Source organism: Cupressus sempervirens, chromosome 1 (assembly GCF_028749045.1).
Source record: "Cupressus sempervirens isolate cs-2001-9-10 chromosome 1, ASM2874904v1, whole genome shotgun sequence".
NCBI lineage: Eukaryota > Viridiplantae > Streptophyta > Pinopsida > Cupressales > Cupressaceae > Cupressus > Cupressus sempervirens.
This window is the reverse complement of record NC_143118.1, coordinates 636,312,354-636,456,532: the sequence shown is the minus strand read 5'-3', so window position 1 is coordinate 636,456,532 and position 144,179 is coordinate 636,312,354. Positions and strand designations below refer to the sequence as shown.

Sequence of the window (144,179 nt, the reverse complement as noted above, 5' to 3'; positions counted from 1 at the left end):
ATGATGCCTCTCCCCTTTGGAAGAAACAAATGCAAGGGTACAAAGGAGATGTGTCCCCTATATGAAGAAGGAATCTCTAAGGTGAATGGTGTCTCTAAAATGTATTCAAGTGTCCCTGTGTCAATGTTGATGATGGCTTCCTCCAAAACTATTGAAAAGAAGTGCAAATCGAACAATGAGTAGTGTAGAACCCATTTCAAAAAACCAACAATCTTCTCAAATGAAAAAGAGACCTCCTGTAGATGTTCTACATAAGTATCCACAATCAGATTAACTCGAAAAGACTGATCATGTAGAGAATGGACATGAGGGTTAGAGTGGTCCCTCACAACAACTATAAAAGGATCATCCTCAGCAAAGAGAAGTGGTATATCATCAAAGAAGTCCTCCAAATCAGCTATGTGTGACTCAATGAACAAACCTGAAATGTCAGTCAAGAAGTCATCACCTGAGGCTGGAACTGGAAGACATAGTGTACCCTATTGTGCTGAAGTACATGAATCTGTCACTACGGCAACAAATGAAGAATTCACCTCAAAGAGAAGATGAATATCATCAATAGTGTCTCCCACATCTTCAATGTGAGACTCCATGAATAGGCCTGCAAGGGCGAGAAGGAAGTCATCGCATGAAGGTAAAGTAGGAAGACATAAAGGGTACTGTTGCACTAAATCTGAAGCATCTGTGGTTGGAACTAAATCAATAGGAGCAACAAGAGCTAGAGGTATGATCTCATTTGAAGAGGATGCAGCAACAACTGGAGGTAAGATATCATCTGGGAATGGAGGAATGTTTGGATTTCCATACTTCTCCCAAAGATACATCTAATAATCATGTGGAGGCCATATCTTGGCAACCAGCTTACGACGATCAAAAGAAGAGAGACTAGTAAGAAGGATAAAAATTAGTCTACCAACAGGTTCATGTGATTCATTAGTGATCAAGTCAATGGAACATAAATAAATAAAATACTTCCTTCTGCTCTCTTCTAAGATGATCAAGAAGCGTATCCCTCCATGCGTAATAGTTGCAGTTTGTCAACTTGGGTCTAATGCCATGCCGACATGTGAAACAAAACTCCTCCATGAGATCAATCAATGAACACCCAAAGAATCAAAGAATAATGAATCAAAGAACCCCCCCTAATGTATGATTTAGGCACTTAATAGCCACTTGCCAATTTAGGGCATATTTCTAAAAGTAGTATTTCTATCCATAAAACCTATAATCTAATTTTAGACCTAGAACATAGACAAAAACAATGCACTTTCAAAAAAAATGAAACCTGATTTGGAGTCCAGATGAGCCTGTACTAAGCATTTTAAGTGGCAAAATTTGAGATTTGCGAGATGCAAAAAAATTCAAGAACAGAGATCTCAAACCACATGCACCAATGTGTAGGTCACAAAATTCTACCCCAAAACAAAAAAATTGCTTGCAAAAAGGAGTCTGTATGAAGGAGATATCACTGTTTGAAAATTGTTGTTGTTGTTATTATTTCTGAATCGTTGCCGCAACTCCAAAAATCAAATGGCTCTAGATTTTGCCTCAGATGTCTGATTTGGATTTTAAAAAATCTAATTTGGGGGTTTTTTGACCTTTTAAATGTGATGCAAATATCTATTTTGCACCAGCTAGCACCGACAAGCTTCAATTTTCACTTGCAAAAATCTCTCCTATGGCCCTATGGCCAAAAAAATTTCAAAAAATAATGCAGATCCAAAAAAAAATCAGAGATGTAGATGAAAAAAAATGTAGATCTAAAAATTAAACGTATAGATCTGAAATGATCATACCAATTCTGCAAATTGGTCCTTCGAGTGCCGGTTTGCAAAAAAAATTTCCTCACAATTGACTTTGGCCTAGGGTAGGCAAATTTATAGCCAATTTTCACTGAATCAACATTTCAGATGTAATGGTGAGGTCAGATCTGGCTCTAGACACTCCCAATTTATGTAATACTCCAGAATTAGGCTGCAGTGCTAAAGCAACAATGGTCTCGAATGGCTATGTGATGAGAAAATCTCCAAGCTCTGATACCATGTAAGAATTTGGTATAGCTTTGATACCATGTAAGAATTTTCCTAAGGGAAAAATTCACCCAGGAACTAAGAACTCAAACACAAGCACAACTATAGACCAAAAATGGATATGATCAATTAATCAGAGTATGTCCTAATGCATTGCTCTGTTCAGTATATGATGTTCAAACACAATAGGAGTGGCTATATATAAAGGCCTCTCAAGAAGCACCTAGAATGTCTCTAGAAAGAACCAAGAGATAAGATAAGCATCATTACAACTAAGCACATGCCTTATCCATCATTCTATATGAGTGGATAAGAATGACAAGGTTGTAGACAACAATTGCTTAATTAGTGTGCTAACTCATGTGTTGTAAACACCATGTGCATAAAAGAGGTGTTGACTCCTATGTTGTCAACATGAAAACTCACAAGAGTACGCATGCTCCTAGGTGGATAATAATTAAATAATAAAAATATGTACCAACATATAATAATAATTATTTACACCAACATAGAAGATAAGAATGAATCTACATTCAAGATCCCTATGCAGTACATGAAACCAATCATATAAAGAGATGAATTAAGTGAAAAAATGGGTGAATCATAGTCATTGATTCCTACCTAACCTTATGTCATTTAAGTCTTCTTAAGGAGGGAAACCCTAAAGAGTGTGTATGTGTGCAGATGAGAATAGAAGGGTGAATACTAAGTGAAAGCAGAGCATTCATGGTGACTAAGGAGAATTTCATAGAGATATGAATTTCAAAATCAGTTAGTGAGAACATAACATAATAGTTAAAGGGTAGAAGAGATACATCTTATCAGAAATATAAAGTACACATTAGGAAAGAGGTGATTTGATATCTAGTAGAGAGGTATTAATCAAAGGATCAATTTTGAGACATTTTAATAGGTGAATCAGTCCAAATCTCCTAACAGTATAGTCCTAATAGGACTTTGTAAATCATTTAATAGGGTGAGACTTAATAGTCTTTGTATGCCTTTAATAGGGTAGACCTTTCACTGAGTATATCATAGTTTATGGTCAAACTTTTATAACCTTCATAAGCTACACTTTACAGTTGTAACACTAAAGATTTGTGGGTGTCATCCCCACCCCAGTTTTACCTTCTCATTGGAAGATTTTTGGGTAACCAAATATCTTGTGTCATATGTGTTATTTGTTTCATGCTATGGATGAATATGTTTAGTTTTCTATTTCAGTTTACATGCAAATTATGAAATTGATGTGTGAAGAATGTTTTATGGTTAAAGTTTTGAAGTGTTGATTCACCCCCCTCTCAGCATTTACTTTCCTATTGTTAATTCCAACAAATGGTATCAAATATTTGTTCTTTGGAAATGAAAGCTCTATAGCTTTGCAGAAAGATCTTGAAGATGGTAGTCTACAAATTGGGAAAGGTTATTGATAACTAGATAATTGAAATACATTTTTTCTTACATCAATTGAATGAAGCAAGAGATGAGTTGAAGCGCTCATTGACGAGAAGGAAAGAAATGGCTATTGAATAGGATGACACACAATACATAGAAGTCGACAACACTAGATTGTTTGAGAATGATAAATCAAGTGAATTTGGTGTAGTTATTGCAGATCTAATGGAAAAGAATGGAACCCTAATTAAAGAGGTCATAAATCTTAAGATAGAACAAGAAATCCAATTAGTATTGTTATGTGAGGTGATCGAATAGAAAAAGAAAGTTGGCAAAGATAGTCATGATTGAAGAGGACAAAAGAACCCTGACCAATAGACTAGAAGAAAAGACATCAGAGGTACAAAGGATTGATCACTTGTAATTGGATACAATGAATCAATTGACGATGGCCAATCATAAATTGAATGGAAAGGATATTCAGATCACAACCATAAAGTTACAAAATGAACAACTGAGGAATGAATTGACAAGAGGAAAGGAATTTTTTGAAAGTTTCAACAAACTTAGTGAAGCTATAAAATACTTTCAAAAAACTGATGAGATATCCCATATCTAACAATGATACTAGTGGATTAGGTTACACTAGTACCAAGGAAGGAGAATCATCTAAAAGTGGTGAACAAAGAAATAAAAAAGGTAAGAACTACAAACCTACTTGTCATAATTGTGGACAGTTAGGTCATACGAATAAATCTTTGTAGGAGCAACAATGCAAATCAAAACTTTAAGAAAAAATTCTAGGAAAAGCAAGGACATCAAGCACATGAATGCATGACCAAGACTTCAAGCACACAAATATTTGAAGGATATTGCTACAATTGTCAGAAGTATGGACATAGAGCATATGGATGTGGATCTAATGCTAAATGGACATCAAACAAATAGACGAAGGGACAACAAAATGGAAAATCCTACAATTGGGGTTACATTACAAGGTATAGTTGTCACTATTGTCAAAAGTATGGACATGATCTTGAGAATTGCATTAGAAGACATTTCAAAAGTGACTATATTAGATGGTTGAATCAAAAGTTACATGCTTTAGTTTTTTAAAGACTAGTCACATTAGCAGAAATGGTCCAAAAAGGTCAAAGGCACCAAGCAGTGAATTCAATAAAGGCAAGAGAAGGTTGATTTTCAGATAGTCAAAGTGCAGATAAACAAGAGATGGAAGAAGAAGGAAGATAGCAGCACATCAAGTTCACATGAGGTCACTTCATCTAATGGATCAGGTGATCACATCACCCCCAACTAGGTAATCAAAAGGTATGTGTGGGATTTGATATTTCAATGATATTTTTATATCAGTTCCAAGAATCTATGTTTTGAAAAGATTATATATGCATGAACTAAGATGCAATATATTGGTTAGAACCTAGAAGTAATCAATAAGCTTTTTAAGTTTTCATGTTGTTTTTTAGCATTAAAAGTTCCATAGTTGCTACTGAGTGTGAATGAAATTTTAGTTGATGTCGAGCTATTAAGAATAATATTATTGGTCAAGCTCATCATGGTATTTGAGCATAGTAAAACCATGTGTAAGCCAAGTGATCTAAAATTGCTATGATGGTCGAGCTTACAGTTGTGTAAGCATTAAGCATTTATTGTTGAATATCAAGGTTTATATAGTCAATTTTTTACTCATTTGTATTCATAAAAGATCAAAGATTACACGAAGAGAATTAGGTGAATTGAGGAGAAATATTCAAGTGTTTGCAAACTAAATTTATTTGTTACTCATCATCAAACATCACATTCATAAGGTATTTACCAAGTGTCGAGTTTCATTGTTTGAGTTTTTACAAACCCTGGATACATAAAATAGCGTCTAGCTTTTCTTCAAATGTTAGGAAGGAAGCAAAAGAGGTTTTTAATGTGTAGTTAATCAATAATGAAATTAGACAACCACCTTTCTAAGCTATTCCTAAGATAGCATATAAGGGAGACTTATCTGGTGCACTATTGATGATACCACCACAAGTTTTTATGATACAAGATGTTAGATGTTGCTACACTGGAAAGATAGGAGAGCTTGGAGATATGGAAATAGGAGATACATATAGTAAATTATGTGATAATGGAGTCTTGAGGGAAAAGGAAAAGATTGTTGAATGGAAAGGGTTAAATCATGCCCTAGATTTTTCCCAAGTCTTTAAGAATGATTGGATACACATTGTACTAAGCAATATTCAAAAAAAAATCATTTGGTTGGAAAATTGACCCATTAAGATCACCAAAAGGATCATCTACCAAGTGATAGGGTATCCAACCCTAGATAGATATAAAACCATGTAAAGTGATGCAAAGGAGGTAATTTAGATAAATACAAGGGTGGTATGGAACAAGAAAGGGATTTCCATATATACAATTTTTTATCCCCTAATTGACTTTGTAGTGAGAGTAATTGCTCACAATTTCTTTCAATCAAGAAAATTAAATAGTGTACCTTACATGGCTATGGATTTAGGCTACAAGATAGTGAAGAAGGACCACACTTATGATCTTGCTGAGTTAAAACTTCAGCAGCTATCAGAAAACTTGGAAGCTATAAGGAAGACAAAGAGTGCACAATGCAAATTTGGTTCACTTCTTGTTTGCATATTTTTTTATGTATAGAACACATTTCTCACATTTGGTTAAATTGCATGGAAGACCAACAAGCTAGTGATAGTACAGATTTCAGAGATGATAGAACAACTTGGAGTGAACTTTGAAATAGTAATGACGACTTACTTTGAATATTTCAAGAAGTCTATGAAGCAAATACTAAGGATTCTGGTGCCACTAGTGAAGAAACATTATAATGATGTTTTCTTCTTAGTAGATATTGATTATACATATATAGAGGCTGCAATACCTAGGGTTAGATGGCTCAAGCCATTGCCTTATGAAATTAATGTGGATGAGGCATCTATAGCCATCACAACATTATTAGCAGAAGACTTAGATAAGGATGCCACTCCATTTGGAAACTATGAGGAAGCCAAATCAAGAATCGCCATTGATTTGAAAACTACTTCTGTGATTAGAAAGAAAAATAGGATAGTTAAGAAGCTAAGGAGAGATTTGGTGAAGGGGTAGAAGAAGAAGATGACGATGATGAAAATGATGAAGAAGAACAAGTTGAAGTCCCATTGGCACTCACTCAAGGCCAAGGAGAAGATCAAGAAGAGAATGATCAAGGTGTCGAGGGAGAAGAATTCGAGGAAGAACCTAAGCTAGCTAAAAATAAGAAGAGGAAAGCTAAAGAGACTGAAGTGAAGAAATCCAAGAAAAAGCTTGTGAAACTTTCACAATAGAAGCTAGTTGTACCTGTTACCAAGTCAAGCATAAGGGCAGTCACCAAGCAAGTAAAGGAGGCAGTGAAACCAAAAAGAAAAAGATCTATTGCCTCAGTAGAGCCAAGTTAGCATGCAAAGAAGACTTATGCATAACGAAAATACACTCTTACAGCTGAATCAGATGAGAAGAGAATAGAATGAAATGACATCAGTCAATTTAAGGTGGTAAGACACAATCCCTCATCAAATATAGATAGTTTGTGTGAAATTTTTAAGAATAATGTAGACTTGTTTAGCTTTGCACATATGTATTTGATAAGTTAGGAAAGATTGATCAGAATAAGGTGGAGGAAGCTATATATAAGATGATAGCTACATTTTAGTCCACACCTATAGAGATTTCCAATTCACTTCAAAAAATTCTTTATGACCGAGTTTAGTAGAAGTGGTAGTATAGTCTAACAACAAAAGGACAGATTAGGGAGACTACACTTGCCAGGGTAATGCCAAATTTGGATAATTCGATGATGAAAAAGGCTATATATAAATACAAGGTGAGATTTTCTCCTAAATATAGAGCCTTTAATATTTTGTAAAATAACATTGAAGAGGTTGTCAAAAAAAGCACCCATATATGGAAAGTTATCTATGGGTTGACAACAACAAAGCCAAGTGACCAAGTTCCTAAGGAAGTTGGAGATAAGAAAGGTGAACAAGGAAAAGATGTCCAAGTCAAGGATGGACATGAGGGAGGTACTGATTAGAATGTACCTATGGTACAAATGTTGAGTTCTAGTCCCCATCATGTGGACCAAGCAAGTTAGTAGGATATAACATAGATAAAGGATGTTTCTGATAACATAGTTTAGAACATCAATGTTAGCATTAAACCACAGACAAAAATAACAATTACATAAAAATATTTCTCTTGGATTAGAGAAGTATTTTTTGGGATGGTTAATAGTTTCAATATGAGAGTCTAGGGAGAATTCACCTGATATGGACTTGAGAGGAGATTGTTCTTAGATGAGTCTTGGTTAGAGACTTGGATATCTTGATGGGCATTCTCATTCCCCACTCTTGGTCTACTCGGCGATTTTTCTACTTGAGAGGTATAGCCCATTGTTTCTCTCAAGTGCATTATGTTTATGCTTGTCTTTCATGGAGATGAATCTAGAGCTATGGTGCATGAGTTAGTTCTAGAGGGTTCATTTGAGAGATGGTTTAGCATTGGTTATCTCTATTTGCATATGTTGTTATGCTAGTTGAGTTTGGGAGATGGTTTTATATTGGGCATATTCTTTGGATTAGGAATGGTTTATGAGTTTGATCTTCTTGTGAGAGGCTTACATCCATGATTAGTTATATGGTATGGTTTGGGTGTTGTTGGTTCTTCTTGTTGGGGTTTTATGTAGGAGATCATACATGCATAGTTTACATCTAGAGGTGTGTGTGTGTGTAGAAGGACATGTTATAGGTTATGATTTGCATGGTTTCTCTTTAGTCTTGGTTATCTTCCTTTGATGTTTAGTTTTGCTTACATTGGATATGAGATTGATTAGAGATTGTGATCACTGGTTTGTGCTCATGTGTGTCATGTGAGAGATGATATGGTTATTCCTTTATCTCTTTCCTTTTCTGGTTGTGGAGAGCTTGGGAGACTATTGGAGATTTTTTATGAGATTTATTATTGCAGGTTATTGGTTTATGTGTTCTGGATGTCCTTGAGACTACATAGATTCACTTCTTTGAGATGTGGTGAGTGGATTGGTTATAGATTTGACATTATCTTTTGTAGTGGGAACTTCTTGGTATAGATGTAGCAGGTATTTCTCTTAAGGCTTGTGACTGTAGGTTATAGATAAGATATGTTGATGATGTGAGATTCACTTGGTATACATTTGGAGGTATGGATAGTTGGATGGGTTTGGCACTTGTTGTGGGTGTTATTTTAGCTATGGATATTCTAACAACTACGGATACATTTGATTACTTTTGGATCAGGCTTTTGTGCTTGGCATTTCAATTAGTACATGATTTTATGATCTTCTAATGTGACAAGTTGGGTGGTTTTCTCTTTGGATGGCTTCTATGTATCTCTAACGGTAGTGGCATAATAGGAGGTGGCTTCATTCATGTTTGAGATGCTGGATACTTTGATTTTGTTCTAGATACCAAGATGGAGCACTTCATGTACTTTCATCCATGATGGTGGATGTGTTGGGAGGGATTATTCCCTTGTTCATTAATGTGGGTACGAATTGACCCCATGCAATGTATACAAGCAGCAAGAGATTGTTGAGATAATGGATGTTGCACACATTGCATAATATTTTTATGTTGTATTATTTTATTTTATTATATAATGTTGCACCTAGATGGGCATGCAAAATGTAAAGATTCTCATGGGATATATTTGATGGGTTGTATTGTAACATTGTGATAATATTTCATGTAATTATTTAATATTGTGGAGAAGAATTAAATTTTCAATATTAAATGTGGGGTCAATGGGTTAGGTAGCACATGGTTTATATAATACCACTTGGTGGTTTTGTGGGACTTGCTACTATATAAGAAGCAATAAGAGTAGTTGTAGATAGAAGAGGAAAAGGGCAAAAGGGAAAGAGTCAAACGAGACAAGGCTTGACAGGTTAGCCAAGGGAGCATTTGTGAAGGTTGGAAGCATGGCATGGGATGTGTGGATTCATCTTGTTCACATAGATTACTTGGTAGTGGCTATGGCTTTGAAGGCTTCCATGGTTGTATTGTAATGGTGTTTTTGCTTAATAATACATGGTGATGGATGCTTTTGGAGGCTGGGTTTTTTCCTCAATGAGGGTTTCCCAAAGAATATCTTGTGTCACATTTTTTTGTGGGTATGTTGTCTATTCTCTTGCATGTGGATTTCAATTGCATGTTTATTTCAGATCTATTATGGGATATGTGGAAATGGTTATATTATTTGTTGCAAGTTTTCTTATAGGACTCAGCAAGGGAATGATTATATTTTTGTGGTGGTTGATACATTTTCAAAGATGGCACATTTCATTCCCTACAAAAAAACTAGTGATGATGTTCATGTGGTAGACTTATTTTTTAGAGAAGTGGTGAGACTACATGGTCTACCAAAGAGTATAGTCTTAGATCGAGATACCAAATTTTTTGGGTATTTCTGGCATACATTATGGAAAAAATTGAAAACAGATTTAAAGTTCAGTTCATCAATCATCCACAAACTAATGGAAAGATGGAAGTTGTGAACTGGAGTTTAGGAAATTTGCTGAGATGTTTGGCTAGAGACAAGCCAAAAGGATGGGATCTGATTTTACCACAGGCAAAATTTGTATATAATAATTCTGTCAATAAGAGTACTGGTAAATCACCATTCTAGATTGTATATGGGAGCAGTGGTTGAATTGCTTCTAAATTGCAACAGTTGGATAAAGAAGAGATAAGTAGTTTTGAAGTAGAAGAATTTGTTGAACATTTGAAGAACATCCATGAGGAGGTGAGGAAGCAAATTATAAAGATGAATACATAGCATAAAGCTAAGGTAGATGTGAAAAGGAGGTGTAAGGAATTTCATATTAGGGATGAAGTCATGGTTCATTTGAGAAAAGAGTATTTTCTAGTGGGTATATATAAATAAGCTTAAAATGAAGAAGTTTGGACCATGCAATATAGTGAAAAGACATGATTCTGAAAATGCTTATGAAGTAGAGTTTCCTATTGAATTGAATATTTCACCAGTATTTAACATTTCAAAGCTAACAGAGTATTATGAAGGAGGTGATGGAGATGAAGTTGTAGAAACGTAGTGGAGTATTCTAGCAGTTAGTTCAACTACAAGGGAGATTGAGGAGATGTTGGATAGTCGTGTTGGAAAAAGTACAAGGAACAAAACTTATGAAGAATATCTAGTCAAATGGAAAGGGAGGCTAGTAGAAGATTCAACATGGCTAGCAAGGGAGGAGATTAATTGTCTTGGTTTTCCTCTAAATACCTTAGATGTGACGGGGTCACTTCTCAAATTACCCTAGGTGTCTGATGCAGAGAATCCTAGGTGTAAGAGAAATTTTGCATCAACCAAAAATATTTCATTTCAGTTGTTTAAATAAGGGTCATCTTAATGCAAAGTTGCTATCTATGGAAGCTTGCCACTTAGTAAGTCAGTCATACAAGCTCAAAATGTCCTAATTTCAAAGGTGGATGTTCATCTTGGATATATCAACTTGTTAGTTGAGGCTCAATGTTGAATCATCTGTATTCATGGATTTATTGTGGATTTTTGGTTTGCGATTTTGGTATATAAACATCAAGCTCACCGTTAGAGGCCTAAACATGCCTAGATGAGGCCCAAAAACTTGATGGATGGGTGCTTGTGTCAATCTGAGCCTATGGATCAGGAGCTGAGGTTTTTGAAAAGTGGTTATAATAGCCAATCAGAGCATTATAGCCTTCCAAAGTTGGACCGACTAAAACATCCAAAATAAATGTCAAAGGTGTATTTGACCAACTTTATATGTATTGTTAGGGTCTATCGACCCTAGGTATTAAGTTTGAATGTCTAGAACCTTCTTCGGCGACATAAAATTACTTATTTAAGAAATGCTTGAACATTGTCTAAGACAACTCTATGTGATACTTCGTAGCTTGTCTTGCAGATTACTGAAATGAAGGCAGCCATGTGGGTTAGCATATTGTAATTTTGAATTTTGTAATTCCACATTTACGGTGATAATAAGAAGCCCATATTTTGCTCTCGCAAATTGATGTTGTTTCTTTGTTACTGTTATGTGTTTATGGTATTAAGGGGAGCATCCTTCATCACTTGTTAGGCTATGAACTATGGGAAGCATTGGAGAATCCTTGAAGTGCCAAGAATTTTCTTAAAGAAATTAATTATATTGTTTTTTCCCTCATACCCAAAAACCAAACATCATAAGTACTAGGATATTTCAGGCCTATAGCTCTATGTAATAAATATTTATTTGAGGCAATTGCAAATCGATTAAAACCCCTCCTAAGTAAGATAATCTCTTAAGAACAAACAAGTTTAGTGTCTAGCAAGTCTATTTTAGACATTATCTAGGAAATGATTCACTCTACTAATTCTAGGAGAGAAACTAGTATGATAATCAAATTTGATATCCAAAAGGCATATGATAGGGTGGGTTGGAAATTTCTATGTAAATGCTTGGAAACCTCTATTTTCTCTAAGAGATTGATTAATCTAATTTTTAATTGTATTTCCACACCAAAAATGTCTATATAAATGAATGAGACCCCAAAATGGCACTTTTGTATTTCAATGGGATTGAGGCAAGGTGACCCTGTCTCACCCTTTTTCTTTGTCATCATGACTATGGAATTTGGAAGAAGCGATGCAAAGGCACATTCAGAAGGAAGAGTCTCAAGAAGTAAGGTTGTAGATGGAGTACATAATATAACTCATCAAATAATTCACGGATAAAACTATACTCCCAACCAAGAGCAAAATTTTAGAAGCCAAGGAATACAAAAGCATTCTCAATTGGTACTAAGGAGCATCAAGGCAAAAAGTTAGTGGAGAAAACTCTCAATTTTTTAAGCACCCCAATAAGATTAGAACTAGAATTTTCCATGTATTAGGATTTTATCAAGGCACTTTCCCTTGTAAGTATCTAGGTATGACTATAGAGAAAAGGGGCGGGGGGGGGGTCATTCTTCTAAATCTTGGGATACAATATTATCTATATTAGAGTGAAAGATAAATAGTTGGGAAGTGAAGTGGCTCTCTAGCATAGGTTGAACAACAATGATTAAGAAAGTTTTGTCAGTTTCCCCAATCTACCAAATTTCATGTCTTCCTTTATCTCAGACTACCAAAACTAAATTAACTAAAAAAGCTAAGATCCTTCTTTTGAAAAATTTCCTCTTAGCAACGTAAATTTTCTCTTATAAATGGAATAGAATATACCAACTGCATAATCAAAGAGGGGTGGGGATTAAGGATATAGGTTTGCAAAAGTTGGCATTAGAAGCCAAATTAGTATAGAGATTGTCTAAGAGACATAATAGGAAATGGGAAAGAGTTATCTATAGAAAATATATGTATCCTAATGATCCAACAAGTATATTTAGAACAAACAATCCTTCTAAGGGCTCCAAGGTGTGGAATTTCATATTAGAATGTTGAAATATCATATCAGAGAATATAAGTTGGGATGTAGGAAGAAGCGATTCAACATTATTTTGGGAAGACTCGTGGGTTGGATATATACCATTAGAACAAAAAATAAATATCAAAGAGATGAAACTATCTTCATAGACCCTTGGGGGGACACTCTTAATCGTTACAAAGAAATACCTACAAGCAACCCAATTATGGGATGGAATTGAAAATTGCTAGAGGTAGACCTTTAAGCCCAGAAGAAAGAGAAGACCTTCAAGAGATCCTTAAACTAAGAGATATTTTGATTAAGGATAGAGCAGACAATGTCAAATGGGTTAAATTTAAAAAACTAGAGAATATGTGGTACAAGAAATCTATAATTTGATTAATCAAAATCATGCTGCTTATAATCCATAACCCCCTTTACATCTCTGTTGGGATAAATGTTGATTTCCAAAGGTAGGCTTCCTCCTATGGGCAACAATGCAAAATGATATTTTAACTACAGATTGGTTTAAGAAGGTTGGTTTTGACATGCCCTAAAGATTTTTATTATGTAAGAACAATAAAGAAGATGTGGACTATCTTCTTTGGTAGCATTCCTTCTCACAAAAATGTTGGTAGTGGCTTCAACAAAAATTAGGGTGAAAATTAGAAAATCCACAGCAACTCGATAACTTTCTCAAAACATGGCCTAATCCACATAGTTATTCTTTGTATAAAATCATTTGGAAAATAGGTCATTGAATAGTGGCTTGGAAATTATGGAAAGAAAGAAAAAAGAGATTATTTAAAGGAAATGGAATGGAAATTTGTGTTCATATCAATAAAATGGAAGCAAACACGATAGAACTAATGAACAATAGAGTAATAAATAGACAAAATTTTGAAGGATGTTTTTTGTCAGTGGGATGAACAAATCAAGAAAGATTCATTTAGGCTTAAAGTCTTAGAGTTGGTAGGCCAAGGGGGTAAAGCAAGCAAAATTGTTAGAGAAAATTGCAAATGAACTCCCCATCAAGAAGGTAGGATTAAATTAAACTTTCATGGGGTATCTAGAGGAAATCTATGTATAGCTATTTGTGGAGGCACTATACATGACAGTCAAGGAAATATGCTAGTGAAATTCACCAGATCTCTAAGAGTAGCATCTAACAACATAGCTGAAAATCAAGCTCTTATAAAAGATCTAAAAATTTGTAGTAACAAAGGGTTTCCTAATCTAGAAATAGAAGGTGATTCACTCATTATTATTAATGCAATAAGAGCAAGAGTAACTCCAAATTGAATACTAAAATCAAAATTAAAAATCGCTCTTGAACTTTTAAAATTCTTTAAAATGTTAAAATAGGTCATATTTATAGAGAAGGCTATGGATTAGTTGATAAGCTAGCCAACCTACGGTTTGGCTGACATCTTATTATGGAGAATTCAAAATAAAAAGTCACTCTTGAACTTTTAAAATTCTTTTAAAATGTTTAAATGGTCATATTTATAGAGAAGGGGATGGATCGACTGATAAGCTAGCCAACCTAGGGGCTAACAGACATCTTACTATGGAAGAATTTCCATAAGATTTTTTTATTATAAACTGAAACTTAGGCACTATAGGCCCAAATACCTTTCCATTATAGACTTTTGCATGCAAGACTTCATCTAATAGAAGTATAGCCTTATATTATCTCGGTTCTTGATTTGGGGAACCCATCCTTTGTTGGTATCATTTGTTTGATTTGTAGGATATAGTTGTATGTGAAGTTGTCATGCTCCAAAAAACATATTATGAAATATTTCTTTGTTGGTGTAGTTTGTTTTTCTTTGCTTGTTGCTTTCTTTGTCTTAGTTTAGCTTTCTTCTTTTGATCTTGATGTTTGTGTCTTGGGTTTTGGTCTTCAAATTCTCAGTTTTATTTGTTGGAGGGGTCAAGTTAGATGTTTGGTATCCTTTACTCAGGGTATCTATGATTTCCTTGTGCTTTGTCTTTGTCATGTATCTTTCGTTCTTGCATTTATTTGGGTCCTCTCGAACCCCATGCTTTGCACGTAGCTTTAAAGCCCTTAGTTCTAGTTGGGTGGTTTGGTCTCTCAAATTGCTCTATTGTCTACTTCATGTTGGTTTGAGGGTGACTTGTCCAACTATCGACCTTCTAGTACTAGGTGTCTATATTGGTCTTTCTTTCCATTCTTTTTTTTCTTCGCCTTGTTTTTTTGTCTTCTTTGTGTATGGTGTCGTTGTCAAGGGCATTGGCTTCTTAAGTCTTTTTCAAGGTTTTAGCTACCTAGTACATATATGTGTAGGTTGAGTATAATGGATTAAAAAAATATGATCATATGTATATTCTCAACCGACTTATGAGCTTGCAAGTATCCCAGAACTCTCTTCAAGGAATATAACAACTTGATTTCAACTAATGCGATCAAATTTCCACAATCCATCATAGTTATGTAAATCAGTTTCTAGATTTTGTGTTGAGATTTTTACCATCAACATTTCGAATCACACTATGTGATCCATAAGTAAGTCAACTACTGTTAACAATGTATATTATGAATTTTTGTAAGGATAAGATTGTTATAGTATAGGCCATATAAAAAGAGGATATTGTATATCAAAAATACCCATGATGGTATACTTCTGAAATACGTTGTAAGGAATGCCTTCCCAAAGACCCTTAAAAGTGGGCAATTGTATGACAGTAAAGCATCCAAATGAACCATATAAAGAACACAACATAATGGGAGGTATGCATCCCATAGTCCTTATTTTATGGACATTGTATGCGTATGTACGACGTAAAGTCTTAGGCGAGACCAAGGTTCTTCTTCCCTGCTCTTTTTCCCTAATGCCAACACTTTGAATGAGGCAAAATGTAACATATTTTAAAATTAATAAAAATGTTTAGCTAAGTATTAAAAAAAAATATTAATATGTATAATATTCTCTATAAAATATTAATTTGTTACACAGAATCTTTTTTCTATTTCATTTGACTATAACATAGTTATTATACGATTCGACTCACTATTAGATTATATTCATAAAGATGATTTTTTTCTTGTTTATCAAAGTATATCTAAAGAATTTCAAAATTAAAATTATCATAATTATTTTTCTATAATAAAATGTCTTTAAATAAAATAAAACAAATAACATTCTCATTCTATGTCTACCAAAAAATATTTTTATTTTATAAATCGACATCGTTTGGTTGAAAAGAGAGAAGGTTTGTGTTTTTTAATAAAATCTCTCTTAAAAGTTATATCTAATTAATAGTCATTAATTTTTTAAGAATTTGTAAAACATTGGTACGTATTTGATTTTAATCTTATATATAGGTATGTGTGTATATACATACATATAAATATGTATCTATATACATAGATAGGTGGGTGGGTGGGTGTGTGTGAAATGTTATGATTGAACAACTAAAATGAGAGATCTTGCAGTCATGACTGTTAAGAAAACTAGCCAGTAGCATAAAAGATATATATCTATATTGAAATGCTAGTAGCATAAAAGATTTTATATATATATATATATTGAAATGTTATGATTGAACAACTAAAATGAAAGATCTTGCACTCATGACTGTTAAGAAAACTAGCCAATAGCATAAAAGATATTTTATATATATATAGAATTTGAATTATGAATTTTTTTTAATATTTGAATATTATAAAGACACATTAATTTTAAAAAATCCAAGATAATGAGTGGCTCATGAAAAATAAAAAAATTATCCCATTGACTACTATATCGAGACTACTGTAAAAACTAATAAAATAACGTCTTTCACTCTTTTCAAGTGATGGATCTAACTCAAGTAATGACAATGAATAAAGTAAGGTTTTTTTAATATTAAGATTTTATGAAGGAACATTTAATTCAAGTTGTTACGTTATTAGCTTTGGATTCATGCATCATGCCATGAAGATCTTTTTGAAGAAACATTTCACTTATATATGGCTTTCACTCAACACTCAAGCGACTCTATGTATTTATTAGTTGCTGGGGGTCGGGGGGGGGGGGGGGGGGGGGAGAAGACTGCATATTTTTAACTTTTTACTTTTCACCCACTAGCCTCCTTCCCAACAGTAAAGCCTTCGAACTATGTAATGGCTTTAAAATCGTCACTCTTGCAATTCTAAACAGTAAAAAAATCCCACCAAGAACTCAATGCCCTAATTACAATGAATGTCCATTGAACAAATCAATATGAAACATCATATGAAGTGGTACAATGGCAATTTTTATCATTTAAACATTATTGATGTTTCTTTGGGTGAGTTAAATATCACCTCGCCTTACTGAATTACTAAATCAACAATAATTAAGATCAATTGTTACTTCTTGGTTATGTTCAATCGATTGTCATGCTCCCCAATATAATCTAGGTGATACCTAACAATTAAGAGCTACTTCAATGTATGCAAAAAATTGATATCAAATTCTGAGAGTCTGATAGGAGTGGAGGTATGCAAGAGATTATGAAATTGAGATTCAAAAAAAGAAGTTGATTCTTTAAAAAGTAAGATCATAGGTGACATTAACCGCCTATGGCAGTGAAACATCTAGACTAGAGGTCGATGACCAAATTTATACATGTCCATAAGTTGACCTAGTATCTAATGCAATTAAGCACATAGTGAGCATCTGAATTTAGATGACTTAGAAAACATAAAACTCGATATTCTTGTTATGACCTACCCATGATAGCTTCTGCAAGTTTCTTGCACAAAAATATGAAAAAACATCTAACCACCTCATTGAAATGATGATCAGAAAGATACAACTGATCAGATGCAAGTCTTAGCAACATGAATAATACCCCAAGGAAAAAGTCAAGAATCATTCTTCTTTAAGTTTCAGCCAAGGAAGAATCAAACTCACTAAAGCTCACATTAAGGAGATGACTGATGCAGTTTGACAAAGTTTGATGTCTGCATTTTTCACCTATAGAGAAGAGGTGTGTATGCAAATAGAGGTTGCAATAGTTTACTCTTTCTTTAGCATCGATCGATTTATGTATGCAGCACTTTTGAGGATCTTCCTTTTAATTTTTTCCCACTTCAGGGTCACATGGGAAAAGATGTATGTGGCTTAATGTAATGTCCGCCTTGCAAAATAGGCTACACAAACTAGAGGAATTCCATGTATATCAATGCTGTTTCTTATAGCAATAAGCTCACCAATGGGGTAGAACATGATGGTAAGCTTTCTTAGGTGGGCCAATAGCAAAAGAAGTTAATGAGAAAAAGTAATATAACTAACCTTTACTTACATGAGAGTTTGCCATCACCAAACTCAAAAATATAGCATCCAAAAACCACTTAACACAATTGCCCTTTGAATTTTGAATAATGAAGAGTTTGGCAGGAACTAATGTATTTAAGAAAGGTCTTCAACAAGAGTGGCTATAAGGTCAGACTAAAATCTAGAATCTTTTGATAGGCAAGACTGGGCCACAAGCAGAATTTATGAACTAATGAGATGTCCATAGCATAAGCTTTTTTTTCATATATTTAAGGTACCTCAAATAAGATTTCTAAGACTCTAAAGCTATGTCTGGAAGATGTCGAGATCAACTAAGAGTTCGAAGATGAACAACACCATATTGTACATTTGTGTCGGGGTTCCCTGTATTGTGAGGATATAATATCAATTAACTCAAGAGTTCAAATTTTGTAACACAGTCAGACCATACATTATAAGAGGACCAAGCAACGAGCTTTGGCATAAAATCATTGCATGATCAAACATAACATTACAGTTATACGTACAAAAGGGTATTGTATCATATCCCTACCTTACTAGAAAAATTAGATATTGACTAGTAGAAGATCTTTTCCATTATCAAATTATGATATTGCTATCATGATTCAATTGTGTAATTGTTCTAGTCAAACTCATTGACCCATGTATTATAAAATAGGACTTCACAATTTTGTGATCATCAATCTAAAGGAATTAAATCATGGCAGTATAAAATAGAATATCTGAAAAACTCACAAGAATGCAAATTAGGAAAAAAGAGTAGTATAGTAAGAAGCGAAGCCTAAGAATGAACCTTATCAAGCATTGATTACTATTATAAGTGCCACACATGCTTGCAGATAAAAAAAAATGCTAGCAAACTTCATATATTGTAGATCTCTACCAGTACACTTCTGTTGTTGGGATATTCAAACTAATTGAGGGTTCATGTTGCAAAGGAAAGACATTTTGAGAAAATGGAAATAATGGGACAAGCTACCTTTTTTGTCCAAAGGAAGCATACACGAAGTGGAGGATAGTAGAGTAGGTAGTCAACATGTGCATTGATGGTGTTACATCTATCACATAGGAGACATTGCCCTTTGGAAATAGACATGGAAATCTTTTAGCAGAGGACAATGACTCTAAATTATATAAATATCCACTTTTACCAAGGGGTATTGATAAATGAGGAATGATTAATCATAACACTAAAGCGATGATATAGAAGTCATCCATTAAGTAGTGATATTGACATGAGTAGTGATATCAATACAATGAATATTAATAGTCATTTCGAACATTACTGAGGGGAGAACATTATTCATTATATTTGCCATGGGATGATCAATACTGCTAAGTATTGAAAAAATCGATATAATCCAAGTAATAGGTGATGAACAAAGGCTAACATACATCAAAACAACAATGATGAGCTACCAAGATAGGCAACAATTTGTAATTTGTAATATTGGAAAGGCGTGATTGGACAAAATAAACAAATAATCAGTGTACTATGAAGAAATATGATGGTGTAGAAACATAAGGCGTCTCTTTTAAAATGTAAGCCTTCACATCATATTGGTATAAGATGGAGTTCAATTCATTTAAGTATCATTGAATAGTAGAACAAGAAGATCCAATTATAATAAAGAGGTGGTAGCTTTTCAGCAGATCAATTGCTTGGTACTGATGGAACTCTAAAATTTGGCAAATTTTAGATTCCCAAGCACCATGGTAAAGAAAGAATCTGTAGATCTTACCCACTACTTATACTCAAACAATATGTTTCAAAAACACAAGCAAAATAATGTCAAACACATAATACATACACAATCTAGAATCATAAACAAAACATATGAGTTGTTTAGAGAAATCCTCAAAGAAATGTGTTCCCATATAATACAGGGGTAACGAGAAAACATAGGAGCCTACAGAACAGGATCTAAGCAATCAGACGAAGGAATAACACTCTCAACTCTTTACTATGTCCTTCTGACTACATGCAAAGCTATGTCACCATTCACTCCATTTTTACTGAATCCATGTATCAAAATCCGGTTCAAGTTCTTGATTCTGGAACAACAGATTAATGGTGTTTTCATCAACTACTTTGGTTTCAATGGTTTTGCTGGTGATTTCAGAATAGGAATGATATATGGACTAGTTTGAAAAAAAACAGCATTCCTAACTCCAGTCAATGCAAATCTACATTCATATCAATAAAGAGACTTAATAAAGCATAAGAAAGAGACATGTTAACAAATGAAACTGTATGAGACTCACAGCAGGACATAGTATGAAATGTATACTGTCATAGGATACCAATACATTGAATGAATGGATTAATCATTAGAGACAAAACCAAATACAAAAAAATACAGAAACATCATCAACAGATTCCATGGACTGCAATATTTGTATCGTGCCTGAGCAATGATATGGAACATGGTAATTATAACACCACAACGATAGAGCAGTTATATAAGGATTATCATTGAACAGAAATATACAGCATTTATACACAGTTCAAACATCTGGAGATGTCCTCAATTCTGTGGCGATAAAATTGAGGATGCCCAATAGGAATCAATTTAGTAATCAATTATTTCCCAGAATTACAGAAATAGATAAAGACTTATACTGGGCAGATATTCACACAGGAAAAGAACAGAGCACAAGTGGAACTATTGGGCCTAGAGATATTGGAATAACATTGCCAGCAAACACAAAAACCCGATAATACCCAAAGTTCTCGGAGGAAACCTATTGCCGTGAGTATACGCAGATATCGTGGCTGAGTGGCAGCCTTGAATAGCATGGTATTGTGCGAGAAGCAACTTAGAAATGACTCCGCTTATGTATGGGATGTTCAATGTCTAGCCAGGAGATACCGACTTAAAAAGAAGTGGTTTAGAAAATACATAATAGGGAAGTGCTTGCGTGGAGAAGTCGTCGAGAGTTTTCATATCATCCTATGCTTAATACTAAGAACCGAAACCTTTTAAAATTGAAGATTACAAATATTACTAATTTATTTCTTCGGTTAACAATGTTGAGGAAAATGATTTGTTAACAGCGGCACAGCTTGGTATGATCATAGTTAGAAAGGATGTAATTTACATTTGAAGAGATATGACCTTTTATTCGAAAAGGCATGCTTTTTTATGAATAAGATATAAAAGATATATGAATCATTTGTTGAGGAGGACGACATATCCGAACAATCATATTCACAAGAAGTATTTTATATTATTTTGTATGGAGGGATAAGGAGCTCATTATGACTTTGTAATATAAATTATATTATTTTATTTTTATAATAAAATAAAATCTTCTTTGTTTATTTTAAAGGCACCGAGATTTAAACTGCAGATGAATCATCCTTTGTAATTATATTTTGGAATCCTATATACAATTTAAATGTCAAATAAGCAGACATGGTCATTTAGCATTTTAAATTTGATCATTGCAGGTATTATGAAATATTAAATCATTTCCATATATGTGTCCAGTTTGTCTCCCTACCACAAGGATTAAAGCTCAGTCTGGACTAATTTAATATTTGCATATATATTTGATCTGTCGCATCTTGATTATTTAACTGTTGGCAGTAAACTGCGTAAAACATTATAAAGTTGTAAGTGAAAATTCACTGAAGTTGACTCTATTGCTCGGATGAGCAGAGGCACTGGTCTTTCTATTATTTAAGTCAGAAAATCTATAAATTTCTTCCTACAAGCATCAAATTAATTATTAATCAATTATACAAAGCATTCAACCATTATCTAACATCTAGTTTTCATTTTAATTGAGTTCAAGGACCTTGCCAACCGAAGAACTCCAGGAGTTTTAATTCACTATAGAAAAGCCTTGAACCAAATAGTCAACGTTGGAGGTGAAAGTTTACCTGCCTGGGTGTAGCCGAGCCTGAAGTGCTGGGCAATCAAAAAGTATTCCCATTCGTTGGATAGAACTAATTGAGAAGTCCTATCAAAGAAGTGCCAAGCTCTTGGATTTCCAATCTGTGGTTTTGGGAACTAACAGGTACCAAGAAGATAACTATATTCAAACTTGAACCTGGAGTGTCAATATTATTCTTGATAATGCAAAAATGATGATTAATATTTTTAAGAATTTTTATAATGCAATGATGATTTGTTGTTAATAGGCATTAAGGATATGAACTAAACTTGACAGCAATTTGTTTTGAGAAAGGGGATAAGGTCTACAATTAAAGGAGAATGGCTAATAGCACCCTATTACAGTGGTAGTTAAACAAGAACAGCTATAAGCAACCTACTGCACTATAATTGAGGAAGAACTCCTAAGGGTGTCCTATTAAGTTTTGCATTAGTATGAAGATATATCCTCTTTAATCTAATCCTTGGTCAATTTACGAATATGTTACCATTATTGTATATATGTACAGATCCTTTTGTATGTTAATATTGTGTTTGTGCTGTGGATGCAGGATTTCAAGTTACTAATCACATAAGAAGCTCTGAATGTGGTAAACCTATCCCTAATCTTGTGCAACTGTGGTTTTAGGGAAAATTAGTAAGGCGACATTACACGTTGCAATTGAATATCATTATTTAAAAGAAGGTTGAAGAATCCAATACAGGTTAACAGCTGTGATCAAAGCCTTAATAGGTCTTTGCTCAAGTCTTTCCATGTGAGCTTATTATTAAAAAAATAAGAAATACTCTAAAGTATTTTTTGTAAATTGAGCCATTTTGAAGTAATTAATTGTAACAACTAACTGAATTCAATACATTTGTTTGGTGAGTCTCAAGGATCGGGTATCTAACTAGAGTTGCCTACATGGAGCTCTAGTCTATTTCCTATCCTATCTATGCATCCTGATGAGGGGCCTGATCTGAAATGTTGATGACAAAGATATATCCATGGTCTTTACAAGAATTTATTTCCCCATGATTACAGATTGGAGAAATGAACTCTCTCAAAAAAAGATATCTATAAACAAAGTGGTTCTAAGTATTATTTGACAAAAAAATAATTCAAATACAAAAGCTACTCAAGGCTTTGCCACAATCCCAATCAAATAGTGACAAACATATTTTGAGATTTTCTTCACTACATCTCAAATTATTATTTCCACAATCTTACAAACTTATCATGACTTGCTGAAGCAACCATGCCACTTGCAGTTGAGGCTGCTAAAGAAGCTATGAGGCCATCATGTGCCTTAAGAGTCATACTTCTATTCTCAAACATATCCCATATTTCCAGAGACTGCAACCAAATACAATACATCAGAAAAACATTATCTCAGCACAAAGACCTATTACTCCAAAGTAAGAACTCTTTCTAGATGAAAAATGAACATATACTAAAAAGTCAAATAAGAAGACAGAAAACAACAGACCAACCTGATAGCATCCAATAACCAAGACTGATGGGTAGGTTGGATGAAAAACACACGAATGGAACTTATTTCCATTGCAGCTCAGCTCATATATGCATTCGCCTATATTACCACCACCAAGAGACCAAACTCTCACTGAGTCCTCACTAACAGATGCCAAATAATCTCCAGTTGAATCCCAGCAAACAGAGTGCACAGGCGTTGTGTGTCTCTGCAAAAGATGACAGCTTTCATAGTCAACAATGGCCACGTCTATATAAAATCAAGATGGAGATGGCACTCGATGAAGCCATTACAAACTCTGAATAAGTGAATACACAGCTGATATTGAAATTTTCCTACACTAGAGCAGTCCATTTCCATATTATCAAAAGCTAAAAGAACTAATGAATTTCCAAATCACAACTAATTAATTCTTTATTTGTGGATCATAAAATGTCCTCAAAATACAGTGTATGAAACATCAAAACCTCTAACATAACATCAACAATACCTGTAAAGAATGTAAACAATTTTCAGTTTCAACATCAAATATTGACACAACATTCTCGGCAGCAGCAGCAAGCAGTTTACCACTTCGTGTTTGAAATCGCACTTGACTCGTAGCACCCTGTAAAACAAATCAGATTTACACATCAAAATCCATGCAGATAATATAGAGAAGTCACATAGCATAGCACAGTGATCATACAAAAGACAAATGGGAAGCTTGTGTTGATGGCAAACCTTGAATGTTCTGGTACAAACACCCTGTTTAACATTCCAGTAACGTATCTCCCCATCTCCATCACAAGAGCAGAGGACATCTTCATTTTTTGGATGAAAATCAAGAGACATCACAGATGTGGAATGACCAGTAAATGTTCTCAAGGAATAACTTGGCTGCAAACATATTTGATATTGTATAATTACTTGAACCATATAATGCAAGATCAAAAAAATCATCTCTACAGACCACCACGAGCATATTAATGGATTGTAATTAGTCGCACAAATAAACCTTCTGCATGACTGAGTAATCAATGGTTAACAACTGCAAGCTTCTATTTACCAGTTACACCTGCTAACACATAATTTAGCCGAGACACTACTTTTGTACTTACTACTAAATTGTTGTGCAGAAAATGAAAACAATTCAATGTAAGAGGTTGTATGAAGCTCAATGACCCATCATATATCTTTTAAAATAAAAATGTAAAAATTATCCTAGGATATGCACGGGGGCAGATCTCTTAAGTCTTTTCCAGGTGTCCCAATTGCAGATACATTCTGAGGATACAGGGAGGCCTCAAAAGCATTCCTGGGCATTTGGCAGAAACAGCCAGAAGATCAGGTGGCAGGGTATGGCCAAGGATGTCCCTGACAATCCTTAGTATATACACGGGGATACATCTCTCTGTCTTTTCCAGATGTTCCATCTCGAATACATTTGGAGGATGCAGAGAGGCCTCAAAAGCATTCCTCAGCCTTTGCCCAGAACAGCTAGAAGACTTGTTGGCAGGATATGGCTGAGGATGTCTCTGACATTCCTCAACTATCCCAAGGACAGCCAGATGTTGCTAAACAGGTAGACCTCAAATGAAGCCGAAAAAGAAATGGTCATTTTTGTTATCAGAAAATAGGGAAAAAAGAAAAAAAATTGTTCATCTCCTATTATATAATTTACTGTAGTGCTTTGATATATCGTCACTGCCTGAACATCAGATACGACAATCAATTTGATCGTTTGATTCCTAAAACAGGTCAATCTCTCAAACAAGGAACAATGATGGAAATATATGAGTATAACAATAAAAAAGGATCCCACTATTGCAGTTGTGTGATCATAGCATATTCTGCAACTAGGCAAATCTGCACCTGTAGATTGCTGCCTTCCAGTGAAGGTCCAGAAATACAACATCAATAAGAACAAGTCCAGAGGTTTGTCATAAAGAACTTGCACAATAAGAAAACTGGAGGTAATTTGAGTCAAACCTGTAGATTCCTAAAACAGGTCAATCTCTCAAACAAGGAACAATGATGGAAATATATAACAATAAAAAAGTATCCCACTATTGCAGTTGTGTGATCATAGCATATTCCGCAACTAGGCAAATCTGCACCGATAGATTGCTGCCTTCCAGTGAAGGTCCAGAAATAGAACATCAATAAGAACAAGTCCAGAGGTTTGTCATAAAGAATTTGCAGAACAAGAAAACTGGAGGTAATTTGATGTCATTTTTGAAACATAACAGCAGGGACAGAGCAATAACTGCTGGTTTTCTTTCCTTCATTAGAACAAACTGTGTTTTTATCAGACATTTAAGATTGCTGGAAGTTTGATGGATTGGAGTTTGGACTTTCTGTAGATTAAGTTCTATCCCAAGTACAGAAGTAGAACGCCAATTGAAATGAGAAATTTAGAAAGTCATTTCGACACCAAATCTCAGAAGTTCAAAAATCAAAATTACAGTATATTGAAAAGTCCAATATTTGCTGTATTTAAAAAATAGAGCTTTGACTGATGTTGTCAAAAGATAGCTGCTACAGGTGAATGAGAGATAAATGATTTTGAATAAGATTGGGTTGTCCAAGGGATTATGACTAACGCTGAATTGTTAATAAGGAATAAATTAGTATCTTTCCACCTCAATATCACTCTCTCCAAACTTTCAGACGAGCAATACAAATGGAAAAGCGGTCTTGACATTTTAAATAACCTCCACTGTAAATTAGTATAATTGCGCTTGAAACAGGGGTCTAGAGCCAAGTAGATACAAGAGAAACTAAAATATAGCTCATAAAAAGTAAATCAGAAACCAAGATATAATAAATTATTAAACAATCAACATACACACTAGAATCCAAATTGTGATAATGAAAGTTATGCGTAAACAGTCATTAGGTAACCAAATAATAATAATTAGGAAAATCTCTGCTAAGTCTACAAGAGTTATGAATGTCTTCACAATTCAGTCAAACAGCATCTTTAAACAAAATAGAGAGCAGATATTCACAAAGCAACTTGCTTTGAAATAAAGAGTATTAATTGAACTTTCTTAAACTAAATCTAATACCTCCAATAGGCTTTTCAGATTTATAAAAGATAGTCAGCGGAATAATCTTATGACTAACATACTAACATTGATCTTGGCCAAGAATCTGTAGTTATGCAGGGTATCCTGCTCTCCACGCATAAGGAAAAGGATGAACAAGGACTGGAAGCATCTAAATGTGTATTCTGAAATCGGAAAGCTTGCAACTACCAAATAAGTAGAAGAAATCTCACCCAACCATAAGAGAATGAATTAACTAGTTCAATAGTAACGTCTCAGTTTCCCCTTGATCAAAAATCTCTTAAAGGTCAAGTTTAGAGTTTAGCGACTTATTAAGCCCAATTGTCCTCCAATAGCTATCTAATATTTAGAGCTATGAAGTCTGGTTCACAAGTCTAGGACCCTGATTATGACAGGGTTTGAGCCAGAGCAGACCTGGGAAAACCAAGTGCAGTCTAGGTACATTTCCACTAAGAAACACACTATAATTTTGCGTGTGAAACAATTAATGCAGAATTTGAATAAGATCTTCAACATTACAAAACAAAATTTGATGAAGTTTGGATATTTATTACATCAGGTTAAACTAGCCCTCAAGATTTCTTCCAGTGAATTTTTTATATCCAATTGCTTATAGTGACCACTATCCGATTAATTGCAAGCTCTCTAAAGTAATAAACTAGCCCTTGCACCGGATGAGGTGGAAGGGTGTAGCCGATAGTGATGTTGATCATGCCAGATGATGTCTGGACTCTGTATCAATAGACATAATCAGTCTTATCTTATTCTCAATGATTGTCAAATTATTATTCGTGGAATCTTGAGACAACCAAGGATCAATATTCTCATCATTCAATAGTTATGTAATTGAAATACTTAAATTTAAATAAATTATTGTATTGTATGATGTAGAATTTTTTTTAATTATATAGAGTTATCACACTGACCTATAGAGTCCTCATGTATTTTCTATAAAAAAGTTCTAATAGAATATTGATTCAAAAATAGTAATAATAATCATAATATGCCACAATAAGCATAAATGATAATTGTAATTATCCTCATTCCTAAACCCTTGCATCCTTCACTGTACAATTAACCCATGTGTATCTAAAGTGAAGAGATTTGATCTTAATGTCTTCTTTAACTCTGGGTTAGACTTATCAAGTATGTGTAGTTTCTCTAGATATTAGATATTTTGAAATCTCCATGCTCATTCTTTGTATATCTATAAAAGGCAGTCATAGGTGTTCAGGTATGAATGAAGACAATTGAAAGGTTAGGATGTTGGGTAGGGAAGAAATGAGATTTATATTTTTGTCATAATATCTTGCACAACGAAGACTGTTCTTTTGTATAGGTATATTGTATGGCTGGGAAAGATTTTTAGATAACTAATTTTTTTGATATAATAATTCTATATAATAATATAGGGATCTTGAATTTTCCTTTAAAAAAAAAATTCCTATTAATTAAATAAAAAAATTATCAAATATTTAAACCAATCTATATTTCAAATGTTTTTAATTAATGATTATTAATTATAATTTTTTTGATAATTAATTAAATATAGTATCAATTAATATATCTATTGAAATTTAATATTTAATTTTATTGTTATTAAATTGTAATATTTTATTACAAATAATTATTATTTAAACTAATTACTATTTAAATGTTATATATTTGATGTCATGTCTGTATATTATACTTTGAATTAATATTATACTATTCTTATTGTTAAAATATTTGGAAATTTGAACTTACAATAGATTGTCTTGGTTTGAATGTTGTATGAAATTCATGTGGTCCACAAAGCCCAAAAGCATGGATGTGTAAATTAAAAAAACCACCAAACTCATTCAAAATACCAGAAGAAATAAATTCCGCTAGAGTAAAATATTCTAGGTTCTGAAATTACTCGGTACCATATTTTCAAAGAAACCACTACAGGATACCTGAATAATGAAGAAAAAAAAATTGTGACTAAATATTTGAACATAATTGCATTTTATCGAAAAGGTTACATATTTTGATGAACCCCCATTCCATTATTAGGGTCGTCATTATATGAGAATGCAATAGTAAAAATCATTTAATAGAAACCAACAAAGAGTCCTACAAAACTATTGTAAATTTGTGACCTCAATCTACATCAGCAACTTTTAATCTGAAACATGAACATCCTTGAAGACGCTCATGTTTCAAATTAAAAGTTTCCATACAAAAAGAGTAACTCTCCATGCAAATATTTAGGGATATACTTAGAAAAAGGGGTTAGGAGTAAAAAAAAGGATGGGACAATATCTTAGAAAGAGTAGAAAAACAAACAGAATCATGGAAAGAAAAATGGCTAACTAAAGTTGGAAGAGTAACAAAAACTAAATCTGTTCTGTCAGCTATTCCCACTTATCCTGTAACTTGCCTTCCGCTACTGAATAATGTTACAAAAAAATTACAAGGAAAACATAAAAAAAATTTCTAGAGTGGAACAAAGAGAAAAAGAAACAAGCACTAATAAAATGGGATAAGATATGTCATCCTAAGAATAAAGGAGGATTGGGTATAAAAAATCTCAGTTGGCAAAATGAGGCATTAGGAGCAAAGCTAGTATGGCATCTATACAAGGAAAAAGATAAAAAATGGGCAAAAATGCTTTATAATAAATATCTTAATCCATTAGAACCCTTTCTCTCTCTTTAGAATCAGAAATCCACCAAGTGGTTCTAAAAATTGGAATTTTATGATGAAGTGTAGGCCTTTGGTTAGAAAATGTCTAACTTGGGATTTAGGTAGAGGTGATGAGGCATTATTCTGGGATGATTCATGGGATGGTCAACCCCCAATTATTAATTTTGGAATATCCAAAAATAGCATCAATGTCATTACAAATATTTGGGGACCCAAGGTTTCAGATGCCAAAACACTTATCCAGATTGATGAGACTGAGACTTGGGTATGGAAATCTTTGGATAATATTAATATTCCAAGTATAGATAAAACTATCCTTGAAAATATCCTCAAGGGTAGATCTGTGATTCACAATAATCAAGCAGATAAACTCATTTGGGGGGCATCTAATGATGGAATATACAAAGTTAAGCTACAATATGATCTTATAATTAACTCACAAAGATGGGATAATATTGCTATACCCTTGGATCTGTGCTGGGATTCAACATGCCTACCTAAGGCTGGTATCTTTATTTGAGTGGCAATTTAGAATCAGATTCTTACAACTAATAGATTCTCTAAAATGGGATTTGAAGGACCATCCAAATGCAGTCTATGTAAAAATGAATCTAAAAATATGGAGCATATTTTGTTTAAGTACCCCTTTGCGCAAGATTGTTGGTATTGGGTTAAGAATAAATTGAATTGGACATCCCCTATACCTCAAGATATCAAGGGATTTCTTCGAGGTTGACCTATTAAGAATAGGGTTAGCGTACATGAGAACTTATGGAATATTACACCTGCAATCGTTATGTGGGAAATATGGAAGGAAAGAAATAGATGAATATTTCAAAATTTAGAACTAAGATAAATGATAAAAAAATTCAATAAAGTCACAACAGCCATCACAGAAGTTATGAATTGCCATCTCAAGAACACACACAAGGCAGAAGGTATATTCTCAGTATGGGATGAGAATATGAGGAAAACTAGCTGCATTTGATTAATCCGCCCTATTACAAACGTAAATGGCAGAATACTTGACATATTAATCAGAGATCAAATGATCTATATATACAAAGAGCAGAGGCGAATAGAATAGAAACATTCTATTCTAGACTACACCTAAATATTAGAAACATTCTAATATTTATAGAGATACAATAAGATACAATAGAGAGCATTAAAAAGAAACATAAATATAATTCTAATTACCCCCCTTAATGCTCAATCTATTTACTACACCAATAGATCCCCTAAATTTAACAAACTTGTCAGGACCAAGGGATTTTGTGAAAATATCTGTCAGTTGCTCTGAGGTAGGGACATAGAGTACCTGAATATATCCATCGTCTACTAATTGTCGGATGTAATGGCAATGAAGCTCTATATGCTTGGTTCGTTCATGAAACACTAGGTTCTTGGCAAGTTTGAGTACTCCTTGGTTGTCTGAAAACAAAGAAGTTGGACCTACTTGAGAAATATGCAAATCTGCAAGCATCTAACAAAGCCAAATTGCTTCACAAGCTGCCTTGACAGCTCCTCTATATTTTGCTTCTATAGAGGAGAGTGCCCGTGCCTGTTGCTTCTTATTGGTCCAAGTAACTACTGCAGATCCGATATTGAACACATAGCCAAAAGTAGATTTCCTATCATCAACTGAGCCGGCCCAATTGGAATCGGTAAATCCACCGAGTTGAGGAGTAGCACTCCTTGTGTAAAGGAGACCATAATCTGAAGTACCATGTACATAGCGTAACACACGTTTCACTACAATCCAATGATCAATCTTGGGATTCGTCATGAACCGTGAGATGTAGCTAACTGCAAAACTGAGATTAGGTCTAGTAGTAGTAAGGTAGATGAGACTACCTATTAGTTGCTTGAAGAGTGTTTCATCTACAGGAGGAGAATCAGATTGTGTGGACAATTTCAAACCAGTCTCCATAGGAGTGGAGGTAGGTTTGCAATCCTACATTCGAAACCTGTCAAGCAAATTTCTAGCATAGTTGGACTAAGACAAAAAAATACTATTGTCAGTCTGCCAAACCTCAATACCCAAACAATAATGAAGCAATCCGAGATCTGTCATATCAGAATTTCTACACAGATCCTATTTGATTTCTGAAATCAAATGTTTTGAACTCCTAGTAATGATCAAATCATCCACATAGACAAGGACAACAATATCATTACCAGAGTGTTTAATACGTAGATTACTGTCTGACAGGCTACGCTAAAATCCCTGAGCAACCAAGTACTGATCAATCTTTATGTACCAAGCCCGAGGGGCCTATTTAAGACCATAAAGGGCCTTCTAGAGTCTACATACTTTTGGTTCTGAACCGGCAACCTTGAAACCTAGGGGGTTGCATCATGTAGACTTCTTCTTATAATTCACCATTGAGAAAAGCACTCTTCACATCCATCTGATGAATTTTCCAACCATACTGAGTTGCGATGGCAAGAAGGCCAATAGTGCTCATCTTGGTTGTCAAGGCAAAAGTCTCCTCATAGTCAATGCCTTCACGTTGGGTGAATCCTCGAGCATCAAGTCTGGCTTTGTATTTGTCCAAGGTACCATCTACATGGTACTTGACCTTATAGACCCATTTACAACTAATGCGTTTCTTCCCACGAGGGAGATCTGAAAGGACCCAGGTGTGGTTCTTTTGAAGACTCTGAAGCTCAGCATCCATTGCCTGTTCCCATTCTGGAATTCCTTTGGCCTCTGCATATGTCTGGGGCTCAAGGATACTGTGGATGTTGGCCATAAGAGCAACATTTACTGTGTTGTGCTAAATGCTATTATTTTTGGAGGTTTTACCCTCAATGAGTTCATCAGGACGAAGATCACTAATTGTTTGAGCCCACCATTTTGGTCGAAGAGTAGAGGAGCCAAAAATGTTGTCGGAATAACTGGAGCACGAGCTGGAGCTAGAGCTGTATTATTTAGAGGTGGTTGAGGTGGTGTATCGGTAGCATCAAATGACTCATAAAAAATAGGACCCAAGTCAAAGATTGTTGAAGACTGAATCTCAGAATGCGGCGGGGAGACAAAGAGCTGAAATGGTCTGAGTTCCTCATCAAATACACCATCACGATTGAAGATAAAATGATCAATGTTTACATCAATCAGTCTGTAGGCCTTATGTGTGTGACTGTATCTTGTAAGCATGAGTTTCTGGCTTTTGGAATCCAACTTAGTGCATTTTGCATCAGGAATCCATACATATGCTATAGAGCCAAAAACTTTCAAATAGTTGATCCTAGGTTTGCAACTAGACTAGGCTTCCTCAAGAGTCTTATGTTTAAGTGCAAGGGTGGGTGACCAGTTAAGAAGGTAGACAATTGCGGATACTGCTTCTGCCCAATATTTTCTAGGAACATTTCCATGTTCTAGCATAGCCCTAGCCATTTCTGTGATGGTACGGTTTCGACGCTCTAAGACACCGTTTTGCTAAGGGGTGTGAGGTGTGGTGAACTGATGTCTAATGCCATGAGTAGTACTTAAGGCAGAGAAAACAAAAGAACAAAATTCCCCCCCCATTATCGGTCCTAAGAGTACGGATGGGGGAACCAGACTTTTTCTACTAGGGCTTTAAACTGCTGAAATACAGGATAAGCATCTTATTTTTGCTTAAGAAAATATACCCACGTTTTGCGACTGAAATCATCCACAAAGAGTAAGAAGTACCTATTCCCAATAACAAAAGGAGTATTCATAGGACCACATGCATCAGTGTGGACCACCTGGAGTACTTTAGATGCTCGCCATTATTCACCATTCTTAAATGGTGTCCTATGTTGCTTCCCTGCTTAGCAAGCTCCGCAAATGCGAAGGTTTTGGGTCTGGATATGAGGCAAGCCATAGACTAAATCATCTCGAGTAAGTTGTGCTAGATATTGAATGTTCAGATGACCGTATCGTTGATGCCAAAGGCTGCTAAGAGTGGATGATTTGGTGATGAAGACACGCTCAAGGGAATCACTTGAATCTACAAGCCTATAAATACCATGATCCTCAAGACCGACAGCAAGTGTAGTGCGAGAAGCACGATCAAAAATCGAAATCTTACTTCCACTGGAAACGACATCCAACTGAGGGGAGTGCTTCATAATCTAACAGACAGAAGATTATGTTTCATGCCAGGAACATAACAACATTGAGGAACATGAGTCTTCTTCCTCCGGACTAAATCTAAATCTGAACATAGCCCTTGTCGACAATATTGTATTCCTCGCCGCCTCCAAAGATTATTAAGTCAGAATAGGGAGTGAATTCAACAAACCAATCACGCCTGTGAGTGAAATGTTGGGAGGCACCGAAATCTATGTACCAGGCAGAAGATTTCACATGAGCTGCACGTATGCTGGCCATAAAGGCATGGTAGATAGATTCTTTCTGCTCTGAGTGTTGGGCAGCATTGGCTTGCTTTTTAATTGAGTTTGATTTCTGATGCAGCTGATACAGATGCTCATAATATGTGAATATCTCAAATGGCACAAACTTCAAGGTGAGAAAATGAAAGACCCAAAAAAATCAGAGAAGTACCAAGAAGAGAGCTCAAAAAACCCAAAAATAATATGTTGTCAGAATCCAAATCCGCTGGCTCAAAAATTGAGGCACAAAAATCGAGGCACCCAGAAAAATCTGACAAACCATTTGAGATCTTGAAAAACCCACCAAGAGTTTGTAATCAAAAAAAAATTCCAAGCCCAAAAATTATGGTTTTGAAAAAAAATGGCCCTGGCTGAAAAAAGCTTGAAAAAAAACCTCAGATTTCTTGATAATAATGGTGGATTTGTTAAACAAAACGCTGTTGGCTTCCACCAATGAAGTCATTTTTGGATTGTGAAGTAAAAAACGGCTCTATTTGTGCAAGAAAGACACCATAAACTGCACTCAAAAAAGACTATGCCCAGATTTTCAAAAAAAATTGAAATAAAGCAAACCCAAAGAATTTTGAAAATTTCAGTCATGAATTTATAAGAGTTTTTGAAATATTCCTTATAATGGCTCTAATAGCATGTTACAAACATAAATGGCAGAATACTTGACATATTAATCAGAGATCAAATGATCTATATGTACAAAAAGGAGAGTCGAATAGAATAGAAACATTCTATTCTAGACTACATCTAAATATTAGAAACATTCTAATATTTATAGAGATACAATAAGATACAATAGAGAGCATTAAAAAGAAACATAAATATTATTCTAATATTCCCTTAGTTTATCCTAAAAAGGATAATATAGCCAGGAAAGAATGTAAATGGGTTGCACCTCCGATAGGATGGAAGAAATTGAACTTTGATGGAACTTCTAAAGGGAATCCTGGGAAAGCAAGATTGGGCTGTATGGTTAGATCAGAAAACGGAAATTGAATATTAAAACAAGCTAAACCATTAGGTAATGTAACTAATATTATAGCTGAACTGGAAGCATTAAAAGAGGGATTAGAATTAAGCATAAAAAAGTATATTAAGAAGTTAATTATTGAAGGGGATTCACAAATAATCCTAAATGCAATTAGAAAGCAACAAACACTAAACTGGATATTAAATGCTCAACTAGAAAGTGTACTTAATCTTATAGATCAATTTGAGGAGATTAGAATTCAACATATTTATCGTGAAGGGAATTTAGAAGCTAATAAATTGGCAAATAAAGGAGTGGAGGGAGAAGACTTTATATATTTAGCAAGACAGAATTAAGTAGAATACTAAGATTAGAGCAAAGGATAGTTTAGTAGAAGTATGATGCACTTTTATAAGAAGTAGTTATTAGACAGACATTCGTAGTAAGTAAATCTACTTACATTTACAAGGCATGTGAGATACAATCATGAAACATTAAGTATAGTCTCTTTTAGTGTATTTTAATAATTCTACACACATATGAGTAGGCATTAATCAATGCTCAACAACCCGAGAGTCGCCATCTGTTATTTAAGGCTTGGAGTACTAAATATTTTTTTAGCTCTTCTTTCTTTATAAAACCAACAGTTTCTCTATGAGCATAGAGTCTTCAATTGCCCTCTTTCACGCTCTGGAAGTGAGGACAATGGCGTTCAGAGGGGCTATCAAATAGGAGAGGTGAAATAGGATCCTTAACCCGGTTGACGATGTTTCTAGGTTTTTTGATCACTTTAGTTGATGCCTTACCCTAGCTTGGATTGAAGCCTCCTATGTTCCCTTTTGATTTCTTCTATCTAGTGTTTTGGGAATGAGCTAGATCTTTGTTATTAAAGATTATAATCATTATTGAACAAATGCTGGTGGTTTTTAGCTACTAATGTTGATCTATGATCTGTTATTTTATTGATTTCATTTCCTCAGTAATAATTAATGAAGGAGACTTAGAATATTAAGTTGATCTGTATTTGTGAGCTATTTAAAATAAACCTTTGGGCCTGTATGCTTGAATTTGTATTCTGTCTGATTACCACTGCTCTACTTCTTCCCCTTCATCATTATGGATTTAGTTTGCACCTCATTAAGCTTTAAGTAGTGCAAGGTGTTTATCGATTCCATTGCTACTAATTATTTTATAACCTTAGGCAATATGCATGGATTCAAGTTGGCTATTGATTCGGATTTCTCTTAAACTCACAAGTATATGATAAGAATAAGATGAATCGATGAAAATCTTAAATTATTGAAATTAGTTAATATAATCTTGATTGATCTCTTCATTTGAACTAGATAAGGACCCTGAATATCTAATCCACTCTAAGTAAAAACAGTAAACCGAATAGGATAAGGGATGAGATTTTAGATAAAGATTCATTTAAAGCATATTATAAAACTCAATTAATTAACTCCATTGGTAAATTTAGGATTCTTATTGTAGGAAGAGTCTCTTAGTATGTTGATTGGTCTTTTCACTCCTCCCATTTTTTCTAATCAAATTGATTTGGTACTAATCCCATATTGGGAGATAGTTGTATTTTGTCGTGCAAATGGTTGGTGGATCACTTCTTCATGGCAGGATCCTTAATGAATTTAGCTCGGAACCTTGCCTCTCCTTTGATTTATGTCCCCCTTTTCCAAGGAAGTCTATTTGTTATTAATAGTTTCATCAAATTTTGTATAAACCTGTACAAAGTTTCATATAAACTGGGGTTTGCCCCTTTTAAATTGTATAATATTGGACTTCGGTCCCGAGTGAGATTGGAGGTTTTTTTGCTCCGTTCTTTCCTACCAGTGCCTGTTTGAACGGAGAATTCTATAAATTCAATTTTATTTTATTCAATATAATACAAGGCTTCGACCGTTCACCGATCAAAACAAATATTACCACAATTAATTATTATTTAAACTAATTACTATTTAAATGTTATATATTTGATGTCATATCTATATATTATACTTTAAATTAATATTATATTATTCTTATTGTTTAAATATTTAGAAATTTGAACTTATAATAGATTGTCTTAGTTTGAATGTGGTATGAAATTCATGTGGTCCACAAAGCCCAAATGCATGGATGTGGAAATTAAAAAAACCACCAAACTCATTCAAAATACCACAAGAAATAAATTCCGCTAGAGTAAAATATTTTGGGCCCCGAAATTACTTGGTACCATATTTTCAAAGAAACCACTACATGATACCTAAATAATGAAAAAAAAAATTGTGACTAAATGTTTGAACATAATTGCATTTTATCGAAAAGATTACATATTTTGATGAAACCCTGTTCCACTATTAGGGTCGTCATTATACGACAATGCGATAGTAAAAATCATTTACTAGAAACCGACAAAGAGTCCTACAAAACTAATGTAAATTTGTAACCTCAGTCTACATCAACAACTTTTAATCTAAAACATGAACGTCCTTAAAGATCCATTGAAAAGATCTTCTAAACCCTTATTTTAAATTAGCCCAGCTGGACCCCAATTTCAGACCTGTCATTTTTTAACAAATGGTACCCGAAATTTAGATTCTAAGACTACAAAGCATAGATGGAAGACTCGCCGGTTACTCGGCGAGTTTTTAAAACTCGCCGAGTATTTTGGGACGACGAGTAAATCGCCCAAAAACTCGCCTGCCAAAAAACTCGGCGTGAGTCCAAAAACTCGCCGAGTAATCGGCGAGTTATGTAAAAAAACTCGCAGTTCAGGGAACCCGCGGCCAGACGCCTAAATAGGTCAAAATGCATTGTTTTTTGCATTGTTTCTTTCATTTGTGTGGAGCAAAGAAGGTTTTAGCTGATTGCAAGTGATTAAAGGCAGATTGGAGTGGATTTTGGAGGATTCTAACCGAATTTAGAAGAGAAATTTCTTTCCAGGTATGTTCATCTTATCATTGTTTGAAAACTTTTTATAGTTTTAAGCAAAGCTTTTATTGTTTTTGTTGTTGTTTGTAAATGATTTCAAATCATTTGAAAGTTGAAACCCTACTGGCTAGTTGTTCTAAACTTCTAGCTTCTAAGTTCTAACTCTAAGTTCTAACTTTGTTTATTCGTTTTTCAATAAATTTAATTATTTATGTGTAGGGCAGCGGACAAGCATTAAGAAAACATGACAAACCCGCAAGAAGACTGGCCACAAACACCATGCCCATCTGGATATATAGGCACTCGGCCTAAAAATGCAAGAGATAAGGCATGGCGGTATGCCTATGGAGCTCCAAGTCCAAATGATATTGGCAAGGTGATATGCATTCCTTGTGAGAGAATTATTTCTGGAGGCATAAACCGCCTCAAATACCACCTTGCAGGCATAAAGAAACATGACTCAAATCCTTGTCTCAAGGTAACTGATGAAGAAAAAAGATTCATCCATGCCCTACTTGCAGCTGCTGAAGAGAAAAAATTGAATAGGGAGAGGGCAAAATTATCTATGAGGGCAGCCATAGCTGAATCTGAAGGAGCTCCTTTTGATATGCAAGAGGAAGAAGAAGCACTTGAGAACATACCAGGATCTCTTCGTGGCCCACGGATCCGCAAACAAAATTTCTCTTTTACCGGTTCCACTTCTTCATCATCACCATCCGGATCCCCATCAGGGATAGGTGGTTATTTTGTGCCCAGGAATACACCTGGAGCACAGCCATCATTAGAGGGCACTGCATGGTTTAAGAAGGTGCATGAGCAAACTGATATTGCAGCAGCTGATTTTTGGTTTTTCAACAATATCTCAATGAATGCCGCTGATAGTCCCTATTGGGTCAATATGGTGAATGCAATGACAATATCAGGCAAAGGGTACAAGCCGCCTAATCGCAAGGATATGAGTGGAAGGTTAGTATTTTACTATTTAGTAATTGTAAATAATTGAGATTCACTTTAGTTCATTGTTATATTTTAAATCTTAATTGTTATAACTTATTTCCTAATTTTTTACTAACACTTACACTTTATTTAATATTACACTTAAATTTTGTAGGTTGCTTGACAAAGCGGTTGGTAGGGCAAGATTGTTGATAGAAGACCAAAAGAAAGAGTGGAAGAAGTATGGCTGCACCATTTTATCTGATGGGTGGACAAATGGAAGAAGTAGAACCATTATTAACTTCTTGATTGCTTGCAAAGATGATGTGGTGTTTTGGAAATCTGTCGATGCCTCCAACAAAGTGAAAAATGCAGCCACATTGGCTTTACTGTTGGAGAATGTTGTCATGGAGGTGGGAATAGAGAATGTGGTGCAAATAATCACAGATAATGCAGCAGCATATGTGGCAGCAGGTAGATTTAATTTTTTATATTTGAATCAATATGAATCATGAATGTAATGCTATGGTATTATTCAATTTAGATTTGATGTAATTTGTAAATACTAAATATGGAAAGTTTGTTACTGATTATTGATTTTTTGCTAATCTTTTAGGTAGAATCCTCCAAGAGAGGCATCCCACACTTTTTTGGTCACCTTGTGCAGCACATGTCCTTGACCTTCTTTTGGAGGACATAGGAAAACTTGATTGGGTGAGTCCAGTTGTGGAAGATGCTAGGCGAGTCACGAAATATATCTATAATCACCCATGGGTTCTCAGTTTGATGAGAAAAGCCACTAAAGGCAAAGATTTGATGAGACCTGCTATGACAAGGTTTGCAACGGTCTTCTTGACGTTGCAAAGTATTCTTGACCACATATTGGCTTTGAAGCAAATGTTTGTGTGTGCTGATTGGGTTGCTTCACCTTACTCAAAGAAGCCCGAAGGAGAAGCTGTGGCACGAATAGTCTTTGATGATAGCTTTTTTGCAAAGGCTAAGGAGATTGTGGAGGTAACTTCATTATATTTTTAGTTTATTCAAGTTTCATTTTCAATTCATAACTTACTATGTTATTAACTAATTTGTATTTTTCAAATTTCAAATGTAGATGTCTTTGCCCCTGGTTCTAGTCTTGCGCACATTTGATGGGCAGCAATCCCCAATGGGAGGTCTTTATGAGGCCATGGATAGGGCGAAAGAGGCTGTTAGAAGTTACTATCACGGGGACAGTCTCAGATTTGACCCCATTTGGGAAATAATTGATAGGAGGTGGAACAATATGCTCCACCAACCTATTCATGCAGCAGGCTACTTCCTCAATCCCAAATTCAGGTACTATGATAATTGATTGTCCTTGAAGTTGGGATTTTAATAAGTCTTTATTTTACTTTACTTTTTAAGGTTGTGTAGTAAGACTTGATATCATTTTCTATTTGTTTTAGGGCTGATGATTCCTACTCAGATCCTAATGGAGAGGTCATGGAAGGTCTCTCTAAATGCATTGAGAGAATGATATCAAGTGAAGAGGAGAGAGACCTTATTGTGACCGAACAACAAATCTATGTGGAATCAAGGGGTCCTTTGTTCTCTTCTATGCTAGCAAAGAGAGCAAGATCTACTCAAGCACCAGGTAAAGCGTCAAACTTTAAAACTTTTGCTAATTGATAAGTTGTGCTTCTGATTTTGTTTTTTATTGCTTTATAACTTTTTAAATTTTGTTTTGCAGATGCTTGGTGGGCAAGTTGGGGTGCAATACCCCCAATTTAAGGAAATTTGCTCTCAGAGTCCTATCCCAACCTTGTAGCTCATCCCATTGTGAGCGCAATTGGAGCTTATTTGAGTCCATCCATACAAAGAAAAGAAACAGAATGACTCAAAAACAGCTTAATGACCTTGTTTATGTGCACTATAATCTTAAGTTGCGCATAAAAAAGTCACAGCTGTTAGAACTACCTGGTCCGCTTGATCTAGATGAGATAGATCCTTATTCTGATTGGACAGCACAGGAGCCAAGTCCATTTTTTACATCAGATGAGATCGCTGATTTGGAGAGGCAGGCCATGGAGGGGGAGGTTGACACTGATTTTCAGTTCACTATGGATGACATTGAGGATGAGGACGAGGATGATGATGATTCAGGCGAGGATCAGACATTACCATTAGGTGGAGATGCATCCTCTTCTAGGACGCCGAGCCAGTCAGTAGGGACGTCGAGCGAGGGGGCACAGCCACAGAGTTCACAGTCACGCAGCTCACGCCCTATCCCAGTGCGGGGCACTTCTTCTAGGACTAGACCCCCTCGCTTTCCTGCTAGTGCAAGTGGAAAGAGGAAGATGTGATTGGCATTGTCACATTGTATTGATGTATTTAGACTTTTAGTATTTACTTCTAGTTTGACAGATTGAAACTATTTAGTAATTTACTATTTTGCTTCCTACCATGAGCATTCTGCATGAGAATGCAATTTTGTACGCATTATGCATTTATATATATCTAAACTTTGTTTCTTTCTTTTGTATTGTCTTTAATTAACTTATTAGATGCATCTTCTCATTAAATTTTGCAAAATAAATGTATTTTTGATTAAATTTCAGCGGTTTTTTAGGTTCCCGAGTTTTTTTTTTTAAATCGCCGAGTTTTCCCCGATTAAACTTTTGGGGGGCTTGGCGAGTTTTTGCATTTGGCGAGTTTTCCAACTATGCTACAAAGCAACACAATGCATTTTGAGTTTTCCCCATTAAACTGAACATTTAATGCATTCAATTCAACACTAAAACAATTTGCAAGCCTAGATTCTTTCTCAAAATTTGCATTGTTAATCCTGAATACCCCATTTTTTATAATGCGCTAAAATTATAAAGAATTGCTCGTCAAACAGGAGATGTCAAATTACTAAATAACAAAGGTGAAATAATTAAATCAACAAAGCATTTATGCTGATTCCCAAGGTTCAAATACGCAATGGACGTGATAATATGTTGGAACTGGATTAAACAATGATTCAATTGCATGGAAAGTATCCCTGCCCCTAAAAATAATGGAAAAATTAACGTACAAAAAAGTCAAGTTGATTGCAGCAATGGCTTGGGTTGTCAATTTTCCCTTTAGAAGAGAAGAATGTGCATTCAACCAACACATCTAATCATGGATTACGCGATAATTTCTCTTCTCCCCAAAAAGATAGATGTCCAAAGCCGATGCACATTTTACGAAAGCATATAAACACTAGCAAAATGCTTCAAACAACTAGACAATGTCTTTCAGAAGCCCTCGACGATTTGGGAAACCGAACAGCCCACTTTCAAAGCCTAAAAAAGAAATGCCTCATCATAAAACTCCCAAAATGCACATTCTGGAACAGTAGATTTTCCCAAGCCGAAAGACATTACAAAGCCTTACACACCCAAGCTACCTGAATGTCTTTAATCTTCTTCCTTCAACACAACAAGCACTTGTCACCAACCACACAATTTCACATAACATTATTAATTGATGTTAAAGTTGCACGTGTCTATGAGACTGCAACACTTTTGATGACCTACTATGGTTCAAATACAATCAAACGACTTTAAAGCTTCAAAGCTTCCCTGTGTCTGGGAAAATTTTTATCTTCGTCTTCAAGAGGCACCCAAGAAAATATCTATCAACAAAATCAAATGAAGCGCAATGACCACGGGTATGGACACAAGAGCCATCACTGTCATTTCCAACAAAAAACACCAAGAGAGGCATGAGCAACAACACTCAGAGAAACAACAAGATCCAAAGAAGCATGATCAACGGCCACAAAGCGAGGTCTCTACAACCCTGAATAGAGCATCTGCAATTCGACCAAAACCGTAACGAACAATAAATTTTATATCGATGAATCTCAATAGCTATTTGACAACTCCAAGCCAAATTCAAAAACCCTATTGCAAAAGAAAAGAAGTAACGAACTAGTGGTGGTGATCTTTGAGGTAGTGAGCTTTACACTATTACACTATTGTCGCAGCATTATGATATTATTTGAAGGATTCTCTTTGAAAACCCTATTTCCAACCAGTGCAAATCCACATGTTTTTGACCAATACAAATCAACATGTCGGTAAAACAACTTTTACTCCCTAGTGTGAGACAAATCGAGTGAACAATGCCCACACTGAAATTATATTTTAAACATTAAACAATATCTTCAATAGGTGAAGGGAGTTGCAAGCCTACCTTTTTAAAATATTTCAAGTAGGATGTTAATTACAAACAAATGAGCTCTCCATACAGTAAAAAAGTAAAAAGCATTCGAGGACTTGGAAAGCAACAATGTTATTGGTGGACTTGATACCATTGGCATTGGCACTATTTATGAATCAAATAATTACTATTATTTAGTTAATGGTAATCTATTGTAATATCCGGTAAATATTAGAATGTTTCTAATATTTAGTTTCATGTGTCTAGAATAAAATGCTTCTATTCTTTACAATTGTTTCCTAAGGAAACATTGTTCATTCTTTTGTATTTATTGATGTCTTGATCAGTGTTAATATTAAAAAAATATTTACCAATTACTTCGTAATATGGTATCAGAGAAAATTATTCAAAAAACATTCTTTTTTTGAAACTTATCGAATGGAATTTTTCCTAGATTTATGAAAAAGAACTTTTTTCTGTGCATCCTTTTTGGGGTTGTGATTTGAAAAACCCAACGAGGGTTTCTAGTTGGGCGTTAGTTTTACTCTGGTTGTGGGTACTGTATTTTTTTGCAATGTAGTCGTGGGTATTGTAGATGCCATTTTCTGCCTAAATATTATCTGCAAACCACGCATGTTTCTTCTAAAAAAAAATTTTAACGTGACTTTTTAGGGATCATTTTTTGCAGCCAAGATCTGCTCACATGGCCAGTTTTTTTTCCATTTTTCCTATTAAAAAAGGTCGCTTTTCACTTTTTTTCTACTCTATTGAAGGCATCTAGGGTTTCTCAAACCCTCAATAGCAGATCCGCACCTTGCAACTGCATTTTTTCTACAAATCTTCCATTGATTTCAAGCTTTTTTCAGCCCAAGATGTTTATGTTCAAAACCCTAATTTTTTGTGCCCAATCCAAAATAATTTTATAGATTCTTGGTGGGTTATTTGAGAGTTCAACTAGGTTTTGTCCATTTTTATGAGTGCCTCAATTTTCAAGCTAGCAGATTCCAAATCCAACAGCATATTCTTTCTAGGTTTTTTGAGCTCTCTTCTGGGTACCTCTTCATTTTCTCTGAGTCTTCCATTGTTTTTCCTTGAAGTATGTGCCCTCACAAGATTTCATGTTTTTTCACTGGAAAATGTGATGTGGCATCTCTGACTAATATTTTGCTCTAGGGAAATCATAAGTTCAATGGTCACAATTATGGCACGTGGAAGCAGGGGATGCTAACCATCTTCACATATCGCAATAAGGTGGTTTTGGGTACTACAACTCGACCTACTCAAGATGGTTCTAGACAGACTGCATGGGTTCGGAATAATCGAGAGATGGTGATGCTTCTCAAATTATCTGTAGCTAACGATCAGCTCCCTCAAATTCCATCCGTCAAAAGAGTTGTTGAGATATGGGAGCAACTCAAGAAACTTTATGAGACTTCAAGCACAAACAAAACCTTCTTTCTCAAGAACACTATGTTTTCTATTGTCATGGACGAGTAGAAATTACTCCAGAAACACCTAAATAGGATTCAAGAAATCTGTGATCAATTGCTTGACATTGGACGCAAGATGGAGGAAGAGAACATTGTGGTCATAACCCTCAGAAGTTTACCCAAGTCCTATGAGCATTTTATCGAAACTCTCAACATGACTTCTACTAGTGTTGATCTAAAGTTCACCAATTTTTGCACACTTCTGCTTCAGCAAGACCAGTGAAAACAACAGTTCGATAGCGGTTCCATCTCCACCTCCACAGAGCAAGCCTTTGCTGCTAAATCCTTTTAGAAGGATAAAGGCAAGTCTCATTCGAAGCAGTCTTCTCAACAGAAGCCCTCTGCTCCAGCTTCACAAGGCCCTGCGAAAAAGAACATTCAATGCAACTATAGCCACAAGTTTGGTCACATGAAGATTGAATGTTGAAAACGCTTAGCTGCCCAATCTAAGCAATTTGATTTGCAAACTAAAGCAAACAATGCAGAGCACACTAAGCAGACAAAATGTGCTTTGTATGCCTTCATGGCTAAAAAACCTACAAATATGTGAAGTTGTCTGCCTAGTGTATTGATTCAGGCGCCTCTAGTCATTTCACCAACTACAAAGACTGGTTCACTAACTTCCAGCCTTATTCAGATTCTGTTATTTTTGGTGACAGAGAAGAGTACACCGTTTTTGGCAAAGGCAACATTCAGATTCAGTGTGTTGGGAGGAATCTCATTTTCCTCGATGTCTACTATGTTCTAGGTATGGAACTAAATCTACTCTCAATCAGTCAATTGCTCCAACACTCTCCACAGTTGGATGTCACCTTCAATTCATATCAGTGCACCATCACGGATAGGGTGACTGAGTAATTCATATCAGTGCACCATCACTGAGAGGGCGACTAAGTCTATTGTTGCAATGGGTCTTGAGGATCGTGGTCTTTTCAAACTTACTGATTCTAGTGATTCTCGGGAGACTTAGCTATGTTTGCTCGTCAATCTTCTATCAGCACACTTTGGCATCAACGGTATGGGCACTTAAATGTGCACATTCTCTCTCATCTTGCTTGAGAAGAGCTTGTCTTCAAATTGCCAAAGATTCAAACTCAACAGCTCGGAGTTTATGGATGCATGCCATGCTGGGCAGCAACATCGCACACCTTTGACCAGTTGTGATTCATGGCGAACTTCTCAAGTACTTCAGCTTGTTCATGTCGATATTTACGGCACTATGACCACTCCTATTCTTGTGTCCAAGTATTTTCTATTGTTTTTTGATGATTTCAATAGAAAAATGTGGGTATATTTTCTTTAAATGAAATTCGAAGCACTTACTGTATTTCAGAAGTTTAAACCTTTAGTTGAAAAAGAGTCTAGGAAATCTATTACTACTCTTAGGTCAGACAATGGGAGGAATTTTGTTCTAATGAAAATCTAGCTTCTTGGATACTCATAGCATCAAGCGCCAGTTAACCACACCCCACACACCACAACAGAATAGTGTAGTTGAACGTTGGAACAAAACAATCACTGAGATGGCTCAATCTGCACTTGAACACAAACATGTTCTGAAAAAGTTTTGGGCAAAAGCAGTTAACACTGCAATTTATCTCTACAGTCCGTCACCCATAGTAGCAGTCAACGGTAAGACTCCAGAAGAGGCCTAGTCAGGTTGCAAGCCCAAAATCAATCACCTCAAGGTTTTTGGCTTTCTTGCTTTTGTTTGGATCCTTGATGTGTCACGCACCAAGTTGGATGCAAAGAGTTAGAAACTCATGCTTGCTGGATACAACAGTCTTCGCAGAGCCTACCGCTTGGTTGACACTAAGACATCTCATCTCTTGTACAGTCATGATGTAGTCTTTGATGAGCAGTAATAACCATTCATGCATGTTTCTCCTATTCCTAATCCAGTAGACCAACTTATGAAGACTCATATTTCGAAGTTAGACTTTTGTTAGGTCCACCTAATGAGAGGGCTCTAGCATCTCCTGCACCTCCAGCATTCATGTACAGACACCTTCAACTTCTCCTACAGCTCTAGTTATACCAATGATTCCTGTACAGACACCTTCGGCTTCTTCTGCAAGATCACCTAGATATGTAGGTGCTTCACCTAAGTTTAATCTTGATTCTTCTGATAAGGAACCTGATCATAGAGCATCTCCTAATACTAATGTTGGTCGTTCTCCTCTTTGGCCTAAGTGGTGGGCTAAGACACTTGCTAATCTTTGAGATGATGAGCTCATTGATGGGAGAATTGCTTGAAAAAAGAGGAAACCTACAGAGTCAATTAACATTGCTCTCATTGCCAACATTCACAATGTGTTTGAACCTCAAAGATATTCATTGGCTAAAGGAATTCCAAAGTGGGAACAAGCCATGACATCTAAACACCAAAGCTTGTTGAAAAATAACACCTGGGTCCTCTATGAACTTCCACCAGGGAAGAAACCCATTGGTTGCAAATGGGTTTAAAAAATCAATAAAAGTTTGATGGTACTTTGGATAAGTACAAAGCTCATTTAGTTACAAAGAGTTTTTCTCAACATCAAGGCAATTCATTATGAGAAGACCTTTGCTCCTACTGCAAAGATGAGCACAATCAAATTAGTCCTAACCATGGCAGCACAACTTGGTTGGAAGGTACATTAGATGGACATCAAAATTGCTTTCCTGAATGGCGACCTACAACAAAAAGTCTACATGACGCAGCCTCTTGGTTTCAAGGTTGTTGGTAAAGAACACTAGGTTCTTAGACTGGTGAAAGCTCTCTATGGTTTGAAGCAAACCCCTAGGGCATGGTACATAAAAAATGATAAGTACCTCAGTGATCAAGGCTTCAAGAGGAGTTCTTTAGACTCAAATTTATACATCAAGACTACTAACAGTGGCATCAGCCTTCCTATCACTTACATGGCTAATCTAATCATCGTTGGATGTTCGACATCTTCGATTCACGGAATCAAACAAATTTCATACCAGTCTATTGATATGACTGGCCTTGGGCCCATGCATTATTGCCCAGGTATTGAAGTTCGGCAACAATCTACTAGTATTTTCATTTCTCAATCCAAAAATGTTAGGGCTCTGTTAGACAAATTATGTATGTAGGGTTGCAAGCTTGCATCTACAACCATGGAGAAAGGTCTGAAGTTATCAGCCAAGTCTGATTCTCCTCCAAGTGATGATACTATATACAAGCAACTAGTAGGCAGCCTTGTTTACCTCTTTGCTATCAAACTCGATATCAGCTTCGAAATCAAATACATCTCACATTTTATGATAGCTCCTAAGGCTGATCATTGGATAGCAACAAAGTGTGTGCTTCATTATGTGAAGCGTACTACTAATTATGGACTTCTTTACTCTCGGAGTTCTAATCCTAAACTCAGTGGGTTCATATATTCAGATTGAGCAAGTTTTGTTAATGATAAAAGTCAACTTCTAGATGTGTTCAATTTGGATTCTGATATTGTCACATGGACCAATCTAAAGCACTGGGTAGTTTGTCTCTCCTCTACAGAGGTTGAATACAGGGACGGTCAAGGAAGGTTGTGAATTTGTTTGTCTTCGCTGGATGCTTGGGGATATACAAATGTCACAAACAAGCCCAACAACTTTGTTTGTTAATTACCAAGGAGTTATCAAGTTAGCTCGAAATCCAATCTACCATGAACGAACCAAGCATGTGGACGTTCACTATCACTACATATGGCAGCTAGTTGAAGATGGGACAATTGAATTGCACTGGATTCTTACAGCAGATCAGACAGCAAACATTCTCACCAAGCCTCTTGGTCCAAATAAGTTTGTCCAATTTAGAGGAAAGCTTGGTGTTGTGGATAGATTAACCATTAAGGGAGGGTGTTGCGATAATAGATAATTTCTATTATTATTATTATTTATTTAATGGTTATCTATTGTAATCTCTTGTAAATATTAGAATGTTTCTAATATTTAGTTTCCAATGTCTAGAATAGAATGTTTCTATTCTTTACAATTGTTTCCTAAGGAAACATCGTTCATTCTTTTGTATATATTGATCTCTTGATAACTGTTAATTAATATTAAGCAAATATTTACCAAGTACTTCGTAATAATTCGTAATAATTATGCCTTTGATAAAGAAGATGAAGATTTAGCTAATCCATTGGATGATTGAAACTTAATATAAGTTCCAATTGTTGAAAGTCAAAACAACAATACTAGAACTCAATATTATTATTTCAAAATAAGTTGATATGATGCTATGATTACAAGTTTATGGTGTTTTTGTTTTTTTTTTATGATAATATGGGACATTCTACTCTTAGTTAATGCTTCTAGGCTACATGCATATACATACATACATATACATATATATATATATATATATATATATAAAAGAAGAGAGAATTTTTACATGTTTTTGTACCAACAAACTCAGTTTGCTGTGCTAGTGAACCAGTTCTCCGAACCTGAACCTAAACGCGAACCAGCAACTTAGATTAAGAGGGATGTGATTGAAAGTAGTCTTAAGGCAATTGTAAAATCCTGCGAATTTTCTTTCTATGGTTTCTTTTCTTAGTTAAACTGCAATTGGTACAGTGGACATAATAATTGATTCAATTTACCATAGAATGTAATTTCCCCAAATTGAAAATAACAAATCATTAGGAATAATGATTTAAAATTCTTTAATGAGATAGTTACAGAAATATGAAGAATTAATAATACAAAGTCGTGCACCTGTATAGATGTAATGGTTCCAGCCAAAATATCTGAAGGAAAACTCTCTTGCCAATGTATATACTTGTCCAGCCAGATATATGGTTCAGTTAATTTCTGATTAGTTCATGCGATATCTTCAATCACCCATGCTTACTTCTTGTACATATGATTGGAGAATTATCAATACCCATTTGCCTTCAATCCTCAATGTAAATGTTAATGTAATCAGATAAATGTTAATGTAATCAGATAAATACATTTACTGTCAGATTGTTTCTTCTAATAATGTTGTCACAGTATAAGAATCAGAACTTATAACTAATTTAACAATCACGAATTTGCAGGGATCTATATACAGCAGATATAATTGAATCCTGTTATTTGTATCGCTCTTGAAGACCAGAATATTATGTGTCCACTGTGTGTTTTAAAACAGGCGGAGATCCTCATGTGTATATGATATTGATTGGGTGACTATGGGTCTTGAGTCACATCTATCATGCGTGACTCAATAGTCACCACCGATAAACAAATGTTCTCCATCATAAGTCAAACCAATGCAGTTGATAACAATTCGTTTCACCTTTATTAAATCATATATATATTATAATATATATCTGCAGCAATATATATATGAAATGATACAATGAACAAAAGGTAATATTAAAATATAATTTCAATATTAAGTCTAATTAATCTATACTTTAACACTCCCTCTTAGATTAGTAGGACAAACAAAAATTGAAAACATCTATTTTTATTTTCAACACACAAGAAGACTTTGATCAGAAGACTTCTTTAATGAGTATTTGGCCTATCAGAATATCAATCAAATGATATTCACCAAAATACTCGAGTAACAACCTATCAGTACATCTATTGAATGATGTTCATAAAGCACTCTGTGTGGTATTGGCCTATTAGAATATCAGGGCAAGATATTCACCAAGTACCGAAAATATATCTAAATAAGCAACTTGTAGATAACCAATTTAATGATATCTAACACCTAGTTGTTGATTTATAAGATAAAGCCTTTACATGAATGAATCATGCTACGAGTTATTGAAAAATCATCATTTTACAATAACTTCTCCCAATACAAGTGAAATCATTTTAAAGTCGTCACTTCTCAATGATCAACACAAGTTTCATAATTTCATAAAATATATATATTGTACAATAATCAATTTTTTTGAGACATTTCCTCAAATTTTACAATCATACCAAGTTCTTTACGGAAGTGCTCCACCTTTGTTTTAGCAAGTGGTTTGGTAAGAGTGTCTGCAATTTGATGCTCTGTACTAATATATTTCAACTCAATTACATCCCTCTGAACCATATCTCGAACATTGTGGTATGGTATCTCGATGTGTTTTGATCTGTTATGAAACACTAGATTAAGAGATAGTTTAATGCAGCTTTGGTTATCACGATAGATAGTAATAGGTGGAAGAGGCTTTCCGAACAATCCAAATAGAAACTTTCTTAACCATACAGTTTCTCTTGCTCCCATGGATGCAACTATGTACTCGGATTTTGTAGAACTCTGGGCTACTAAAGACTACTTCCGACTAAACCAAGATATCATCATTGACCCCAAAGTAAAACATCCTAAAGTGTTCTTACGACTCTCAGAATTTCCTGCCCAGTCAGAGTCTGTATATCCGCTTAGATTAAGTTCAGTCTTAGTGTATTTTAGACCATATCAAATTGTACCACTAAGGTACCTGAGAATGTGTTTTGCTACTACTAAATGGGTTTTTTTGGGTTCATACATGAACTGACTAAGAGCATTTACAGCATAAAAGATGCCAAGCCTTGTGTTTACCAAATACATTAGAGAACCAATCATTTGTCAATATAGAGTAGGATCAACATTTTCAAAATCGTTTGTTGCTTCTTTTAGTTTTTTGAGATTTGTTTCCATAGGAGTCTTCATTTGATGCAGGAGCATTCTAGGGTGGTTGGCTATCCTGCATTATTAAGGGAATTGGTGGGGTTGAGTAGACCTATTTGGGTCTTGGGTAGTTAATTTTGATGTATTTAATAATTATTGTAAGCCTTTAAAGATATTTGGCATTTAATTTCTGTTGGAGGCCGACTTGTGGCTCTTCAAGCATTTAATGTTAGGTTTATTTAGTTTTTAGCATTCTGAACCAACTTGTGGCTTAGATTGGTATAAGTAGGGGTTGTGGTGAAGTCTTTAGTCATTATTCATCCATCTTGGAGAAGAGGAGGTGGTAGAGGAGCGAATTTGGAAGAGAGCTAGTAGCTGAGGCTTGGGAAACAAGAAGATTGCTTGGTGGTTTGCAAGCACAAGTTGAGATCTTGGAGGCTTTCTACCAAAGTGTAGATCTAGACTAGCCACGTTTGGATTGGATCTTGAGAGATCTTGTAGAACTATTACTTGCTTTGCATTTGGCTGTAATGAAGAAGGCCTTACAACCGGCACATTGCATGTAATCAGTTATAGCTATGACTAAATTATTGTGACCTGACTTCAAATCTTGCATTATTGTTTCTATTTCCACTGTGTGGTTATTTGTTGGGGACCAGGACATCTCCTTTGGGGATTCTCCTACCTTGCACTGCGTCATCATTGCCTTGCTGTCCAACATGCCAAATCTTTTGAGTATGTCCAAAGTATGCTTCCCTTGATTTAAGAAGATTTCATCATAATGTTGTCATACTTCAAGTCCCAAGAAATAGTAAAGTATTCCTAAGTCCTTCATTTCAAATTCAAACATAAGATCTTGTTTACATTTGTCAATAAGATGATCTTCTCCTATAATCAAAAGATCGTCAACATATAAAACCATAATCAACATATCCCCCTGTATTACCTTGTAATATAGATTAGGATCTGCAATGCTTTTAGAGAAACCAAGTTTAGTTAAGTGATGATCTATCCGTTCATACCAAGCTCAAGGAGCTTGTTTCAATCCATATAATGCCTTTTTTAATTTACATATTTAGGACTATTTATCTTTTACTTCAAAACCTTCAGGTTGTTCAAGATAAACTTTCTCTTCTATAACACCATTCAAGAATGCAGTATTTACATCCATTTGATGAATTTTCCATCCCTTGGATGCAACAATGGCTATAACAATTCTAACAGAGGTATATCTGGCTATTGGAGCAAAAGTTTCCTCACTATCTATTCCTTCCTTCTAAGAAAACCCTCTTGCCACAAACCTTGCTTTGCACTTGTCGATACTTCCATCTACGTGTTTAATTTTAAATAACCATTTTGAGGAGACAACCAAATTATTTTTTGGTCTAGGAACAATATCCCAAACATGATCTTTCAATAGTTGGGACGATGATGAGAATGTGGATATTCTTGTGAATCCCTATGATTTAGAGTCAGACTCTGATGCAAGTTGATTGAATCTTCAATCGTTAACTAAGTTTTTATTTTGTTGGAATCTTGAACATGACCTATTTGAACTTATTGTCTAAAACTAAACTCTAATGTTGAACAAGCACATATTGATATATCACATGAATTTTGAAATATCTTGAATTTTGATAAACGGTTAAGTATCATAGTCACACTATCAATTTTCAAATGATTTGTTTTTGTATATTTCTTGCATTTCTTTGCATATATATATATATATATATATATATATATATACATATTATTTTTTATTTTTTTATTTTTTTTAAATTTATTTTTTTTATTTTTTTGAATACACACACACACACACACACACACACACGTTTCCTCCCACATCTGCATCCAAAAAATAAAGAATCCCCGCATACCGTATCTGCTTCGGAATCCACATCCAAATCAGTAACTTGGAAATTCGACATCAAGGTGGCAAATAGGAACACATGAAAAAATCAGGTTGTCCACCAAAAGAACACAATTGGATGAGAATGAATGAGCTTGAAGGTGCAATAAAACAATGCAAAATGGGCAATCATAAATGGAGGTAAAACTGGAAGAATTCTAGAACTGCAAAGGGATTCTGCAGGTAGGGAAGTGGAAATGACGTGAAGCAAAAGGTGAGGATGGGATAAAGTGAAGGGGAGAAGGGGTAAAATCTATACCCACACTGAAAGTCAACAAAAGAGAGCAAAAGGATGATTGTGGGGATAAAGGAATGGAAGAGAAGCTGGAACATAGAAATAGACAAGGGAAGTAAAGATTCCCTCAGGAACCTGCAGAAAGAAGAAATGAAGGTAATGGAAAGGGAGGACCTGAGAAGTCTTGTGGGGATTTTATGTGGGGCTTGTGGTCAGGATAGGAGATGTACAGGCTAAAAATGTTCAGTACTCCACAAAAACTCCAAACTCTGCAAAAACAACAAACGATGACCAAAACATTCCTAGACTCAAAACTTTTGCAACTTCCAACATTTGATAAAGATATGGAAGATGACGATGAACAACAACTGAGCAAATTGAAAAAGAGATATCCCTTAAAAAAATTCTCATATCGGTAAAATGTGTCAGGCCTAAAAATCAAGCAAATTGTGAAACTTTCAAATTGAGTCCTAAATTTGAAATAAATAAATATCTTTGCAACATCAAGGCAATGAAGGAACAAGACAACAAAGGTTCTTCACCTTGCAACGTCAAGACAATGAAGGGTCAAGACAATTATATATTCTTCCAGAAGGAATTGGAATGTACACTACAGATTGATATCTCTTATTCCAAGTACATCAATACTCAGGAGAATTTCTTATTGTCTGCACATTGATAGGTGCTATTATCATTACTTCAATTTAGCCTAGTGTTTGGGCAAATTGTAAATCAGTCTTCTACTCTTTCATTAAATATATAAGTGATAGATTTGTGGCTGGGTTTTTCAACCTCAAGTTGGCAGGTTTTCCCAGTGGGGCAGGATAATTAGTTGTGTATTTTGTTGAGTGTTACGTCTTATTATCTTATTGTTTGTTATTTTTGTTTTCTGTTTATCTTCATTTCCAATATACATATTCGCATTTTCAACAACCATATGATGCTAAAATTTGCAGATACAACTAGACATGTTTCAGATTAGAAAAGAGACATATATCATGATTGAAAGCATATATCATTTATGTTAGATTAGAGCAGATGGAAAATAAACTGTATACTGACATTGGCTGCATCCCAGACTCTGACGGTTTTATCAAAAGAAGAAGTAGCCAAGCGAGCTGAGTTTGGGCTGAAACGAACATCAGTAATCAAGTGGTTATGCTCTTCAAGGCTACTTTCCAGTTTGAGTGTGTCCATATTCCACAACACAGCCTGCACCACAAAATGAACATAGCATTCCCCATTATAAGTCATCACAGTCCAATTTGTTTGGCATGACAACTAGAAGGGACTTGTACCCAGATAAGAATCAGTTAATACCTTCTTTTCATGTCCAGCACTTGCTAGTAATTTACCATCTGAGGAAAAATGGCAGCATATAACTTTGCTTGTGCTAGCTTTTATTGTCCCAAATTCCTCAAAAGAAAACCCTGTCAAGAGAAACAAGTTAAAATCAATGTATCACAAGAAAAACATTAATAAGCTCAGTAAAGATAAAAGTAAGAAGATACAACTTCCACATCCGTTGCTTTCTCCAGCACTCGTAGCAAAGAACTAATCTGCACTTTTTGACAACTGCTGCTTGAAATTCTTTTCATACCTTTACCATCTGTGGATCGTCCAGCTGCATCATCATGAGACAAAAATGACTCCACATTGTCATCCAAAGATCCATCCTCCCCAAAGCGATCTATGTCTGCCTGTGATTCAGATTTTAAATAATTTTAATGCCAAAATTGAGGGCTCGTTGATCTGACTGCACACAAGGAATGAAATGATTTTCTACAAAACCTAAAGAAAAAATTTTAATTAAGCTCTATTATTAAACCCGTAATGAAATATTACACTTGGATTTCTTGAAAATTTAAGTTCAAGTTCTCACCAACTGATTTGAAGGAGAAGCAAGTGTTCCATCCGACCCATACAAAATCATAGGTTTTGATGAAGCACCACTATGTTGCAATGCACCAGCCATCGACATGACATCGCCAGGTGTATGACTTGACGGTGTTGAGGGTGGAGAACTTGTAGAAGGTCCAGTATTATTCACTGTTCCAGAACTAATTGCAGGACCAGAAGAGGAACCAGGCTGCTTTCTTTTCCTACCAGCTTGACTTTTGGAAGAAGCCTTTTAAAATTAATACATAGGCATGTTTGCAAGTCATTAGAGGACGCAGAACAAAAACTATTTGATATTCTAATCAAGTCCCATGATATAACAACAGAAAATGATTAAATTGTCAAATTACAACCATTTATTAAAAGCTATATAGAAGTTATCTCTCATCAAGAGATAGTCAAACACAAGATGGTCCCCAGAATAGGAATATTTCACTCATAAACATAGCATATTACATTGAGTGTGTGTTCTGGTACTCAGACTATCAACTTCAATTACCTTCCCTGTACCAGTACTGTTGGTGCTAGGACTTGGTTCCATCACACCGTATACCTGATCATTTGCACGAAAAGAATTCGACAGGCTACTATCAACTGTAAGAACAGCTCCAGTTTTATCCTGCTGCTGATGAGGATGAACCACTTGAGACTGCTGTGTTGACTGTGCCTGCTGGGTAAGCAGCTGCTGTTGTTGACGCTGCTGAAAAGCCAATTTCATCTGCAATAACCCAGAGTTTTAAGGATTATGAGACAAAATGCAGACACAATTCAATAGCAGTAAGTGGTACTATCTCGTTTTTCCAAGACAAACAGCCATATCTCATGTTAAAAGTAACACTAAAAAGTGTGACCAAAGTTATGAAAAAATGATAGGCAAAGGAGAAGAAGAAATAAGTGATCTTTGAATAGAATACAGGGAAAGTAGTAAGTCTGGAGTCTGGACGGTTATTTGTAAACAAAATGTCCGGCTAAGCCTCACCTTTCTTATATTAGTTAAGTAGGTTATTTTCTTATATTTACACATACAGATATGACCATCTTTGAAGACCTCCAATATGGATAAGGCTGGATACGAAATTCACAAAAAACATACACATATATTTAACACAACTTCCCAAGCTACTAGAGGAGATTCTCATTACTATAAATTTATAAAAGCAATATAGAAACATAGCTGCAACATAAATAATTATAAGTTAAATCAACAATTTACGATAAATATATACAAAGTAGGATCTACAATTATATTAACAATATTTTCAACAAGGTCCAACTAAAATTTGTTTTTTAAAGTAAAATTTAAATATAAATTACAAAAGCATATCTAAATACACTAAAAATTAAAAACTTAAAGATAACACAATAAATGCAATAATAATCTCAATAATCAACGCTCTTCTCTGCTTGCAACCAAACCCTAAATAAAAAATCAGACAGTAAATTAAACCCAAAAGTCAAAACCAAACCGCATTCAGCGAACATCAGAATCCTTTGATTTCAAATTCAGTAAAAGCTTCAGCGAATTGCTGACCTATGAAAGGAAATCAAACTGCTTCGCAAATAGCAAATACACTTCTCAGAAGAAATTTTTAGCTTTTCTTTTCTCCTAATGATAATAGGTGATTTAGGGCAAGAGCCCGTAATGCAACAGTTATTTGTGAGCCTCTGATCAGCAAGGTCTTGGGTTCAAATCCACTCGAATTAGCACATAATAATAATTAATCTCAGCAAATAATAATAAAAATTAATCCAGGCTTTGGCCCATTACCTATCAAAAAATATGATAATAGGTGATTTAGTTAGGATTTAATTTCAAGGTTTTATATTTTTCATTATCATAAATTCCTTCTAACTTGCTGTTTGTAGAAAATCCATGACAATGTCTGTGTGAGTAGATTTTAAAATGATAAGAGGTAACATTCATTACATCAAAGCAAAACGGAGCAATTACAGAGAAAGAATGGCACAATTGGATTTTTCAACTGTGAAGAGCAGAAGAAAGAGGAACACAAAAACCAAGGTATAGTAAAAATGCAATACATCGATGTATCAGAAGAGGTAAAAGAAGACACTGATTATGGAGGAGTTTGCAATAATATGTGGATTTATCTGACCAAGAACGGACGGCTTAAACATCACACACTAAAGCTTCATTCCTAAACCTATTTTTCCAATTTTAATTTTTCCATTAGTGTGTGATGTTTAAGGGGTGGCCAGCCAAGAATGGACCATAAGACTATCAAAAAATGAAATAAAGAAATCGGCAGAAAGAAATGCTAGTGAAATTCTTACTAAAAGAGTTTCTTTATTGTAATTTTTGCAAATAAAGACAAATACGACAAAATCTTATTAGGAAGGTCTTTACAAAATGAAAAAGCTTCCATGTATATTCAGCAGTGGCAACCTAATTTCAATACGGTGAAGCTAAACCCATACGAGAAACTGCTATGTGTCAGATTATATAATCTCCCAATGGAATATTGAGTTGGAGAGGGTTTGGAGAAGATTGGCAGATCCTTAGGTATAATTATGGACTCTGATTTAGATATATTCAATGGGGACTCCTGCTTCTACGCTGTAATGCAGATTGCAGTAATTAGACCAATCCCAGAAAAAATAGTTTTGAGTGGAAAATTCTTAATGAACACGGTAGAGATTGTGGAGGACAAGGTGTTCTACTTGAGATGCAAGAGTAGAAAACATCAGGAATCAGGCTACAAAATCAAAGGGAACCCACAGGCAAAACCAAAAGGGAAAACAAAGCAAAATTGGAAGCTGAAAATTCCTGAACCTTCAAACGCAAAGAAGAATAAAAGATCAGAGAGTCTTGCTCACAAAAGCCACAAACACAAGTAATCCAGAAAAGAAAGCCCACCTATCACAGAAGTATTGAGGGTTACCAGTACAAAATAAAATAGACAACTGGACAGAAAAATGGAAGATGGAAGCAATGCTAACAGAAGAAAGAAATGAAGAAACAGAGGTTATGGAAGAGATGTTGGAAGAGATGGAGGTTGAACAAAACTTCCAAAAGGAAGGACGAAATCAAGACGAATTGAGGATTATAGATCAAAGATGTATTTCTCCATCTACAATGGAGTTGCTTGGCAAAGCAACAATATGAAAAGTAGAAGCACAAAATCAATAGAGAAGAAGAGGGAAGATGAGGCAGAAGAGAAAGGATATGCAAGACTTGAAATATTTTTGATAAATACAAAGGGAGTGGAGGCATCCCTTGGGAAACAATGAAGGTATTAACCTGGAATATTAGGGACTTCAATGTCCCGACACGAGGTGTTTAATGAAGAATCATCTACAAAAATTGACAACTAACCTTGTTCTGATACAAGAAACTAAATTATCAGAAGAAAAATCTTCATGTTTCTTAATCATTGGAAACCATGTATGGGAATATATCATGAAGCAAATGACTTGACAAGACGAATGGGCAAGCTAATTGCTAAGGTGTATAACATCAATCTTTATGAGCAATTCATCTTGGTCAGCATATGTTAACCTATCAAAACATAAGACAAAAAGGTCATGTGGAACTACAAATTGAACTTCTTGGAAAGCAACAAAGGAACATGTGTGATCATAGGAGGCGACTTCAATGCCATAGTGGATTTGACTGAGAAAAGCGGAGGAATACATAATGATAAGATCAACAAGAATGTGCAAGATTTCAGGGGGTTTGTAGCTAATTCAGGATTGATAGATTGCATAAAAAATAGTTCATAAACATGGCCTAATAGAACATACGGCTTTAATAACGTATAAAATGATGATAGATTTCTCATCTCTCCAAAATGGACAAATCGACCAGCAACAATGGAAGTCCAAAAACTACCTTTTGCTATTTTAGACCACTTTCCAATGCAATTGGAGATAAGGTTGAGCTTTTATCCAAATAAGATAACCTTCATGTCCGGAAGTATGTGGTGAACAGAGGTGAAGTTGGGGACAGTCTTGAGCTTTGGTGTAAAGAGTTTCAGGCCATCGGAACAATAAGTTATACCTTCACAAAAAAATTATAATACATCAAAACAATACTCAGAGAATGGAAGAAGTTCTTTAAAATCATATTTGACGAAAACCTGAGAATAGAACTGAACCTGGAAGTTTCTAACAATAAGGTGATAATATATGGGCTGTTTAAGAAAGATTTTGAAAAAGAATGACAATTAAACTGTCTATTGAATGAGATGCTAGCCAGAGAAAAACTATTCTGGAGGAATAAATCCAGAAACACATGGCTCAAATCAAGTGATCAGAATTCTAATTTTTTTTTGCTTCTCTTTCAAGCCTCACAAATCATGTAGCCAGATTGAAAGAATACAGAAGGCTGATGGGAGTTTTGCATGCAGAAGCATGGAGGTGGAAAGGAGACAAGATATTTTCTAGTAGATGCTTAGTACTTACTTAGACACGAGGAAAGATGAATATACCCTCAGTTTTATACCACAGATCATAAAGGATGCTGATAATCAGATTTAATGTGGACCAATTTATGAAAAAGAAGTCTGAGAAGCAATATTCCTGTTAAACCCACACAAATCATTAGGACCTGCTAGATTTATAGGGAAGTTCTACAGGTGTGCTGGTCATTCATCGGAACAGATGTTTGGAAATTCAAATTAGTGAAGAATTTCAGAATCAAAAGAAGATTTGCAAAAGACATCAAGAACACAGCCATTGCACTCATTCCAAAAGAGACTTGTGCACCCTTTGGCAATTACGGACCCATCTTGTTATGTAAACAATTTACAATATCATAAAGGAAATACTGGCAAGCAGATCAAAGAAATTGCAAAAGTAGTAGTATAAGAACAGAACAGCTTCGCCCTGGGCAGGGAAATCATGGACAGCATTATCATTTCAAGTGAGACAATACACACCATGGCTTCAGAGAAAAACCAAATGAATGATGTCAAAGTTGTTTTTAAGTTTCTATTAAAGGTTATGGAAAAGTTTGGCTTCCGTTCTCAATGGATTGACGTGATTCGATATTGCATCACATTGGTCAGATAGTGATCCTCTTTGGGTCCTTATGTGGATTCTTTAGAGCAACTAACTGTATTCAACGAGTTGATCATATTTCACCCTTCCTATTTGTCATTATGGCAGAGGCTATGGGCGGGGCCATAAAGATATGCATAGATAGTGGTGTTTGGAAAAGGATCGGGGTATAAACCACATAGAAACCATCAGTCCACAAAATTTTCTGATGACGCGGTCCTTTTGGTGGAAGCAAATCTAAAGCAAGTAAAAGATATGTTGAATGAGTATATGATAATATCAGCGCAGATGATGAATAAAACTAAATCACAAATCTACTTTTCAACACAAAGACAATTCAACGGAAGATACTAATCTACTTTTTTTCCCTCACCTCACTGCCTGCTAAACACCCTGGAGCACCAATATTCAGAGGGGTTCGCAGATCGAGATACTGGGAGAAAGTTGTGGTGTGGTGCAGAAAGAAAGCAGCATCCTAGAAGAATAAATTGTTAAAATTAGTCGAACAAATAGTAATGATTAGAGTGGTTCTTTCAGTAGTACACATCTATATGATGTCTTGGTATCAAATTACTCACGAGGCAAAAGCAGATTTGGAGTGTATTAAAAATGTTTTAATAGGAAAGGTCCAAAGGGGAAAGAAAGGTTTCTCTAATCAATAGGGAGAAGGCCTGTCTTCCACAATCAGCTGTGGGAGCAGTACTACAAAGAATAAAGACAAGAAGTAGCACTCAGAGAAAAACTCTCACGGAAGATGTATAGAAGCGCTCATAAATTATGGTGCAAAATATTTCAAAGAAAATACTTTGACAATGGTGACCCCAATCACATTCTTACCATTGGTAATTCAAAGTAAGGTTCAGCAGTACGGAGGTCCCTACGGGACAGCCGGCACCTATTTACAAACCATCTCACATGGAAGATAAATAATGGACAGCAAGTGGACTTTTGGACAGATTCTTGGAATGGCCATAAGCCATTAGTGGACATCGAAGGCATAGGTGTACATATAAGAGTGATTTTTTGATGCATTCAGAACCAAGAGAGCAAATTACATTGCTAAAAAAGGGAGGAGTGACAGGATTCATAACAGGTTAGATTAATCCATTTCTCTTCCCCATACTTGCTAACCTTGAGAAAGCATTATACAGTGAACTAAAAGAAAGGAGAGCCATTATAATCAAGAGGATAAAATAATTTGGTGTTGTGCGAAGACTGGAAAATATATGGACAAAGTGGGATAGACAGTTCAAAGTTTAATACAATCAATCACATCAGGACCAATTCACTTAGGTTGGCATCCATCAATAATACCAAAAGTTGGGGCATATTTTTGGATGGTCTTACATTAAAGAGTGATTACTGCAGATCAATTAAGATAATTGGTATGCATGGTCCATGAAGATGCCCTCTATGTTGCAAAGACTCAGAAATTATAGATCATCTCCTTTTATCACGTCCCTTTACTCCATATTGTTGGAATTGGCTGCAACAAACACTTGGATGGGTTGGACCAGGTCAACAAGATATTTACTGAATTTCTCTGTGGTTGGCCACGGATCAAACATAGTGCTTTATGGGCAGATATTTGGATTATAGCTCCTTCAATTATAATTTGGAAAATCTGTAAGGAGATGAACAGAAGAATTTCAAAAATGTCGACAAATGGATTGAGGTGGTGACTGGATTGATCTAGGACAGCATAGTAGAAGCTAAGAAAGCTAAAGTCGGTTTCAAATCAAACACGAAGTTTTCAAAATGGGTTGAGAGAATGCAGAAAGAGTGGACAGGTCTCAGAGGCCAATAACAATAATAAAGAAATAAATAACTGATAAGGAAAGAAGTCAAATAGATTCCCTCCAAAAGGAATCGACTGAAACTGAGTTTTGATGGCCCTACAAAAGGCAATACTAGCTTGGCAGGAGCAAGATGCATAATAAGAAATTAAAAAAAATATTGTGTATGGGCCACTTCAAAGCAGTGTTACTCCAAGTTTCTAGGATGGGAACAACAAGGGATGGGGGGCAAGTTCCCAAGAAGACTTTTTTTTTTTTTGCCAACTATGGGGATGGGAAGGGGATGGCTATTTAAATATGCGGGATTTCTTAAAAACAAGGAAATTTACATTTATACATGACATTCATATGAAAGCATGGATAAAGCGTGTCATTTAAACACCATTAGAACCTTAAGATACAAACTTCAATAGTCAAATTCAATACTCACTATGCATTTATAAGCCAGAATTCATTGTCAATATGCATGTACTATTATCATTATAACGTACAAAATCGAAATACAGCCAAGAATATAATTTGAAATTCATTCTCAAAAGCAACAACAACAATCCCCACCTTCCAAGTTAAAGCACCCTACTATACTTTAAGTCTAATGTAAATTATCCATGTACACATTATAGGCATAGCATTACAATCGCTTTTGAAGACAATCATTTGAATATTAGTGCCTATACATGAAATAACATTTCTACAAAACACTAGCATGAAAAATCTTAGCAACTGTGTTGGAGTTTGATGCAGGTTTGTCATTGACTCTAGAAATCACTCCTACAAATAGTGGATCAATTATATGCCCCACAATGCTCTTTTCACTCTAGTTCATATTCACCAATGATCTAAATGGGGTTACACCATTGTAACCTAAAACTACGCCTCCAATTCATGGTAAGCCGACAGATATTAATGAGAATAGATCTTCTATGCAGTTCTGATCATGATATAGGTATGTTACAGCAATATGGTGCCTTCATGCAACCTCCAATATGTCAAGTTTTAAGACCCAATAAGATAACAGATAACAGATAAACAAAAAACACAAACACCTAAGATACCCTAGGAAAACCCTCCTACAAGAGGGGAAAACCTAGCCACACCAAAACTTGATCTTTATTGAATAATTAAAACACAAGCTAAGTCAAATATACGACTTCTTAATCAAGGTTGTTACCACATAACAAACATTTTTAGAACATGAAAATTTCAATAATAAAATAGAGGATGACTCCAACGATTATCATCTCATTAAATACACTTGTAATACTAATCATATCCAATAATGGATGACAATACACCTAATCCTTGTAATCGCGATACACCCAACACAAAATGATGCTTGCTAAATAAATCGTATCAAAACCATTAACACCAAGAGATCACTGCAAATTAATAAAACTTTGTTCTTCTACAAAACAATATATATCATAAAGACCACCGCCAAATATACAAAACAAACACCATTGAGAGTTGACATTTCCACGGGAATATGAAGTGATCAAGTAAACTGACGACTCTTCCATTCTACTCGATACATCATCAATATGCTATGGTTACACAAATATACTTTGATCAATAATAAATAACGTGCAAATAACAGAGGAACAAAGTGACAGAAATAATCAAGTTCGCACAAGAGTTGGCAGCAGTTACAATGAAGGACTGAAGGAAATAACTATGAGAATCATGAAAGAAAAAATCTCAAGCTATAAACAAGATTTTATGTTTGTTGTAGTAAACCAAATCACAACCTTCTATTAGAAGATTTGAAACAAGAACCTATGAATAATTTCTCTTGCAACGTATAAAACATTAACACTCCCTCTTAGCAAAGGAGAAATGATTTATAGATTTCGTATCATAGTCTCTCTTTGTGACAAACACAAAGGCTACACCTCACATGTGTCAACAATAAAACTTCATCACCGATTCTCTCAACATGATCTTGTCATCTCAACGTGACGTTCACAGTGCGACTCCCAAAACGTGAATAAACATGAGTTATGTCACGATATCTCTCACATGACTTCCGCCATGGCTACTTCAAAAGGGTGGATCCACCGTGGCTACTTCCAGAGGGTGGAAGAAGGGCTTTCACCTTAATATTCTCTCACAGAGAAGAATGCACTAACAAGGGATTGCACCTCTAACTTCCCCTCCAGGGAGAACTCATTAACAAAGGATTGCATCTCGAACTTCTCCTTCAGGGAGAAGAACTCATTAACAAGGGATTGCATCTCGAATTTCTCCCTCACAGAGAAGAACACATTAACAAGGGAATGCACCTCAAACTTCTCCCTTATAGAGAAAAACTCATTAAAGTGCATAATGACCATCTGAAAACTGAGACTCCCTCTCAAAAAGGGTGGCATTCTCATATTTTGATTATTAGAATACCAAGAAATTTGGCTCCAATATTTGACCAAACAATGAGCTTTAGAGCCTGCATTGCTACTCAAGCTTACTGGTCCTCTACAAAGGGCTTGGCACTCTCCCTCTATCACAAGCTCCCTCTAAATCTCATTTCTTCCTCTTTAAAGAAACAAATCATAATGAGAAACTCTATAGGTTTTTCCTCTTAAATGATGCATTACTTAGCATGTATTCTCTCATCATCCCATTCCTTCTCCATCCCTCCTAAAAGCATATTTAGAGAGATTAGTAGAAGTTCATGGAATCAAACTATTGTAGAAGTTCATGGAATCAAACTATTGAAGAGAAATTTACAGATCAATGCTAAAAGCATACAATTACACTATTTCCAATGTTCTAACAAGAAATAATATTAACTACATAAAATTCATGATAAATATTTAAAATCCTTATCTCTTTATTACCTAAATTTCCTCACAATCCATCAATAGATCTTTCACCATTACAAAATTACAGCACAGGCAAAGAGTGAAAATTTCCAACACTAGCATATCTTCTACCCTCATAGACATGAATTCCAACCATATAAGCATAGATGAGCATGACAGAAAACTCCCCATTAATGTCAGAAAATGGAAGCTTCTACATAGATTCTACCCTCCAAGGCTCTTCAACTACACTTCTCATAAGAAATCCTCATTTCTTGTATCTCTTAAATTCCCAAATTTCCTATTTTGACTCAGATCTTTTCTTAGACCTGCTCTAATACCATGTTAAGTTTTAAGAATCAGAATTACATAACAAATAAATAAATAAAAAGTCAATGCCTGAGATATCATGGGAAAAACCTCCTACTCAACAGGAAAATTCGACCACACCAATACTTGATCTTTATTGAATAATTTAAACTTCAATACAATACTTCACAAGCTAAGTCAAATAAATGACTTCTTAATCAAAGTAGTTGTCACATAACAAAAATTTTCAAAATATGAACAATTCCAATGATAAAATAGAAGATGATTACAATGATTCTCATCTCAGGAAATAGACCTGTGAAAACTAATCATATCCAATAATAGATGACAATACACCCAATCCTTGTAATCACGAATACCCGCAACATAAAAATTTGCTTGCTAAATAAATCGTATCAAAATCATGTATACCAAGAGACCACCAGAAATTAATAGAGCTTTTCTCTTCTACAACAGAATGTATATCATAAAGACTGCTGTTGAAGAGACCAAGGAAACTGGTGACTCTTCCATTCTACTCAATACATGATCAATATGCTACTGTTACACAAATATACTTTGATTAATAAAAAATAATGCCCAGATAAAGAGAGAAACACGGTGAAATTGCAAGACATGGAGCCACAAAATAATCACACTGGCACAAGAATTGGCAGCAGTTACAATGAAGAACTGAAGGAAATAACTATGAGAATCGATCGCAACGTCAAAGCAAAAATTTCAAGCCATTAACAAGTTTTTTTGTTTGTCGAAGTAAACCAAATCACAATCTTCTGTTTGTGAATTTGAAACAGGAACCTATGAATAATTTCTCCTGCAGTATATAAACCATTAACACAATATTCACCAAATCTTCCACAAAGGATCCAAACCAACCTAGTTGATGTATTGCCACAAATGACATAGAGATGCATGTTTTTGGTCTGTTGCACACTTTTCATACTTCCCCAAAACCTTGCAAACAGTTTACTATATGATTCTAAGCATGTAGCATCACTGTAACTATATTCTTAATTTCACAATTCTTAATACAATATTACCAAATACTAATCAGAAGACCCCCTACCAAACAGTAATAAGCATAACAAAGAAAACATGGAAGGAGGAGCCCACTTTAATATTAAAAAAGAAAGAATTTATAAAACAAAAATGTGTTTTCTTAAGTGCAGAAGCAGCCAATCCTGTTGAGGATACCTATTTGTCCCATGGACTAACCTTCTAACTATCGCAAACGAGAAGGCATTGGCCTTTGATAGTTGCTCAATTACAATTAAGAGCCAAGATGAATTCAAGATCATGTAACAAGATTATTACCTACATACCCTAATTAGGGTTTCCACACTATCATCCAATTACATGAAAGCAAATGTTTAGTCATTTTGTGATCAACTTATTAGTTTAGATCAGGCAAATATCTTCTAAACAATTTGAAAGAAACACTCATCAAGATTAAAACGGAAATCTAAAGAAGTTATAGAAGCAACAAGAGCAACTATGAGGAAGGTACCCTGTATAATATCATATTTAAGTTAACAAATAAGCTTGAAACAAACAAATAGAAGGAACATATCATTTTCATTCAATTCTTGAGTTGTGTAATACCTTCCAGTGAATAAAAAAAGACTAAGTGGATGCAACATGAGCCAGAGCACACCTGACCAACACCACCTTGACAAACTTATCAAGAAACTAGTGAGAATGTGCAATGTAGTATTAGAAAAATTAATTGTTAAATGACTTGAACAAGAGTTGGTTGTTCTCCAACTGTAATATCATTTCCATTGTAACTATATACAGCTGTTTGGTGTATTATTGTACAGAAGTAAACGCCATCAGTATAGGGTCATGTTTGAAATGATCAAGAGCATCTCCAAATTGCCTTCAAGATCAAACTGAAGTACAACTGTCCAAGTGAAGTAGAAAACTAATGTAATGACATTGCTAATTTCTGCCTGCAGCAAAAAACGTCATTGACCATGTCAATTTCAACTTGACTACAGCCATTCCAAAATCATCTCCTAATGAACAGCCAAATTTGTCACAGCTGAGGCAGAATATGAAGTGTGATGGGTTTTGACATTTTAAATTAGCTTTTTGATGTTCAATATTACATTTTGGATATGAGAAAGTATAGAAGAGATGAGCATCTACTGAATACAATACTGAGGAGGCTGATTCTTATGTTTAGGCATCCATAATGTCCATGTTGACTATTGTAAGCAATGAAGCATATGTTTTGTAGTGAAGAGGGTTGATGCACGTGGCTGTGAGTATTCTGTAGCATTGTTGGGGCTCACACTTGTGCTTGATGCGCTTGGAATCATTTGAGGAGCTCTTCATGCATTTTCCCCCTACTTAGGGTGTAAAACTTGTGTATCAGTTGTGTCCAGTCGTGTACTGCTTCTCTAATTGATTGTACTCTTGTTTCCCATTTTCATTTATTATAGTGCAACAGCAGTAAGCATGCTTGACTGCTAAAGCAGAGAGGTAGAAATGTAGTTCTGTCAAAAGGCCTTAAAGGTTGTTCAAGCAGCATCTGTTGTTGATGAGCAGAGAATTGAACTACCCTGTTTATGGATCAGTTGTTATATTTACTACTTTAATAGAATACTTTCCTTTATGATTTAATAAATTCCCCTTATCATATGACCTTTGGCTTGGATGCCATATTTGAGGGCATTTATTAAACTAGTTTCACACTAAACTTCCACCAAGCATCAGTAATTGGAATATGTCACACCTAATGGGTTGGATTAGGTATTTTTACCTTATTTCAACAATATCAAGTCTCTTATTCATTTGAACATGAGGTCCCACATTGGGAGCTACTATTCTTTTAGTACTTGAGCTCCTATTTAACTATTACAATGCTTCTTTTACTTAGCTACATCCATCATCTGTTAGCATGAAAACTCATCCTTGCAACAACAAAACGTCCGTGAAACCATCTATACTTGCTATAGAGCTTCCACACACTCAACACTTTAGAGGAATCAATATAAAAGTTGTGACGAGTTTATAATGTGCTCTTCCCTGTATGAGATTCTATCATTGTCATCTATAGTCCTCACAAAGTTTATCTTCTTGGTTTATCAACTCCCCTCCTTGGCACTCACTTAAGTGATCTCAGTTTTCACCATCTCCATCTCCATATCATCTGCCTTGCAGAAAAGGCTTCATTCTATTTCTCCCACATGCTCTTTAAATTTCTCCATTTGTATCTCTTTTATCCTAAGGATTCCATAAGCCTCCTGGAATTCTGTTTCTAATAAAAATGGTCGTACAAACAATAAATCTGATTTCTATATTTATCTTTTACTGTCTTCACCCTTTGGGCCTATTGCATATCATGTTTGTAGTCCTATTCCAGATCTTGCTTTTCTTTGTTTGTCATTCCGACAACCACAACCTCCCATTTAATTTGTAGATCAAGGGGGGCAAACTAGTTCATTATGCTCAACTCCAGTAACCACCTAGAAGTATAATGACACTTCCACTCTACAAGATGCACCTATGCACATCCAACCTAAGACTCAACTTTATCACGTACTGTGCAAAGTAATCCTCCTTCTATGTTTACCACCTATTTATACCTTGATCTTGCTTGTCAGAATGCTTGTTAACTGTTTTTGTCAAGTTGTTATAGGCTTTTCCTGAGTTTTCAATAAATTTGGGCTTGCCAAGTTCAAGCTTTACAACTATAGTTGTAACTATGGAACAGGAAAAACTGGTAAATGCAGAATGAGTACATGCTTTTATATTAATGAGGAATGAGATTGTGTCATTAAATAACAATATGTAAGTTATTTAATCAATCATTAATACTTTCATACTACGGTATGTCTCTACATTATGTCTAATAATATCGTTCATCTAAGCAATCTTTATCATCCTTTCCTGCCCCAGGAATAATCATAAGGAATATGATCATTATATTGCCTTTTCCAATATTCAATTGAGACAAAGATATCATAAACAGCAATATTTAGAAAATTCACATGTCAATAGCTATTATGTTAGTGATAAAAATGCTGGAACTGTATTTAGTGTGGCAGTGAAATCACTTAGGAATTAAATTTCTAGATCCAATATGAATTGAAGATCATTATTTGTAGTACTTTTTGTTCTATGGAAGAATTTGTCAAATAGGCTAGAATTTGTCAAATTTCTAGGTCCAATATTCAATCGAGACAAAGATATCATAAACTGCAATAATTAGAAAATTTCTATGTTCCCCCGAGTTTCCGGGATGGGTACGGCAGGGGGCAGCGGGACGGGTTTCCAGGACAGCAATTTTATTTGCTGATTTTGGGGATGGGGAGTGGCGGCAAACGGGGACGGCAAAAGTGACATTTTTGTTTTTTTTTTTTTTTCACTTTTTTGTGTGATAAAAAATTGGGGGCGGATGCAAGTCCCCAATGAAGTCCCCGGGACGGGGACGTCCCCATCCCCAAAACGCTGGTCTTTTTGGGGAGGACGCATCCCTGGGGAACATAGGAAAATTTGCATGTTAATAGCTATTATTATTAGCGATAAAAATTCTGGAACTATATTGAGTGAGGCAGTGAGATCACTTAGGAATCAAATTTATAGGTCCAATATGAATTGAAGATCATTATTAGTAGTACTTTTTGTTTCTATGGAAGAATTTGTTAAATAGGCTAAAATTTGTCAAATTTCTCGGTCCAATATTCAATTGAGACAAAGATACCATAAACAGCAATATTTAACAAATTTGCATGTCAACAGCTATTATTGTTAGCGATAAAAATGCTGGAACTCTATTGAGGGAGGCAGTGAGATCACTTTTAGAATCAAATTTCTAGGTCCAATATGAATTGAAGATCATTATTTGTAGTGCTTTTTGTTTGTATGCAAGAATTTGTCAAATAGGCTAGATTCTATTTCTCAGACTGATCCTATGGATCAATGATGCGTGAAATGCCTTTTTGACCTGAAGCTATGAGCCAGTGAGGCCCCAATTGGTGGACCTCATCCCCTTGTTACAAAGTTGAGGCCCAAACTGACAAGCACATTGGATCAGCAAAGGTACAAAAGCCCTTGATCAGAATGGCCCAGCGGAGGTTTGAAACTGGGTGGGGACAATAATACCACCACCACTTAACCAACACACTAAGTGGTGAACCCCAATCCTATGGAACAAATCTTATACCATAAAGATTCAATCGAATTTTTGTTTAGGGAAGGGAGATTCATCTATATACAATTAAATCAAATCGTGACTTATCGTAAAATAAGAGGAAAACCAAACAGGGCAGTAAATATCCTTGCATCTATTGCTATTGCATTGTTCATTTCAATCCCTCTTACCTTTCTAGTCATAATTTACAATAGTAATGAGTCAAAGCAACTGATTTGTATCCTTAGGAGAAGGCTCATAGGTCGATAAGATCTAGATTGTCAAAAAGAACAGAAGGCAATATAGATCATTCTAATAGTAGGGAATGATTTTCTTAAAAGTGTAACTAAGAAAATGAACAACCTTCTTATCCTTCAAAATAGTTCTTAGATATGTAATATTAAAAAGCCAGATGAATCACGACCACTTATACGCCCCTAAAAAGAGGAAAATTATGTAGAATCTGCACCAGACATAGGTGTGCTTGTGAACAGGGTACTTGAAAACCTATTTTTCCAGATATTAAAATTTGAAAATCTCTTTCTAAGACAGTAAGACTTCATTTTCTAGTTCATTTTATGCTGAATTGGAAACCTTAAAAGATATATCATTGCTACCGATAAGCAATCTGTTTATGCTTATAAATGTTTTATAAGTTAATGTTCTAAGAACAGATACGTATTAAACCTGATCAATTCACAATCATTCAATGAAATCATGAAAACGTAAGTTTTCTTTTGATTAATGCAACACTTAGCAGCATAGGTTCCAGATCTACTTCATATTCCATAAATAGTAAATTAGAATTTTTATTTTTTTTAAACAGCTGAGGATTCATTCCATTATGCATATCCAACAATCATATTTCAATATTACTAGATCATTATAATACATAATGAGAGATCATCTCAAAATCATTTTGACTAAAGCAATTAATAAAATTAGTTACCAATCGCAGAACTACTAATCATAATAATCCCTGAATTCTAAGGCAAACAAAAATGTAAAAGCCACCAGAGCAATGTCAACTATATCCATATGAATTCCTCTACTTTCAGAAAGTGTAATAGCATTTCAATTAATGACAACAATGTAACTAGTCAGAATAGTACAGAGAGTAAATCATTTGCCTCTCCTGTTCTAAAGAGATGAGCCAATGGTAGAGAACTTCAAGTTTTATTTGTTGAAAGTTGAAACCGTTACTCTAAAATGCCCATAGGATTATGCACTCATAATAAAATTAAATCCTATCAGCTATGTTTGTAATACAAAACAAAGTTGCGCAAACTCTCCAAAAATATTATATAGCTTAAATGCAAACTACAGCCTTTATTTTACTTTATTTAACTTGACAAAGATGCCACTTGTATTTGAATTAGGGATGGGGGTTTTCCACTCCCTCAACGCTGCTTCTTGGCTACGTCATCATTCCCAGATCCAATCTCTATGTATATGCGTATACATTCAAATAATCATTTCATACCCTAGACAAGAAAATTACACATGGGTTTACCCAATGAAAACTTAGACAAATAGGCTTACCTTAAACAGAAAATCTGGATCAGATGCAGCGCCCCGTGAAAGTGGAGATGCAACTTGCATTGGAGAACCAGTGTTGTTAGCGATGTCACCCACTGCATTAGACTGACCATCCTTGCTTGTGGGAGCATTTCTGCCACTAAAAATCATCCGAAGATTCCTGCTATCTATTTCATTAAGAACACTAGCACCCGATGGTGATGATAAATTCCCTTGCGCAAGCACAATCTGTTGCTGCTGTGGAGTAAGCATCTGAAATTGTTGGTACCGAGGTGATTGAACAAATGATTTATGGGACTGTAGAAGACCTGATCGAATCTGTTCTATACCCTGGATTCAAAGGTGACAGAATATTAAAATGACACAATCTTGGTACAGTAGCACAATAGAGAAGAGTGCAAGTAAATAATCATAGAGAAGATACAGGTTTCAAGATAAAATTATTGATGATAAGTCTGTATGGAGCTAGTTGGAAACTCTATATTACTTTCTTTGTTTCCTTAAATTGCCCTGTTTGATTTAAGTTAGACTTCAAATACTAAATACTTCAAAATTCTAACTACTAGATCTAATAAAATTAAAAGCATGTTGCATGAAATAATGGGATTATCAAGTTCACTGCTTCTTTATTAGAATTGCAGACTCAGCTCGAAGTTTAAAAGCACATGGTTCAGTCCATATGTTGGGTGTCCTGGTCCGTACGATACACAATGAGTGTCAAAATCATGTGCACATTGTAATTACAGGTCATGCTTTTTGTCTTTTTCATCTTTAAATCAGATTTGATTACTCTGCATTGTACCAACAATTTCTTACATATGCTTATGTGTCCATGAGTGTCTCAACAGAATGACAAGTCTCTGTAAAACTATAATAATGTTGCCCTCGTATCATTGCAAGTGAAAAGTTCCAAGTTCCAATCTTCATTTATATACAGTTGCCCACAAAACATTGATGCCTTACTTTTAATCTATTGTTAGATATAAGACAATTGTTAGATATAAGACAACATTACAGGTGATTTTACACTTTATACACAGGCATTTATTGTTTATATTATTGATGTAATATATGTCTAATTATAATTTAAAGTCACAACTACCATATACTTTTCCCATTCAGAGATAAATACAAGCCACACAATGGAAGAGTGCAGCAGCCAATTGTATCGAACTCTCTGCATTCTATTCTTCCAAAATGTGGTATTAGAGGAACGAAGCTTGAAATGAAGATTTTAACAGAGCAGAAAGGAAGAATCACTGCTACCAAATCAAAAGACATATTTCTGTCAAGAGCCAACTGCCATTTTCAAGTGAGAGCTGATATGTGTAAGTTTTTAAGTTCAGATTTTCTTTTCAAAACCAGACTTGAAACTGTTGCAAGCCTAGCTGTACTTTTCTGTTAAATTGTTGAATAAGTGGCCAACAGTTTTCTAAAAAACCTATGTTCAAAAAAGGTGACCACTATCAACGGTCTGGTGAAAAGGACTGCTTCCGAGGGTCGTTTTCACAAGGAGTTCACTGCTAGGTTCCTAGAAACCCTTTGAATTTGTTTTCAGCAAAAGAGAAATTACTTACCTTTTCCTTTTAAATCTTATAATAGCTTGAAACTTCATAAATCTACGAATTCCCAGTGAACCCCAGGTTATATAGTCATCGCCAATACAAAAGAACTCGTTTTGCCTAAAACTCAGAAATCTTACTGGATTTTGACAACCATCAAATCCTTTTTTCTCAAAATTGATGACCTGATTTCAGAAGTCCAGGATACCACTTCCCCTGGTGATCTTGTGAAGAATCTTAAAAATATCAAGCCCTATATTAAAAATACATATTGTTTTCTAAAAGTTATAAGAGAGCACATCATCGTCAGAGAATGAAAAACCTAAGAGATAAACTCTGTGTTTCCAATTAACAAATAGGTGAAGATAATATAATTGCTCATGTTAGCAATGGTCACCATCATTTGAAACTTTGTGGAGCTTTGCATCTGTTGACAAAGAATTAGACTCTCACCTTTAAAAAAAATCCTATGAAGTTGGATTTAGGTTTGCCACTGCCAAAACACCTACTTAGAATGAAACACCTATAGGGAATTAACTCTTTATCTTGCATAAAACAGTAGACAAACAGGGTATCGTTGCTATTTTTACTTTTTCACACCATAGTCCCATTGCAAATAGGGAGCCCCTCCTTTTCCTTGGCAGTAGGGTAGTTCGTTAGTTTGGTCTAGGCTTGGAAGTGAGTTTGGTCAAGGTTGATGAAATGTGAAGTTTGAACAAATCTAAGAGTTAAAGTCTATGAGTCCTTTGGTCAAGTTAGGATCCAGCACTTTAGTGAAAATCTTGAATTGCCTTCAAATGAAATTTCCATACACTTGCAAAATTTGATATATTTTGATTGCACAATCCCAAACCTTGTCCAAAATATAAGTTGCAAAATGATGTGAGTTTTTAACAAAAGGCTAAGTGTTGCTTCAATTTCAAATTGTTAAACTTGGTGAGGAAAAGATCAAGAGAATTCTAAGTAGGAGATAATTTCCACAGCAAGTCAAATTGTGATATTGCTATTAGGATTTAACTGTGTGATTTTGAGTCAAACTCATTGACCCATGAGTAGTGACTCAACATGAATCCATCTCTCATGAGAATAAATGGAACACTTAGCACTCATTGGGTCTAGGTGATGCTCACAAGAGTGAAGCACCGGGACTTCCCGAGAGGTCACCCATCCCAGTACTACTCCAGCCTGAGTGTGCTTAACTACGGAGCTTGTTCCATGGTTAAACCTAAAGCTTGCAAACCCATTTGCAAAACCTTCACCAAGTGTTGTGCTTTATGAACCAATCATTAGAAAGCCCCTTAAGCTACAAGTTGATCAGCACATCAGGAGATGCATTTTTATACACAATACGATTTATGTTACATCCCAAATTTTTGCTCATTCAAAATAGCCTTATAGCCATTGTATTTTCATGTGAATGACAATTGGTTAATTAAAACAATCAAATGCTATAATCTTGTGAAATGGAAATTATGGTTAACTGTTTTGATTCATGTTATGGCATGTTAGTTGTTCGTTACAATTCAACTGAGAATGAATAATTATATTTCAAGATATTATAAAAATAGATTCGAGTGGTAATGGTGGTTAGTCATTGTGACCATAATGAATTACTTTTGATTATAGCTATCCTGATTTAAAATTAAGGAATATGTTATTATCATGGAAATATTCTTTTTGGATGGAGGAGAAGACTAAAGGGGGAAAAGCATTGCTAAACGTGATTTAAGAAATGGGGCACCAAAAAGGTCCATTGACTGACCATCAAGTACGCACTCTAACCATCTTGGTTAAGGATTTAACAGCTAGGAAACACAAAGTATACCTTGGACAACCATGAGCTACCCAGTTGGTTACTAGCAGAAAAAAATCTTTAAACATATACAAAAACATAAAATTGGTTACCTTTATATATTTTAGATGCTTGAGGTGTCACCAAAATGTATGTTTAAATATACTGACACCATGTTATCTTAACATCTATACTTGCACCTACATACATATATATATACTTGCACCTATAGATATATAGATGTGCATAAATCAATATGTTGATAAAGGGAATTACATGATCCAATTCACGCATATGTGTGTGTGTGTACATATGCACATACAAGTAGAGATGAAATAAATAGTATGATGCCAATATAATAGATATGAAAATCATGATAAAATATGATCCTTATGTCTTTAATATTGGCTCCATATTGATGAGCGACAGCCACTTTCATATCGGCTTATATTCCTTTTAATTTATTTTTGCTCGGGGAGTGACTTAATACCAATGGCTAGCTATGCACCGCCACTATCTTTTTTGTAACTAGGGGAGCGTGCAAGTGAGCCATTTAAATCATTCCCTGCTACGGAGAAATGTTCTTCTCCTTCTCTTTTCACATTTTGGCTCTAAGTTTTTATCTAGCAAAGAATTCATACCCACGACTAGAAGCAGACTGCAACTTCCATCGAAAGTATTCCATTATTCTTTATCCCACATCGTGACATCCCAAGCTGAAAGTCAAGCAACGCTATTCTTCTACTAGTTTAGAATCCATTCTTCACGTTGAAGCTCATGATCCCAAGCCACAATAAATAGAGCATAAATACCATTCTCAAATCACACAACCATTTGCTCATATTTCATTATCATATGTTCTTTGTTTCTAGTTGTTTCAATATGGTTATCTTTAATGTAATTGAATGACTGTAGTATCAATATGCATCCTCAATCATGGATGAAGCAATACTGGCCATGACTAAATGCCATAGTATGATGATTAAGAAATTATAGAAACTACTTGATCTCTCTTATTACCTTGCTTATCAAGTGTTGACAATCATACAGACCTGCAATGTCATAAAACAGATTGTCACCACTATGAATGTTGATCGAGCACATTTCTAAACAGCATACTTTGTACAATAAAAAAGAAGCTAGCACTAATATATAACATGAGGCATCGATCTGATTTATACAACGGTATTGTCCATATGCCATTGAGATAAGATCAGATTGGGTGAAATAAATCTGATTGTTAAATTTAAAATTGCATTATACATGACTCTAAATCTCCCAGGATACACCCAAGACCAAGAAGGTCAAGCATTAATGGGTGAGGAGGAGAAGTATCCATGCACGAATAATTGAATTTCAGTAAACAAGAGTAAATGAATAATTAAACTGCATATACCGAGACACCTCACGGTTGTCCAAATTATATTCCGGTTGTCAAGTTGAGCGGTGGGTGATCAAGCTCATATAATACCCATCTAAATCCTTGGCCAAGTTAGGTTAGTGGCATGCTTTCCAAAATTGGTTACTAGAGGTCAGAGTGTTGGCTGACAAAGGGGAGGTTGATAGAGGGTATCCACTGCTTTGTTTGTTGCTTACCTTCACAACACCAGGATGCTCAGGTGGCGGAACCATGGTGTCCCAAGCCTAACCCCAAGGTAGGGAGAGCCTTTCTCATATGAAATTGTGCGAGGATAAGTTAAGGTCCGCGGTTGGGAGGTTAAGCCCATGCCAATGCTTCTCCTCTTCACCAAATGTCGAGGCTTGCACAACACAGCCACTTTTATTTGATACATGTATGTCTCTTGATCTTTTGTATGTTGTTTATCTTAATTTAATGTTTTCTTGAGATATATATGTGTGTGTGTGTGTATTTCCGCATGATGTTCCTATCGAATGTATTGGTAGAAGTTAGATATGGAAGTTATAATAGTTCCCTTCCATGTGAACTAGAAATGAGTTGTTGCTTTACTTCTGTTTACGTATTCTTATACAATGAATTCAGTTGATAGTTTTCCTACTAAATGAAGTAACGAATATAACTACCTTTATATCATTTTGTTATGAAATCGAATATTACCTTAGAATATGTTTCTACTTTTAGCTTAGAAAAAATGGTATGTTACAATTTCTATGCAATAATAATAAGGTTGAATACAAAGCTCTCACTCTTGGCTTATTATTAGCAATCAATAAAGGAGTGGTGTGTTGAATAGGTCAAATAACTAAGAGGAGAGAAATCAGTTATTCCCACACACTTCTTCAAACTTTTCAATTGTCATTAAATTTTTAACAACCATTAACCATTACTTTAGTTTTGTTGGTTAAAGCACACTAAATCTACATACTAAAGATAAGAAAATGCACTAAAACACTTGCACAATCAATACTAGGGTTTACATGGAAAACCCAATTTGGGAAAAACCACATAGAAACATTTTTTCATGAAATGAAAAACGCCTATTAGGGTGACACCAGTTGAGGTGTTTTTTACAACAAGGCTAAAAGTTGATAATACTCACTGCAAAAAAGGGTGATGCCAGTAGGCTTCACTACTAGTAAAGCTATTCTCAAAAAATACAATAGCGTTCACTGCCAATACAAAATAGGCTTATAGCCAGTAAATGAAAGATGTAAGTAGAACACCCACTGAATATGGTTGTCAAACCTCTACAACATAGTTTGCTATTGCATGCACCTCAAATCAACTAAGTTCATTCACACTTGCATCACATATAGCACCAATACAAGCATTCACAAGGTCACCTATGGACACTCACGAACATTCATCCACTTGAGACGATACTTTATTTATACCGAATACGCACTTCAAACCCATCAACGAGAACATATTTGAAGTAGGTAACACAAAAACATTCCATGATAAGAATGAGATGTGAATTGCCTCAACCAATACAACGCTCATCAAGCAAACTAGTGTTGTGCAACAACATCACGAACTTTGGTGCCAACCATTAAGATGAACATGTTATGAAAAACTATTAGGACCGAAATATAAATCATACACTACACGAGAATCCACCCAAACACCACAATCCACCAAATATTGCATGCCATGAAGATCTATCAACACCAAGAAGATCTTCCACTAAGGCCTAGAATGATAAAGCATTTAAGATACAACCATTAGTAAACACAACACTTGGTACAGAGGTATTGTATGTCCAACAATGGAGTGGTCATAAATTTTGAAATCTTGATAATTCCACGCATTGACATTTGGAAACTATTTCATAACTTTGAGGAAGCCTTTTCTTCTGGTGTGCAAACTTTTCCAATTAAAACATTTTTTAGCTGATCCTTTGTCCCTATATATGATTCTCCACACCCACTTCCTTTTGTTTTGAGATACTTGAGCATAGCCAACCTATCTGAATAAAAAATTCTTTCCAATTGCATAATGCCCTCTAAAGACATGATTTCCTCTAGATCAAATTCAACTTTATCAATTATTTGAGTTGCGAATACATCTACATTTGTTAAGAAGTCTAGAATACATTTATCATCATTCAATATTTGGAAATTGGATAGATTATATCTAGCACTAATGCTCACTTGTTTCACAATTATATTTGAATCTCCAAACACTTAATGAATCTGTGTTAGAATGTAAGGTTAATGGTTGTCATTGATGTTAACATCTTTTCTCAGCCTTTGGTGTTTTGTTATTTTCTCCCAAGTTTCCGGCATGGGGACAACTGGGGACAGCAGGACGAGTTTCCGGACAGTAAATTGTTTTGGCAATTTTGGGAAAGAGGGGGGATGGCAAACGGGAATGGTTATATATATATATATATATACAAAGATTTTAAAATATAGACTAAAATTTGCAAATATGCATGTCATTCATATGAAACTAAGCACAATGCATGTCATTTAAACATTATAGAACCTTAACATACAACATTTGAATGTCATCTAGCGAATAATAACCGATTTCAGTACTCAATTGTCAATATGTAAACAAAAATATTTAAATACAAGTTTAGCAATAAACAATATTATAAAAAACTGAAAAAATCTAAATATGCCTAAAGGCTAGAGGGCTGCCATAAAGTATCAATGTATCATCATCATGTTCAAGTTCACCATAGAACTAAGAAAACAAAACATTGAAAAATGAAGCAAATTGCTGCTCCTATTCTGCCTCTGTCGCCATGGCATCAAAATCAGAGTCCTCCTCACTATCATCCTCCACAAGAAATGTAGTCTCATCTAATGAAACCCCAACCAATCCTGGTGTTGTGTCATCCTCATCTATCTAGACCACATCCTCAGGCTTAACATCCCACCGCAAAGCTGGTGTCTACCTATACTCTAGAGTCTGTCGATTCGCAAGTTGAAGAGTGTGATGCACTATTACTAGCTTCTTCGCTCTCTTAAAAATAAGTTTGTTCCTCTTGATGGAGTGGATAAATGAATATGTGGACCAATTCCTCTTTGCAACTACGAAACTAGCCACTTGTGCAAGGAGGTGAGTGGCAAGAGTTTTTAACTCAAGTGTATCTCTCCCATGCCAAGTCCACCATCCAGTAGGATCCCTCTGTGCCAAAACCACTCTATCCAACCTTGCTTGTGGCTTACCCAAGTTCGGGCCACGAAGGTTGGTGAAGTCAAGAAACTGTGCACAAAGAGTATAGGCCTCGAGCTGAATATATCTTATCAATGGCTCTTGTGAAGCCATCCAATACGTCGAGATCATCACATGGGAGGCACCAACTATAAATAACATTTGGGATTTAGAGCAAAAACTGCTATATGAAGCAAGGTATTCATCATGTTCCACCTCTGTGTCACAATAGGCTTGATATGCTCCTCATAAAACCCAAATGTAGGATCTTTTGCTGTAATAATTCTCTTCATCTTCCCCGACATGTTGTCAATAGTTTGATGTATCTCTCTCAAACTAGGAGCGTTAGTATCAGCATATCTAATGACATCTAAAATGGGTGCTATGACAGAGCAAATATATCTGCAATATGCAAACAAAAATAAAAAATCAGAATTAGAATTTTAAAATCTTTAAGAGTGTTAGTATGAATATCAGCAAGCAAAAGACTAACATTAAATTTAAAAATCAGCAACTTACCTCATTGTGGACCACCAACTCTCGTCAAGGATCCTTTGCTCCACTCCTTTTCCTTCGGAGGACTTAAAATTGGACCATTGTCCCCACTCTGGATTCACCACCATCAATTCAAGGGCCTCATACACCTCAATCATCCTCTCCATCAAGATGAAATATGCACAATACTTATAGAGACAATTATAAATTAAACTATAGTTAAACATTTATGATTTAAAACATCACATGTAAGTTTGAAACAATTATAAATAAACTTAAATAAAACTAAAAGTAAACTATAATTAAAATTGGCATACCTTCTCTCGGCTAATTTCAAGGAACTCCTTAGAGAAGGACCTGAATAGACCAAATGAATTGTGATGGTTGCATATAAATAGTTGCACTTCTCTACCTTCTAACACTGCCTGTTTCACCCATTGAATCTTCCCTATGTCCTTCAATGCATTGTTCAGGGCATGAACACAACAAGGGGTCCAAAAGATATGCCTATAAGCACCCTCTATCATCAAACAAGTTGATTTGCACATAGGTACAGAATCTGTGATAACTTGTACTACACTAGCCGACCCAACATCCTCTATGGCATCTCTCAAAATGTTGAACTAGAATTTTGCATCCTTCTTCTTTCCTGAGCAATCTATGGCTTTCAAAAAATAAGAGCCAACAGGGGATGTGACAATGTCTAACATCATTCCACCCATCCATCATAATAGAGCAGCTTGTCCTAACACAAGTGTGTTTCATATCCTCTAACAACAACGCAACCCTTGAGTAATCATCATCTATAATGGTGGTTTGTAGCTTATGCTCACCAGGGGGTACAAATGAGGGATTCATATTCAATATATCTTTCACCATTTGTTTAATAAACTATAATTAAAATTGGCATACCTTCTCTCGACTAATTTCGAAGAACTCCTTAGAGAAGGACCTGAATAGACCAAATGAAGTGTGGTTGTTGCATATAAACAGTTGCACTTCTCTAGCTTCTAACACTACCTATTTCACCCATTCAATCTTCCCTATGTCCTTCAATGAATTGTTCAAGGCATGAACACAAGGGGTCCAAAAGATGTGCCTATAGGCACCCTCTATCATCAAACAGGTTGATTTGCACATAGGTACAAAATTTGTGATAACCTGTACTACACTAGCCAACCCAACATCCTCTATGGCATCTCTCAAAATGTTGAACTAGAATTTTGCATCCTTCTTCTTTCCTGAGCAATCTATGGCTTTCAAAAAATAAGAGCCAACAAGGGATGTGACAATGATATTGATGAGTGGTCGATGTCTAACATCGTTCCACCCATCCATCATAATAGAGCAGCCTATCCTAACACAAGTGTGTTTCATATCCTCTAACAACAACGCAACCCTTGAGTAATCATCCTCTATGATGGTGGTTTGTAGCTTATGCTCACCAGGGGGTACAAATGAGGAATTCATACTCAATATATCTTTCACCATTTGTTTAAAATAAATGGAATAGGCTACATGATATGGGATACCATTAGCAACAAAGAATCCACCGATGGATGCCTCACACTTTTCTTTTGCCTGTGCATTAAACATACTTTCCACCAAGCCCTCCTCGCCACTAGTCATCTCTCTCTTCCCTCTAGACTCAGTAGAGCTGCCACTAGTATTAATGGTGAATGACATATGCCTAGATGATTGTGACGGAATAAATGGTGATGTCACTGTCGAATTTTGCCCCTCTATTTCAGCCTTTAAGTGCAATCTTTGGCATTTTAATCTTTGTTCATCAATCAAGTCAGGATATGCTTTGACTCCATGGCATGCAACACCTAAAAGGTATGACTTCGCCCTTGTATAACTGCCCCTAAAATCATCAAGACAAACATGACAATCCCACACCCTAGTCCCTCTTGAATTCTTTTTATCTTTTGGCCTGGGTGTGACATATTGGAGAAAAAGTTTTTTTCCTATTGAAAAGACCTTTTGCAAAAAATATCATGATGGTGGAAGGACATTTACACAAATCAGATTTAGGATCAGCTCTTTTCCTAGTCCCACTACTAGCAACATCACCCCCAACCACATTTTCTTCCTCATCACCACTACTACTAGTACTCCCATTGTTGCTCATTGTGCTTTGTTTTGAGATTTAAATATGCAATGTAAATATGAGCTGCAACAATAGAAAAAAAATTCAAAATCAAACTTTTCAAGCTGCAAATCTATTTTTAAAATGGAAAATGGAAGCATTAAGAGTTTTATATTTACTTGGTGCACAAAATGGAAGCTCAAACCCCTACTCAAGCTCTTGAAAGCAAAAAAAAATAAAAATCACCTCCTCTTCTTGAAAAATGAAAATCCCAGCCCGCTACGACAAGCTCCAACTTCACTAACAAAACCAAGCAAATGACAAAACAATCAAAATGTGATCTCTTTTAACCTTTTAGGGCATTTGGAGGGGTGAGGCCCACCTAGGTGACCAAATAGGAGGCATTATTTTTATGATTTTTGTTGACCTTTTGTAATGTCCCCTCTTTAGTTCGACATGGTATTGATCATGGATTTGCCTATTCCAGACTCTCGTAGGCAAATGGTGTGGAAAGAGAGTCAATTCTGCGGATCAGATAGTCATATCTTGCTCTTGAAGAAGTGTTAAGAGGTTATATTTTATCATTATGTGATATTGGGGCCCACATGTTATAATTTTAATTTGAGTTGCACTTTTTATTTTATAAAATTAATTTATTATAAAAAGTGCATTATAATGAGAATTTATAAAGGATGTTTCTAGAAGTTCTAGCAACTTCTTAGAAAAGTGAATAAATAGAGGGCTGGGCCTCTCATTTGGACATGCTTGGATTGGAGAACTCTTCTACTTCTTCATTGTGAAGACATTTGTGGACTTTGGATCTGCAAATTATTCGATCTTTGGGAACGAATCACTCCCTTGGATTGGCGACTTTGAGGGTGTGAAATATCACCTGAATTGTTGCATAATTGGAGTTGGTATTCAGCCATCTCATTGGAGCTTATTGAGAATTCGTTGTTAGGGTTTGTTTTTGGTTGGAATAAGGATTTCAGATTTGCCCTATTATTGGAGAAGCATTTGACAAGAGTCTGAAGACAGAATAAGTGCATTTTCAGAATTGGCAAAGCAGGGTTCGGAACCACATAATTGCTCATATCTCCTCAACCCCTTGGAGTTATTTTTTATGGTTTTACAGGGTTACTACCTAACCCTAGGCGCCCATTTTCCTTGCATTTGGGGGTCCCAAAAACTCTAATATTATTTTATTTCAGCAGCCGTACAGGTACGGCCTGGTACGGCCCTGCTAGTTTGGGCAGCAACAGCAAATTAAGGACAGTTTGGGGGTGCGGTTGGAGGTCTTCATCAACGATCTGCAGCAAAACGTGGTGTTCTTCCATAGTTCTTCAAACCAGTTTGAGGGATTCTGTGGCCTTTATAGAAAGGGTCATTACAGTGGTATCAGAGCTATAAGTCCTGCCATCCTGTGGAGGTCTTATAGGGAATTTGGAACAGCTGGATAGGAGGGAAAGTGTTTGACGAAATGTCAAAACACTAAAATCAGAGCATGCGACAAAGGCCTTATAATTTCCGCAATACCAAAGCAAGACAAGATAGGATTTCTGACCTGCAGAGCGAACAATCTAGCTCATCTATCCAGGTGGACATAGAATCCAGTCATACAGACACAGGGGAGGTATTTTTTGACCAAGACTACGACTACAATATGGATAGAGGCGGGAATGCCGGTCCAGATCCGCAAGAGGAAAGATTTTTACAGTTATTAGACACCCTGGCACAGGGACAGCGATTAGCCGAACAAAGAGCACAAGAACAGAATCAGAGAATGGAGCTTATGATGCAGATGATGGCTCGACAAATGGGGTTGAACGCTAATATAGGTGGAGGAAATAATCAGAATGGTCACAATCAGAATGGGAATAATGAGGATGAGAGACATAATGGAGGCGAACAAATTGGGAACAATTTCGGTCATGCCTCCCAGCAAGCTCGGACAGTAAGTTCGAGGCCTATGATTCCTACGTTCCTTCCTAGAGCTCCAGAGCAGCCGGTACCAGAACCCCAGATCACTGACATACAGGATCAGCTGAGGAGAGATTGGGAAGCAGGAGGACCAGATTTTACAGCTGCAATCACCTTTAGAGAGTATATGGATGTGCGGATGAAGCATATGCCCCGTGGACAAGACAGGACTCAGAACTATGAGCTACGAAAGAAAGTAGGAAAACTACAGTTACCATATTATGATGGCTCGGGGAAGTCTACAGCAAGAGCTTGGGTTCAAAAGCTTGACACATACTTTCAATTGAATCCTATGTCTGAGGAAGAAGCTATTAAGTATGCAGCAATTCACCTGGATGGGTTAGCACACGAATGGTGGCATCATGGTATGATCACTATAGGTCATGCACACATTACCTCATATGTGGAGTTTACGGAGAGACTGATTGAACGTTTTGATAAGAAAGATCCAAAACTCCATTTCAAGGAATTAGCCCAGCTTAAACAGTGGGGATCATTGGAAACATACATTTCAGAGTTTCAGAAACTTGCAGTGTTAGTAACAGATGTATCTGAACGAAGGCTATTGGTTTTATTTATGGATGGGTTAGTTGATCCGTTGAGAGGGTGGATTAAAGCTCTCAACCCTCCCACTTTGCAGGAAGCCATTAAGAAAGCTCGTGACATGGATTCCTCTTCAGCTTCAAAAAAAAAATTTCAGGCAAAGAGTTTCCCTTCAAGAAAAGATAAGGACAGGAAACCCTTTCATAGAGAGGCACAGCTACCTAAGGAAGAAAGTAAGAGGCTGGACAAGGAGACACTTAATGACTTGCGTAGGAAGAAGCTATGCTTCTATTGCAAAGGCCCGTATGAGTACGGCCATGACTGTCCTATGAGGCCAAAAGGGAAGGCCAACCGAGCAATGTGGGCTTATTACGAAGGCTCAGATTCAGATGGTTCAGAACATCATGATGAGGATCCTGATGAAGCAGAGGGAGAGCAGGAGATAGACAGTGCAGGGCAAAGGCAGGAAACAGAGCTACATTTACAGGAAGCACGACTGTCTAGTATCCAGAGAGAGGGATCTTTCAGACTTCGGGGAGTCTTGGCTGGGCAGAAGGTTATTACATTGTTGGACACAGGTGCCACGCATAATTTCATTGATGCACGATTCGTAGAGAAGCGTGGACTCATTACTGAGGAATTCGAGGGACTAAGAGTCAAGGTAGCTGATGAATACACTTTTCGTTGTGACAGGACGGTACAAGACTTACCTTTGCGCTTGAACAACTATGAGTTTAAGGCGGACTATCATGTGGTCAACATGGGTGACATGGACATAGTACTTGGAATGCAGTGGCTACATTCATTGAAGGTGGTTACCCTAAGATTAGAGGATATGGAGATACAATTCGAAATGAATGGTAGGACTCATGTGCTAAAGGCTATCCGTAATGGAGACATCAGGACTATCTCATTTAGGCGGCTGGAGAGATTAACTAGGCATAATGATATAGAGTGGGCAGCAGTTTGTACTTTGATACCTACACAGGAGGAGCAACATAAGGCGGAATATCATCCTGATATTCAGAAGTTGAGGATTAAGTACGAAAAGGTATTCAGTGAGATTCCACCAGGCAGGCCACCAGACAGAGGCATTGAGCATATTATTGAGCTGGAGGAAGGTGCTAAACCCCTCATGGTCACACCATATCGACATCCAAAGCGACTCAAGGATGAGATCGAAAGGACCATTGAGGAGTTGCTAGCGATGGGGCACATCCGACCCAGTAAGTCACCTTTTGCATCTTCTGTTGTTTTGGTAAAAAAGAAGGATGGAACGCTTCGGATGTGTATTGATTACAGGGCATTAAATAAGAGAACCATTAAGAACAGGTATCCTATTCCTCGCATTGATGAGTTGATAGATGAATTGCATGGGGCCTGTTATTTCACGAAAATTGATTTGAGATCAGGATATCACCAGATCAGAGTCCGTGAACAGGATATTGAGAAAACTGCTTTCAGATGTCATTGTGGGCACTTTGAGTTTGTAGTCATGCCTTTCGGCCTGACCAATGCACCTGCCACTTTCCAGTCCACTATGAACAGAGTTTTCCACCATCGGTTGAGGAAATTCGTGCTGGTGTTTTTTGATGACATTTTGATCTATAGCCGATCATGGCAGGAGCATCTAGAGCATTTGGAGACGGTGTTGAGCATTCTACAGAAGGAGTCCTTGTATGCAAAGGAGTCCAAATGTGACTTAGGGATGACCGAGCTGTTATATTTAGGACACATCATTAGTGCAAAGGGAGTGCGGATGGATCCTGAAAAGATTCGCGCTATTGTTGATTGGCCTCCACCAGAGAACCTTACACAGTTGAGGGGGTTCCTTGGTTTATGTGGTTTTTATCGCAGGTTTGTCAATGGCTACTCACGACATGCAGCTCCCATGACAGATTTACTGAAAAAAGGGGAATTTGTGTGGACTCAGAAGGCACAGGACTGTTTTATGAGATTTAAGGAGATAATGACTACGTGCCCAGTTCTAGCATTACCTGATTTCACGAAGCCATTTGAGCTTCAATGTGATGCATCTGGAGAGGGAGTAGGTGTTGTACTTATGCAGAATAAGCACCCCATAGCTTATGAGAGCAGGAAGCTCAGAGGCCCTGAGCGTTCATTCAGTATATATGATAAGGAGATGTTGGCCATCATGCATGCTTTGGCCAAATTCAGACAATATCTTGTGGGTAGCAAGTTTTGTATTAAAACTGATCATAACAGTCTGAGGCATTTCTTGGGACAGCAGGACCTGAATGATCGCCAACAAAAGTGGGTAAGTAAGTTGCAGGCATATGATTTTTACATCTCATATGTCAAGGGAACTCAGAATGTTGTTGCAGATGCTCTATCTCGAAGGCCACACCTCACTCTTATGGTTCAGATATCAGAGGATTGGCGACACTTGATTATAGCAGAGTATGCCAGGGATACATGGGCCTCCGATATAGTAGAGGGAACAGTGATTGATACCAGATACACACTTGTAGATGATTTGATCATTTACAAGAACAGGATTTACCTAGTCCCAGGATCGAAGGTTAAGCAATTGATTATGAGAGCACTACACGACTCACCGACAGCAGGCCTTGATATTCCCGATCAACTAGGAGATGATGGAAATGTGTTGAGAGAAGATTATGATACGGTAGAAGGAACAGAGTTGAATCCAGAAGACTGGGATGATCATCAAGATCCTTCCTTGGAGGCAGTTACAAGAGCAGTTGATTTGCATACTAAGTCGAAGGATTCCCCTTACTTATGAGAAGATGAAGTCAAAAGAGGATCCAGCAGAATCAGTCAGACAGAAGGGTGAAGGAAGTAGCCGACGACAGGAAACAGCCAGAGACAAGAAGAGAGCTTTGGAGGTAGAGAAGAGCAAAGAACATCTGGAACCTCCAACCAAGAGACAGCATACAGTTCCATCAAGAGAGAGCATAATTAAGGCTAGAAGCCAAGAGGTCAATTCAAGTGATAAAGAGGTCGCGGTAGAGGTGAGCTCTGATTCAAAATCAAGTGGTTACAGTGAGAGCACCGAGTACTCCCCTCTCTCAAAAAACCAACAAGGAAATGATATGGCAGTAACTAGTAGAGAAGAAGATGGGCTGATTGACATCGAGGCAAGGAGTCAGGCACCTAAGGCCATTGGTGATGCTTTGTTAGTCAAACCAAATCCAAATTTGGGGAGATGCATCGCACCACTATGGTTAAGGAAAATGCTTATACCAAAAGACGAGGTGGTAACTGCCCGAACAGTTGAAGACATCCAAAGATTAATAGAAAAAGGTGATAGCGAGAACTGGAAACATATGGCAAAGACAGTGGCAAAGGTAATTAGGAGCGACAATGCTGGTCACCGAAAGGTTCAAATCGCTATACCAACAGTCAACAAGGAAGTGGATGAAATTGTGGCCAAGGAATATGAGATAGTGGAACACAACTTGGGAAGAAATACAGATGATATGGAATGTGAAGAGATCCAGGAGGGTATAGCTTCAATTAGACAAAGGTTGAGGAAGGCAAATGAAAGGATCAAAAGGTTGGAGGCCGAGAACAAATATTGGAGAGATTGCCAGCATATCAAACAACTGCACCAGGTAGCCCTACCTCAAGATAGTGGGAGCAACATAGAAGAGATATCAGCTCAGCTACATGAAGTCAAAGGTTGGATCCATGATACAATCCAAAATGGGCAAACTTTCTTGCCTTCCTTCATCTCGACATTCCAATCATTAGTGACTATTAGAAACAAGTTCAAATTATTTGAAGAAGAGTGGAAGGATTTCCTTCCCATCAAAGATTTAGCTATTCCCAGGCTATAGGCATTCATTGAGCTACCAGTGGCATATTTGGAGAGGGCCAAGTTGGTTGATGAGAGATGATTGGGTATGGTCAAATCTTGGTTTGTCGGCTTGACTGCCAGATTTAGAACACTTGAAGAGATATAGAAGGCAGTTGCACAACACAACCCAAGCGTTGACACTTCCATTTCAACCATGATGGGTGACGTTGGGATGGCGCTTGATTTTGAAGACATCAGAGAAGAGGACATCAATGAGACAAGACTGAGATCAAGATTGGATGAGTTAGGAAAGGTTGCTATCAAGAAGAAACATTTGAACACCCTTTCCTCCCTCAATGCTTTTATTAGATTTGCAAAAGAGTATGAGGACAATGAGAAGACACTATAGGCAGCAAGCAGCGTGATGAAATCGACTGAGCTCAAGATAAAGCATACACCTTGTCCTCCCATGGAAGAAGTTAATGAAAGGCTAGCTAAGTTCATTGCCTTAGCTAAAAGAATGAAAGAAAAAGGAGAGTTATATTAGATCATTTCATGTAAGCCCAAGTGGCAATTTCTCTTTCTTCTAAGATAGGACAAGTGTCTATTTTTGATTGGCCGCCATTTTGGTGCCTTCTCATTGGTTGCTACTTTTTCACTTTTTTCATTGGTCCATTGGCGAGGTGGCATCTTCTCATTGACCGATGGGGTGGCAACCCTAATTAGGGTTTCTAGGATTCAATCTGGATCATTAGTTTTGCCTCTTTATCTCTACTGTCAGTTGTACATTTTAGCCTCTACATAGGGCCATTTGCTCTTATTTGCAATGGTTGAATAAAATTGTTGCATAAGATAATACCAAAATTCGCTATTTCTTTCTCATTGTTGTGACTTGCATGGTGATTAAGGGCCTTTGGTATTATTGCATGGTTTCTACTTCCAAGTAGTTAGAGTAAATTTCTTTTCAAGTTGTTGAAGCAAATTTCATTTCAAGTTGCTAAGTAAGAATAAAATAGATGGATAGTTGTATGGTAGCATTAGAAGGTGTTTGATAGGGATCAATACTAGACCACTAGCATCTTAGCGGCTTGTTGGGAAGCCTTGTGTGGCAAACTAGTTCATTTTTACTTTGAATCATTGCACCTGTGGAAGTGAGGCCGCTGGTTAACTTTCATTAGATTTGATCCCAGTCCATTTGCTAGTCTTCCATCTATAGGAGTAGGAGTAGGATAGCGAGAAGTTTAGAGCTTAGAACTTAGGAGAAGAGAGTTAGAAAGATACCAATTGCAAGAACCATTCACCCTCCACCACCATCACTTTCCCATCAACACTGCCAAGCATTCACACTGAACCACCATCTCCATCATCCCCACCAAATTCCATGTCATCCTCAACAATTTGCATAAGGCCGCATACATGATTACCAGCAAATCACATCGATAAACCGAGCGAGTATCCACAAGTGTAAGGAACATTGGAGTTATTCTCATATCCCACGAGCATTAACTTTTCAAGAGAGGAATTGTGTGTTTGATACTCCGTATCAGATATTCAATTGCTAATATGTTGTGTAGTGATACAAAACTCGCATCAACAATAACCAATAGCCATCCTTGGATAAAGTATTGCAAATAGTGAATGGATCTTAGAGGGTGTTTTTTTTGGATCGATATTCAAGATATAATCAAGTGATAGTTAAAGGGGAAGCAAGATAGGTTAAAGATAGCTTTCGCAATGAGGAAACAAAAGGATGTCATTCAATTTGATCAACTCAAGGGACCACATTTCAGTGAGCGACAGATATTGATTTTTGAGACTTGGGAGGAAAGTGCATCATCATTTACATGAACAATCTCACCATATTTTCCAAGAAAAGGGAAGACCATTTGAAGACTTGAGAAAAACTTCTCAAAGGTATAGAAGATGCAAAATCTCTCTCAATCCAAAGATGTGCATGTTGGGTGTTAGAGAAGGGACATTATTGGGACGTATATTCAAAATAAGGATTAGTGATTGATCTCAATGGAGTCGAAGCAATATTGAAGATCAACATACCAATGAATAAAATATAATCATTATTTGAAAAGATTAATTTTGTGTAAAATTATCATCCAGTTCGCTGATTTGGTATGGCAAATGAACAAAATGCCTATAAAAGAATGAAAAGATAAGAGTGAGCTCTATTAGCAAAGAAATCCTTTGAAGAGATCAAGCAAGCTATTATTGACACACCCATCCTTGTTAGCCTAAACCAAACAAAGTTGTTCAACTTTTATTCATTTGTTTCAAATAAAACTTACTCACCCAAAGGGGAAAGGAGAGAGATGAACATCCTATAGCAATCATGAGCGCACCACTTTTAAGACGTAAAACTAAGATACCCAAATGTGGAAAAGAAAGCCTATGCATTGGCAAAAAAAAAGAAATTCAGACATTATATTTAGAGAAGTCCCTGACGTTGCAATAATGACAATCTTGACACAAAATGAGTTGGAAGAAAAAAGAGGAAAGTGGGTCGTCACCATCAACGAGTATGACATAGAAATCTAACCAAAGAAATTGGATAGAGAACAAGCATTGATGTAGACTATATACCATTTGATGGACTAGGATTTGTGCAGCAAGTGTACAAGATTGAAGATCTAACTCTAGATGAGTTGTAAAAGGACATCGTTTTTTATTTGCTAAATCATAAATGTCTCCATTTGAATCCAACACAAGAAATGAGCATTATAGATGAAACGTAAGCAATAAATGCTAAAAGAATTAGTACTATACAAAAGAAGTCGTAAAGGAATTTATTTGAGATGCACTGGGAAAAAAGCAAGTAGAACCTTGGAGCACATTAATGATAATTTTGAGACTCGCCATAGTGGTGGCTTTGCCATAGCAAGAAATATTCTAAGATCGGAAATTTATTGACTGACCCTATTCCAAGATACTCATGAACATGTGAAAATGTCACATAAACCAAACAGTCACAGCTCAAGAGAAGAATCTTTCTATACCACTCTAACCAGTGATTGAAGTGCGACCTTTCTCAAAATGGGGCCTTGATTTCTTCATATAATCACTCTACCTTCCCTTGTGTAATACAGGTAAATTCTAACCGCTACTACTAATTGTACTGGATGGTCAAAAGCATAGGCATTGAAACTTTATACTACTAATGGTGTGATCAAGTTTTTAGAAGAGAAAATCATCACAAGGTTTGGATGTCTTCATGCTTTGGTATGTGATAACGTCCTACATTTTAATCTCTGAAGTTTTCAAATTAGGCTTTTGATTATCAAATTACCATTAAATTTTTCAATAAAATTTCTATCGCCAAGGAAATGATTTGGTTGAATCAAGATAAAACGTAATAAGAGTCATCATGAAATTGTTAGACAAGAACCCAAGAGATGGGCACACAACTGAAATTCTCAATAGGGAAAACAAAATATGAACCAAGACTTCATTAGGAATTTCTCCTTACCATTTGGTATATGCACAAGACCTAGTCTTCCCAATCCAACTAAAATCCCAACATCGCAATTCATGCAAGAATACTTAGAAGACAAGGATAGAGTCCAAACAAAGTCGTCTCAACTATTACTATTACTATTACTATTAGATCAGAAAAGAGTGAAGCCTTCAATATCTTTGCAAAACATCAAGGAGTGATGAACAAATTGGATAACCAAAAATACGAATTCGAAGCACAAGTGAGACACTCAAGATCTTTAATAGACAAGGGGTTTTGATCAACTGCCTCTAAGTTGGGAGGGTTTCCCCCTCAAACCTGCCAAAAGCCAAAGCTTCCCTAAATTCTCCAAGAGAACAAAATCAAACACATACCAAGTATAATCCCAAATGAACTTCTCTATGTTCTTTTAAAGAGCATCCTTGTGACCATTCCTATTCCCACTACTTGTCTCTTCATTTCCTTTCTTTTGTCCCTTTTCAAGTCCCTTTTTGAAATTAAAATGACAATTAATTTTCTTTAAGCTTCAAATAAGTCATTTTAATACTACAAAAAGTTGACATTTAATTTTCTAATGTTCCTCAAAAAGGGACGTTACAGTCCTCTCTCCTTAGAGATTGTTAATCCTCAAGCAATCTTGAATTTGTATACCAATACCAAGATCCCATTCAAGTCTACAAGTACTTGTATGGCACATTTTGGAATAACTGAAATCAATACCTTCCACACTATGAAGCGAAATATTCAAATGCAACTCATTCATCAATAAGATCCCTGGATCTCATGGCAATCTTAAAAACACTACACCAATCTATTGCACCACTCTAAAAATAACAGCACTATGTCTTACATTGTGAAGTAACTCGTCCTGATTCATAATTAACAAAGCACTCATCTTGTTAATACCCAAATGCCAAACCAATCTATCCCTCTGACCTTGGGAGTTAAAATAGATGCCCTTATTCTACATCTTCCTCTAACATCTATCTAAATAAGTAGTCCTAAAAATTATGAAAGACAACTTCAATATGAACACATATCAACTCATTAGGCTACCAAATGTCATTGTTGTAACCAAGGTCAGCAATAAGTCTAATATTAATGTTGTCACTATACCTCTATACTGGAAAGATAATCATCTCATATGGAATATCCTTCAAGTAGAAATGACTCCACAAATTTCCATGCAACTCAATAACTATTGTAGACCATGCCGAATCTAAAAGAGTAATGGAAGACCAAGTAGGACAGCCACTACCAACAGTAGTATCTATGAAGATAAAATAGCCAACCTATAATGTCCCCACTTTAGCAGTTGCCCAGCTGTGTGACTGTTAGCCTGTTTTTGCGTGGTCCTGGAGGCTAACGAAGAGGTCAGTGGGATCCTGAGATGTTTTGGCCTAGTTATTTCTAGTTCGGGCCAGAACAGAGTTGATTTACATGGTGTTGAGCAAACTTACTATTTTTAGTAAGTCAACAGGCATAGGCGATGTCAAAATTAATGATTGGGTTTGATACTCCTTGATGAGAGCTTTCTAACGAGCTACACTCATATTATTCCGAGCCCAATTGCTATTTTATTTTAATGCTTGAAGTTTATTAAAGTAACATTTAAATTAAATGTGAAAATAATGAAGTGTTACTTTAATATTATTCATGTTGGGTTGTGTGTTGGGAAAGGTTAGCCTAAGGGAGACATAAGGTGTTATTTTATTTTATTTTATTTTATTTTAGAACACTTTATCCCACATTGCTTGTGAAAACTGGGTCGACCCTATGAAGTAGAAATAAAAAGGAGAGCTTGTGGCCCTTGTTCAGCAAGTTGAATATGAGAAGAAATTGGTGTGTAAGTTATAGATCCATTCTTGGCATTAGAGGAAGTCCATTCTCTCTTCTGACATTCTAGATGTCATTCCCTTGGAGTTTGGCCTTTGGAATCCATTGCTATCAATTTCGCTATCAAGTTGTTTGGTCGCATTTCCAGCTACAGGCAAATTTGATATTTTTGCTCATATCTTCTTCACTACTTGTCTGACACTTATGCCGCTTTGAGGGAATGATTTTATGAAGGTAGTGGACTGTTTGAAAGACCAAGTACTATAGTGGAACTGTACATGCAGCACTATTCACGTGACACTATTCATACAGTACTATTTACGTCACTGTAGCAGCAACTTCGAAAGCATGGGTTGGGGTATTATGCCAATGATATTGGAGTAATTAGTGAGTTGATAATCTGCCATGTATTTGATTTAATTAAATTCTAAAAATAACATTTTATCAGCAGCAGTTCATTGTCCACTTTGCATATTATTGTAGTTTCTTTCTTGTTTATGTTGTATGATTCCTATTCCATGCACAAAACACAACAAACAAATAAACATTTGATTTCTAAAGTTATAAGGTGTTTAAACATTAAACGGAGAAATAAGAAATTGAATGGAAATTGTTTGACATAGTTCCTTTCAGCAGTTGGTTTAGTTTTTTGGGGAATTCAGGGGTGTCTTTTACGGTGGTATCAGAGCTATAAGTCCTGCCATCTTATGGAGGTCTTATAGGGAATTTGGAACAGCTGGATAGAGGGAAAAGTGTTTGACAAAATGTCAAAACATTAAAATCAGAAATTAAAAAACAGGCTAAGCATTTATGTTTGAGCATGCGACAAGGGCCTTATAATTTTCGCAACATCCGAGCAAGACAAAATAGGATTTCAGACTTGTAGAGCGAACAATCTAGGTCATCTGTGCAGGTGGACATACAATCCAGTCATACAAACATAGAGGAGATATTCTTTGAACAAGGCAGCAGTATGGGTGACTGTGAAGACAGGAATACAGGACTAGGTGGAGGCAGGAATACTAGTCCAGATTAGGAGGAGGTATCAGACAATTATTGGGTACGTTAGAGGGAGGGGCGGCATATGCAACAGGAGCAGAATAGGCAAATGGATATGATGTTGCAGCTTATGGCTAGATAGATGGGCATTGATATTAATCCAAGTGATGCCAACAATGGAAACAATAACAATGGGAGAAACAATAACAATAGGAGCAACGATAATGGAGGCTGAGGCAACAACAACGGTCCTGAGAATAACATTAATGGTAATAATGGACATGGCAACAATGGGACTGAGGCTGATAACTTTAGACATGTTGCATGCTCAGCTCGGACAGTGAGCTCGAGACCTCTTCCACCCACCTTTCCACCCAGAGATCCGATTCAACCAGTAAGCGAACCACAAACTACCGAGTTACAGGATCAATTCAGGATATTTCCCTCAGAGATTACATGGACGTGAGGATGAGACACATGCCTAGAGCAGGAGGGAGGAATCAAAACTTTGAGCTAAAAAAGAAAGTCGGAAAACTTTCTTTACCTTATTATGATGCTTCAGGAAAGATGACTGCACGAGCTTGGGTGCAGAAGGTAGATACATACTTCTAGTTGAATCCGATACCTGAGGAGAAGGCTATCAAGTATGCAGCTATTCATTTAGATGGTACAACGCATGAGTGGTGGCACCATAGCATGGTAACCTTGGGGTCATAATCAGATCACATCTTACAAGGAGTTCACTGAGAGACTCGTAGAGAGATTTGATACCAAAGATCCTGAGTTACAATTTAAGGAGTTGGCACAACTCAAGCAGTGGAGATCAGTTGAGACGTATATTAGTGAATTTCAAAGGTTAGCCGTGTTGGTCACAGATATTTCAAAGAGGAGGTTAGTAGTGTTGTTTATGGACGGACTCTCAGATCCCTTGACGGGTTGGGTCAAGGGGCATGACCTAACTACATTATAGTAGGCCACTAAGAAGGCTCGTGACTTAGCACCTTCTTCTTTTAGGAGCAGATTTCAGCATAGGGATTCACATATGAAGGAGGACAAGGACAAGGACAAAAAATCTTTTCACAAGGATGCTCAACCAAAAAGGATAATAAGTTGGATGATGACACCCTGAATGAGTTGAGGAGGAAGAAGCTATGTTTTCATTGCAGAGGGCCTTGGGACTTATCTCATAATTGTCCTCTCAAGGCTAAGGCAAATCAAATGGAGTATTTCTCAGTAGAGGGATCACAGTCAGAGAGGGAGGATCAGCACTCTAATTCAACCGAGGGTAGCACTACAAAGGAAAGCAACATTCCTGAGAATGAGAAGTCATTGGCACGACTAACAGGGGCTCAGAAGGCAATCACATTTAAGGTTAGGGGTATTATACAAGGGCAAAAAGTGATCTCACTCATTGATACTGGAGCTACACATAATTTCATAGAGAAGCATGTTGGGCTTAGAGTCATGGTAGCGAATGGTGACAAATTATTATGCACTCGTCTTCACATCAAGTTTGGAGATGGCTATGAGTTGGAGGATGAGTTCTATGTAGTAGACATGGGAGACTATGATGTCATCCTCGGCATGACATGGATGGCCTCACTAGTTGAGCTCACACTCAACCTAGCAAAATTGGAGATGAGGTTCCAACATGAGGGCAGAATTGTTGTACTTAGAGGACTTTCAAATGGGAGCTGCAGATTGATCTCCTTCAGGAGAATGCAGAGACTGTTTTGGCATGATGATGTAGAGTGGGTGGTAGAATGTTTCACTATGCCAGCCTCACATTAGCCACAAGGGAAGAGTCATCCACTAGATATCCAGGAGATACTTGATAGGCATGCTAAAGTTTTTGGTGAGATACGGCATGGGGTTCTTCCAAACAGAGGGACAGAGCATGTTATTGAGCTCGAGGAAGGAGCCAAACCAGTTATGATTACTCCTTATCGTCATCCTAAGAAACACAAGGATGAGATAAAGAAGGTGATTAAGGATTTGTTGGAGATGGGGCATATCAAGCTTAGTAAGAGCCCCTTTGCTTCAGCGGTAGTATTGGTAAAGAAGAAGGATGGGACAATGCGCATGTGCATCGATTACAAGGCATTAAATAAGAAGACCATTAAGAACGGATATCCCATCCCACAGATAGATGAGCTAATTGATGAGCTACATGGTGCATACTTCTTTACGAAGATTGATTTACGATAAGGGTATCATCAGATCTGGACGAGGGTAGAGGACATTGAGAAGACAACCTTTCGGTGTCACTATAGCCACTTTGAGTTTTTGGTTATGCCATTTGGGCTAACCAATGCCCCTCCTACATTCCAGAGTTGCATGAATCAAGTATTGGGAGGAGCATTTACAACATCTTGAGATGGTATTGTCCATTTTGGAGAAAGAGTCACTATATGCCAAGGAATCTAACCGCGAGTTTGGGTTGACTGAGTTACTATACCTTGGGCATATCATCAGCGCAGATGGAGTTCAAGTAGATCCTAAAAAGATTAGATCTATTGTTGATTGGCCTACTCCTATGAACCTCACCCAACTTAAGGGGTTCTTTGGTTCTGCGGGTTTTATAGAAGATTTGTTAAGGGATTTTCACAAACCACTGCACCCTTGACAAACCTTACCAAGAAAGGGGCCTTCGTATGGACAGGGGCAGCTCAGAGATGCTTTGATCATTTCAAGAAGGTGATGTCATCATGCCCAGTATTAGCTCTATCGGATTTCACGAAGCCATTTGAGCTTCACTGTGATGTGTCAGGTGATGGGATTGGGGCAGTCTTGATGCAAGAGAAGCATCCCATTGCTTTTTGAGAGTAGGAAGCTTCGTGGAGTGGAGAGGAGTTATTCCATCTACGATCGAGAGATGTTGGCGATTATGCATGGCCAAGTTTCGGTCCTACCTAGTTGGGGGGAAGTTTGTTATCAAGACTGATCATAACAGCATCAAATACTTCATAAGCCAATGTGATTTGAATGATAGACAACAAAAATGGATTATGAAGTTGCAGGCTTATGACTTTGACATTGAGTTTGTCAAAGGTAAGAAGAATTTGGTGGCAGATGCTTTATCTACGAGACCTCATATTTGTGCTCTAGCTGAGATTACAGGATATTGGAGAAATAAGATTACAGCAAAGTATGCAAGGGACACTTGGGCTTCTGGAGTGATTGCAGGCACCATATAGGATGATTGTTATGTGGTGATGGACGGATTGATCAATTTCCAGTGTAGGATATATTTGATTCCTTCATCATAGTTTAGGGAGGTAATACTAAAGGCATTTCATGATGCACCTACAGCAAGACATCCAGGGGTCTTTAAGACCTACAAGCAGATTCATGAGCGGTTCACATGGAAAGGGCTAAAGGATGATGTTCAGAAGCATGTCAAGAAGTGTGCAGTTTGTCAGCAGAATAAGGGAGAGCACACATATCCTGCAAGGTTGTTACAGCCTTTGCTCATTCCAGATAGGAAATGGGAAAGTATTTCTATGGACTTCACCACCGGGTTACTACGAGTACAAGGTAGAGATTGCATCTATGTGATAGTTGACCGACTGACAAAGTTTGCTCACTTATTTTCTATTCCATCCACCTGTACGGCAGCACAGGTGGCCGATCTTTTCTTCAGAGAGATATTCAGGTTACGTGGGCTACTTAGATTCATTGTCAGTGATCGGGATAGTAAATTTATGACGGTTTTTTGGTAGGAATTGTTTGGGTTGTGTGGCATAGATCTTACACCTAGCACTAGTTAACATCCGCAGACAGATGGGCAGACGGAGATTGTGAATAAATCGGTGGAAGGATATCTGAGGAACTATGTGACTGCACAACAAAGAGCTTAGGTCAAATGGCTACATCTAGGAGTGTACTATTATAACACCAGTTATCATATGTCCATTAAGATGACTCCATTCATGGCAATGTATGGTTATGAAGCACCTAGCTTCATGGATCTAGTTTTGGGGGATAGTAGAGTGCCCAAAGCCAAAGACTTCTTGCAAGATAGTCAGGATATTTTGAGGGTGCTCAGGGAGAATATACAGCAGGCCCAGAATCAACAGAAATTGTATGTTGATCAGCACCGGCTTTGAAGGTGGGGATATGGTTTAATTGAGGCTACAAACATACAAACAGTCATCACTCAAGAAGAGCGGAGCAATGAAGTTGAAGCCTAGATTTTATGGTCCCTACAGAGTGATTTGTAGGGTGGGCGAGGTTGCCTACGAGATTGAGCTTCCAGAGAGCAGTCAAATGCATAATGTGTTTGATGTGTCAAGGCTTAAGAAAGCCATTGGTCAGCAAGTTGTGCCTTCTGAAGATTTGCCACCATTGGATGAGGGGAAGCTCGTATTGATTCCTAAGGCTATTCTGGATACCAGGGAGAGGACTCTGCAAAATAGGGTGGTTAAAGAATATTAAGTCAGATGGAGAGACCTACCAGAGGAGGATGCTACTTGGGAGAGTGAGAGACAAGCAATTTCAAGGGGGGGGGCAGACTGTAATGTCCCCACTTTAGCAGTTGACCAGTTGTGTGACCATCAGCCTATTTCTACATGGTCCTGGAGGTTCACGAAGAGGTCAGTGGGATCCTGAGATGTTTTGGCCTAGTCATTTCCAGTTTGGGCCAGAACGGAGTTGATTAACATAGTGTTGGGCAAACTTACTATTTTTAGTAAGTCAGCAAGGCATGGGCGATGTCAGAATTAGTGTTTGGATTTGATGCTACTTGATGAGAGATTTCTGACGAACTATCACTCATATTATTCCAAGCCTAATTTTTATTTTATTTTAATGCCTGAAGTTTATTAAAGTAACATTTAAATTAAATGTGAAAATAATAAAGTGTTACTTTAATATTATTCATGTTGGGTTGTGTGTTAGAAAAGGGAAGCCCAAGGGAGACATAAGGTGTTATTTTATTTTATTTTATTTTATACTACTTTATCCCACATTGCTTGTGAAAAATGGGTCGACCCTATGAATTAGAAATAAAAAGGAGAGCTTATGGCCCTTTTTCGACAGGTTGAATATAAGAAGAAATTGGTATGTAAGTTGCAGATCCGTTCTTGGCATTAGAGGACGTCCATTCTCTCTTGAGACATTCTAGATGTCATTCCCTTGGGGTTTGGCTTTTGGAATCCATTGCTATCAGCTTCGCTATCAGGCAATTTGGTTGCATTTCCAGCTACAGGTGGATTTGATATTTTTCTCATATCTTCTTCACTATTTGAGGGAATGATTTTATGAAGGTAGTGGACTGTTTGAAAGACCAAGTATTGTAGCAGCACTATTCATGCAATACTATTCATGCAGCACTATTCACACAACACTATTCATGTGGCACTATTCACGTGGCACTGTTCACACAGTACTATTCATGTCATTATAACAGCAAGTTTGAAAGCATGGGCTGAAGAATTATGCCAATGATATTGGAGTAATTAGCGAGTTGATAATCTTCCATGTATTTGATTTAATTAAATTCTGAAAATAACATTTTATCGGTAAGTAGTTCATTGTCCACTTTGCATATTATTATAGTTTCTTTCTTGTTTAAATTGTATGATTCATATTCCATGCACAAAACACAACAAACAAATAAACATTTGATTTCCGAAGTTATAAGGGGTTTAAACATTAAACGAAGAAATAAGAAGTTGAATGCAAACTATTTGACATAATTCCTTTCAGCAGTTGGTTTAGTTTTTTGGGGAATTCAAGGGTGTCGATTACACAACCAATAAAGTAACAATTATCGTGCCATATGAAATTTGTGACAAATCTAAGGATGAACTACATAGATGCTTTCATCATTCATGATAAACAACTCTTAAGTGTTTGGTTCACTACAAAAGTCATCAACAAAGTCAACTTCTCTCTTAAAGAATTGATCACCATCAAATGAAATTTAAAAATTAAAGTTGTTAACTCTTGATGACTTGTTAATAAATTGTTAAATCTAGAGCCCAGACATCAATGAAGATAACCAGCGAAAAGAAAAAGATAAAACGAAAATAGAAACCAAAAATATCCTGGGAAAACCCTTCTAGAATGAAGGGAAAAAACCAGCCACGCAACAAAACTTATCATTTTATTGATAATAGAATTCAAGTGTACAATGTTTATCGCTTAATGCGATATATATAACAATAGGAGAGACTCTTCACATAATAACCTTACGTCTCTTGAGATTCTCATAACTCTAATATTTAAATATGACTCTTCGAATATTCATGCCTCAATGCATGTGAATCACACATGTCATTTACATTTAATATTACAAATTAAACTTTAGTGTCCTATTCAGGTGAAGATGACAATAACGGTAGATTTCGAGAGATAAAGATCTCTTAACGTAGCTACAAACTTTAACACTCCCTCTTAGCAAGAGAGAGATCTTTAGCTAAACACTCACACAAAGCTACAACCAAAAATGTTAATGATAAATTCTGATCATACGAATTCAAAACATAATTCATGCAATTTTTCAGCGTGAAAACCTGTAACAATTACTCATATTCATGAAAACCTATAACAATTACTCATATTCGTGGAATCACTCAACATGAAAACCTATAGCAATTACTCATATTCATGGAATCACTCAACATGAAAAGATTTCCAAAACTCACAGCTAAGCCTTTATTCATGGACTATCTCAATGTAAACTGTCATGGAATCTCTCAACATGACATCCAACTCCCATCACAGAATCTCTCAACGTGATGACATCATGAACTCATGGACTCTCTCAACATGTTCACTATTACATAGTGAAAGAGTTATCATAGTTGATCTTACAATCTCATTTATTCACACAAGAATAGAAATATGCATAAAAACAAGATTTAGTTCCATTTAAGTCTCAAATTTTACAAATACCATAAGCATCACAAGCAATATATGAGAGTGAGGGCGATTCCATAAACACTCCCTCTTAACTATGAAGCCTCCCTCTAAAGCACAAGCTCCCTCTGAAGTTAAATCTACCTTTAAAGCTCAACATCTGCCTCTTGGAGCTATAATTCTTATCTTGTTGCATCCTGCAATCAGGAGAGATAAATCTAGCATAGATATCAATACTATTTCTAGTAGGATAAAATTCATGAACTATACAAAACTAGAATACATATCTTTATGTAGGTTAATCTTCCTCAAGAAGAATCTCAATACAAAAATTCATGCATCAACACCTACAATCGTTTTCAAATATCCAGACAAAGGTTTCAAAGTTCAATCCACCATTACAGAATTAAAATGCCCTTCACAAGATAATTGATGTGGCTCCATAATAGTTTCTGATTCTGTTAGACACGAGTGATAGTTAACATTCATGTTCGCTAGCAGTTATCACATCACTACAATTTCCACTGAGATAAGGTTCACCGATGAACCCACTTATGAATGGAGAACTAAAGCCATCCTGCAGCAAATCAAATTGTTCAACAGAACTCTTTCCAAGTTGCTGAAGTATATATTTTACATTGAGAACTAACATCATTAATCCCCATCTCCTTTGATGATAAGGTGAGAAAATGCAAGAATCCATGTCAACCTCATGCATCTAAAAAATTTGAGCATATCTATTAAGTCCAATCCCATTCAACCATGTTTTACACCATTTCCCTTATTGTCGGTCCCATATCTTCCACTGCTAGGAACATCCTTCACATTCTAGCATGCCTCTTTCACTATTTGTTGACCATGAGATAGACCCGCACTCGCAACCCTCCCCTCCAATTAGGTTTCTTGAACCATCAAACATTTCTCCTTCATATTGCCAAGGCTATCAGAAGTTTCTAGATCAGAATGCCTGAAACCCTCGAGTGTATAGATATCATATGAAGCATTTCAACAAAGGTTCCCCAAAGCCATCCTTTCCCAACCTCTTCTGCGCAACTTCACAATAATGAAGAACATGAAGAACATAACATACAAGTGCATAAGTTGTTGCAGAAAGGTTTGATCAGAAAAAGCTTGAGTCCATGTGTTGTACCTGCTATATTAGCACCTAAAAAGAATGGAGAATGGAGAATGTGTATTGATTCCAAAGCTATTAACAAGATAATAGTGAAATATAGGTTTCCTATGCCGAGGATGGATGACATAATGGATTGTTTGAGTGGAGCAAAGTATTTTACCAAGATTGATTTGAAGAGTGGCTATCATCATATCAGAATTAGAGAAGGTGATGAATGGAAGACTGCTTTCAAGACAAAAGATGGTTTGTGTGAATGGTTGGTTATGCCTTTTGGTTTGACTAATGCACCTAGTACTTTCATGAGGTTGACGAATGAAGTTCTGAAAAGATTTTTGGATAAGTTTGTGATTGTTTATTTGGATGATATTCTGATATTCAATAAGATTAAGGAAAAACATCTTGAGCATATTAGACAAGTATTGCAGAGGTTGAAAGAGGAAAAGTTGTTGATTAATCTGAAAAAATGTTCTTTTATGCAAGAGGAGATTGTGTATTTCAGATTTGTGATTTCAGCTGATGGATTGAAGATGGATCCTGAGAAGGTTAAAGCAATTTTGGAATGGCCTACACCTGAGAATGTGAGTGAGGTAAGATCGTTTCATGGTTTGGCTAGTTTTTACAAAAAGTTTATAAAAAATTCCAGTGTTGTTTGTAACGCTATGACTGAAACAATGAGGGGAGATAAAAAGAAATTCAAATGGACACATGAAGCTGATAAGAGTTTTAAGACTTTGAAACAAAAGGTTGTTGAATAACCTGTATTGGCTTTGCCCAATTTCAACAGAGTATTTCAAGTTGAATGCGATGCAAGTGGTAATGCAATAGGAGTTGTATTAAGTCAAGAAGGTGAACCCGTTGCTTTCTTTAGTGAAAAGTTGAATGATGCTAAAAGGAAGTATTCTATGTATGATCAAGAATTTTATGCTATTGTCCAAGCCTTGAAGAAATGGAGACATGATTTGATTCCTAAAGAGTTTGTGTTGTATACTGATCATAAAGCTTTACAATACATGGGAAGTCAACATAAATTGAATCAAAGACATATGAAGTGGGTTGAGTATTTGCAGAGTTTTACATTTGTGATCAAGCATAAGAGTGGAGTTACTAACAGAGTTACTAATGCATTAAGTAGGAGATGTTCCTTGCTGACAGAAATGAAAGTTGAAGTCCTTGGTTTTGATGAAATGAAAGAGTTGTATGATGCTGATCCTAATTTTTCTGAGGTGTGGAGAGAGTGCAGAGCACCAAATCTGACAGATCACATAAGTAAGTATGATGAGTATTTCATTCAAGAAGGTATGTTGTTCAAAGGTATTCAGTTGTGTATTTTCAGAAGTTCTATGAGGTTGAATCTGATTAAGGAAAAGCATAGTGGTAGATTAGCTAGACATTTTGGAATTGATAAGACATTGAGTTTGTTGAAAGAGAAGTATTATTGGCCACAAATGTATAAGGATGTTCAGAAATTTGTAAAGAGTTGTGGAGTTTGTCAAGTTGCAAAAGGAGTGAGTCAGAATACTGGTTTGTATATACCTATTATTGTTCCTGAGAAACCTTGGACTAACATCAGTATGGATTTTGTTCTTGGACTACTTAAGACAGTGAAAGGGTATGATTCCATATTCGTTGTAGTGGATAGATTTTCTAAGATGCCTCATTTCATACCATGTAAGAAGACATCAGATGCTGAACATGTTGCTGAACTTTTCTTTAAAGAGATTGTGAGATTGCATGGAGTACCAAGAAGTATTATTTCAGACAGAGACAGTAAGTTTGTTGGTTTTTTTTGAAGACTTTATGGAAGAAGATGGGTACTGAACTAAAGTTTAATTCTACATTCCATCCACAAACTGATGGACAGACAAAGGTTGTGAACACAAGCTTGGGTAATTTGCTGAGATGTTTAGTTGGGAATGAGCCAAGTAATTGGGGGATGGTATTGGCACAAGCTGAATTTGTATACAATAATTCTGTGAATAGGAGTACAGGGAAGACGCCTTTTGAGATTGTTACTGGAATGCATCCTAGAGGTATATCAAATTCGAGAGATGTTGTGGGTGAAGAAAGGAGAAGTGTTGCAAGAGAAGAGTTTGCTGATTTTATAGTCTTTGCATAAGGAAGTAGGGTTGAGTTTGGAACAAAGTAATCAGAAGTATAAGGAGAATGCTGATCAGTCTAGAAGACACCGTGATTTTTAAGTTGGTGATGAGGTAATGGTTCATTTGAAGAAAAGCAGATTTCCTGTTGGTACATACAATAAGCTGAAGATAAAGAAATTTGTACCTTGTAAGATCTTGAAGAAGTTTGGAAGTGGTAATGCATATGAAGTTGAGCTACCTAATGACATAGATATATCTCCTATATTCAATGTTGCTGACTTATACAAGTATCATGAGTCAGATGATGAAAAGGTTGTACCTGATGATTATCCTAAGAAGCAGTTTGAAGAAGTTGAACAGATTTTGGATCAGAGAGTTGGCAAGAGTACAAGAGGAAAAGATTACTATGAGTCTTTAGTGAAGTGGAAAAATAGACCAACTAAAGATGCTACATGGATTTCTCAATCTAAGTTGGACTCAGCTCGGGTTGTGACACTTACATGATTCAGGAGAATCATTTTCTCCAACCCCGGTTGTCTGATGCAGGAGCATCCTAGGTTTCCTTGTAATCCTGCACTTTTGGTTCTTTATGCCTTTGGCTGCCGAGTTCTTAGTGGATGACGAGCATTCAGTTGATGCCAAGTCATTCCTTTGATTGTCGAGTTCCTGTAGTTGCCAAGTGAACTCTTTGGAGGTCGAGTCATTCTTAGTTGCTGCCGAGTTCTTTTGGCTGCCGAGTGAATTCCTTTGGATGCCGAGTGAATCCTTTGGTCACCGAGTTCCTTAGGTTGCCGAGTGATTTTTCTTTGGTTGCCGAGTGTTGGAGGATGCCAAGTTCGTAGTTGTTGCCGAGTGATTCCTTTGGATGACGAGCTCATGTGTATGCCAAGCGACTCTTCATTCGCTAAGTTACCTAGTGTATGCCAAGTGACTCTTCATTCACCAAGTTAACCAGTGTACGCCAAGTGATTCTTCATTCGCCAAGTTACCCAGTATATGCCAAGTGACTCTTCATTCACCGAGTTACCCAATATATGCCAAGTGACTCTTCATTCGCCGAGTTACCTAGTGTACGCCAAGTGATTCTTCATGTACCGAGTTACCCAGTGTATGCCGAGTGTCAGCATTTGGACATGATTTCTGCGGGCCGACTTGCGGGATTTATTTTGTTCACTACATTTATGTTAAGATATTTTCTTGGGATGCGTCCAGACCGTTGTTGGGTTGGCCTTCCTCTTATGTAATGTTCTAGAATAATCTGTAAGCCATTTTTGGCAAGTATATATAGTGTTTAGGCTTAGAGTTGGGTAAGTTTTTGGGAAGAAGATTAGCGAGCAGAACTGAAAGTGCGAATTTCCAATTGGATCTTTGAATGTGAATATATTTGTAATTGGTCGTAACCCAGAAGGCCTTACAGGTGGGCATGTATGAAGATATGTTGATGAATCAATAAAAGTATTTCACTCTTCTTTCTCCTTTAGTTTTTGTTCTTTGTGTTTGCTTCCGTTGTGTTGACTCTTGCAGGGTGGTTTGGATAGCTGGGTGAGCCTTTGGCCCTAGTTATTCACCCTTTGCCTGCGTCATGAAAAGAAAAAGATAAAACTAAAACAAAGACACTAGAATTATCCTGGGAAAACCCTTCTAGAATGAAGGGAAAAACCCAGCCACACAATGAAACTTATCAATTTATTGATAATAAAATTCAAGTGTACAATGGCTATTGCTTAGTGCGATATATATAACAATAGGAAAGACTCTTCACATAATAACCGAAGGTCTCTTGAGATTCTCATAACTCCTATATTTAAATATGACTCTTCAAATATTCATGCCTCAATGCATGTGAATACACATGTCATTTACATTTAATATTACAAATTAAACTTAAGTGTCCTATTCAGCTGAAGATGACAATAACAACAATAACATCTAGATTTCAAGAGATAAAAATCTCTTAACACAACTACAAAGTCAACTTTTCTCTCAAAGAATTGATCACCATCAAATGAAATTTCAAAACTGAAGTTGTTAACTCATGATGGTGTAAATAAGTATGACCTGTTACGAAATTCAGAATTTCTACCATACATTTGTGTCATAGCCTTGTCCCTTAGAAACACCTCTTCACTGAAAAGTTATGGCTAACACTCGCACTATGGGTACCAACACTTGTAGACCTCTGCTCATTATTGTTTCCATATGTAAAAGTTGCGAACACATGTGAATACGAAGATAAAACTTTGTTGTCCCAAATCAGAAGGTTGGGCTCTTCTATAATCTCACTGGACTCGTCACAAAGCACCCCATCTTGACTTGTAATGTGTCCATCCCAAGTGAACAAAGGTGGCGGTGCATCAAATGAATCCTATTCAAAAGATGTCAAAAGGCTGCAAGGTATTTCCTTGTGAAATTTTCCAGTCTTTTCATTAATATTTTTTAAGTCCCTCGTATGTAGATTGTTAGGATTATTGCCACCCATTTCTTCCCTAAAGTGTCATCAATCCCCTCTACTATTTCTCTAATCTCCATCTCCCTTTAACCAACTTCTTGATCTTGTGGACAAATATAAACATCTAGATTTCTTATTTATGAAGAGAGAATTGAACCATGCTAAGCTGGTAACAAAGAGCATCACCTTCATTTTCCTTGTCTTACATCAATCTGATGGCAAGATCTTGATCCATTAATAGATGCAAGTGGTCTGATTTCATCTTTTCAAATGTTTCTTTGACTACATGCAATTGTATGCTAGTGACCCCACATGAAATACCTTTTTGCCTTTCATCAACTTGAGTTTTCCACATAAGATCTACATTGTATTTGTGAGAAACATCTACCTTTGTTAATACTTGTATACAACCCTCTTCTGTAAGATCAAAAATATGTCCTTCACATCTTGCAATGTTAAAAGGCTTAAGTTCAATTGATCTAGGGGACATGAGTTGTCACATATTGTCTAATTTTTTCTCAAATATGGGAGCATTATCACCATCACACTCAATGGCTTCTATAGATGATGCCATGTACCCTTCATGAAGTAATAATGGAATAGCATCATGATCATATATGCATTCATCAAAGGAGATCTCCTCTTCACTAGTTTTGTCAATAGAAATTTACAAATTACCAATTAGGAGTTTAGTTTGTGCGCAATGTCGTGCTTTAGACTTCTGGATGTGCGACGTGGTGTCAACCTGAGATTTGTCGTTTTACATTTTTTGTAGTTGCATGATCTCCTACTCTCGCATGCACGGGTATTTGTGTTTTTGCGTCTCTTCATCTTTCTTGGGATTTTCCTGGTGGATGCAGTGTTACAGACACAACCCAAGCCTAATCTTGCACTAATGTCATTGTGACAACCCAGGATTCACTCTTGCGTTGGTGTCTATGTGTGGTATTGTTGGTGGTTGTGCAGGTTGTAGACGACTAGTTCTTTGACCTCTAGTCACTAGGTTGGATGTTGTTTTGGTGTTAGCTGTTAGTAGTTTCCTCTTCGCAATCTGTTGTTATGTTCTCCTACAATGGTTCGGACTACTTCTTTCCTCCTATAGCGTTGTTGTTAGCCTCTCCATGGGTTCCTCTGAGTCTCCCACCATGCCTGGCTCTATTTTAGTGCTTGCTTTGACTGTTGTACCTACGCCATCCTTAACTTACCAAAGGTTGTATGACAGAATACGAAAAGTGGAGGCAGAAAATTAATGCTTGAGGGATACAGTATTGCACTCTCTGAGACGGTAGTCGCTTTTAAATTACAGGTAGACTCCAACTAGTCTACCCTCTATAATTCTCTACCACTCTCATTTCTAAAACAACAGACATCAAAACTCACTTCAACATGGTCATAGAGCAGCTACGAGACCTTGATACTTTCAGCGCAGAGTAGAATGAACTCATGGTCAAGCACACTTCTCTTTTGTCTGAAACTAAGAAAAACACCAAATCTTGGGCCTTCATTTAATCTGCTCCTCTTGCAGGTGTGGAAAAGATTGTCCAAGGGCAGATTACCGAGGAGCATTGGAGACGGAACTGTGAGCTAAACCTTAGAGTTCGAGGCTTCCCTAGTTTCACCACTGATCCTTTCACAGTTAGACTGTCCTTTCTCTCAGATCAACTAGGCATCTTAGATATCACTTTAGACAAGTGTTGGGTGGGACCGGATGGTACTCTTTTTCTACGGTTCCTCTTACTTTCTGACAAGTTACGAGCTCTTAGATTGAAGAGGAAGCTAGTACCTCTTCTTTCGAAGATCTTTTTAGATGAGGACCTTACTAGAGCACAAGTTGTCAAGCTAAGACACTCTAGGGGTTTAGTTGCTGAGGCGAGACATGTTGGGAAGTGGGTAGTGATCCACAACCTTAGAGCTATTATTTGGGATTCCCCTCCTAGCGGTTGGGAACAAAAACTAGCTCCCTTAGCCAAATGATAGTCTTGCTAGCAGTCACATGGAAGAGAACCTTCCTCTGGTTCTCTTCATGTCCACTATTGGAATGGTAATGGCACTCTTTGGTCATTACCTGGTCTGATTTCGGATGTGGTTGGTTCGACGAATATTTTGGTTGTCATGAAGACTCATGAGAGCCTGGTCCACCCTCTCCCACGGTTTTCGGGATATCAATGGCTATCTATCTGTAGAGAGGAGGTTCAGGCATTGGGTGGTGTCTATGGTTCTAGTGGTGTGGCTTACTTGATCTGAGACGACCTCGTTACTACCATGGTAGTGATTCACTCTAACATCTCAGCTAGATTCATGTGGATCCATATCAACCATACTAGTCACTGTCTCAGAGACATCTTTACAGTAGTATGTTATTTCTCGTCGGCCACTTCTCTATATGCTATACATATTCTGGTGGATGGAGATCCCCTCTCCGATTTGTCCAAGTGCATCTACAAGTTTTCGAGCTTGGGTGACATCAACAATGTGAGTGACTTTAATGCACAAACTAGAGATCTTCAAGCCCCTCTCCATGATCGCATTCCAAACTCGACTTGTACTCAAGAAACAGATCTAGCTGGTATGGATTTTTAGTGCCACTCTCAGGACTGCCTTGGGCCTCTTTCTTGTTATGGTTGTCATCTCCTCCAACTCTGTGGGTCTTCCGACTTGTTGATCTTGACTGACCTCCCCTACTTCCCAGGTTGAGCTCTTTACTTGTTGGTCCTATTTTAGGGGTGCAAGTGTGGTCGACTATGCTCTTGCGTCGGCCTCTAAAAGCAATCTTGTAACAAGAATGACTGCTTTCTCTAAAAATACCAGGGGCATTTCTTTGCACTTCTTCCTACATTTCAATTAATCGGTGACGGCAAATTTTGTCTATCTGACACACAATATAGCCAAAAAATTCCTCCTAATATTTGCACTTTGAGTAGCTCCTATGAAGTCACTCAAGTATGGATTACAAATTGTCTTCTTTGTCTGCCATGATTCCTCTAGGATTCCCAAAATTCTCCAAGAAAACAAAATCAAACATACACCAAGCATAATCCCGAACGAACTTCTCTACGTTCTTTTATAGAGCATCCATGTGACCCTTCGTTTGCCACTATTTGTCCCTTCATTTCCTTTCTTTTTTTGCCTTTCTAAACCCATTTTGAAATTAAAATGACTTTATCAATTCAATACTTTATGAAGTTGTCATTTAATTTTCTAAGGTTCCCCCAAAAATGGTCATTACATAAGTACAATAATTTGACAAACCATGTTAAGGTCATTACCAGATTGCTGAAATTCTTGGAGATTATGCATTCAAGCTCGCTTAATTAGAGAGGATATTCCATTGTTAGTCAATGTACAGGTCCTCAAGCATTATTTCCAATGTTAGGTCTCCCTTTAAAGCCCTTTTGTTGCTTGATTTTAGTTTGTATTGGATGAATCGGGTCATTAATTTTTCTTGGGCCATGTGACTTAAGATCTTTGGATGGCTCTAGTTGTTTAGTTTACTTTGCTTTTGTTTTTCATTTAGCTTAGTTTAGTTTCCATAGTTGTAGATCCACATTGAGTCCTTTACTTAATTTGCTTTAGGTTTGCCTGGGATCACTTGATTCTAGTAGCTTAGTTTTCTTGCTTTCTACACTTGGTTTAGAGTGATCTCCTTTGTGAGAAAAGTGATGTGTTCACCAAGAACACTTTGGCATACTCTTGCTGGGAATGTTCAAGTTTTTTCTTGAATTTCTCATTTTGAAGTACTTCTGAATGGGAAATGGTTACTACTAAACTCATCATTTGTTACAATTTGCCCTAAATTTGAAAGGGAGTCATCGTTGTGTTTTCAATGCCTGAGTAGTGTTTTGATTTAACAAAAGGTTAAGTGTTGCTTCAATTTTGCATTGACCAACTTGCAAATTTCATACAACATGCATTTTTTCTCAATGGAGACGACTTGTGTGTTAATAGTTGAATTCTGGAGCAGCTATGCTAAGTTGGATGCAACTTTGTAATCCCCTGGATGGTAGCACCCATAGAAGTTGTTTGGTGACTCTTCATCACCTGAAGAATTCTTGCAAGACAAAAAAAATCCACAAGAGACAATGGAAAGAATGCAAGAAAATGATTGTGAATATGAAACATATTAAGTTACCTTACTTATAAAGGCAACCTGACCCCAATGGCTTTGTTATGCACCTTAATGTATTTGCTCACCCACTGAATAAGTGAAAGCAGTTGTGCCAGTTTGATTGCACTCATGTAGAATAAGAAACTAGTAATTGTGATTTGTAATCACACAGCACAGAATAAATAAGTAGTTTTTATGCTCTGCGATTGTACTTTGCTAAATGAGTGAGTAGCGTATGTGCTTTCTTATTGCACTCCACTAAATAAGCATGCAGTGCCTAGCTTTATAGAAATTGCACACTTCATTAAATAAGTGAAGTTGTTTTCCCTTCTGTTCTTACATACAACTCCACGGAAGAAGTGAAGATATTGGGGATGTATTATACACCATATACTCTCACCTTGCCCATCTCCAAAACTAGATGACCAAAAAGTGATAAGGACATTGCATTACAGTTCATTCCAGTGTTTTATACTCCAAAAAAGTAGGTTGGTTATTACACCACAACACGTGGAGGGGATACCATTAAAAGGTTGGATCTTGGGTTAGCTTTGTCATAAGTACTCCAGAATTCAGACTATTGGTGTGCCACAGACTTTGATTCTTGAATTCTCACTCAGTAAAGTATCACATTTGCTAGTCTGCAACCCACGAATCCATGGTTAATGGTCCCAAATAAGATCTCCTCTTTTATCTATCAAAAAATAAAAGTAATGCAGAATATCGACAGTAAAAATTAATAAGGCATAGGTCAACGACTATTGCAGTAACAATTTATTAAAATTTGTAGGCCAAATTCCATCTTGTTATAAAACAGTTGACCACTCTGCCACATAAAATTTCAGCCAGAACAAAAATTGGATACCCAAGGGATGAGTAGAAAAGACATTCAAATGATTGCAACTTCCAAATAATAAGAAGTACTTACAACCTGACCCACCGGCAAGCCATTCAAAGGTAAAGGATTTGGCACTTGATTGGAACCTGCCACAAAAAGATGGACGTACTAAAGACTAATAATCAATTTTCCTAGACTCTGAAGATTTTTTTTCAAAAATAAAAAATAAGTGAGTTTGGAATGTCTAATAATTTCAGAACCTGGGTTCAACAAACTTGATTTTAAAAGCCCAGCCCCGGGTACTCCAAATAAAGAGGCATCTGCCGCATTTGATCTTTGATTCAAAACAGGATTTATCTCATTCTTGTTATCCTGCAACGTTTATAATGTTTTAGAAGTTCAAGTCATTCTACATAAAAAAATGTTTTACAAAATAAATAAAAGAATTGTTATAGTATAGAGGTACTTAAGTACATGTGTAGCGCCAGGGAGTTGCTGATTCAATGGTTGCCCCTGCTGCAAAGCAGTTGACATGTTGCCTGCAGAGTTGTGCAAAACCTGTCTGTAAACAGAACATGAAATCCTACTTCAATCTCACAGATGAAATAACTTCAAGAAGCAGAAATCAAGCACCATCTTTAATGATAACGTTGAAATTTCAAAGTAAGCAGAAATGATGCAGAAATATTTGTGCAGCTGTATCTGCGTCCAGAAGAAAATCAAAGCAAATATATGCAATAAAAACCTCTACCCTGAATTCTGCAGATGTCCAGGGGCTGACTTCAGAATTGATGTATGATTTGCATCTAATAGCTGGTTTGCATTATCTCCAAATCTCTGCCAAAATAAAGCAACAACAACACTAAACTGAAGAAAAATGGTAAGGGGAATGGAAGCTAACCAAGTTTATACAACATAAACATGTGCAATCATTTTATGGGCTTATGTCCACCCATAAGGAAACCATAATATACAAATACATTTAAGAAGCACACTGATCATCTCACTACCTTCATGGATGCATCGTCCATGGGATCTCTCTGGTGTGGGAGCTTTAGGCGGTCCTCATATAACTTTGCCATTGCATTCCCTTGATTTTGACGGATCAGAGAATCATTACTAACCAACCCATTGGCAGCCCCACTCAAAAGATGCCCTCCTTCTCTACGTTGTTGCTGCTGCTGTGCCTGTCTGATCAATTGAATTTGCATTTGCATGTGTTGTTGTTGCTGATGCTGCTGCTGTTGTTGCTGTTGCTGTTGCTGTTGCTGTTGTTGCTGCTGCTGATGATGTTGCTGCTGCTGCTGCTGTTGTTGGTGCTGCTGCTGCTGCTGTTGCTGCTGTTCCTGCTGCTGCTGCTGTTGCTCCCGCGCTTTTATAAATTGTGTCTATCATTTTAGATATAAAAATGTATTCGTCATCAGTAAATGCTACAAATACAATAACTGCTATCATCAACATTGGGTTTTTAACCTGTACATCTGTTGTATTCAAATTCTATCCACAAAAACACATTTCTTTTATAACTTCACAAACATAATTATTCCCCAGCTTCTCAAACGAAACTCTTTATTTAACTTCTTCTGTAAACATGACCATGCAAAACAATTCCCCTTAGACCAGATAAGCTCCAACAGACCTATCAAAGATCATTGCAACTTACATCTATGTATGAGGCAGCAACTTCGGAATGCTTCTCATTTGTTCGAGCAATGAATATATCCCAAAACACTGACCACCACTCAAAGAGAAATCCTGCAGGTGCATCTATGGCTGGAAAGAATTCACAATAAAATCAAATGCTCAATCCACTAAAACTTGAAACCAGACAGACAAAATCAAACAGTAAGATATGTCTGATAAAATACAAAGAAATAAATAACTAAACTCTGTGCAAAACAAAAAATGTTATGCTAGCAGGTTGCACAGCATTCGTACCAACAGGTTCAGGGGAAACTTTTCTTTCTGTCTGAAATGCCTTTGCAGATGCATGCAAGCTTCTCTTTATGAGGTAATCATGTATATAGACATCCAACCTGCCATAATTACAGAATTTACCAAGTTAGACAACCATATGCCATAAATTTTCAGTTTTAATTTTTACACCCTAATTTTAAAATTAAGAATGTGTCCCTTACATTTTATCAGCCTCCCAACTCTGTGCCATAATTGCAAACTTAAACTGGTATAGTTTGCAGCACTAACAAATAATGGCTAAATAACACGTGAGGAATCCTGCAAAGTCATGAATAAGACAAAAGTAAAACTGTTGAATTTTAAACCTTCATTATTCAGCTGAAGTGTGAACTTTTAAACATAATTAGGTAATATGACAAGCTGTTAATAATTGCAAAAGCATCCCTCAGTCATAGCAATAGAGATTGTTTACTGATGTTTATAACATGTACAACTTTTGGATGCATATATTTCTGTTAAACCAAAAAATAAATTAACATTTAACATAGTCCGTGTGTCACTTTAGTTCATCGCAACCTGGCCACTATAAAACACTTCTGCAATTATATGCTGAGAAACAAATTTGGCAATATAACCTAATTAGAGTCCAATGGAATTTAATGAATTTGAGAACAGAGGTAATTTAAATATTGAATATTGTAAAGCTATTGAGCTCTCTACAACGCTCATCTACCGCTAGCTGTTAGTGGAATGTGAGAAGCAAACGTAAGATTGCATGGCAGCTGTTATATTTTAATAATTTAGGATGCTGGATACACATCCAAAAATATATCTTTAGTATAATCTAGTCTAACATAAACATCTGTAATGGATACTTTTAACCCAGAGAGCTTGGTCTACAATGCTCTTTGTGGGTTATCAAATAGCTCTAAAAGAATGTAAACATTTATTATGTAATGGTTTATAGTATATACACAGACCTTCATGAGTAAGTGATTATAATCACTCTCAAAATGACTAAAAGGAAGTTTTTAGTGTATTTATTTGTATGTACCTACATTAATATTAAGCACAACCCATGTTCTCTATGACATTTGCCCAAATATTTATTGCGACATATGGTGGCTGGCCCAATGTAGCAGAGAATGTTGACTTCCACACAAAGATCCCATTTCTAAATCCACAAGCAGAGCACCTTGTTGTGGTCATAAAAACACTTGGTAAATCATCTTATGCCAACAAATGGAGCTATGCTCATCTCTATGCATGTACATGGGGACACCTCGAGGCTCATTCGAGTGTAAATATTTTTTGGATTCAAGTCCAACCCTATATTCTTTATGAGTTTTGTGTAACAAACGGATTTTCATAACAAAAATAAAGGCGATCTAGAAAGAGTTTTCCTCAAAAAGTTATTGAACAAATATATTGAATTCCTTTTCATGAGACATTAACTGCTTTTAACTACCAACAATTAACTAAGATAACAAAGCTCAACTGAAATAACTGTAACAATGATCAACTATAAAAATTGTAAAAACGATTAATTGAAATAACTATAATATCGTTCAACTAAAATAACTGTGACAATGATCAACTATAATAATTGTAACAGTGATCAACTGTAATAACTGAAATAACTGAAATAACTATTTACTATCTTTCCATGCATATAAGTAAAGTAAATGCATAACATGAAAAAGAAAGAAGAACATACAAGAAGTATCTGGTGAATCTTTAATTGGTTGTGCAAGCCTGGGCTTTTGGCAACAGGAGATGCATTGACTTAAGCTTAACCTCTCAACCTCGGACCATATTAATCCCCATAGAATATATTGAATAGAAAGGCCCTCCCTACCTCCGGATCAGGCTTGGGATACTTTTAGTCCAGCCACCTAAGCATTCCGGTGTTTAAAATGTTCGCACAGTTATGGACGGACATGTCTGAATAATTGGCTCTATTGACATCAAGTGACCATAGATGGCAAACATGCCTTTTAACAACCTTGACCAAGGTTTTTCTGATGGTTTCAATAACCCGATCACCACCGCTCAACTTAACAACAGGGGATAATAGTATGAACAAGCATGAGCTATTAAATACATTTGATTTAGATTTGTTATGTCATGTCTGACTTTAATATCCATGTTATTGCACATTCCATCTCACCTCTTCACCTTTTCCATGGCTGTACAGCCGGTGAGTCCTAGGTATTCGAATCTCAGAGCAATCAGCTCTGTCTAGTGATCCTCAACTAATATATGTATATTATATGTTTCCAGCTTATCACAATATGTAATCTGAGAAATGAAATCTTTAAGACTTGCAGAATAAATATCATTTGATTCTAACTTTCAGTGGCATAAATAAAATATGATAACAAGTCATGGATACTTGGCTTTTATTCATCATAATAGCTCTGTCCTAGAGATGGTCTAACCGATGACATTTAAGCAAAATGATTTGCATCATAAAATGAAACTGTATCTTACTGCTATAATAATTGGAATGCAGTAATATCTGATAATAAAACATATTGCAATGCTTGGAATATGGACAACCACATAACCTAGCAAAATCTGGAAATAAAATGGAGTCTTCCTGGATGCTATCAATCAGCCCACTCTTCATAGAAGAAATCTTTAAGCTTAATCCCAGCGTGATTATCAATCACGTCTTCAGCAAGTTATTAAGATAAAATGGTAAATCGTGGAAGGAATATGCAAGGATTAACAAGTGGTAAAATGCAAAGATATCGTGTGATACCTACAGAGGTACTGTGTGATATGGATAAGTCAGGTGCTATAAAAGAAGAAGTTGGGGCGGTACGGAAAGGAAGTCGGGGGATATGTTTTATATCCTCTGTCTCTCTTGGCTTCATAATAAAAAGGTATTCAAAAGTATCTTTGGCTTCCAAGAAGCCGTAACTTACCAAGAAGAGACTTGGCTCTTGATCGCCAAAAATATGCCAAATGTGCATTTCGAGTTTTAGCAAGAAATTGAATAAATATGAAAAAAAAGATTTGAAGGTTATAAATCAAGGTTAATTATAATATATATCTATCTACTTGCACGTAAATGTACTTATGAGGTGGCATCATATTATTTATTAAAATAATATTATGGTGTCACTTTTATTCCTACATCTATGTGCACGTACATAGGTATACATTATAATGACGTGGTAAAAAAAAATCAAAAATCATTTGAGGTACGCATTATTTTTAATTAAATAATTTATGTTTTAAAAGTTTATTTGATAGCTCATGCGGGTCCATCGATTGTATCCTAATGTTCAAGTTGTTAAGTCCTTACCAAGGCAATTAAAGGTCATACCTATCGACCTAATAATTGGACTAAGGTAGTATCCCATTCTGTTGATCCCATTTAGCAATGCTTCTCCCCTTCATCTTCTCCTGCAATCACCCGTGCAATATTTCCACAATAATAACAAGTTCCATAATAATTCCATTATTAACATTTAATATAGATAAAGAATTTAATTATTAACCATAATTCCATTATTAACATTTAATATAGATAAAGAATTTAATTATTAACCATAATTCCAAGATCAAGCAATTGCTAATCATCACATGACAAATAATGGATAATGATCATCTTCACTAAACAGTTAACATAATGAACACAATGGATATATTTAACTACCTTCTTCACATGATTATGAAAGAAAATCCATTCAATCTAACGGCTATAAATAAATTTAAAATTAAGTAAAAATTTGGGATGTAACACTTTGGCCCAATGTTTATGCCAACATTATACTTTTCAACCATGTTCATAATGAGCTCTGCTATAAAGTTTATACTAACATTAAATTGTAACCATAAAGAACAAAGCCATTCCTTATTAACTAAATGAGCTCTACATGGTGCTCGGATATTAAAGTAACATTAAGAAGCCCAACAAAGACTGACTAGTGGAATACAATGAATTTCACATGACAAACGGAGGATCCATTCCCATTGAGAGCACCTTGTAGTGACCATGGCAACCCCTTTAGGTAGGAACCAAATTTTGGCAATAAATGGACTCCTCCAACCCCTCCAAGCATAATCATGATAATCATATTAACATTCTCTATAATCTTTGGCACACTAAGCATGGTAGGTTTCATTCATACAAGTGGGCACATTATAGGTGTACAATGTGCCCACTTGCATCAATGAAATCTACTTCGTAATGTGAAACCATGGAGAACATTTAAGGTAGGGGTCCACTACTAAACCTAAGCACACTCATGTGTCATCATAGAACCCTTGAAAAATGGATGAGAGTAAACATACTAAGGATCCAAGGCCACCCCCATGTTCTCAATTGCAAATAGGAGAACCAAACCGAGTTCACAACACCCAAAGACGCCACCTCAAGATGAATGTTATACTCGTGGAAAAAGGGGCTTAGTGTGCCCTTGAGCTTGAGATCCTATCAAGTACGGCATTTCAAGATAAATGTTACACTCATAGGCCAAGGGGATTAGTGTTCCCCAACATGAATGATATGCTCATGTGCCAAGAGGCCTTGTATGTACTTGGGCTTGAATGAAGACGGTGAACATCAAGGTGATCTAAGGGATGGAGAGGTGGACCACCTCCCCTGCTCTCACAAATGCAACCAACCTTGAGACATTTCAAACAATTTCCTAATAAGGTTATTATGAGAATCCACATTGGAATGGCTAATGCCTTAATTAGACCTTAATATGAGAATGTTATATAATTTTGATGTACACTAACAATTAGACAAGTCTAGCATTATCATGATTTTATGACTTTATATCAATGTTCGAGTGGCTAATATTGTGTGCAAGACCTAAACCAAGATTAATCTTGGTGAAAGGCTTTTCAGTGGGTAAAATTTTTAATATTATGTTTCTTATTTATAATTGAAATTGTGTTTTTAGGGGAAAATATAGGAATATCCCCAACGAGGAGATTAGAGTTAAAAAAGCATATGAGGTTTGATAAAAAAAATTAATACTTTGATTTTTCTTTCACATTTTAAAGTTTAAAAAATACAAAAGAAGTTCAATTAATATAGCCAAGTGTAGTACCAGAAATTGAACACCCTTGCAGTTTCACACTACACAATGTCCTACCCTTTTAGCTCATGATACAAAAAAATTTTGAAGTGTTGATACTAGAAAGTTTACTAGGTAGCAAATTTCTAATGGTTTTGGGATTTGGAGTTCATTTTCCTAGAACGAATGAAGAATTTTCTCATCTATCTTGAAGCTCTGATGTAAGACTTATTTTGATTAAAATAAATGGGAGTTGGCCCTACCAGCCATTTACCTACCAAAAATATTTGGAAATAGCATCAAAAAAGGAAGGACAGAAATTGCAAATGATGTGTCTTTCCAAAACTAATGGACATGGACTTACTACCATACAAGATATATAAGGAAGGAAATCACATTGAGGAGAGGGGGAAAGCATCAAATAAGAGCAGATGTACTTATATATAGGACCTATATTTATCAGGGAGTCGAAGTGGGTAAAAAGTTCTATCAAATTCATATTCTACATTTATCAATCAAGCAATCAGCACCAGCACTCAGTTTATCTTTAGACATCAGCAATCAGGCCCATGTATATCAATCAGAGATTATTCATTGTGGTATGCAAAATAATGATATAATGAAAAAATATCTAGTTGATCAATATTTTGTGATTATTTCTATAATCCATATATTCTCTATTATAATGATAATAATTAATCTATATAATCATTTATTCATTAAAATCTCCTATAAGCCACCATGTAAGAATTAGAGAGGACCTCAATAAGGACAGCAGCTACGTACTCTCCTTCTAAGTAGCCAACCTCATGCTAGATGGATAACAGATCCTGCCACTCGAGGCGAAGAGGTTGAGTTTGGATACTCTACACTCTTGGGCTTGGTCTGAATGAAATTAGGGCACCTTGTTATGGGGTCATGATTAAGAGAGTGGGTCATATTCCTCTTCAAGTAGTCCACCTCATGTTGGATGGACAAGAGCTCCTACCTCTTTGGGCCAAAAGGTCAAGTTTGGATACTCCATGCTCTTGAGCTTTTTAGTGGTGAATTTAGGGTACCCTAACATTCTTCTTCTCCAACCTCTATTATGGTTGACTATAAAATAGAACTATTATTGCTTGGCTTCTTTAGTTCAAGATCTATTACATGATTTATTTCGATAGATTGAAACGATTAGTAATATATATGCATTTATATGTTACCCTAACCTTGTTGCAATATTTGGTATAAATATGTACAAAAAATTGACCTTCTAAATCATATAACATATGTTATCTAACATAATCGCAAGACCTAATTGTGTTTACCTTGCTAAAGACATATTTTTCTTAATAGAGATAGTTCTAACTATATTAGAACTCTTATTTTCATTGAAGTTGTAATTCTAGGGCAAAATTTGGGGCAAATCCCAAAAGGGGATATAACATCAAAGAAGTTGCTTGGGTTCAACTATAAGAATACATGTATGGGTATGTATGTATGTATGTATTAAAAACCTTAAAATTTTAAACATAAAATAAAGATACTCATAATTGCCAACAAAAAATACTAATTAACTAAAAATTTGCAAAAATCAAAAACTTAAGCTCATGATTTAGTTATTCAGCACATGTCAATAAATAAAGAAAATTATAAACAATATTTAGAAGTCTTCATATTGATCTCCATCAAAAGCATCCATGTCTAACGTTTGGTTCAAATTCACTTGAACAACAATGAGTTACAATGCCACTTCCACTAGGCATTATTGCACAAGATGCATCATCTACAAATATTTCTGGCAAGATGTACAACCATAACACCTAAGTCAAAACACCCAAGAATTAGATCCCAACTTCTCACTACCACTTCATTCTATTCAAGATTTTTAAGTATTCAAAAAGACAAAAATCTTCATGACATGTCATTTTCATTTTTTTATCCCTAAGGGCAGAATTATTTGCATAAGCATTTTCTGTTTTAGAAAAATATTTTTAAAAATAACTTTATTTTGTTTTTTCTTATTGTGGATAATTGGGTTCTTTCTTGGTTCAACTCCCAAGGTCCCTCTTGAGGTGCCCAAGAGAGACCCTAAGTGAACCAAGAGGGGAAACTCAAACAGAATTCCAATCCAAACCATACCCACACGAGTGCCTAGGAGTTTTTGAAGGAACCCAGTAAGTAGCTTCTGATGATTTTTTTTGGGTAAAATTAAAAGTCAAATGGATATCAATACATGGATCTAGCTACAAAGAAGGTGTACATCAACAAGCATGTTTTAATTCAAAAAATCAATGCAATACATCTTCACCATCACTTATCAATTACCAAAAAACCAATAATTATTCAACTTGGAGATATGAGTCATTTGCTGAAGAAGCACAAGAAGAGGTTCTATTTCCAATGAACAAGTTTCCACCTCTATCTCCATCTTGGTCCTCGTCTCTTGTAAACAAAGAAGATTCCTAAGTGGTATAAGCCACAATGAAGGATGCCAAGATAGATGTAATTACAAATAAGTCTCACACTAAACCATAGACTCACAAAAAGTCACTTAACAAAGTAATAGTGCAAAGTAATTATGAATTCTATACCAGAAAATACAAGACAAACTCTTGAGTCACCACCTTGGAAAGATTTCAAAAATGTAAATAAAAAATACTTGGGACTTGTTGATCTTCCACCATGTCATTAGATGCAAATGGATCTTCAAAATCAAATACAAGGTAGCCGGTGTTGACAAGTATAAATCTCAACTTGTGGCCAGGGGCTATGATCAAGAAAGAAAGCATTGAGTATGAGGAAACTTTAATGCCACTAAAAAGTCAAGACTATCTGAATGGTTTTGGCTATGGCAACATAGCTTGGTTTGCAAGTTCATTAAATAAATGTCAAAGTGTCTTTCTCAATGGATATCTCAAAGAAAAAATTTATATGGCTCACATCTCAGTGGGCATAATGCATCTCGACAATATGAAAAAGTGTGCAGACATGTGAAATCCCTCTATGGTCTAAACACTAAAGAAAGCTCGCTGAGCCTAGTATATAAAAATCGACAAGCATCCCCTTCAACATGGATTCACCAAGAATCCATATGATACTAGTCTTGACCAACACAAAGTGGGGATATTATGATTTATACTATACATGTTGACAATCTAATTATTAAAAGAAGCTACCCTCAAATGATTAAGGCAACAAAAACTAATCTTAGACAATCATTCCATGTGACAAAACTCATGCTCCTTCATAATTGTCATGGAATTTAAGTATGGCTAAAAAAAAAAAGAATTTCATATCTCAAATGAAATAAGCCAAGGCATTGCTCAAGAAGTTCAAGATGGAAGGTTGCATGCCCATGTTGACATGTGTGGATACAAGAATGCAACTTTCTTGTCATGATCCAGCACCTAAATTGAATGCTACTCTTTATCATCAGTTGACTAGAATTATAATTTACTTGAACCACACCAAACAAAATATCAACTATGTTGTTAGATATCTTTCAAGGTTCACGCAAGAATCTAAAGTTTCATATTAGGATACAATAAAGAGTGTTTTCATTCAAGTTACATCTCTGGTAAAACAGAGTATGTACTAAAATTCAAGTTAAGTAAAAAGTATTTTTTGTGAGGAGACATGGATGCAAACTATACAAGTTCTATGGATAGAGTCTATTTTCATTGTGGAATATAGTCTAGTATCATTGGGGTGCAGAGAGTAAACAATTGTCACTTTTCCACGAAGGTAGAATTTTGCATTGCACATGGAGTTGTCTATGAGGTCAAAAGGTTATGTCACATCTTCACGAACATTGGTGTTCCTAAAAGACATCCTACAACTATTTTCAACGACAATCAAAAAGTGCTAAAGCTTGTTCACAATCATATTTTTCATGAATGATATAAATACATTGAGATTCAATCCCACCACATCTATGAACATGTACAACAATATTATATCCATGTCCATTATTATTTCTCCCAAGGGTAACATGTTGGTACCTTAACCAAATTTCTTGCAAAAGTGAAGTTCAAAGTTTGTCAAACTTTCTAAATTTGTTCTTATGTCATAAGAGGGTGATTGTTGGAATATAATAATATTATAAGATTGTGATACAATGTAAATAATAATCAGCTATTATTATTAAGATAAGATGGTTTGGGGTAGTTTGTTGGTTTCCTCTATCGCAAGCACTTTTCCAGCTAGCCCATGGTATGAGGAAGAATGCAAGGCTGCAAAAAGGGGCCTCAAAGGGAAAAAGGAAAACAAGGCAATCACGCGTGAATACAAACAGTTGATTATATTCAAAAAGATGAATATGTGGCTAACCGAAGAAAAGAGTTAATCAAGCTAGGAAAGCATAACCCTAAAGGTTTCTGGAGGGAGTTACAAGAAGTTAAAAAACAGGTCGAAAACAAAATCACAGATTCTCAATGGCTGGAACATGCAAAAAGTCTTTATGAAAGACGAGAAGGGTAAGTAAAATTTCCCACAATCAACAGCTCAGATGAATTATTCTCAAACGAAGACATTAAATTAGGGATAAAGAGACTTGCGAGCAGAAAGGCTTGGGATATTGATGGTTTACAGGCTGAGTTTCTTAAGTGGGGGGCAGATTTGTTGAATCCATACATTCCCACTGAATAGACAACTAGCGTAGTTATCCCCCTCCATAAAAGTGGGGATGTCAACAATCCTTCCAATTACCGAACCATTATGGTGAACCCTCTCTTAGACAAGCTTTGTGGGAGTAAGTTAGAACATAGAATCAGCAGTAGGGCAGAAAAAGAGGAAAAAAGAGATAAAGGGCAGGCGGGTTTCAAACCCAAACACTCTACAATGCTGTAATGTCGCCTTTTCTGGGACATTAGAAATGTTAAAGGCGTATTATATATAATATTAAAATTGTGTGAGGCCTCGCCCCGACCCTTCCTAGCCTTAGATGTTACTTTATCATTTTGAAACTCCCGACTCGAGATGTCGAGACATTATCTGATGCTCAGAACATATTATATTATTTCATGTTGTGTGATGTCACTTTTAGATATTTGATGTTGTCATTTAATGTTTTATGTATGTCGATGAATTAAGTAAGAGATAGGATTAACAGTTTGGTTTAAGATATTTTAAATGGTTAAAGAATTGAATAGGATGAGAGGAACCCTGATTGATGTATGGTTCAATTTATGTGAATTTCTGATATGTATATATGTACATGTGATTTTCGGGACTACTGATGTGTGCAATGAGTGTGCAGATATTTTAGTCGAAGAAACCGACGGAGGAACAGAACTGATCTTTATGTGCTAATTTTTGAAAACCTTGTTGTTCGTAATTCACGTATTGTACTATGAGATGTATGTATGTATCTTTCTGTGTTCAGTAAATGTTAGTGTTCGTAACTATGTTCTTTTAGTGTCGCTTGACACTAGTAAATTGTTTATGTTCTTCAGTGTGCTGATTAGGGTTAGTTGTGTAACCTTTGGACCCAAGTTGGCTTAAGTTGGTGTCAGTTTGCTAATTGGGTTCTTAATCGAGTTTAGTCACCCTTAATCCAGATTAGTGCTTAATCTGCATTTTAGAGTTATTAGTTGGTCCTATTTTATTTCTAGATTTTGTTTGGCTCTAAACCTCTTTCCTAAGGCTTAAAACATGATATAATTATACCCAAAGGGTATGGGTATGGGTTGGGGGTCTTTTCCAACCCCTAAGCCCCTTTTGTTGACTTTGGAGGCCACTCAAAAAGTGTCATTTTACCTTTGTGCGAAAATTGCAAGTGGTTATCTTGAGTTACCTCACCTCATCTCCACTTAGGGTTTAACCATAGTGTAGGTTGAGTTAGGAGTTTCTAGAATTGCTAGTGGGTGGAAGTAGTTATTGCTCCTTTTGGGTGGTTGAGTTGGAGGCTTATTTAGAGGCCTTCATTGGACTAGTTGGGGTTGTTACCCAATCTCTACATTTAGAGAGGAGTTCTTGAAGATTGAAGCAAGGAAAGGGAAGCTCTACTCAAAACTTGTTCATTGCCATTACCTCTTTGTGAAGGTTGGAATCCTCATCTCCCTTGTTCAGATTTCATCCTTGTTTCATGCTTATGCTACCGTGTTGTTGTTTCAATGTTTGTATGTTTGTGGGTATGTTGGGAAGCTTTGAAAAAACCATGTTTTTTTTTTATGATTTCCTTTTATGTTTATGTTGACATTTTGAGATTTTCTTGCATGGGAGTTTTGGTATTACTCACCCTTGGAGAGGGTAGAAGTGACCAATTTTGGGAAAGGTTTGTTTAGTCGGACTCCAAACAGTGTAGAGTCTCTTCTCAGGATGAGAAGAGGGAGAAAGAGTAGGGTGTTATGGGCCCCTACCTGTCAGCACAACCTTGTATGATTATGGTATGTTGAAATGGAAGAACGGAAGTTCTTGGTATATAGCCCCGATTGGGCCTCTGTTGGTGTTGTGCTTGACTTTTCCTGGTTGGAAGAATCCACCTTTCCCTAGTGTTGATTCATTGTGAATCCCTGTGTGTAAACCATGTATGAATATGTATGTTTGATTGTCTCTTGGGTATGCTTGGTTGTCACCCGATCAGATTTTGTTCCCTCCAAGGTACTAGAAATATGATGCAGAGATTGTTATGAATCCATTGATGAGGGTCATGAAGAAAATCCAATTAAAATTGTTGTAATTCAGGACTGAAATCCTATGTAAGTTGTATTGCAAACTTTGTTGGATTGGCAACAAAGCCGGGTTTTCTTCCTGATTCTTTCCCAGCTGAGCCTTTGAATCAAGTTTGCCAATAAAATTGGTGTTTGGGTAAAATTGTTTATCTTATGATTTAATTGCAAATTTTAAATTGGATGGATGCACATCAAAAAATGATGGAAATGGTGTTGTTTTAATTAGGCAAATTTCAAGTTTATTTCGATGTTGGAAACGAAAATTATGTCATGGATGTAGATTCAATTTGATTGAGCAAACTATTAAGTTTTCCCTTCTACGATAAATATAAAAAAAATTATGGTAAAAAAAGAAAAATGATTATAGTTAATAGTTCCATTCAGAATGTTTAGGAGATAAAATTTAACCATGTATTTACAAGACATAGAATATTGTAGTAATGTTTAAAAGCTATTCAAAAATATATATACACACCTTAATTATATAAATTTATGCTTGCCTTGAAATTCTATACTTAGAAAATTTCTTTAAAAAAAAGAGAGTTGCAAGAGAGTAAAACTCTCTGCCTTTTGTATGAGAGACCAAATTTAAATCCTTTTTGGGTGACAGAGAATCTTTTGAGATTCCTTTATATTTTAAATATCATCATAGAATAAATATCATTTAAAAAAAAAATTATATATTTATAATTTAAATCATTATATAAAATGCTATATAGCCTAAATGCTAAATATCCCAAATCTACCTATATAACTTTATGTAATTAATGTTATTTTCCTTCTACTTTTTTTGGGCGCAGCTTGATAAGACTTATGTTTTAAAAAAAATTGTCAATGGTAATCATATTGGGGGTGACGTCACCCCACTCTTTTTCATCTCCAACTTGGCGCAGGTCTTTACGTTGGGATGGGCTTGTTTTAAATGTTAAAAACTTTATATCATTCCTTTTATCTTTGTTGAGCGCCCAACTTGGCGCAGGTCTTTACGTTGGGATGGGCTTGTTTTAAATGTTAAAAACTTTATATCATTCCTTTTATCTTTGTTGAGCGCCCAACTTGGGCTTTAATGGGAGAAGGGATAGCTACTGACGCAAGGTCAGTAGACTTGGGGCTTGCGTACTGTTGGGCGGCCTTGGTCCTCACCCATGTCAAGTTGGGGTGGAGGAGGGGACAGGACTGACGCAGGGTCAGTCCTTGGGCAGCGCACGGGGTTGGGAAGCGCAGAGGTGAGCTAGGATGTGGGGTGGGGAGAGTAGAGTGTAGGGGTAGCTTAGGTGTTAAGGGTTAGTTAGATGTTAGGTTAGTTTAGTTGTAATTTATTGTTTTATTAATATTTTTTTTATTAAGTTAGAATGTTAAGGGGTTATTATGGGACTAGTTAGATTAGTTTTGTTAAGTTAAGTTCGTATTTTAGTTAGTCATTGCTTGATAGGTAGTTTTTTTTTTTAAAGTATTGTAAATATTTATATTTATATTTTAGTAGCTTTAATTTAGTATAGTTTTATTATTTATTTGTCAATGAAATTTGGTTAGTTTAATATTAATGGTCATTTTTTTTTATGATCATTTGTTTCTTTTTTTAAATTATATACATATATATATAGTTGAGTTAAAGCATTAAATTCAATTAAATCTTAAAGTTTTGTTTTGATAATTATTAAATAAATTTAGCTATATTTTTGGTTAATTCTTTTTTGAATAGTATTTAATTAATTTAAAGATTAGATTACGTTAGATGTAGTTAGTTTAGTTTTGCAATTAGTTTAGTTGTAAATCAACTTAGAAAGTCATAACGTAATGATTAGTTAAAAGATTTGTTGATTTTAAGATTAATATTAAATTTGTCTTCGAATATATATATTTTGAATATAGTTTAGTGGCTATTATAGTTTTAATTTTATGACAATTGAATTTGGTATTTGATTTGCAATTGTATTAAGATTAGAATGATAAGTGTAGTTGGTTATGAATTAAGTATCATGTTAAATTAATATTAATCTATAGGATCTATCCTCATTTAAATTGGTGTAACGTTAGTGCTATACTGATATGTTTTTAACTAGTTTAAATGTATTTTTGATTTATATTTAGTTAGTTTTTATTTTATTAAATTTAAACTTAGTAAGATTTTGATGGTTCATTAATAGGTTAAAAATAGTTGAAATGTTTTAAAGTTAATAATTTGATAGACATATATTCAGTTTTAATCCTAGATAAATTGTTTAAAGTGATTTTTTTTTAATATCGATTAATTTGTAAATTGATAATTGTCTAAGAGTTTTATAGTTGATTTGATTATATACTTTCAATGAATCTAAACTCGAATACATTTACATTGCCTTTTAAATAATTGTTTCTTATTGTTGTAAGTTAATGTAAGAACATAAGTTTATTGATATCAATCTTATAACAAGAGTTTCAAATCTCAATAATGTAATCGTCCTCATGCTTATAATCTTAAGACATAATGTAGAGAACCTGTACTAAAACTATTATCAATCTTTTCAACTTAGAGCACCTTATTAATAATTATAATTTTAAAAAAAAAAAATTGTGTGTGTGTTTTTGCCTCGTAGTTTGGGCATGACAAATTGACTTGGAGAGCATGGACTCAAAATATAAAAGGTTAATTTAATGTTATAAAGTGAGCAAAAAGGACAAGGAGAGATAAGATGAAAAGCCAAGAGGGAAGTCAGAGAGTCACAGTTGTGGGGATAAAAGGAGAAGAGATTCTTTCATTTGGGCATGCTTGATTTATTATTCAGATTTCAGTTCTCTCTTGGGAGAGTATTCGGAAAGCTTCAGCTTTCAGCCAGTGTGATGACGTAGCCCCTCGTGTCGGCAGACAGTGGACGCAAACCCATTATCCATGGAGACGTCATTTCAGTTGTCTCGTATGTGCTTACAAGTTCTTCTCTAAGTGTTCCAATCTGACTGTAAATTTTGTGTTTAAGATTGGATTTCAAGCACTGGTTACTGTATTACTGTTGTGTAATGCAATAACGTGTTTTTGAGGAACTTTATGAGAGTTTTTACTGGTTTTATCCTGTTGATTGTAAAGCATTTTCATATACTTGAATCTTGAATTTTATTATAAAAGAACAGGTTAACATCTTTGGGTAAATCTATTGGTTTTCTACTGTATTCCGTAATACATCTGCCTATATACAAGGGTTGAATATCAGTTTGAGGAAACAACCAAATAAATATCAATTCGGTTATTTCTTATGGTTTACATTGCTGGTTTATTTCAATACAGTTTCATATGTTTATGATCTAAATGTTATTCTGAGAAAGAAAAAGAGTAAATATCCGGTTTGGGATATTTTAGTGGCATCAAAGCTAAGTATCTTGCCATTCTATGGAGTTAAATCACAGCCTTGAACCTGCCATCCTGTTGGGCACAGTCAGAGGTTTCATGGGAGACAAAGTTACAAATTTGCGAATGATTTTCTCTTTTGATCACGAGTATTTGTGAAGTAATTATACTTGAGAAACAAAGATTTTCTATTCTAAAATATGACCCATTTATTTCTTAGTGCTATGCAAATATAACACAGCCTTTGTTTGAAGTGTATGATATTGGAGGCTATCAATGGCTCGTGGAGATATGTCGGAAGTGATATATTTGGGCAATGATTTCTAGGGTTGCATGAAGTTTATAAGTAAATGCTTACAAAAAGAGAAAAGAATCGATGAATGGAGATAACCGACCAGGCTAGCAATGTACAGGTCAGTAACAATAGACCTGAGCTAATGAGAAGTGTTAATATTATAATTCTGCCGGATAAATTATATTATATATATGAGATATATAATATATGACAAATATTATATATGGAATAATTAACTTATATTAAGAGTGATATATATATAACAATTATAATATATTGAGGGTATATTACTTGTGTTATAACTATAACTAATGTAAGTTAATATGTTAAAGAGACATGTCTCTTCAAGGGACATGCATCTTTATTTCACATATATATTCATTCATATAGTAACTTGAAAAACACATAAAATTCCAGAAGTGCTATTACAAGTTCAAATCCTATTTCACTAACATGGTATCAGAGTAGGTTCCCTTCCTGCCTGTAAGGAATGTAGTGTCATAGACTACAATAATCAATGATTATACTTATGATGGAAGACTAGAGCATCCACTAGATCAAACTCCTTACCTTCATTGATTGTCATCTAAATCATGAAATAAATAACAACAATCATTGATTGGTGATAAGAAATGTATCGGGGACATTCGCTATCGTGTATAGGATACAAATAATGTCACAGGATGGGCGATGATCAATCACATATTGACTATTTTTTATATCAATATCGAAGTATCTTCAAGTATCAAAGGCCCAATTCTCATGAAAAGTGTTGCAGAAGACTTGATTTTTATGTCCAAAAACGTTTATTACAATGACAATACTGTATTTCAACAGCTGACTAGCATTATAATCTGAATAGATCACGCTTTGATGTGATGTCAAGGTGTTGTACGTCCTCTGTCTTTCTCATTTCATAGCGCTTTCCTTCATAAACCACATCCACTGGCAGTGGTCTGAAGCAAGGTTAGTAAAAAAAGTTGTGAAAGACGTGTCGGACACCTTGCAAAAGAATGCCCAACTGGACGTTGCCATGCATCCCACTGGAATGGAAAGGAGTAAACGAGAGATAGTCAACCTTTCAGATCTGAGTTCGAAGAACACAACATTAAAGGTGGGAATCACTGGCTTAGGCAATGTTGTAAAAAAAACCACCTTGGCCAAGGCTGTTCACAATGAGATTCAAGGCAGCTTTGACGAATGTTGCTTTCTCTTAAACATTGAAGGTAGAAAATAAGAAGGGCACTACACTTGAGGCCTTGCAGCGAATAATTCTATGGGATTTGGTTAAGTACAATGGAGAAGTTTCAAGTGTTGATGCAAGATAAGTGCTGATGAGAGATAGACTGCGAGGAGTTCGGTCCCTTGTAATTTTGGACAATGTGAATGATATGCAGCAACTAGGTGCTTTGAATGGGGATTGGTTTGGCACTGGCAACAAACTCATCATTATCTCCCAAGACCGCCACATTCTCCATCTTGCTGATGTCAAATCAATGCATGAAATGAATGCACTGACAGAGGGGGAAGCTCTCCAATTGTTTAGTTGTCATCCTTTCTCTAGGACATTTCTGGAGAAACCCTATGAAAAGCTTTCTAGAAGAATTGCAAATGCCTGTTGGGGGATTCCACTCACATTAATAGTCATGGGAGCACATCTCTCTGATAAGAAGCCAGGCGACGTGGAATGCTGGAAAGAAGTTGTCATGAACATTCTAGGCAATCCAGACATATTCACAATCCTCTAAATCAGTTACGACAGACTTAATGAAATTGAGAAGAAAATCTTTCTAGACATAGCTTGTTGCCTTGTTGGTCAGAAGGAAAAAGAAGCTGTTATTTTTTGGAAAGTGTTACACCCACATGAAGTAGACACTACCATTAAGAATCTTTCCCGAAAAATGCTTATAAACACCAATGGCTCAGCTAATTACCTCGACATGCATGCCCTTGTGCAGCAGATGGGAATACAAATTCAAGAAGAGCTTGATAATAATGGCCGAGTGTGGTTGTGTCTGAGTAGTCGACGTAGAGATTTGAACACAGACAAACTAGAGGGATGAATATGCTTGTCAACAATGGGGAGAACGGAAGAGAACCTTTCAGACTGCAAAGCAAGCCTAAGCTGCAATAACTCTCTCTGTATGATCTTGTAATAGTGGACAACATTAGAGATCAAGCTCCGAATTTGATATGGATAATAATAAGCAATTGTGAATTTTTAAGTGATAGTAATATATGGAGAATAGTAAGACAGAGAATCCAGGTCAAAAGTTGGTCTGAGCTAAGGATCTTTAGTCTAAAGCAGTGTGCAAGTATCAAGACAATCCCAAACACGGTCAACAGCTTAGTGAACCTCCATCAGTTGTGTATATGGGATTGTGCATCTCTCACAACTCTTCCGAACAGATTTGGTAATTGCTTAGTGAACCTCAAATATTTGTATGTGATGGATTGTCCAACTCTCACAACTCTTCCGAATACTCTCGATAACTTGTTAGGACTTGAGGAGCTCCATTTGTGCGGGTGTGCAAGCTTAAAAAAAGGCTTCCTAATACTATGGGCAACTTGAAGCGGCTAACATGTTTGTGTGTGGGCTGGTGTACATGTCTAAAAGGCCTCCTAGAAATGATAAGTAATTTGGGTAAATTGCAAGGTTTGCACTTGGGGCAATGTAGAGGATTAAGTGTTCTTCCCAACACAATGGGTGACATGGCACAACTCCGTGTCTTGGTCTTAGCTGGTTGTTCGCGCTTAAAAAGCCTTCCTTACACATTGAGCAAGATGACTCAGCTGAGGTTATTACACCTTCAGGGCTGCCCAGGTCTTGGAAGCTTTGAAGATGTACTTGTCAAGTTAGCTACTTTGAGGAAGTTAAATAGAGCGGGCACCAGATTAAGTAGCTTAAAGCAAAAGGATATTAATGTCTACTTGGGCTTTCCTCTGGATGAGGAAACGGATCCGGCTGATGGGCTGTATGAATTGTTGCCCACGAGGTCACTTAGCATATGCAGAGGCTGGGAAGATGACGTAACCGAAGAGGCAATTTCAAGCAGCGATATTATAGTTCCTATAATTGACGAAAGCGATGATATTTCAGGAAAAGAAGATTGGTACATTAGGCATGCTACCAAATATTGTGCAGACTCAATCTTATGATAGTAGCTTCAGAGAAGCTATGATTTACGATTCACGAATCATCTAATGATTAGGTTGGATAAGGTGAGTTTCTTGAAGCAAATATCCTTGATTAAAATTATGAGACGGAGTCTGACCTTGGAGAGGGAGCAGAAAATAATAAATGTTTAAATCAAACTTTTGATGATCTTGGTTCAGAAGGAGTAGACCTTGATTGATAGATTCTCCACTAGTCAAAAACTATAACAACTAAAGGACTATGATTCATGGGATAAAGTCTCATATATGTAGGTTGGAAGGCCTTATGCTATCAGGATAACCATTGAACTAAGGAAGCATGACATGACTTGCTACCAAGAGGTTAGAGGGATGATAATAGATTCAGAGGAAGTCTGATACTTCATCGGAGAGAACATTGTGCTAAGAGGTCAGAAAAGTTGATATCAAACTAAGAGGGAGAAACCTTATTCTCTAATATGTTTTATCGTGAATGTTGTGACAACACCACGTAACAGTATTTGTGGAGACTTTATGCAAAAAAATTATGTCATACTTGTATGACCCTGTCCCCTATGTACATCATGAAGAAGTGACGACTTCTAAATGATTATCACTTGTATTAGAAGTCATTGTAAAGTGACGTCCTTACAATAACTTGTAGCATGATTCATTTTTGCGAAATTGTTTCATGTAAAGGCTTTATCTTATAAATCAACAACTAGGTGGTTGATATTATTAATTTGATTATCTACAAGTTGCTTGTATAGATATATTTTCAGTACTTGGTGTATATCTTGCCTTGATATTCTGATAGGCCATTACCACATTGAGTACTTGGTGGATATCATTTAGTTGATGTTCTAATAGGCCATTACTCAAAGTATTTGGTGAATATCATTTGATTGATATTCTGATAGGCCAATGCTCATGTTACCAAATATGATATCAAATAGTAATTGGTGAATAGCATATGTTGATATTATGATAGGCCAATACTTACATGATATCATATTCTAGAAATCTTATGATCAAAGATTTCCTATATGTATTATTTTTGAGATATTAACCTATGGTGTAATATCTATGTGTTTTATCCTTCTTCATTAAGAGGGAGTATTAATGTTATACTTCTGTTGAATAAATTATATTATATATATGAGATATATAATATAGGACAAATATTATATATGGAATAATTAACTTATATTAAGAGTGATGTGTGTGTGTGTGTGTGTGTGTGTGTGTGTGTGTGTGTATTGTTATATAACAATTACAATATATTGAGGGCATATTACTTGTGTTATAACTATAACTAATGTAAGTTAATATGTTAAAGAGATATGTCTCTTCAAGAGACATGCCTCTTTATTTCACATATATATTCATTCATATAGTAACTTGAAAAACACATAAAATTTCAAAAGTGCTATTACAAGTTCAAATCCTATTTCACTAACAAGAAGAAAGGAGAACAATCACTCCATAGCCGTGGTAGTAGAAGAATGCCTTTCGTGGTGTTAGTTTTCCTTAGTACAAGTTCATGGTCTAAATTTCAAGTAAGAAGATTGCAAACGAACATTACACATATATAGAACTAATTGTGCTTTGTCAAAGGGACAGGATACATGCATAGAAGGAGCTTTGCATTTATAAAAAAGGGGGTTGGAGATGTAATCTAGGCATGAGGAACGAAGGAGAAACTGAGATCGACAGGCAAGCAACTCTTGCCAAGTACAGTGACATTTAAGGACTCTCTGAGATTTTGATACGGAGAAGCAATGCGACAAGGGGTTGTATGTTTAGTCTAGTTGGTCAAGTGTGCCCGACAGAGAAATCCTAGTCACTCAGAAAACGAGCAAACTATGAGTTCATGTCATGAGAATGTATCTTTGAAGTCTGGAAGAAGAAAACAAGCAAAGCGTGAGGAAACAAGATATTGCCTTTGTGCAGGTTGTTTGTAAATTTTGGAGCAATCATAATGGAAACCGTATTGTGTGCATCTTCATCAACTTGACTCCATGAAAGTATTTTGCATTATTAGTTGTCGTCGAATAATATCAAATGTTGATAGGACCCGACCATTGTATGAAGAGACCTAATTTGATTGCTCAAGTTTTATCGTAAGTGTTGAAAGAGTGGTAATTCCAAGAGCATATGTTACAATGACCATTGGCGTTATTGAAAGGGAATTTATACAAGTGTGTTGTTGTGTTTCAAAAAACAATTGGTGGAATATTAGATGGTGTCATGAATAAAATATTGTGGTTACAACATCTGGAGGCTTCCGACCGTTGACTGCTAATAAAGAATCAAGGGGCACAATTACAATAAGGAGATACGTAGTAGGTGAGATTGCAAGAATTCCAAACTGAACTATTGTAATGCCTTTTCCGTAACAGAATTCGCAGAGGGTAGGTAAGTGATAAGGTACTGCAATTGGTATGTGTGGCATCAAAAACTCTGTGTTTTCCAATTGAAGTTGTCCCACTGGAAGAGTTGGTTATGAAATTATTAAGCTTGATCTTTTGATGACATATTTTAGCTGAATTAATAATCAAAGATTATCCCTGTTGTTGAAGGGATATGAGGACGGGCAACACAAATGTTGGCAAGAACTTTACGTGTCAAAAACCTATCATCAATAACATGTGTTCACCTCTCTGAAGGATTCTTTATAGCAGACGTTAGCAAAGAAGCTTACAGGTGGTGTTTAGAAATCGAATTTACCATTGCAACGTTGACTCAAGTGGCCAAACTTGTTTGGCATATTGAAGGATAAATGGAGTCCCACCTTAACAATATCCAAAGTGTTGCTTTCAATTAGTTCCCTACTAACAGATCTCAATCCATATAAATGTCTCATCCCAATTGCTCATCAATATGTGACAAATCGAGCAGAACATGACAGAATAACTACAAAGTGGACAAAGCAATTTGCACCATGACTAATTGCTTACATACATAGGCTCAAGCTCAAGCTCATAGCACCTGTGTGGGCGTTGTTAGTCTGATTACATCAATAGACACGACATTCAAAGCATTCCACTGCAAATGACCTGATAACCCTCTGTAGCAGATTTTAGAAGAAATGGCTACATCAATTTCTTTCCTCATGACATAGCGTAGCGGCAAATATTAGATTAACAGAGGAATATAGGCAATCAACATGGAAGACATGGATTCACAGGAAATTTCACTCAATCAATTTTATTATTTCAAACTCAGAAAGTGGGAATCATCACCGTTGGAAGTACATTGAGCAGATTGATGCCAATACCTCCCAACCTGCAATCACATCGATAACATCATTTAGCAGAAATTAACAGGTCGGTCTTTACTTAAGGTTGTGTGTCATACAGAGAAGTGTTATTCTGTATAATCTGAGTCAAATTATATTTACCCAACTTTCGGACTTTCAACATGCAAAAACCCATGAAGTAATTTTGGGTGGTCAGTAAGTGTTGGGATTTCATAAATATCACTGTGACTCTAAGTTGTAGAATTCTTATTACGAAGAATCGAACAGATTACACTGTGGAATTGAGTCTATTGGCAATTGCTTATTAACAAGTTCCTAATTATTCAAAAATTGTTGCAAAAACAAATAACCCAATGCCAATCTACAAAATTTAGAGGTTCAAGAACATCAAGGCAATTTTGGGGCAAAATGTAGCTGTTTGTCAGACTTGCAGTAAAAGGATAACAACATTCAACAATGGGAAAAGATTTGGATAAAATCAGGAAGGGTACTAAGAAAGAGCAGTTAGCCAAGAATTCTGAATCCGATATAAGAGTAGAAATACTCGACATTTATGGAGAGTATAAAGAACTTCCTACTCAAATCCAAAATGATCTACCATTCAGTGATTACATAGATTTTCATCTAGTGCAACAAAATAAGATTGACATAGCAAAAATAAAGTATTTGAAATTGGTTCAGGATCTCCTTGCAGAAGACTGGCGCAAAGGTGTGTATGAAGAATTTCCGACAGAACAAAATCATCAAATAAAGGGTCTTGAAAAAGAAGATCAGTCAACTACCATTGATTTGCAACCTTCTTGCGATCACGTATAAAATGTTACACAGGGTGCAAGTTACTGCATTGGTGATTTGGAGGTTAGCTTTCACAAGTAGGTTGATGAGGTCAGTTGCACATGAGGTAATAACAGATTGGAATCTTTGTATAATATACCATATACTTCTGATGCCCATGACATAAATTCAAAGGAACAATCCACAATGATAGTGTAAGATGATGAACCGCCTCAACATGACAATAATGAAATGCATACCTTCAGGAATCAATTGAAGGTTAGTAATGACGCGGTTGTGGCACTATTAGTACGTTATAACAACACTCACAAGATGGTTGAGGATCTTTATAGGAAGGTTCAAAAGGGGGTGGAAAAAATCTGGCTTGTTTCTGATTTGCAAGTGATCAAAACAGCTCTTGAAGCTATGAAATTAGATTATTTATATTTGTTTTCCGATAGGAATAACATTCTCAAGGTAGCTGAAATACATGTTGATCAGCTAAGCAAGGAAGGGAATGGGATTATGGAGCTCAATAGGGAGCTTAAGTATTCTCAGGAGGCATTAGATGACACTCGGATTTCCCTTCAATAAGCAGAAAATCATATCAAGATCACGAATCACTCGCTGGAACATGAGGAGAGGCTGGAATTTTTCCACGAACTAACTAATGAACCTAATAGCATCCAGCATACATATGACTTGGACAGCTGCCCCAAATGATCAAGTATCAAAACTTCAAATCACATTCAACTTGTAGACAACCCTTTGTTTGAAGTTGATGCTGATTGGACTTCTGATAATTTTGGATACAAGTATAACTCCTAACAGCGAATCTTGGTCAAAGGATGGGAGTGGTGATTTGAATACGATTGTGCGTCATTGGATCAGACCAAATAGGGTTCCTGATTTCACACCATACAGGAGTTAATTGGATTGCATACATCAACCTTTGGATAGATTTTGGTGTAGTACTGATGGAAGTTATGTTTTAATCTCAAGGAACGGGTTTTCAGCTTCATTCTTATTCCTAATACCTATGTACCGGAGTTTCTCCAAATTGATGATGAAGTATGGTATTTGATGCACCCAGGGTGTTACTTTCAATTTTTGAGTGGCATGTTTATTAGGTCATCTATTTAGGTCGGGTTGTCACCATCCAATGGGTTATGCATAGTTCATTGATACATTTGTACCTTATCATATCGGCTGGTTATGACAACAGGGTTTGGGATCTAAGTGTTGACTATATGCATCTATGGCTTATTGAAGAGTTGTTTATAGTTCTGCTCAGTTTGAGACTAGATGCGAGAATAGTCAAAGTTGTACAGTCTACAGGTATAGTGAAATCTTATAGATTTATGTGGGAAGTGTGGTCGGAATTGTTTTCAGATTGGGCTTCAAGGCTGCCTGCAGATTCGGATGGGATCCTGGTACTAATTGCTTGAGGACAAGCAATTTTAAGGAGGGGAAATTTGTAATGTCCTCTTTTCTGGGACATTAGAAATATTAAAGGCGTATTATATATAATATTAAAATTGAATTGGAGAGTGTGTACTCAAAATATAAAAGGTCAATTTAATGTTATAAAGTGGGCAAAAAAGACAACGAGAGATAAGACAAAAAACTAGGAGGGAAGTCGAAGAGTCACAACTGTGGGGATAAAAGGAGAAAAGACTCTTTCATTTGTGCATGCTTGATTTATTATTCAGATTTCAGTTTCTCTCTTGAGAGAGTATTCGGAATGCTTTAGCTTTCAGCCAATGTGACGACGTAGCCCCTCGTGCTAGCTGACAGTGGACGCAAACCCATTGTCCGTGGAGACATCATTTCAAGTGTCTCATATGCGCTTGCAGGTTCTTCTCTAAGTATTCCAATCTAACTATAAATTCTATGTTTAAGATTGGATTTCAAGTGCTGGTTATTGTATTGCTGTTGTAGAATGCAATAATGTGTTTTTGAGGAATTTTATGAGAGTTTTTACTGGTTTTATCCTATTGATCGTAAAGCATTTTCATAAAATTTTATTATAAAAGAACAAGTCAATATCTTTGGGTGAATCTATTGGTTTTCTACAGTGTTTCGTAATACATCTGCATATATACAAGTGTTGAATATCAGTTTGAGGAAATAACCAGATAAATATCAATTGGGTTATTTCTTATGGTTTACATTGTTGGTTTATTTCAATACGGTTTCATATGTTTATGATCCAAATGTTATTCTGAGAAAGAAATCGAGTAAATATCCGGTTTGGGATATTTCAGACACCTCATTGAGAGAGTATGGGAGGAACAGGGAGAAGAAGCTTTTTGTTGTTTTGTCAACTTTAAGAATGCCTTTGACTCCGTACCTACGAACAAACTATGGAAGAGACTAGAGGAATTGGAGGTTCCAATAGAGTACAGAGTTGTTGTCTATAAGCTTTATGAGCAGGTTAAAGCAAAAATCAGAACCAAAGAAGGCATGTCAGAGTGCTTTGGCAGCAACATAGGGGTCAAAAAAGGCTTCCCACTTTACCCTACCTTGTTTGGTCTTTATATTGATAAGCTGGAAGAATGGCTAAATAGAGCCAATGGAGAGGGAATTCAGTTAGCAGACTATGTGATTAGGTTGTTTCTTTATGTCAATAATCTTATACTCATTGCTAATACAGCCCAAGGACTAAAGGAGCATCTGAGTAATTTAGAAACATTTTGTACGGAGGTCAGGATGGAAGTCAACACATCAAAGACCAAGATCATGGTATTTTCCTTGAAGAAAAGAAAACAACTTACTTTCATATTCAAAGGTAAAGCCTTAGAAATTGTGGAAGAATACAAGTATCTGGGGATAGATTTCCACTACCGACTAGGTTGGGAGACATGCAGATCAAAAAGAATACAGGGAGGGTGGAAGGCCTCGTACCTTCTACAAAACAGATGCAGAAAAGCAGAGTTAAGGGATTGAAAAACTAGGAAAACCCTCTTTGGGCTATCCAATTGATCTTTATGGCAGAAAAGTTTGGGGGAGTAGTGTAGCAAACCACAAATGGCAGCAAATCGAAAGAATACAAAAGCATTTCATCACCACAAACCTCAAAGTCAAGTCAACGGTCCCATACGAGATTCTTTTGGCGGAGGCAAGCATGTTCCCGGTTGAGACCAGAGCACTTATTCGACTATTGAGCTACCTAAAAAAAGTAGATAAAAAGGATACACATCGCTGGCCTAAAATGGTGGTTGATGAGGAATTTCACCGTCGGAAGAAGACATGGAAGAAACAAAACAGCAAATGGTTCAACAAGTGGAACATCGACTACCTAGAATGCCCGGAATCCAACCTAGAAATTAAATAATGGGTGGTACAAAAAATCAGATCTGCCATGTAGGCAAATCAGTTAGGTAGAAAAAAGGCTCATTATGTCAAAGAATTTAATCCCGCATGCGATCACAGTGACAAAGAATACTTAGGGCTGAGATCAAAGGAAAAGCAAAAATTCTAATTGCCCAACTGAAGTGTGGATCGCACCGGTTGAGATGTGAAACAGGTAGATGGGAGGTTCCTAAAGAAGGGTGGGACAACAGAATTTGTAGGTTTTGGAAAGATGGAGTGGTAGAAACAGAAGGGCACTATGTGAAAGATTGCATCGCATACGAGGACATTCGCAACCAGCACAAGGACACTTTACAAGGGACCAACATAAAAGAACTTTTCGAAGGGGCAAGACTCCACAAGGGGGCGATCTTACTTATGCAGATCCACAGCAAAAGGGACAGCATGGAGAAATCAGAGTAGATTAACAAAGGGTTCTTTTGGTCCCATAGACCGTTGGTCACATGGACGTCATTAAAAATCTTTCATTTCATTTCTTTGAAACGGATTATACTCATACATGTTTTGCCTCTTCATAATAATATATTGCACATCAGCCTTCTTCAAATTCAATATTCCTCCTCCCCCATTATAAAACAACTCAACATCTCCATCCCATTCATCTAGTACAAATCACATTTGAGGGCCTCCCATTAACCAATAGTTCTGTTAACTCCTCAATTGCTTTTATTTTTCCTGTTCTTACACTATATTCCTTGGCTAATCCCAGACTTTACAGCTTTCCTATCTAAAAACAGCTCTTCCTCGCAATGTGACTATTCATTCTCGACATTCTTCTTTGCCTTCTCACAACTCTTCAATGCCTTTGCTACAAGGGTAATTTTCTTTGCCCTCACATTACTGTATGCCTCAACTACTCGAACATTCACCATAACTCTTCCAACTCAAACTCCAATATTTTTAGCTTTCTTTGCCTGTCCTTTCTTCTGTTTTTGCCTCTTACTTCATCTTATTTCTTCTTCCAACTTGGCTACCCTCATATCAGATCATAAATGATAAAACAAATCCACCTCTGCATTCATAGTCATACTCACAACTCTCCTCTGAGCTATTTAAAACTCACCTTGCAAATTATCTACTCCCAACATTTTAGGACTCTCTGAAACTGTTCTAATACAGACAACATATGTGATTCAAGTATGTGCTCTAATCCAGCTGATTATTAATCAAAACTAAAAGACAACACTGTAGGCTCTAGTGACAGTTGCAAATTAGATTTTGAAGATATCTAAACAAGGAAAAGACAAATGTTGGAGGCCGCAGCATAAAATGCATGGTCGCATCAATGCCTGATATCACTACAAAGTTATCTGCTATGAAACCACGAACCCAGGGTGCAGGTGTGCCAAAGAGGACACCAAATTCAGATACAGCATAGACTGAAATGGATATAAAAAGATATGAAAATAACAATCAGAATTTTCAGACACGGAATAACAAGCAATGAGATTCAACCAAAGAATTGTGACTGCAATTTATAATATGCAAAGTTTTGTACAGGATCTGAATGTTTGAATGCATCCAGCAAGATGTCCACCTCATCACCTATCGAGTGATCAGGGAATAAATAGAATATATTAATAACAATTGGGGAGGTTGAAGAGATTTCATGGCAGTTGCAAGATACAGAACGCAATCCCACAAAAAGGGATACTTCTATATTTATTATGGCCCAGGCGATTTCAACAGAAAATTTCAATCCACCTACAGGAAGAAGAGGAATATTCCACATGAATAACGCAAGGTCCCATCGGAGGCTACTTTTGAAATGTTTTTGGAACAGATGGCCCTCTGTAACCTATTTAAAATAGAAAATTGCAACAACAAAAAAAATCTTAAAACCATGAAGTTATATCGGACTAGACTTTTGGGGTACTGGCTGCAATAAGGTTCTGAAGATATGAATTCCCGTTTAATTTATTAACAATTTTTGCGTCAATAGCAGGTATAGCTATACTCTGAAAGTTTCTACAAATTGTCTCCAATAATATGACTCGCGCTATGTTTTCCGATTCTGAAAACACCTGTACCAGAAGAAGAAAATATTATTTTACATGTGACTATTTACATTGAACGAATTTCTCCGCCGTATTCTTAAGCCAATTTCTGACCTCCTCCTTCATCGATTCACAAGGGGAAGGAGCAGCTCTAATTCAATCGGTAATGCTCTAAATTAATGACGCAGCTCGGCATCTTCCAACCTTTCAGGCTAATTTTTAATGAAGCCTCCTAAGAAATCACGAAAAACATGACAGAATGCCAGATAAAGCTATAATTAACCATAATGCTTATTCAAACCCTGATATGTTGGACCCTTAGAAAGCTCTAAAAAGAAATATAAGATATTTAAACACTTTATTTCTATAGTCTGGTAGTATATACAGCGCTAACGTTACCAATTAACCTCGCAAATTATCATGCATAACATTACTGCCTCAACTTTACAGGTGTGTGTCTAAATTTGTAGATACAGCTCTGAATTCACGACTTTTGGGATAACAAAGAAATGCATCGATCCAAGCTATATTAGCACATTGTAGAAGTAAACACCCTAAACTCTCGCAGGAATTCGGCAAAAACATGCAAATCTTCAACCAAACAACGCAAACACCTGAAATTCAACATTTTAACCAGATTTACCTTCTGCCCGCCAAAATTTAGGCAAAATTCGACGAAATTAACTCATCTCCGCCAAATTTGATCCGTTGTCAATCAAATTAGAGAATGACGAGCTCGAGAGAAGAGTAATCCACACATGAAGAAGTTTCCTGATATCGGACCATTATGAGAATCCTGCAATAAGCCAAAATCGAATACTACCGTCCTTGAGAATTGAAGTCTGGTTTAAAGCAGATCTTTATGCCAGCCAAACTGATCTACACGTAGTACTTTGGTTTGAGCATTGCATTTATCACAATTTCTGGACATATTCCCAAGCCTGTCTGGTTCGGCTTATATACTTAGGAGGCTCGGAGTTTTAAACCTCTGGTTAGAACGTTGGAGGTTAATTAAACTGTGGACTCCATTGGTTTTCAATTATATAAAGTTAATTTAATGTTTACGGAATTTAAATAAATAAAGTTCAATGGGACAATTTTAAAGCATTAATAGGCGGCTTTGTGGAGATAAGCATCTTGCCACTTGTGTTTTATTTATTTGATTTTTCATCTCCACTTTCATTATGGACAGATAAAGGATGTTGGAAAGGATTTTTCCTTAGGTTTAATGTGATTATACTCGTTTAGTTAGTTTTATTGAGTTTAAATAATCAAACAATTATATATTATTTTGTGAAAGTAAATGTAAAGTAGAATTGAATATTTAACTTTAAGGTAATAATGACAAATAAGTTTGAAGTTGTATAAAAGTATGTTTTTTTTAAGATTTGGGAAAAATTATCTTTGAGATTGAAATAATTTACTAATTTGATGTGGTTCAATCTATTTGAATGATTTCATATCAATAAATTTTAAAAAATCTATTTAATACATGTTTTTTCTAAAAGTTTGATTAAGAATTTTGTTGTATTAGTGTCATAAATTGGTTATTTTTCATAACTTGGATTCTCTAAGACATCATCTCATCTCAAACATATGGTATTGTCATCTCATCTCAGGTACATTATACCATAACAAATCAAAGAGAGAGAGAGAGAGAGAGATGTCAATGAGAAGGAAAAGGCATTTTGAATTTGATTTTCTTTGGTGTTTTGTAATTTCTAATCATAGAGTTTCTAAATTATGGTGTTTAAAGATCTCAATATTATCTTTCATGCACAATTTTATAATTTGGCTAAAAGTTAAGGTGTGAGAAGGGTTTGTGTAGAGCCCTAAGAAGACCTCGAGAAGCTCTACCAAATATAGTTTATTATCATTCATTTGAGTAATTCCAAGCTATAAATATTATTGTGTTGCAATATTTTTATAAGTAGATTACATCTAATAGAGTAGATAACTTGAATGTATATAAGGATTTTGACTTGCATCCATACCATAAATTAATTTTTCTTATAAAACCAGTCAACTAAGGATGTGTTGGTAAGCTATTAAAACCTATGATATATCTGGAATACTTTTCATAATCTATGTGTAGAAGGTATAATCAATTTTGAAACTACAAGTGGTTTTGATATTTTTCTCTAAGGCTCATTTTTTAAGCTATAGAAATTAGACTTCTATTATAAAAATAATTATTTTATGAGACTTCTATTGGTTAGTACCACTTTGTTACAATATTGAGCACAATGAGTTGGTTTGGATAAGTGAGGAATCAATGTGGTTGTCATTGATGTCAACATATTTTTTGTGTATTATTTTGCCTCGCGTGTTCTTCCTATTGCA

General features: G+C 35.9%; 3 protein-coding genes across 8 annotated transcripts; 2 read left to right on the top strand and 1 right to left on the bottom strand.

Annotated features, from left to right (window-relative positions):
• Window positions 1–23,158: 23,158 nt before the first annotated feature.
• On the bottom strand, window positions 23,159–142,721 carry LOC149579537 (transcriptional corepressor LEUNIG-like). 6 transcript variants are annotated; one of them, XM_089833716.1, is made up of 19 exons: window positions 142,480–142,721; window positions 114,206–114,302; window positions 114,006–114,103; window positions 113,731–113,840; window positions 113,078–113,455; window positions 112,819–112,904; window positions 112,542–112,629; window positions 112,328–112,439; window positions 112,158–112,213; window positions 71,444–71,770; window positions 55,318–55,536; window positions 54,802–55,047; window positions 54,520–54,619; window positions 54,240–54,349; window positions 53,982–54,131; window positions 24,298–24,453; window positions 24,065–24,181; window positions 23,576–23,782; window positions 23,159–23,438 (listed from the first exon to the last, which is right to left on the bottom strand). In XM_089833716.1, the coding sequence occupies exons 2-19, from the start codon at window positions 114,232–114,234 to the stop codon at window positions 23,295–23,297; spliced, it is 2,733 nt and encodes a 910-aa protein (XP_089689842.1). In that variant the 5' UTR covers window positions 114,235–114,302; window positions 142,480–142,721; the 3' UTR covers window positions 23,159–23,294. The 6 variants fall into 6 exon arrangements, with proteins under 6 accessions (XP_089689842.1, XP_089689858.1, XP_089689846.1 ...); XM_089833732.1 differs by having other exon boundaries at window positions 55,372–55,536; XM_089833720.1 differs by having other exon boundaries at window positions 112,161–112,213.
• On the top strand, window positions 38,183–40,281 carry LOC149579539 (uncharacterized). Its single transcript, XM_089815537.1, has 6 exons — window positions 38,183–38,541; window positions 38,687–38,985; window positions 39,128–39,525; window positions 39,623–39,846; window positions 39,957–40,144; window positions 40,241–40,281. The coding sequence occupies exons 1-6, from the start codon at window positions 38,183–38,185 to the stop codon at window positions 40,279–40,281; spliced, it is 1,509 nt and encodes a 502-aa protein (XP_089671663.1).
• On the top strand, window positions 130,628–131,041 carry LOC149579538 (disease resistance protein Roq1-like). Its single transcript, XM_089802049.1, has one exon. It carries the CDS (start codon window positions 130,628–130,630, stop codon window positions 131,039–131,041), a length of 414 nt encoding a protein of 137 aa, XP_089658175.1.
• Window positions 142,722–144,179: the final 1,458 nt, after the last annotated feature.

Bases quoted from the DNA above. Each gene is read 5' to 3' on its own strand.
- LOC149579537 (XM_089833716.1), bottom strand. From the start codon at position 114,234: ATGGCACAGAGTTGGGAGGCTGATAAAAT. The intron at 112,440-112,541 runs GTACTTAAGTAC...TAAACGTTGCAG, and splicing joins AACTCCCTGGCGCTACACAT to GATAACAAGAATGAGATAAA. The intron at 23,783-24,064 runs GTATTGTTGATG...CATCTTTTGCAG, and splicing joins ATTGTTTACATTCTTTACAG to AGACACACAACGCCTGTGCA.
- LOC149579538 (XM_089802049.1), top strand. From the start codon at position 130,628: ATGAGAGATAGACTGCGAGGAGTTCGGTCCCTTGTAATTTTGGACAAT.
- LOC149579539 (XM_089815537.1), top strand. From the start codon at position 38,183: ATGCAAGAGGAAGAAGAAGCACTTGAGAACATACCAGGATCTCTTCGT. The intron at 38,542-38,686 runs GTTAGTATTTTA...TAAATTTTGTAG, and splicing joins CGCAAGGATATGAGTGGAAG to GTTGCTTGACAAAGCGGTTG. The intron at 39,526-39,622 runs GTAACTTCATTA...TTTCAAATGTAG, and splicing joins AGGCTAAGGAGATTGTGGAG to ATGTCTTTGCCCCTGGTTCT.